This window comes from Telmatherina bonti (genome assembly GCF_933228915.1).
Source record: "Telmatherina bonti genome assembly, chromosome: 8".
Lineage (NCBI taxonomy): Eukaryota > Metazoa > Chordata > Actinopteri > Atheriniformes > Telmatherinidae > Telmatherina > Telmatherina bonti.
In genome coordinates, this window is record NC_136626.1 from 31,606,889 (window position 1) to 31,751,067 (window position 144,179).

Below are 144,179 nucleotides of genomic sequence, written 5' to 3' on the forward strand. Positions count from 1 at the left end.
GGCTCAAACAGAGACAGCCAACAGACAGACACACAGGGAAGGCTTTGAGTGAAAATCCTGCGGTAGAGAGAAGCAGGGACGGAGCTCAGCTAGAAGGCGGTTAAATCAAACCATTCACACTAACACTGGTGCCGTGTGGCAAAAATCTCCAATGTAAACAGTGTAAAATGGAATCGTGTGACTTGAAAACTTGCATATGTGCACGGACGAAGAGCCCTGCCTGGAAAGAAAAGGAGTATACCGAGATGAAAATGATTCCACTCAGCTGCTCGGGGGAGAGATCATTATTGAGGCTCAGGTCCAAACCAGCTCTATACAGCTCTGATTTACCAAAGAGCCATGCAAAAAAAAAAGAAAAAAGAAAAAGAGGCTTCCTTCCAAACCCATCCTGACCAAGATCCCATTCCCAGGAAGGGTGGAGAGGGACCAGCCGCCCTCGGGCATTGCTCGTCTCCGCCGATCTCCATTACGATAACTCAAGCAGTGAAAAAAACATTGTTTAGCTCCATAATGTATGTTCAATTCTAAGGCCACGTTCATGTCTTCATATTAGATTAAAACAACACGCGATGCACAGGAGAGAATGAAGAAATTGTCCTGATGCTGATATATCTGCAGCCTAACACATTCTGGTCTTGATGTCTTGTGCACATGCAGGGCCGTGTGTGTTTGTGTTTTTGTGTACACACTGCCATTGCTCCCAGCAGACTGAGCTGCCTAGGGGTGGTCCCCCTGCTCATGAAATCACATCTAAGTGCCCGTAATTTCTCACGCTTAATCAGTACTGTAATTTCAAAAGGCTGCCTCTGAAGCCCCTCCTTATAGTGGCGACCCAGGGTTGTCAAATGAAAACATCGTTTATCCAGTGGCCTCGGAGCTTCAGGAAATGGTTTGCTGGTTATTTCAGCGACAGCCTTGAAAAAAGGGAGTTGTGGTGAGGGACTGCGGGGGTTTGTGAAACATGAAACAAAAGGTGGTCTGGCCCTTCAATCTGCAGTATCAGGTTTGGGAGATTCCAGAAAAATGCACACGTCCATTTGGAAAATCTTGCATGGAACCATTTGTATGTTTGCCAAAGTGAGGTTTTCTCCCAGTGAAAATATTTACTTAGAAAAAAAACTCTGAATGTATTTATTTCAACGCAATCCTCTCCTCCGCCGTGTCCTAAATGTGGTTTCTGTAGTTTCTAGCCCTCAGAGACTCTGGCAGTACAGCCACTGAGTGGCTCAGTGCCAAGCATATGCTTAGATTCGAAGTCTGCATCCTGTGGGGCTGAACGTCCAAATGTCTTCGACCTTGTCCACACTCACAGTTTTTTTTTTCCTTTTTTGAGCCCGTTGGAACTTTTTTTTTTCATTCATCAAACTTTCATATTCCATCTTTCCTTTTGCAAACAGTCACTGAAGATGAGAACCGCCTTATCTCTGTCTTTACCACCTCCACCGTCTGATAGATTTACCTCTTCTCACACACTCATGACTCCTCAACTAGAATACAGTGGGTTAATCATGTGCTAATTATTTTAGGTAACTCTGTCATGAAATGCAACATATGTCTAACCGCACCACCCTCTCCACTTACTATGTTTCGCTTCAGAAAGGCCAACGAACGCTTAACATCACGTTAAAAGTGGCAGATGACAAACCTGTGTGTGATACCTCTGTGAGTTTGTCCATTTATCTATGTGTCTTTTGCAGATCAGGACGACTCACTCTCAGAGAAAGTACTATCATCTCCTTTGTACTTGAAATGAAACCTTTTGCACTGGACATCTGAAACAATAACGAGTTGATAATCATTGATCAGAGCAGTTAAAAACTGAGCTTTCACGTGTGTGTTTGCATATCATCCAGTGCTAACACACACACACACAAGGTCCGAAAATGGATCTTCTGAGTCGTGTGTGACAAACGAGGAGACAACACAAACCCAGTTGCACAAATACTGACTTTGAATTTGATGCAACTGAGTGAACTGGCAACAAGTCAATAACATAAAAGAGAAGCAGCACCTTAGTGAGGTAGTACGGCTGTGTAGGGGTTTAAAAAATAGCAATAAAAGGTTTAAAATTAATTTTCTTTGATATAAAATAGCAAAAAAAAAAAAACCCCACAGAATATCCTATCATGTACAGTACATCGCTACACCCCCACCTGGCTCTGCTACGGACACACCCCTACCCGGCTTCACCGCAGTCAGTCTCCAGATTACTGACTGTTCCCGCCTGCATCCAGTCCCCTACCTGGCTTCTGATACCCATACTCCTCTCCCACACCTCGTGTCAGCAGTCCAAAACCTTCCTCCCTTCCCCCGCCCGACTCCTTCATCATAGGCCGCCGGTGGTTATCCAAAGTTGTTATTAAAATCCTGATTGACTCTGAGAAGTCCATCATGACATACATAATATTACCAAAATATTCCTAAATATAAAAAGAGACTTTCAGAACTCTGTATTTACCTCCATGGCCTGGGGGACATGGACCAGGTTCAGGTCCATGTCCCCCAGGCAGGCCTGTTCTGTCATAGAAATCACTGGATGAGTTTAGGAACACTTCAGAAATAACCTGCTGTGAAAACATGTTCACTATGCAATCCACAAATGCAGTTTATGCAAAAAAGAAGACATGTGTGATCATGATCGATAAACTGTATCACCCTCTCTGGGCCAAAGTTAGTTCAACATGGACTAAAAAAAAAAAAAGGAAAGTATTGTGCGGTCTTTGGAAATTTACAATCCTCTCAGAAATGATGCAATGCCTTCTAGTGAGATTATCTGTTTTATCGTCAGCACTCAGTTTAAAAATTAGCATCTCTGATGTTGTAAGCATTGTCTTTTTCAGGGAAGACCTTGCATATTTCAGCAAGACGATGCTAAACTACATTCTGCATCCAACAGTATTGTTTCCTACTGAAAGAGTCCAGGTTCTGAGCTGAGCCACCTGCAGTCCAGAACTTTCACAAGATGAATGTGGAGCATCGTTAAATGGAAAATGTGACAGAGAAGGTCAGAGTTTTATTTTAAGCGATACTGGAAATCATTGCTCTTCCAAAGGTCCTGCAACTGGTCAGTTCCCCAAATGTTTACAAGCAGTTCTTGAACCAAGAGGGGATGTTGCATAATGGTAAACATGGACTTGTCCAAATTGTCTTTACACATTTCGCTGTCACTAAATTTCTGAAGTGCCTCACTTTCGGCACTTGCTATGTTTGCTACTCTGATTGCGAATGAAATATTGTTTGTATTTGCAGATTGTTGAACCCTGTTTATGTTTATATTAAAGCAGAGCTCCACCTTTTTTGGATGAGGGGCTGAAAGTTTTTAGTCTCTATGTTTCCTTCCTTGATTAATCAGGCCTCCATCACGTCTGGCCCACGCAAGCAGGAAGTAACCAGCGCCTTACTTTTTATTTGAACAGACCAGTTTGTGGTTCAGGTTGTACGACTTTAAGAAACTCAGAAAAACAATAAAGTATGTAGAGAGAAATTAGCAGAAAAAAAACAAAAAAAAAAATGTCAGAGTTAAATTCTGTTGTGCACAGATGTCTACTAGTCTTACTTTGTCTCCATGCGGGTTTAACAGCAGCTCAGACATCAGAAACTGTTGTCAAAAGCTAAACTTATGAGGGAGCGCGTGCAGAGCATCAACAAGTGTGCAGGAGGGGATAAAGAAATGTTTGTCACTGTCTTGTGCTCATATGACAGCATTTGTGCAGAGCATGATCTTCTTTTCAAACCCGTTCTGAGCTCTTGCAGAGAAGAAACAAGAAGAAAGAAGTTTTCCATTCACAGATATCTGCATGTTCATCCCTGTTCACATGAACGGCTTTTAGAAACTAATCGAGTGTATCAGCAGTAAACATAATGGGGAAAGTATGTTTCTGCATAAATATCTAACACTAAAGGATGATTTACAAGCCAAACGCTTTCTTAAACCTATAATTCCTCCAGGTACAGACAGATGCAAGTTGCTTTCTTTACTGATGAACATGAAAACTAAAAGACAACAAGACAATAATTACCTCAAAAGAAAAGCAAAAACAATTGACAGATAAAAGAATCCTATAAAATAAATGGGCAAATTACTAAACCAGTTACTAAACCTTTTCATGGTAACTGAGGCAAATTCTTTCTACCTAAATCCAAAAAATCGACTTTATTTCATACCATATGAAGACTGCAAGAAGAGAAGGTGCTGCAGATATTACACAGTGCTTGAACCAATCGCCATACACTTCCGCTGACGCTAAAAGACGTTTTGTGTATTATGATTGGCAGCAGAACCTGCAGCGCGGAGGAGAGAACGATGGAGTCTGAAAAGGTCCAGCATATTTCAGTTTATCTGAACACCAAAGTACATCCCAGTGACTCTCACTGGGAAGTTCCAGGTTGTCAGGACCCAGTTCAACTCTCAGTACAGACTGCCTAAATCTCACAAATGCCTCTGGATTAGTGTTTGGTTATGAATGCCGGACTTCAGAGAAGACTTTGCTTTGTATGTTTTAGTGACTTCTTGTGCAGGTGTTGGAGATCAGAGGTGGAGGGGGGTTCACTCAGGAATCTCAGTGAAAGCTGAGTGAAAGTTAAAGGGTTGGAGGGTCTTCAGAGGGCACAGAGGAAAAAAGAGGTCATGACATCTAATCGTCCTGCCCCGACAGGCTGAGTCACTGACAGAGTAGTCACAAGGGAGACAGAAATGGACCAAGGAGGACATGGGTGGGACAGAAGCACACAAAGACCTGCTTAAAGACCTTAAAGACCAAGCTTAACATCCAAGTGTTACCCTTTCATATGGCTTAACGTGAAATACACCAGGAATATGACCCAGGCGACTGATTATAGCATCTCAAACACAGTTTTGGTCTGAGAGGAAAATAATCCCTACCGAAAGACATGTTTACCACCATTTTATAACATAAACTCTTGTCAAACAGCACTAAGGACACTCAAGCACACCGGCCCATTGACTCTAATGTAAACATGTACATCGTGATCCAGCCTTTGCTGAAACTGCCGGCCAACGCTCGTCATTTTGGACCAATCACAGAGCAGTTAGGCATTGAGCCACAACACAACAGGAAGCCTTTGGTATAAACACAAGCTATAAACACTGTAAACAAAACCAATGCAACACGGACGCCCAGCTGATTAAAAGAGGGGAGACGTTTGTAGAAGAGGTGTCTGAAAACAGGATATACACAAACAGTCAGTGATTAGAGATGATGTTAATCTCTCTCTGTGAGGCGAAAGTCAACAAATCAAGGTGAGAGGAGAAAGAAAGAATGTAATGGAGATCATGTGAGGATTGTTTCTGGCCTCATGGCCTCTATTTTTAGAACAGCATTTTTTTGTAAACTGCATCACTGACGTGCTTGGATGCTTTATCTTCTAAGATTTTACTTTCCCTTCATTTATTTTATATGTCATGTTTTCCTTTACCAGTCAATCTGGTTTGTACCCCTTTAATTCTTCTTTTTAAATTGCAGACGTGCCCTGCGATGGACTGGCGAGCTGTCCAGGGTGTACCCTGCCTTTCGCCCAAAAAGACGGCTGGGATAGGCTCCAGCTTCCCCGCGACCCTTCGTTGGACTAAGCGGTTAGGATGATGGATGGGTGGAAATTGCAGACGTGCCAAAATGACACTGTTCACTTTCTTGTTAAAGTACAGATTTGACTCAAAATCCCGTTGAAGTGAACATTTCACATCCAATGTAGTTTAAGTAAGACTATACTGTTGGTCATATTCAATAAAAATACATGTTTCCATTTAAAATAAAATGAAATAAGTATATAATTCAAATGTCAAAGAACCTCATTTTCAACATTTTGTGCTTGCTGTTGTATGAGAAAATATTCCCCACACCACCAGCAGCTTTCATCATAGTTGTCATGATGTTTCCAGCAGATTCTGATCCTACCATGTGAATGTGGAGCTGAACTGGAGACTCATCAGACCAGCAACGTTTCTCCATCTTCTATTGTCTATTGAGGGAACCCGGTGTGGTCTTCTGCTGCTGGAGGCCATCTGCTTCCAGGCTGGACGTGTTGTGTGTTCAGACATGATGTTCTGTGTATCATGGTTGGAACCAGTGTTTACTGGACTTCCTGTTGTCTTTCCATCATCTCCAACCAGTCTGCCCATTCTTCACTGACCTCTGACACCAACCAGACATTCTGGTCCAGACAACTGCTGCTCGCTGGATATTTTCTCTTCTTCAGACCTTCTCTGGAAACATTAGAGATGGTTGTGTGTGAAAATCCCAGTAAAAACTCAGACCAACAACCATGCTGCGTTTAAAGTCACGTAAATCTCCCTTCTTCCTCGTTCTGATGCTCAGTTTGACCTTCAGCAAGTCGTCTTCATCATGTCCACATGCAGGTTATGTGATCAGCTGTTTTCACCAAACAATTAAACAGATATATCTAATGAAGTCATGAATTCATGTGACCATGAACTCTCTTTTGGGGAAGTTCTGATGCGCTTATTGTGCAAAGTGAAGAAAATGGTTGCACTGATTTAATTATCATTGCCTTCCATCCATACTTGCATGTTATTACACAGGAACTTTGCTGCTTTTCACATAGCTCAGCAAAAATAACCTCCATCAATTTTTCCACATCACGACTGACCTCAAAACCCTCAGAAGTGTCTTGGCTTGAATTCATCTCCACTTCAGAAACCACAATGTAGCAACAGAGAATGGTCAAATCTGAGGCAGAAAACTGACGGGTCATTTTCCTTCGTCTGCATCACACTGAGAGACGAAGCAGCGGGTCCTGAGTTTATTCATCTAAAGGGAGAAGTGAAAGTGAGCATGATAACTAATTATTTAGCCCTATAATCACACACAAATCTAGCAAATTCTTAACATTTAGACAAACGAACTTTGTCAAGAGAAAGTGTTGCACAGATATCTATTAGCTTAGCACCTCATATTACTCATACATGTTAGTTTTCATATTTAGTCATAAGACTTCTTATCTCTGTAAAATGATATAACGAATGTATTTTTATAAAACACGAAGTTTAGTGAAGTTTGTAGGGTGTTTAGGCCAAAACCTATTTTTAAACTATTGTTAAATAATTTATTCTACTCTGTTGAATTCATGGGAAAACGCTTGTCAGTGAACACATAAACAAAATAAATTCAAGCTGAAGCACAACGAACTTATCTGAAGTAGAGAACAGAGGGGGTTTGGGTTAACAGAGAATGGGGAAACCGATCATGAGGATTTTTTCTTCAACTATGTCAAATGTTTGCGTGCATTAAAGTGCAACAGTTTCCTGTGTAATAACCCAACATTAACGTGTCTGCATCTGCAATGACAATCAAACTGGGCCATTTGCTTCACTCTGCCGTGTCAACTCACAAACTGCACTTAAAAGATCACAAAAAGAGTTTTTCTGATGCTGAGAGGGGAAAGACCTTCCCTGACTGAGCTGCTGGTTGGACGTGACTGTGTGTAGCTTTATATTAGAGCGGGATGTTTTCAGCCACTCCCATCTTTCACCTTATATTTAACTTATGATAAAGTTGTAAACTGAAGAAAATGGATGATTTTAATGGATTTAATCTCTGCACCCACATCTAGGTCCGTTGGTGGTTGCAAACATTTCATGTTAATTGTCATTCATTCATTATGGGTCACAGGGAAGCCGGAGCCTATCCCAGCAGTCTTTGGCGAAAGGCGTACATGGACAGCTTGCCAGTCCATCGCAGGGCCACAACCATTCACACTCACTCCTATAGGCAATCAACTTAACACGCATGTCTTTGGAAAGTGAGAGGAAGCTGGAGTACTTGGAGAGAACCCACGCATACACAGGGAGAACATACAAACTCCACACAGAAAGGCCACCGTTCAAGCCCCGCCCCAGCCGAGGATCGAACCAGCAACCTTCTTACTGTGAGGCCACACTGCAGCCTTTGTCAACCGATTATTCTAAATCAGGCGTAGGCAACTTCGGTCCTCGAGCGCCACAGTCCGGCAAATGTTAAGAGTCTCCCTGCTGCAATACACCTAATCCAAATCAATGGCTAAGTCGCAGACTTGTGCAGTTTGATGTCCAGCTCTGCACAAGTCTGCTGATTAGGTCTGACGTGTGCCAGGTGCGTTGCAGCAGAGAAACTCCTAACATTTGCAGGACTGTGGCGCTCAAGGACCGGAGTTGCCTACCCCGTTTCTGGAACAGGTGTGCATGGTCGGGATAGTTCTTTGGTTCACTTGCAGGTCCTTTTATTAGGAACACAATTTCAACTAATTCTAATTACACAAATAGCCAATCAGCCAATCACAGTGCAGCAACTCAGTGAATTCAGTCGTGTTGACATGGTCGAGATGACTTGCTTAAGTCCAATCTAAGCATGAAAATGAAAAGATCTCACACAAATACATCTTGGGTTTATAGAGAATGGTCTTAAAAAGTAAAAATATCCTGCAAGTAACAGTTGTCTAGATTTCTAGAAGTAAAACATGTCTGTAGAAGTAAAACACTGAAAAAAAAAATCACATAAAATGTGCCACTTTGTCCTGTAGTAATACGCTGCTGTATTAGTCAGGTTACCTATCAATACATGCTTTAAAAGGGTGGTTTAAGTGAGCTGTTTTCTTGGTTTTGCCACCGCTGGACAAACAGCTGCTGCAGCTGCATTGACAGGGAGGCTGCATTGCTGAGCTGAACAGCGCGAGCCGCAGGCTGCAGCGCGTGGCTCCGCAGAAAGCTCGCTCTGCTTACAAACTTTGGACCAATCAGGACGCCGCTTTGCTTTCCAGCAGCAGGAGCAGCAGAAGTTCAACCTGGTTTTTTTTTTTTTTTTTCCCCCTGAAGAAACTATCCGCTCTAAACATTCAAACTAACCATGCTTTTCCTCTTCTGCTGACTTCTCTTGTTGTCAACTAAATGTCAATGACGGAAACGTTTCTGAGCGATGACAATGTTGGGTATGTACGTGCCAGACAGATTTTCCTTGAAATCGTCCAAGGTCCAGGATGGAATCGGTCTTTACACGGCGAGACGAGTGAAAAAGGTTTGTTGTTTCTGTCTGGGACAACTTTAACGCGACTTTACAAGCCGGAAACCTCCCGAGCTGCTTTTAAAGAAGCGTTTTGGCGGAGCAGAAACATTGTTTTCTCGCCTTTTCCCTCCCTTGCAGTCGCTGTCAGTGAGTCTCAACCCAAGGCTCCTGTGACGTTTGAGTGCCACGTAGCTACAGTAACTGCAGTGGTCCGTGTCCACTTCACGGACTCATGCCGGCAGAGACGTGTCGTTTCGGTGGTGTGGCCCAACATTAATGAGTTAGATTTATCTTCACAGTTTGAAACTTTTTAGGTCTGTTTTTTTTTTTTTTTTTTTTACTCAACTCTACACATTCATGTCGTAAAATACACAGAAAAGACTTACGGGAGCTGTGCTTAGTTCACTGTCATTCTGGATGTATTGGTATTTTGATTTTTGCAGCCACAGCCTCTGAAGTTGAATATGAATACAACATGAACTACCCATGTTTCTTTCTCTCCACGCCCCTTGTAAGGTCAGAGGGAGAAATGTGAAGAACAGAGAGATGCGTTCAGGTGTCACACTAAACAGTAGGCGTGTCTTCGCCTCATCCACTGCGGAAGTCATGCCTTTATATGCTTATTGTGTTGCAGTATGATTTATTTTGGATGCCATTATGTTTTTGTGAATGCATTTGACAAGTGACCCCTGTGTTTATTTTCAAGGGAGAGAAGTTTGGCCCATTTGCTGGTGAGAAAAAGCTTCCCAATGAGCTGGATGAAAGCTCCGACACCAGGCTGATGTGGGAGGTGAACACACATCCACCCTGCATCATGTGTACTAGGGATGTGACCATATGCTTTTGTCCCGATTCGATTCGATTCAGATTTTTTTGGGTGGCGATTCGATTTAAATTGCGATTCTCACAATTCTTCAATATGGCTGATTTTGTAGATTAAAAACAAAAAAAAGTCAAACTTTTTTTTTTTTTTTTTAGCTTATCATTTTTTTTTTATTTCAATGAGGAAAAAACAACACAGTAACCAGACCATCATTCTGCCGCTATAATACCCAAGAAGACAAGTAAAAAAAATCAAATAAAACAATAAAAATGACCACATTTTTTACGATGGATTATGCTTATTCATTTGGAAAAACAATAGATTTTTAACAAAAAAAAAAAATTGATTTTAAAATTGTGAAGCAAAAAATCCTGATTTTCAATTAGATTTTCCCGATTGATAAAATATCTAAAGTTGCCATTCAACAAGCAAAGAGCTTTCTTTTACACTTCATCATGACTTCTGTAATAAAACATTGACTAAACAGTAAAATGAATAAATAGATGAATAAAAATAAAAACAGCAGCTAAGGTGCCCAAAGTATACTGTAAAAACCAGGGAAGAAAGAATGAAATCATAACATTTCAGTAAGAGGAAGCGACGTTATGGCAGGAATCTGTCTGTGGGCCACTCTCCCGCTGTCCTGCAGGGTTTAGATGTTTCCCTGCTTCAACACGACTGACCTAAATTAATGGGTTATTACGTAGAACTTGACAACAAGCTGTTGCATAATTTAATTTGAGTCAGGCGTGTTGCAGCAGGGATGCAACTAAAACCTTCAGGACAGTGGAACCAAGGATGTGAGACTGAGATCTCTGACTTACAGGTTGCCATAGAGCAGGGATCTCCAAATCCGGTCCTGGAGGGGCCGGTGTCCTGCAGGTATTGAAGGTTTCCCGTTTGCAACACATGTGATTCAAATAAAATGGATGTCCAATATGGATGTCTGTTGATGAACCATTCATTTGAATCAGGTGTGTTGCTACACGTCTAATCCCTGCAGGACACTGGCCTTCCAGGACCGGATTTGGGGATTCCTGCAACAGAGTCCAGCTCCAATACATCTGTGGCAGTGTTTCTCAATCCTAGTCCTCAGGAGCGACTGCCCTGCATGTTTTAAGTTTTTCTAACTCCAGCACGCCTGATGCAGATTAATCAAACTGTTCATCCAGTTCTTTGCAAGCCAGTCAATGGGCTATTTGTTTGAGTCAGGTGCTGAATTATCAACACATCTACTGATAAACACTGATCTGTGGGTTTAATTCACTCCTGTTTCAAAATCAGTCAGGTTTTATGCATCTCACCCAAGATCTGCCCTACAGTGTCAAGGCTGGAAACGGGAAAATGCAGGTTTTTATTGAGAAAAGACTAATTTTGAGTTACAAAGATACATTTTCTTGCCAACACTAAACTTTATTTGGAAATTAAAACGATATTACATGAAGTAGAATAAATAATTGTCTTTTAGACAACACGTGATGCATTTTTCACTTGTTAACATCTATGCTAAAACAATTATCAGAACAATGGTTGACATGGTTGGAGTGGGTTGGAACACACTTAACTTTATGAAGACAAACGTGTCATTTATGACACACAGTTTTTAAGACATTTTGCATGACTTTGTGGTAGAAACTTTACTCAAAACTCTGTTGTTCATCGTATAATACTGTTCTCCTTTACCCTGGTGGACACCATAAACAAAAAATCAAAATAATTTAGATCTATGGCATGATAATAAGTGGTAATTATACAAAAATAAATGTATTCATTTATTTTTTTCAGATATTGTTTAAGGGTCAAATAAAGACTTTAGTTAAAAAAAATCAGACTTTTCTCCTCAGTTGTTCTTAGGTTGGTTTTAAAAGGTTGTAGGTGAAACAACTATCCTCCTACATAAAAGTAAGAATGATTTCTTGATTTTATTTGTTTTAAAACTTGCTGAGACAGTGGAAAAGAAGAACGAGGGAGAGATCTGATTGCTGATTGTCATGATGGTGTAGAGATGTGGACCCAAAAACAGGAGAAGGGAGCCAGAGATGCAGAACTAGGAGGGTTTAATCCAGAAAACAATGGAAGGCAGAACTAAAACGTGGAACAGAATAAACGCAGGGAATTAACACAGGGTTGTAACACATGGGAGATTAACACAATGATCCAGTCCCAGGGAACAGAAACCAAGGAGTAAATATACACACACATAACAAGACACAGGTGGAATGGTTCAACTAATGAGACCAGGTGAGCTAATAAACAGGAACGTAAAACAGGAAACTAGACATAAAGGCACTAGGAAAACTACAAACTAAAACAGGAAACTAGACATAAAGGAACTAGGAAAACTACAAACTAAAACAGGAAACTAGACATTAAGGAACTAGAAAAAAACTACACACTAAAACCGGAAACTAGACATAAAGGAACTAGGAAAACTACAAACTAAAACAGGAAACTAGACATAAAGGAACTAGGAAAACTACACACAAAAACAGGAAACTAGACATAAAGGAACTAGGAAAACTACACACTAAAACAGGAAACTAGACATAAAGGAACTAGGAAAACTACAAACTAAAACCGGAAACTAGACATAAAGGAACTAGGAAAACTACAAACTAAAACAGGAAACTAGACATAAAGGAACTAGGAAAACTACACACAAAAACAGGAAACTAGACATAAAGGAAGTAGGAAAACTACAAACTAAAACAGGAAACTAGACATAAAGGAACTGGAAAAACTACAAACTAAAACAGGAAACTAGACATAAAGGAACTAGGAAAACTACAAACTAAAACGGGAAACTAGACATAAAGGAACTAGGAAAACTACACACTAAAACGGGAAACTAGACATAAAGGAACTAGGGAAACTACACACTAAAACGGGAAACTAGACATAAAGGAACTAGGAAAACTACAAACTAAAACGGGAAACTAGACATAAAGGAATTAGGAAAACTACACACTAAAACGGGAAACTAGACATAAAGGAATTAGGAAAACTACACACTAAAACGGGAAACTAGACATAAAGGAACTAGGGAAACTACACACTAAAACGGGAAACTAGACATAAAGGAACTAGGAAAACTACACACTAAAACGGGAAACTAGACATAAAGGAACTAGGAAAACTACAAACTAAAACGGGAAACTAGACATAAAGGAACTAGGAAAACTACACACTAAAACGGGAAACTAGACATAAAGGAACTAGGAAAACTACACACTAAAACGGGAAACTAGACATAAAGGAACTAGGAAAACTACACACTAAAACGGGAAACTAGACATAAAGGAACTAGGAAAACTACACACTAAAACGGGAAACTAGACATAAAGGAATTAGGAAAACTACACACTAAAACGGGAAACTAGACATAAAGGAACTAGGAAAACTACACACTAAAACGGGAAACTAGACATAAAGGAAGTAGGAAAACTACACACTAAAACGGGAAACTAGACATAAAGGAATTAGGAAAACTACACACTAAAATGGGAAACTAGACATAAAGGAACTAGGAAAACTACACACTAAAACGGGAAACTAGACATAAAGGAACTAGGAAAACTACACACTAAAACGGGAAACTAGACATAAAGGAACGAGGAAAACTACACACTAAAACGGGAAACTAGACATAAAGGAACTAGGAAAACTACACACTAAAACGGGAAACTAGACATAAAGGAACTAGGAAAACTACACACTAAAACGGGAAACTAGACATAAAGGAACTAGGAAAACTACACACTAAAACGGGAAACTAGACATAAAGGAAGTAGGAAAACTACACACTAAAACGGGAAACTAGACATTAAGGAACTAGGAAAACTACACACTAAAACGGGAAACTAGACATAAAGGAACTAGGAAAACTACACACTAAAACGGGAAACTAGACTTAAAGGAACTAGGAAAACTACACACTAAAACAGGAAACTAGACATAAAGGAACTAGGAAAACTACAAACTAAAACGGGAAACTAGACATAAAGGAACTAGGAAAACTACACACTAAACAGGAAACTAGACATAAAGGAACTAGGAAAACTACACACTAAAACAGGAAACTAGACATAAAGGAAGTAGGAAAACTACACACTAAAACGGGAAACTAGACATAAAGGAAGTAGGAAAACTACACACTAAAACGGGAAACTAGACATAAAGGAAGTAGGAAAACTACAAACTAAAACAGGAAACTAGACATAAAGGAACTAGGAAAACTACAAACTAAAACAGGAAACTAGACATAAAGGAACTAGGAAAACTACACACTAAAACAGGAAACTAGACATAAAGGAACTAGGAAAACTACACACTAAAACAGGAAACTAGACATAAAGGAACTAGGAAAACTACACACTAAAACGGGAAACTAGACATAAAGGAACTAGGAAAACTACACACTAAAACAGGAAACTAGACATAAAGGAACTAGGAAAACTACACAATAAAACGGGAAACTAGACATAAAGGAACTAGGAAAACTACACACTAAAACGGGAAACTAGACATAAAGGAACTAGGAAAACTACACACTAAAACGGGAAACTAGACATAAAGGAAGTAGGAAAACTACAAACTAAAACAGGAAACTAGACATAAAGGAACTAGGAAAACTACAAACTAAAACAGGAAACTAGACATAAAGGAACTAGGAAAACTACACAGTAAAACCGGAAACTAGAACGAAGAAACAAAACAAGAAACCAAGACCAAAAACAAAGAACACAGAACATGGAACTGATGTTTTGATAAAAACCTCTTAGAAAGCCAGACAGTGCTGAAGATGCCAAGACTTCACATGATGAAAGCAGTTGTGCTGCTTGATGGAGTCGTTTGGCAAAAGAAGGCTCAAATATCTTCCATGCAGTTATTGGAACCACCAAACCTGCACGTCATGGCTACCAACTACAGGAGGGAGAAAAAAAATCGGGTTATTTTGTTTTGCGATTTTTAAATAGATTTTTTTTTTAGATTTTTTAAAAAAATTTTAAATTTTATTTTAAATGTTTATATGATTAGATCCCAGATGGAGAAGAAGTTACAACTTTTCTCCAGCAGAGGGCGAAATGTTTCTCGCCAACTCTAGTAACATAACGTTATATCCGTTTTGGAAAACACGTAAACAGGAGACGGGGAATGGCGGGAAACCTGTAAAAATGCGCAGAAATAAATCCTCCACCATCACCTTTTAAGTCAAAAGCGTGGACGTATATTTGACTTTTTGCGTTGAAAGGAAAAGCAGAGCCGCACATGTCGAAGCTTTTTGTAAACTCTGTAATACACATGTGGCGTACTGCGGTAACATGACTAACGCTACTGCCCACCTAGGATGCTATCCTGAGGTAAATGCAGAGCTAACAGCCAAAACGTAGCGCAGCAGCAAGACAACACAAACCAGCACTTTTATATACAGTTCAAGCTTCTGAAACAAGAGTTTTAGTTCAAACAGCTGGTTCAGATATGTTGCTGCTGATTAAGTCATAAAAACTGACACAGTTGAATTTTTTAATTGAGAAATCTGGCTTGTGATATAGTCTGTAAACTCGGTCATCAGGAAAGTTTTCACATGGTGTAATGTTTAAATAGCAAATTAAAAATAGGCATTACTGAGGAATCGCAATTTAAATCGAATCGGCACCCAAAAAATTGTGAAAAATCAAACTGTTACAAAAGTGTATCGTTCCTACCCTGCTACCAACACTCACTTTGTCTACACTGTGATTCAGTTTGAGGACACACAAACATAATGCAGTTTGGTTTTTACATGTTTTTGAAGCACATTTTGTGGTGTGACTTTGTTCTTGTTTGTTTTGTCTCTGTGTTACAACCCATCCTGGTCATGGGGAAGGTTGTAACTAAGGACCACTGTGTCCACACGATTACCACATGGTGTCTGTCATATTCTTGTATCGTTCTGAATGACTGCTATCTGTAAGGAATAAATGTGGGTTTTTATATGAAAGTTTAAAAACAGTATTTCTAAAATTCACTGAGCTACAGATGCAGAAGCAAAGAGCGTTACAACTATAGACTGGAAATAAAAACATGCTACCATACCGGATCTGGATTATTTTAAGTGTTTATTTGCAGATTACTTTAATGGATACATTGGAAGGTAACGTGGAGTTAGGTATCTTGCCCATGGACATTTGGTATGTAGTCAGCAATCCAGGAGTCAATCCACTGACCTTCCCATCGGTACCGTTGATCCATTACTTATTCTACAGTGATTTGGCAGACGCTTTTATCCATAGTGACTTACATGTGAGAACCATAGCTGTTAACCTAACTGTATGTCTAGAGACTGTATGTCTCTAGAGAACCTGGAGAGAACCCACACATACACGGGGAGAACACGCAAACTGCACACAGAAAGACCCGTGTTCACCCCTCCCCCCCAGCCGAGGCTCGAACCAGCGACCTTCTTGCTGTGAAGCCACAGCGTGCAACACGGTGGCGCAGCGGTTAGCAGCCAAATCTTGGAGCTGTAGTACCACTGTTCAGTATTTATGCCTTATTTATTACTTATGCCTTACTAATGTATGCCTTATTTGTCCAGTGATCTTTACGTTTTCCTAAAATCCCTGTTTTTCCCTACAAGTTTGAATCCATGTTGCTTCATAAACTACATGTTGTCGGACACCTTTCATTTATTTTTTACAACTCAAGCAACAGTTCTGCTTTAGCTAAATCATAATCAGCTTTATTTGCCAAATATGTGCAAACACAAAGACATTTTTGCAGACAGATGTCATCACTCTGGTAGAAAGAAGTATCGGAGTCGGATCGGCAGTGACCCAGATGAGGTGTTGTTTAAATGATGTGCTGACTTGGCAAATGTTGGTTTTTACTCTGATATTGAAGTCTTGCTTTGAGACTGTAGGAAACCTTATTCAGCTGGATATGAATGGCAGAATCAGGATAGATTATGACATTAGTTTCGTTCAGACATATTTATGTAATTACACCCAGTGTTAAAATCAGACTCCAGCTCGTACATGTTCACCTCTACACCCCTAAGAACGTGACAAGTTGTAACTATGTGCAACTGGATAAACTGTAAATGTTGCAGCTCGGCAAAGAAAAAAAAACCCTTTATGAAATGTCGCAGCTGCTTGGACAAAGAGCTTCACCAAAGATGTTCTGTTTTTCTGTGATAAGAGGACATTTCCTAATGTTGCACATCAGCGAGTCTTATTGATGTGCACTGACTCTCATCTCAGGTAGAGAAGAAGCTGCTGATGATAACTGCTGGACCAAACGCTGTAGTTATCTGGAACCGTCACATTATGAGCTACAAAACTCTGCTCATCAGTAGGCGCGCATGTTAGACCAGCAGCGCTTTGTTGTACAGAAGACAAACCTCCAAGGCACGAAGACCAAGAAGAAATATTTGACTTGTTTTTTTGTTTTTTTTTTCTAAGGTCCGTGGCAGCAAAGGAGACGTGCTGTATATTCTGGATGCAAGTAATCCTCGCCATGCCAACTGGCTGCGGTTTGTCCATCAGGCGCCTTCACAAGAGCAGAAGAACTTGGCAGCAATTCAGGTATATTTCCACTCAGTGGACAATGAATCCCTTAGACTTAGAAGAAAAGCATAAATAATCCAGGCTGTACATGTCTGTCAGAGCAGACAAATTAAGAAATCATTTTTTTTTTTTTTTTGCCTTTTTTAGTAGAAATCCAAGCAAGAAAGCAGAAGCTTGTTATTTTAGTTGTTTTTTAAAACATACAAAATGACTGTGTGAGTTAATGTCATTGTGAGCGAGTGAACAGAGCGGATGAAACACGGGAAAGAACGAGCCTGCAACCTCACGAACTGAAGTGAAACGTTATTAAGCCTGACAGTTCTGATTGTTTTCATAATGAAAGCAGGTTTTAGCCAAAACGGGGAAAATCCATTCAATGAAATAGCTGCGTAAAAGATTGGTACTGTTCAGAAAACATGTCACTTTGGCTCGGAGCCTCCTTGTAGCCAGATGTTGAAACACTTCGAATCTGCACAAATGGGTCTAAATTGGGTGTGAAATTGGATAAGGAGAGAAAATCTATTTCCAAAACACTCTTAAACCTTTTTTTTTTCTTTCGCTGTTATCACTTTGATAAATACAACGTCAACAAAGCAGCTGGATCAAAGTTTCAGAGTTTTATATAACTTCCTTGGCACTTCGGCAACCCGGATGAACACTAAACTCTGCGTCTGGGAAACTTCACCTCTTGCACTTTTAAGTAAAAGATAAAAAAAGAAATGTTGCTCTCCAACAGTGGAAGAAAAATGGTGGAAGGAACAGAAAGCGAACACTTCGGGTCTAAGGGGCCAAGTTCCTGCCATTAATACTGGAACGTATGAAGTGATTGGTTGTTTAAAGGTCACGCATGCCAGTTAAATCTCTGTGTTTCATCAACAATGACATTTATTGTTTAGCTTTCCTCTTCTTAATCATTATTTATGTACATTTAGAATCCCATAATTAAAACAAAATGACGGTTTGATTTCATTAACATGACCTTTAAAGACAGGGAAGTTAATGAACACATTTTTAAGGCTTTGTGCCTTTGACCTGTGCCCTCAATCAGGCCGTAACCGGCTGTTGTCTGGGTGTAATGAGTTCAGCCCACCAGAACGCCTTCTAACTGGTTTAGCGGTGGATCAGAGTGTTTTGTCTTTACATTATGTCACGTTCTGCCTGCGCGACCTTCAGCAGTAACCATGTTTGTTAGGACGGAGAAAACATCTTCTACCTGGCCGTGGATGACATAGAGACAGACACAGAGCTATTGATTGGCTACCTGGACAGCGATATGGAGGAGGAGGAAGAAGAAGAGGAAGAAGACGATACTGATGAAGACGAGAACAGTAAAGAGGCCCGGCATCTTGTCGAAATGGGTGCAGTCTTATGTCCGCATTTGCTTCCTTGAATATTCTGTGATACGATGAAAGAAAACATCAAGTTACTTGGATTTTTTTCTCTCTGCAGAACTTGTAATAAAGAAGGAGGACCACCCGTGCTTGCTGTGTGAAAGCAGTTTTCCCAGTGAGGAGATCCTGGCCGCCCACCTCCAGAGTCTGCACCAGAGGCCCAGCACAGAGGAAAAGGAGTTCAAATGCAGGAACTGTGGCAAGAAGTTCCCCGTCAAACAGGCTCTGCAGCGCCAGTGAGTTGACTGTTCCATCACTTGATCCATTTAATGGTCGACTCTCTTCTATAAACGTCAACATCAGGAGGTAAAGCGGGCATTAAATCAGTGCAGTGTAGGCTCCAGATTCAGAGGTAACTTAAAGATAATGTGTGAGTTTAAGCAGAAGTTACTGATGAGAAAGCCACTCGTTTCCGTCCTGTCTGAGAATTACATCACATCAATTTCCTGCCTGGTGACAGCAGGTAGTTAGCTGATGGGAGTTTTACATACAAGCCTCACTATAACTGGGCATTTTACCTGCAGCCCCCCTTGCTTGGTTTCCAGCTGTGAAAGCGCCGCTCCGGGATTGAAATGAATTGTTTTGCGAACTGCAGCTGCAGAAAAATGGAAGACCGAATTCTCCTAAATGCAAGTAGTTTTTTTTTTCTCATAAAAGAACACGATTAACCCAACTGATGCACCGTCGTCAGCCACAGTGGCGCTGAAATGTCCGTCACATCGCTGCGTTTATGTAAAACAACTCATCAAAATGAAAGATAAACAGTCCCGTAAGCCTTTGCAGCGTTGCCTCAAAAACGGTTTACATTTGAAATTCTTTGTAAGCTGAGGGTAAAAATTTAATTACTGCATTTTATTCTAACCGCAATGCAAATGTGGAAGAAGAAATCCCTCTGTGCTCTGTAAATCAGTGAGTTTAATTTCACTGGAGTGCTTCTGTCCAACAGCCTCTCATGCTAGCCAAGCTAAAGTCATTTCCAACACTGTTGGTCTATAAAACTCTTTAACTTCAAGCAAATTCAATCAAAGTTTTCTGGTTTTCTGATGGTGTTTCATACTGCAATCACCTCCCACCTACCCCACAGAAAGCAACCAACCCACTCGTCCTGGGGATCGTTCCAGACAAAAGGTTGAACAAATGCAGTGAGCTCATGGACGTCCTAACCTGCACTGTCAGTTCTGAAACCCCGCCTCTGAATTAGCTGTCGCATCCCCGTGCTGGTTAAAAAGCCAGTGTGCACACGCTCATGACAAACCTATAAAAAGCATCGTCGATAGAAAAGGAGGAGGAGATAAGTTTGTTGTTCTCTTGCTCCTATTTTATACACCTCTGTATCTGTTTTCTTCTGATGTCGTCTGCTCTTCCTATTAATGCAACACTGTTCACGTCTCCATACATTTTTTTGTTCCATGCACAACATTAAGGACATGATGGAGAATATCGTCCTTAATTATTCCTGTAGTTTTGTTGGCTTTGTGATATTCAATTTGGTTTTAATGAACCACAACACACACTGCATGTTCATGAGGAGAAGCTCTTTATTGAATATGGTCCCTAAAATACATCAATGAAATGTTAAAATGGTTGATTCGATTATTATACGTCAGTACTTGTCTTTGTTATACTTCTTTGAAATTGGAAAGATATATATGTGTATATGTATATGTATATACACACATATATATATATATATATATATATATATATATATATATATATATATATATATATATATATAATATGTATACATACATTTATATATATATATGTATACATACATTTATATATATATATGTATACATACATTTATATATATAAATGTATACATACATTTATATATATATATGTATACATACATTTATATATATAAATGTATACATACATTTATATATATAAATGTATACATACATGTATAAATGTATACACAATTGGTATGATTCATATGGCAGGGACAAAAAGGCGTGTAAAGAGGGGGTTAAAGCAAGCTCAGCGAGTAACAGTTGATCTTTGTGCAGCAGTAGTAATTAATTACAGAGTTATGCTGGTAGAATTTAATTTCTTTTACTGACTTGTGAAAATTAGGCAAATTAGTGATATTAAGGTGCCTTTAGAAGGGATTTTGTTTTCCTAAAACGTAATTATAATAATCCAGCATGACAGATTACTTTTTTTTACCTGCTGTAACTTGTACCTACATAAAAATGCACACATGATGGATTTAATTAGGAGAAACTGGGATGAGCTGATTCTTTACTTTCCTTTTACGTTTTATGTTGCACTGGTGTGACTTTCCAAAGGCCTAGTTGGCATCTTATTTGTTTTTATTTCAAATCTCTCTTTAGTGTTTTGCATTGTTCTGAGTCACAGGATCCATCCGGTGACTCCAAAGCTCACCAGTGCTCCTTCTGCCACAACACATTCAGCTCAGAATCCAGGTAAAGCACACTCTTTCCCAACACACACACACACACACACACACACACACACACACACACAAACATGCTGCATTTACCCCAAAAAGCACAAAGATGTACTTTTAAAGAAAAGAAGAAATTTTCTAACTCGCAAAGGTTTTTTTCTTCTTCTTCTTCTGCTGGATCTCGTGCAAAGTTTTGAACAACATAAAGAAGCGTGTAAAGGAGATGCCAGGTTCATATGTAAAGCAGAGAGCTGTGGGAAACGATTCAAAAGCAAGGACGCTCTGAAGAAGCACAAAGGCAACGTTCACACAGGTGGGAATCTCTGTATTTCTCTCTCATGACTCCTAAAACAGACTTTTTATTCCTGTTTTCACACACACAGCACTTTGCTTTTTCAAGACCTGATGTAATGAATATAATTGTCCATTAGCAGCCTTGGCGCTGAAAAGAACTGCTGCAACAGCGCATGACCTCCATCAGTTTAAACCTCTGCAATGTTAAGACACATCTCTAATTACTTGAGCTCCATAATTGCTGACCTGTGTGTTCTGGGGGCGGCTCAGTCTGTCAGATAATTGGACTTCCATAGCTATTTATGATGGGATGTAGGGCAGCGGGAATCTGCACAGCTTCACATGTGAATCAAGTATCAAACCCAGATTAAGACATTCATCTCTGAGGCTGATGGAGCTGAGATCTGGGCCTTTATGTTTTTCCCAAATGCGGTCAGGACAAAGGGTGTGTGAGTGTGTGTCTGTGTGTGGGCGAGGGGGGGGGAAGTAGATCAGACGCAACAGATGTTGATCATGTAATTTAGAGGGGGATAAAGGGAGGATGTTACTGGTCCCTAAATGGTGGGATCACAGGGCCTGTGATTATTACTGCTAGTTTTCCTTTAATTTGCAGTGATGTTTCGTGAAATTGTTGCTCGGCGTTGTTGGTCCTAAAGATAGATCGGGATTTGTTATTTGTCATCCTGGTTTTATTTTCTAGGGAGCACACGACGGAAACTCACATGCACCATATGCAACAGAAAATGCTCCTCCTCTCTGAATCTTCAGGAACACAGAAAGGTGAGGCTCCTGCAACATCTGCTGTGCAGCTCAATTGATCCCGGCCAGATACTTTGCATCGGATCTGGGAGGATTTGCACAGTTTTGTGCATGATCCGTTTTTACAGTGGTGTCTCTCCGGTGCTGTTTCCTGCTGCACGGTGGTATTCATACCCCTCCCCTCGCTCTGTAACCCAACCTAACCTCTCCATCTCACATGCTCCTTTTCTTCATATGCTTCTTTATTCCTCTTCTTTGTAATGAAGTTGTTGCAAATGCAATCTGGGTGACACAGCACAGAGACGGTTTCTTTTTCACGAGCTCATCCCACAGGTCTCGTGAAATTTAAGAGGCTCTATTGGCTGACCATAAGGCTTTAACCTTGGCGTCAGGATTCTCTCTGCTATTGATGGATTGCAGATTTGAACACGGCTATTTAAACTCTCATACCGATAAATGTTTGTTTTGTTACTGTGCATATCATCCCTTTTTTTGCACATACGTTTGCTGTTTCAGCCACTTGTGTTTGGGTTGTCCTTTCCAGCCTACATTCCTGTGTTCCACAGTCATCTAATTTCACCGTAATTACCTGCTATTAAATTAATGGCATTAGATAATTGCTATTAACATAGCTGACATTAATAAATGGTCGTCTAACTTTTGCTATGACGATCACGAGGTAAATAGCAGAAAAAAGAAGCACGGACATATTACATTTCGCAAGTGTTTGCTTCAGTTCCTGTTTTCTTTTGCTGAAGCTTCTGAATGCTAAAATGCTCCGCTGGCATCGGCAGATTCAGCCTCCTTTGGTCAATTTTGATATGAGATTTTTAATCGTTTTGTCTCAAACAGCCAGATAACTGAGAAACATCATACCTATACATAAATAAGTTATTAAACAGAATAACAGGTACACTGCAAAAACTCAGCCTTAAAAAACAAGAAAAAAATATTTATAAAAATTAGGTAAATGTTGCTTAAAATAAAATAAATTATCTGCCAACAGTACAAGAAAATTTGGCTTGTCAAGACTTCCCAAAACAAGTAAAAATACTCTTAAAACAAGAGGAATTCTCTGGCATAAAAACTAAGAATTATCTTATCTTTTAAAAAAAAAAAGCATATGTGTACTCAATTTAAGATTTTTAATTTTACTTAAATTTCAGTTTTTGCAGTGTAAACAACAGCGTGACAACATTTAGTTTTGTAGACATGGTCAAGATGTCTTGTTAAGGTCTGAACAGAATTAGATAGGAAAAAAAAACAAGAAAAAAAAACAGGAAAAAAGAAGCAAAAATCAGCGACAGTCTGTAAATGTTTCATGGCTGCCGATTCGAGTCCAGAGCATAAACACTGAGCCATGATTCAGTTCCTGTCTGCATTATCTTTATGTGATTCCTGTTGGACTAAAAAGGTTAAATGCATTCTTAAAGTGTGGTTCTGATCAGACGAACTTTGTTTCTTTCTTGCATGGTGTAAACACACTGAGCAAGAAGATCGAATGTTTACCTTTTTCCCAGTGATGAAGCTACTTTATCCTGCTACTCATATTCCTGGATAACAATGCCTCCATCTGCAAGGCATGACGTCTCACTGAAAAGCTAGATGGCTATGAAAAATAGGAATCAGATGCAACATCCGTCACAGTCTGAGAGAATGTGGAACAACTTGTCAGTCTGAAGTCTCCACTGCCAAATATGGGAATATCTTTAGGAAAAACAATGTTCCGTCCCACGAGTAGAGACTTATGGAATCAGTGCCAACATGTGTTGGTGGCACATGATGGCTGCAACACCTTCCTAAGACACATTATGTTGGCTTTTCCTTTAATTTGTCAGCTGTCTGGTGCGCTGTGTCAAATACGTAGGCAGTGCCTCTTTTCTCCTTATCCAATCAGGTTCAGTGGAAACATAAAGTGCTCAAAACCACTGGGAATTTGGAAATGACCACTGGAAACCACTGGAATCGGCATTGTTTTTCCACTCTCTACATTTGGACCATCACTGTTCTGGCTTCTCTTAAATGGATTAGAAGGCTGTCGTGTTTTTTTCTGGACCTCAGGCTTGAGGCCGAAAAGAATGTAAGACAGAAATGTTGTCTTTGCCGCTGCCAGCACAAAAAACTGCTTTTATACTTTCTAATAACCAACCTCAGTTTTGTCAGACTTAAAACATTGAGTGATTATGAGCTGCTTTAAAATCTTCTTCAGGAGTTCAACAAAAACTATCATCACTGAGGCTCACGATGGTCCTGTGACGTTTTGTGGAGGTTCTGATCTCTTTGAAACATGTTGGGCATTAGATGACTGCTCAGGTTGTCTCAGTTAATAAATTTAACTTCCTGCAATTCATCAGTATTTATACAAATGGATTTTTCATCCGGCATAATCTGTCATCCAGTTTCACCTACAGACATTACAGCATCTCTGTCAGCTTGTTCATCATCAGACCACAATCTGTGTAACGTCTAAAGTCACCTGGAAGCTTGACTCAGACGTGAATCATTTAACCTACTTTTAACGTCAGTGTTTTCCCATTTCAGATCTCCTGGGTGTTCGTTAATGAGAGTGTGATATTCTTATGTGGCCTACTAAAGTGTCTATGTGCCACTTTTACTATTATGCTGTAAACGGTTGTAGAGGTGATTTTTACACCTCAGTGTCAGTGACTCATGACTGGAGCCATGGAGTTCTTAGGTTGGACTTCTGTCAGTCCAACCCATTTATATAAACATGAACTTTTTTCAGGTTTGGCCCAATCTTCTACTTGGAATAAAAAACTAGAAATGCACACGGAGAGAGCAAACCTCTGCCAAGCGATTGTTAAAGAATCCTTTAAAGGCGGAGTATGTAAGATTTTCAATATTTTCAAAATAAATGAATGATCAAATAAACTGATAAATGATAAAATAACTACAATCATAATTAGAACGTCTTTTGAACATGTAGGTTCCAGTCTGTCCATATTTGATGCGTTATTAAATTACAAGTTTAATTAATGACAAATGACCAAAAACACTTTTTTTTACTGGTAGGCAAACATTTAAGAAGGGTCTTAGTCATTAATTAAACTTGTAATTTAATAACACATCAAATATGAACAGACTGGAACCTACATGTTTAATGAATCTATTTATGATTGTAGTTATTTTGTTAGTTCATTTTTTAAAAAAATATTGAAAATCTTACATACTCCACCTTTAACAGTGATCCAGATCACCATTAAATTAAATCAGTTCTTCCTTTTCACATTTCCAACAACTCCTGAAAATATCACGAAAATCCGTCCATAACTTTTTGAGTTATCTTGAACACAAACAAACAGACAAACAAACAAACATAGAGATAAGCGCCGGTAGAAACACAACCTACTTTGTGGAGGATTTAAATTATTTGATTATTTCACAAAACAGACACAAGCACCGGTCACTTCCTGTTCAAAACATTTTTTAACACAGATAAATAATCAGCCAGTCACATGACAGCACTCAAATGCATTACAGAGAAGGTCTGAAGAAGAGAAAATATCCAGCGAGCAGCAGTTGTCTGGACCAGAATGTCTGGTTGATGTCAGAGGATAATGGGCAGACTGGTTGGAGATGATGGAAAGACAACAGGAAGTCCAATAAGCACTGGTTCCAACCAGAACATCATCTCTGAACACACAACCCGTCCAGCCTGGAAGCAGATGGTCTCCAGCAGGGGTGACCACCTCCGGTCGTCGAGACCTGCAGTCCTGTACGTGTTGGGAGTTTCCCTGCTGCAACACACCTGAGTCAAATCAATGTGTAATTAGCAGACTTGTGCAGAGCTCAAACTCTGTACAAGTCGGCTAATTAAGTCTGATGTGTGTCAGGTGTGTTGCAGCAGGGAAACTCCCAACAGGTGCAGGACTGCAGGTCTCGACGACCGGAGTTGGCCACACGTTGGTCTCCAGCAGCAGAAGACCACACCGGGTTCCCTCCTGTCAGTAAGAACAGGAAACTGAGGCTACAATTCACACAGACTCACCAGAACTGGACAATAGAAGATGGAGAAACGTTGCTGGTCTGATGAGTCTCCAGTTCAGCTCCACATTCTGATGTTAGTCCATCCCTTTATGACCACAGTGTACCATCATCTGATGGCTTCTTCCTGTGGGTTCACTCTTTGTGACGTAGGAGTCCCATCATGGACTGTGTGATGCTTCATGTCAATATGCAGCACAACGTTTCTGTTTCTGAGCATCAGTATTTTGTACCCCAGAACGGTGTTGGTTAAATGAGAGTTTCCGCCCGGCCCTGATGGAGGGTGGCCTGCCTGTGTTTTAGCATGCGTCCAGTGCTGAAATAAATGGACAGCATTGTCCCAGTCTGGATCGCCGTGTTTGCGTCTGTTTTAATAATAAAAGACAGCGTAAAGAGTTTTCCCCAGCATATAACAGTTCCAGTTTCCAACACCTGGTTGAATCTATGACACGGAAATTTAAAGCGATTCTGAATGGTGTCATCACCTGGTCTTTTCATGTGTCCACGGCTGCCTCGAAGTGGTTTTAAATAATTGTTTGAAAACTTACTAAACAAAAAAAAAAAATCTACCATAAAGGTCGTTGTGACCCTTTGCTTATAACAACTTTTTCTCATGAGAGTTTATGCAAGATTTTGATCAGCATGGTTGTTAGTTTAAATAATGTTAATGAGGTGCGTGCTGATTGGCCGCAGGAATGGGGGCTGGCGAATGCATTCAACGCCAAAACAGCTAGTGATGGCGAGCCAACGTGACCAAGCAGCAGATTATGAAATTCAGCCATTTATGTTTGAACATCACTCTGAGCCTGAGAGTGATGACGCCGTCTTTGCCTGGTATTTTCCCAAATGTTTGCAAAATGTTTGGCACAAACATAGACACAGAGATGCAGGTGCATTATTAACAAATGTTAATTTAATTTATTTGTCCCTGGTAGTTTGGTTCGCTGATGCTGGGAGACTAAAAACATTTGGGTGCTGGTTTTGGCAACTGACATCGAGCATCGTCGTCACGGCGACTGCGGCAGGTTGAGCAGGTGACTTTAGGCGTAGAAGAGGGGCTACAAATAGACTCCAGGGTGACGAAATCTCAGGAGCAAATCTAAGTCACGCGTTTATGAGAGTTCAGCTCTGTGGGCAGTTCTGCTGTGAAGAAAGAACCCAAAACTCGACGGTGTTTAAAAGAAGGGCTTTCAAGGAAGTTATGACATCGTTCCAACACCAATAGACACGTTTCAACTGGAACAAGTGCACAGAGTGTTTTAGGTATTTATTAAAAAACTTATTAAAACCAAATTTCCAGACATTTTAAAAAGCATTTTTACTTTCATTTCCTGATTTTCTTTCTTCTTTGCAACACCTCCATGTGACCTGTTGCCTTCAGTCATGACAACTATTTATTTTCTACTTTCTTTTTCCAGCATGAATCCTCCTTATATCCTTCATTTCATTCCTTTCTGCTGCCATATTTTATATGAGTCTGGGAAGACATTAATGTTGACTTTTCTTTGGTTGTTCTGCAGGCCAATGCATGAACCAGTGAGGGAGTAATTCTGGTTTAATCACACACTATGTCTGAGTTTCATCTGGTTCTAAATATGTGCTTCTCTGATTTAGGTCACCATCACATCAAGATGACTTCTCCTCTGCAAAACATCAAGATGTTGCTTCTGAACATGTTGGAAATAAATAATATGTTTCTGACATGTTCTTATAGCTTCAGTCAAAGCTTCATTAAGTATTATTCATGCAGAGGAGCAATCAGACTTTTCATAATGACCGTTTAGCTTAAAAGCGGCTTAAAACTTCCATTATCATCATTTAGCTGAACAAGCTTTTTGTGGAAGCAGCCGTGACGAGAGGAGCTGTGTTACATTAGCATATGCTATTGTAGCTCTACACCGGGGAACTATTGGATGTGTAATTATTGCGAGTATGCACTGAAGCATAAAGGGTATGGAAACTTTCCATCACTTTAATTGCTTTTCAGTGTGGAGACATCAGTCTAATGAGGACAGACAAGGTTTAGCTTCAGCTGACCATCACAGACATTGCTACCCTCAAACATCTGCAAGCCCGGAGTTTTTTTTTTTCTTTTCTTCTTTTTAGAAAAGAGCAGCACGACCGAAGCACAAAAGCCGACTTCTGTCTGCTTTTCTGTTTGCAGATACACGAAATATTTGAGTGCCACGCGTGCGATAAAAAATTCATCTCCACCAATCAGCTGAAACGCCACATGATCACGCATTCTGGTAAGAGAACGCAGCGTCAGCGAAACGCCCTCCTCGTGTCAGGTGTGTGTTACCTGGAAAGAATCTGTGTCAATGTCTCGCTCCTCAGAGAAGCGGCCGTACACGTGTGAGATCTGCAGCCGGTCGTTCAAGCGCTTGGACCAGGTGACGGCTCATAAGATCATCCACAGCGAGGACAAACCGTACAAGTGTAAGCTGTGCGGGAAGGAGTTCGCCCACCGTAATGTTTACAAGAATCATAAGAAGGTGAGCGAATGTGATCTGTTTATCTGGTTATTATTATTTTCTTTATTACACCAACTTATTATTGCTTTCCTAGAAGAGATATTTGTCCACTTCAAAGCTTATCATTAGTTAGGATGTAATCAATCAGGGTCTCGTTGGTGGCCCTAACCCCCGCCGCCTGCTTCCACATGTTTACTTTAGGGATTGAGGTGTCATTCAGATAGATAGATAGGCAGGAAAGCAGGGAGGGGAGTTGGATTAGTTTCTTTGAGGTCATCTTCATCATGTCAACAAACCAACTGACTGTGGAGCCTTCTTCCTAATCTGCTTGTATTTATGAAGCTTCCTTAGCGGTGAAAATGTGTCGGCTCGCTGTAAACACGATGACCAAGCTGCTCTGCTCTCTCTCTTTCTGCAGACACACTCTGAAGAAAGGCCTTTTCAGTGTGAGGAGTGCAAAGCGCTGTTCCGCACCCCCTTCTCTCTGCAGCGCCACCTTCTCATCCACAACAGTGAGTATAAACTTCAGCGTTTGCTTATCAGCTTATTGGTTATAATCCCGTTATAATCTCTTGGAAATGCTGCACAAAAGTCTTGAGCTGAGTAGCTTTCCATTCAGTCTGACTTTTTGGTAACATTAAAGTGTTTTGGAGCAACATTTGTCCAGTCTACCTGAAGATCTCCCTCAGCTGAGCTCAAGGGATGAATCACAGTTGTGTCTATACATAACAGACAATTTGGCAACACTGAAAAATGAACCATCAGATGTGGATCTGCAATGCGATACCATCTGGAAAGCATCTGATTGGAAAAGGTTGCATTTTTCAGCATGGAAATGAGCCAGAACACACTGCCAATGCTGTAAAAGCACACCTGGGTATAAAAACACACAACTCTCTGTCATGACTGGCCGCCCCACAGGCCAGACCTTAACATTGTTGAAGCAGCGTGGGATCATCTTGTCAGAGAACAGAACAAAAGACAAACAACATCTAAAGAAGAGCTTAGAAAATCCTTCAGGAAGTCTTGCCAACTATTCCAGAAGCGTCCTGAAAGAAATGAAAAGAAAGCTTGTCCGGTTGAGGCTGTGCATAAGAGAACAGCGGATCGGACCAAACATTTAGCTTCATCATAACCGCACACAATCCTGTTTTCATGTTTTATTTCTGTTCATACTCTTCTATGTTTTAACAAATCACTGCAACTATTACCTGGTTTCCTGCAGGGATGTGAAAGAGTAGGGATGCTCAAAACCTTTCCAAAGTACTCTGTATGGATATAAGCAAGGCAAGAGTACTTGTATCGCACAATTCAACAATTTGGTGATTCAAAGTGGCTTTACAGACACAAAGCATGAAAATTTACAAGAAAGAAAGGAAAAGTAAAGAAAAGCAGATAATAAGGATTAAAAACATTTAGTTCCAGCCCACAGACAGATGTTTTCTCTTTGCTGCTTGACATATTACCTGTTTTATACACGTAGTAAAGAGGTGAGCGGTGAGGAAAACAAAGGAAGGATGTGATGTAGCCTAGAGACAGGTCAGAAGTCTGAACATGGGATTGACCAATCAGAACACACTGAGTCAATTAGCAGTTAGGACCTTAAAGAGGCAGGAAGTAAAGTTTGTTTCGTTGTTGCTTTTTTTTTTTTTTCACTATAAAACTATGCAAAGTTCAGCCTCAGAATAACAAAAATTAAAACAAGAAAAGCTAAAGCTTGAAACCATGTTCCCGTTTTAAGTTAGGTAGCGTTAGCGAACAGTAGCCACCACATGGCTGTGGTCATACCAGACCAGGAAGGGCTGCAGCTGCAAAAGTCTTGAGTGTATTTTCATGGAGTAATGATGCATGTAATTGCCTCTGAATTCGAGTGTTCTGTAAGAGGAAGAATGTGTTGCTTCTTCTTTCAAAAGTAACATAATCTCTCTGCAAGTCATTTTTTTAAAGCTGCTCCACGGTGGAAATATTTATATGTTGCAGGACTGCTTGTGTGTTTAAAAAAGGGCTGAAATGTCAAGATGGTTTGTTTGTTTTCTTTGTTTTTACACTTTTTAAAACTGAATTCAGACTTTCTGAAAATGCTAATTATTTGTGAAAATGATTAAAAAAAACTTATTTATTAATAGCATCTTAAGCATTTTTCGAGAACATATTCAAGTACTTCTGTTAATGTAATCTGTAATCATCTACAAAACCAGCCTAGAAAGTTTTACAGGGGATCCTTCTGTATTTTATTATGAGCTGTCATCTCATTCCTACCCCTGTGGGTGCCCATTTACAGCACACGTCTTCTCCTGAAAGACACCAGGCCGACACACTCTGTCAGAAACTTTCTCTGTGGACAGTGGAGCTGCGGTCGAGGCTTGGCAGGATGCAGCTCTTGTCTTCCAACTGAGCCAGATAACAAAAGAGATTGTAAAGCTCAAGGCATTTCCTGCTGCTGTCCCAGGCGGCAGGCAATATAATCCCAGGACTTGTATTATGTATCAAGTTCTAGACAGTATATCTGGGGCTCGGGCAACGAGTGTGAGATTTCACCCTCCTCTAGGTGAGAGAATTTGATGAATTGTTAATGTCTTATTATGCCATGAATGGAGTTTGTCTGCCTCTGAAGCTGCAGTGCAGCTGTTGTAGCTCATTCAAGGTGAAAGTGCACGCTTCATTTTTATAATCTGGGTCTCATTACACTTCAAAAACCCCTCAAGTCATGTTATTTATTTGATTTCCTTTCTGTGTGCAAGTTTGATTCACAAAAGGAGTTAGAAGTTCGCTGAAATGAGACAGATGCAAACACAAGAAGCCACATTAGGTGGTTGTGCTGACATGGTCGCCAGGTTATGTTTGTTTTGTTTCAAGTTTGAAGCTAATGTTTTTTCAGTCCCAGATAATTAATTTCTTTATACATAAGGAAATAAACAACTGTCTTTTAGTGGGGTTGTATGAAGTACTGAAACATTGCACCTATCCTACCAGCAGTAAACGGCAGTCAGACCTTTCTTAGTATGAAGAATAACAATCTTTCCTAATGAAGGAGCCGACTGTACAAACCATGCAGATCAGGGATATCAGAGTGTATTTAAAAGGAATTAAAAGTGGTTCAAGCCGGAGCTCCTTTACTTCTACATCCCAGGGTAGTTTTCACTTCCTCACCTGAAGAACATCTCAGTCCATGGTGCATTTAAAAACACAATGTCCTGTTTGCAACACAATGTGTGATATGATCCGTATCGTGCAGACCCAGTCCATGCAACCGATGTGTCACTGTCCACTAAATACAGTCAACACACACTTCATCAGGTCCTCCTGCTTAATCGCTTGTTAACACAAATATTTAATCAGCAAATCACATTTCAGTAACTCAGTAAATCTGGACCAGAATGTATTGTTGATGTCAGAGGTCAGAGGAGAATGGTCAGACTGGTTGGAGATGTTTGACTGGTTCCAGCCTGGAAGCAGATGGTCTCCAGCAGCAGAAGACCACACCGGGTTCCCTCCTGTCAGTAAGAACAGGAAACTGAGGCTACAATTCACACAGACTCACCAGAACTGGACAATAGAAGATGGAGAAACGTTGCTGGTCTGATGAGTCTCCAGTTCAGCTCCACATTCACATGGTAGGATCAGAATCTGCTGGAAACATCATGACAACATGGATCCATCCTGCCGTCAGGATCAAGGCTTCAGGCTGCTGCTGGTGGAATGGTGGGGGGAGGTTTTCTGGTCCCACTTTGGTCCCCTTAGTACCAACATGACATGGTTTAACCAGCACAGCCTACCTGAGTCCTGCTGCTGACCATGTCCATCCCTTTCTGAGCACAGTGTAGCATCTTCTGATGGAAACTTCCAGCAGGATGATGCACCATGTCACAAAGCTCACATCATCTCCACCATGACGATGAGTTCACTGTCCTCCAACGGCCTCCACAGTCACCAGATCTCAGTCCAGCAGAGCAGCTTTGGGATGTGGTGGAACGGGAGATTCTGATCATGATGAGGTGGAACTGTGTCATGCTTCATGTCAATATGAATCTCTGAGAAACATTTATGTCAAGAATTAAGGCAGTTCTGAAGGAAAGAGGGGGTAAACTTAGTACTAGAAAGGCTGACGTAATAAAGTAGTCAGCGAGTTTAACTCTCCCTTCTTTTTGTTTGTAAGTGTTTTGAGTTGTTCTCCCTCCTATGCTTTGCTTTCTACTCATAAGAGCAAACTTTTAAAGGTGGAGCATGTAAGATTTTCAATATTTTCAAAATAAATTAACTACAATCATAATTAGAAAGTTTTTTTTTTAAACATGTAGGTTCCAGTCTGTCCATATTTGATGCTATTAAATTACAAGTTTAATTAATGACAAATGACAAAAAACACATTGTTTTTTACTGGTAGGCAAACATTTAAGAAGGGTCTTTGTCATTAATTAAATTTGTAATTTAATAACACATCAACTATGGACAGACTGGAACCTACATGTTTAAAAAAAACTATCTAATTATGATTGTAGTTATTTTTTAGTTCTTTTTTTTTTTAAATATTGAAAATCTTACATACTCCACCTTTAATGATTTTTTCACACACTGTTTCACCTAAATCCATCCAGATTAAAGTATTATAACTCTTAAAAACGTTCCTTCTTTGTATTGACGAGATTATACGTTAAAAGATCAGGAAATTCCGAGGTTAGAAAATGAGTTCCAACATTTAATACCAAATCAGCACATGTTGTTCTCACATGTGATGCTGCACATTTATGTGCCAGCTGTTGTGTTTTAGCCCTATTTTAAGACCTTGAGAATAACCCAGTGTGTGTGTGTGTGTGTGTGTGTGTGTGTCCATGTTTGGACGACATGGCCTTAATATCACACTGAAGCCCTGCTCTGTGTATTAATGGGATGTGTCGGCGAGGGTGTCGTTGACATTAATTATCATCAAGCGAACTTTCCGGTCTGATTGAAAACACAGAGAGCCTCCTCTTCCACCGCCGTTCCGTCTTACTGAGCTGACCATCATCAGCCTCTGTAACCGGAGAACGAGCGCAAGCTTGTAACCACTCGCTGTCTCCAATCTAACCGACTGTGTGGAAATTGAATGATCTCCATATAATGGAAACATGGACTCTACAACAATAGAGTCTGTTGTGTGGAGGCGTGAAGGAAACATCAGGCCGGGAACAGCTGGGACTGTACCCTGATGAAACTGTCTGCGGACTGTCTGACTGCCGTTTCAGCACCGCTCAGCGGAATTGAGCATGTTTTTCTTTTTCTCTTTTTTTTTTCTTGAACCAGACCATTTTAAAAGAACATTGTTTGGGACTGACTGGTCCAATAAAACACCTTCTCTGTCCTTTTTTTCCCCAAACAATCACCTCGCTGAAATTGGGTCCTGTCTTGCTGTGTGTGATGGCTGTGTGTTTATAAGCAACAACAATGACTAACAGAAAGCTGCTGCCGCACAATGATGCTCTGTCCTCGCTGCAGGTGAGAGGACATTCAAGTGTGACCAGTGTGACGCCACCTTCAAGAGGAAGGACACCCTCAATGTCCACATCCAGGTGGTGCACGACGGCCACAAAAAGTACAAGTGTGACCTGTGCGAGAAGGCCTTTGTGACGCCGTCTGTCCTCAAGAGCCACAAGAAGGTGAATGAAAAGAGCTGGAGCCAGCTGGCCCCAATCACACGCAGCGATTACGCGCCCGTAGCCACTTTCACATCGACTTCAGGAAAAATTGCTGTTTTTGTTGCGTTAGAAAACAACTTATAAAACCCAACTTTCTAAGATTTAACTTTTCAGAGCAGAAGTTATGGATCCCTTTCCAAGCAGTAAAGCTTCACATCATGTCCCGCTCCTGTTCTCATCGACGTGATGCGGCTAACTGCGCTAATATGTGAGACTATCAAACCTGCCAGGATCGTCCGTTTTGACCATTGCTGCATATGAAACAAATCCCCGTATTGATTTGAAATGGCAGTTAGTCCATTAGCTCTGCAGGGTTTCAAAGCCCCAAACAGATCTCTCTGCAGATATTGAGTCCTAAATCTGACAATGTCCGGCGCGGTTTTAGATCAAGATTGAAACCAAGCAGCTTCTTGGCACGCAGCAAAAGGAAAAGTCTCCGAGCTGTAGGGCTGAAGACAGGCATCCCGAAGTGTCTCGCGCTCACGATGTCTGGAGGCTGCTGGGAGATCTGGCCTTGATCAAAGTCAGGTTGCCGAGGAGATGACAACTCGCTGGCTGTGTTTACACGCCAGAGTTACCCGCCTTTTGACCACAATATTGTTGAAATCGTATTTAAAGTTCACTTTAATGCTCTGAAACCGTTTGTCTGCTCCAGCTTGGCTCAGCATGTAGTCACTAATAATGATGGCAGACATGTGAAATCAGTAGAGCACACTGTAACTCATCTGATGAAAATGTTAAATATGAAAGGATTAGTTTACAAAGTACTTTCACTCATCAGGAATGCCTTTACACTTTTATTGTTAAATTATCTTTAGAGTATTCTACTTGCTTATGCTTTCATTATCAACATCATGGCAAAAAATGTACAAAAAAAAACCCCCATTATTCATATTTTTAAGCAGGTTTTTAATCTAAAATCCAGCAAATACTTGATTAACACTTAAGTTGTTGTTCATCCCAATTTATTAGAATGAATATAAATACGGCTGTGGGTGCAGCAGGGCTGACCCATTAGCTTTGGACCTCAGGGTTCTTTTGTACTCAACACACGCTCTTCGGAAAGCAAAAGTCCATAAACCAGTTCTTCTTTTTGTCGTTTTTTAATGATAAAAAACAAAACTAAAAATTACACAAAGAAACTTGAATCCAGACCTTTCTACAAACCAAATTAAAAGCAGTGTGGGTCAAAAGACTGTGTTGCTCCAAGATCCAGTGGCTTCTGATCTTCTTTTCTTCTTGTTTATTATATATTATTTTCTTGATTATAGAGTCTAACAGCCAATCAAAATTTAGCAACCTGCAGTCATTTTCCTGCAACACAGAACTTCAACATTTAAACATAAAATATCACAAAGCTATGATAACTGAAGATTAAATAACAATAAAGAAAAAAGGCTACAATAATGGCATTTAAGAAATAAATAAATAAACTTCCTGCTTGGAGATCAAAACGTCTAGAAACAAAAATATCAGTGGAGGTTTTATAAAATGTTATGAAATTAAGCGGGTCCGCTGTTTTAACAGGGTTTTTAAAAATAATTTTAGAACATCATATCGTCATATTTTAGAACGATTTCCTGGCCCCCCCCGTCGGGATAAGGTTGTGTGCCTGTCAGCGATGCTGCGCGGATCTGGAGGAGCAGGTCGGACTCATTGGAGAAGTGCTCTTGTATTACAGTAAATGCTTTCTCCTCTCTCTGGATTCATGTTATATGAGAGACTGTCTGAGTGCGTCGGCATGTATGTGCACGTATTTATGTGCACATATTTTTTATAGTGTAATAAAACAGAATGAATGTTGATGGATTGTTTTTTAGAGTGGACACGTGAGCAGATTAATTGATATTAGCAAGAAAAATGTACGATAATTCCAAATAAAGCTCGGCAAATTCAACACTTGTGATACTAGCCCCCCCCCATCACCACACACACACACACACACACACCCAGCTGCCTGCTTAGGAAGGCAGAATGCCAGCAATATTTCCTCCTTACAACAAACAACAGCCAGCAACCGCGCTCCATCTGGGACACATGTGTTCATATAAGTGGGTTTGTTTGTGCATTGTTGTGTGTGAGAGGTCGCAAGAGTGTGCAGGCATGTTTGTTCATGTGCTCGTGTCTGTTTCTGTGTGAATATGTGTGTGTGTGTGTGTGTGAGTGTGGACGGGGGGCTTTGTAACAAAACACCCGAGGTGTCAAAGGGACACAGTGGGGCGATGGAGGGAAGAGCGGGGGCCTGGAGAGGAGGTGTTCCTGGATTGTTGTTGTACTGCTGTTGAAACTGTCGCTCTGAGTTCTAACTTTTCATTCTTACGATTATTTTGGGGGAATTTACAGCAGGCTGGACGGTGTGTGTGTGTGTGTGTGTGTGGAGGGTTTAACAGGGTACTTTTCAACAATGTGAGAGGGAAAGTCGAAGGTGTGTGTGTGTGTGTGCAGCCCTGTGGGTCGATAGAGCTGAACACCAGGGACTGTTTGGAAGTGGAAGGAGAGGAAGACGAGGGGGGAAGCAGGATGAAGGGATGAATGCCTGTTTGCACCCTTGGTTTTTGGAGCTGACCTGCGTGTCTCCTCTCCACTACTACTACTAGTTAGAGATGCTTTATAATGTTACTTTCATCCTGCTGCAGGAGTTTGAAGAAAGAAGAATTTAGATTCTGGCATTAGTTGTGTGACACATCAACTCCAGGAACATCATCATGTTAAGATGCAGCATTAAAAAGAATTATTCCTCATCTAATCCGTACCTCTCTGTAGGCACACTTTGGAGTGTAGGGAAAGTAGATGATTGATAAACTTCATTACAAGTTTGTTTTATGATTTGCCTTGTAGACACACACAGGGGAGAAGGAGAAGATTTGCCCGTACTGTGGACAAAAGTTCGCCAGCAACGGCACGCTACGTGTTCACATCCGCAGCCATACAGGTTAGTGGTTCCCGGTTCCTGCAGCGCTTTGCTAAATCCACCTCATAGCTAGAATCTCTGATCACCACTAAAACCAACACTTATATGAGAGGGTGCTTCCTTAGTGTATTAGTGTGGGAGACACTGTATGTATTCATCGATTACAGTGTTTTTATAAATATTTATCTATATCAGGGGTCTCTGGCTCTGGTCCTTGAGAGCTACCATCCTGCAGGGTTTAGTGTTTCCCTGCTGCAACTCGCCTGACCCAAATCAACGGCTCATTAACAGGCAGGTGCAGAAGTTGTCGGAGAAGCTTTTCATTTGCTTCAGGTGTGTTGCAGCAGGGAAAATGAATGGGTGTATTGGATTGATGTATTAATGTGTCTGTTTATAGAACAATCTGGACAAAAAAACCAAAATATTTTTGGTTTTTATAGATAAGTAAAACCAAAATGGTTGACATTATTTTTGTGGTGTGGTGTGGAAACAGTGTAAAAAATGTGTAAAAAAATGAAATATTTGTCTAAAACCAGCTGCATGTTGTCTTGAAGCTGTTTCTTGTTACATTTTATTTATTTACTATGTTTTTTTATTATATGTTTGGTTATTTAACGATTTGTGTGAGAGGGGCTGATTATTTAAAAGTTTCCTTCTTTCTGCTCCTTTTTGTTCAAGTGTTGGAAATTTTGGTTTGTTCTGATTGTTTTGTTTGGTCAAACACCAAACAGGACAAATAACTGCTGATTTTCTGTTTATTTCTTACATACCAAAGTGAACAACAAGTTTTCATTTATACACACCAAAACGATTTTCAAGTGGAACTATTATGTGCATTTCAGGCTAATTTATTTTTATTTCTGAGACCAGAAGGGCTGGGATTGATCGAGTTATTGTCACAAATGGCTTTATTTACTTCAGACCGACCCTCTCCGTAGGCTGTCAGATCAGCCTGCGGGCAAAACGAGTGGATTGAGACTCTTCCGCATTAAGCCCCGCCTCCTGCCACTGCACTACATCGGGAGCGCGCACCACACCTGCTTTCACCATCATTGTAACATCTCATAAACAGAAGGATTAGGCTAATATGAACTCAATAAAAAAACAAAATACAATGTCAACACATAGCATACAGCGCTACATGTTGGAACCTGAATCAGACCCTGAAAACGAAGTGGAAAACAGCAACCCACAGCAACGAATGCAGCAGGATGTCTCTCTTTGGTAAACTCACCAGCCATCATTGGAAATAACTTTATCCCACGTTTTCCACCCGCCTGATGTATTTGTACATGCCCTTGTTAACCAGTAGAAGGTAACCAATCACCGAACCTTATCCCCCGGGACGTCACAAGGATTTCCAAGTAGAAAAAAACTCTCTAAAACGACGCGTTTTTTGTTGCCATGGAAACCGAACGGAGAGAGTGCTGGAACTCAAACTCAAACTCAAACATGCGTTTAGGTGATAAAAAACAGTGCCGTTCACATGTCTGATGAGGATTCAACACTGTAACACTGTAGAAAGCTCAAGATACCATAGTAGCACCCCTTTAGCCAACGTTCAACATGTTTGTGGGTGTTGAAATGGAGCCCTGACACTAATCCTTGAGTATAACAGAGGCAGGTGTGTAGGAAATCCCTGCTTCATTCAGCGTATGGTGTCTGAACAGGTGTAGACACCAAAATATCGATTTTTTAAAATTATTTTTTATAAAGTATGTCATTACGATGTCGCACCACCTGATCCTAATGTGAGGTAGGACGCAGCAATGCCAGCACCTGTCCATGTGTGTCTTCTGAAGCCTTACGCCACCGTTTTTCCACGCACACGTCCAGACTCCCGACAACCGGCGTGAAGAGAAAATGAAGCATCGTTTGCTGCAGCCGTTTGCCACAAAAATAAAACCCTGGATGTTCATTAAACTGCCCTAAACTGGAAAGCTTGGCATTCTTGTGCGTTTCCTTACCAACAGACTGGTGCAGAGACCTGGCACAGCCACACAGAGATCTCTTGGCTTCTCGCCCTCTTTCTTTTTTCTTCCTTCCCCCTGTCTCTCCCCCACTCCTGACTTTCCTCTCCTTATTTCTCCTTCCCTCTCTAACTTCATCTAACTGCGTTGTTGTCTTGTGTTTTCTGTGGAACATTTCCGAACAGACTCACCTGCCGTAAGCCTTTGGCTTCGTCATCGCCCGACCACGCTGCGTCAAATTAAAAACGATTTATGGAAGCCTATCAGACGCTCACTGCAGCTGCTTGTTAGGTTAGTGTGTCAAAATGTTTGTGCGCATTGAGTGGTGGTCTGTTAACAAGCCTACCACGCTTTGTCAACAAGGGCCTTTGTATCTGTGCAGCTCTGCATGTGTGTGTTTGCGTACATGTGTATGTGCGAAGGACAAACCAACAGAAAGAGAGAACGTATACCAGTGTGGTCCGCAGGCCAGTCTGATTGTATTTATATGGAATAAACAAAAGAGAGGAATGCTGGGGGAGGGGTGGGAGCCGAAGGAACACCTAAAAGAAAAGAAAGGAGCAAATAGAGAAAAGACCCCTCCAAGAAAGCATCCAGCCGGATGACCTGGGACCCTGACTGGCTGTAAATCTGTCCCCTTCTTCTATAGCTCCCATTTTACTTGTTTGTTTGTATGTTTTTGTAAAAAAAAAAAAAAAAAAAAAAAGACAAAAAACAAAACAAAAAAAAAGCTCGGATGAACATTGGAAGTCGTCGCCGGAGCCACAACCCACGACGTCTTGCTATCGCCTCAAGCCAATGCGTCCAAGTCCTCCACCGGCTTGCATGATACAATTTGACTCCATCAATGTAAACAAAATCTTCTTCTGAGGCCTTTAAACCTGCAGCTTCTCCCGACGGCAGACAGGAAAGCTTGATCTTGTTTGTCTTCCTGCTTCACAGGAAGAAGTCAGGATTGATTATTTACCTGCTAAACACCGAGGATTTTGTAAGGATTCCCCTGAGATGTCCTCCCCCCCCCCCTATCAGTTTACCTCGAACACTGCGGAGCTTCATGGGCGAAGCTGGCGAGTAAAGAGGCTGAGTGTGAAACAGATTAAAGAGAGGTTTGAGAGAAAATCAACGTGACGGTTTAAGCAGTAGGCGAGGCGTGTACTGTGTATTTGACTTGGATTTAGTTTCAGTTTCATTTGGTCAGAACATTGTGTCAAGCTCAAACAAATTAGCTGCAATGCCACAGAGGCTGGCGTCGCCTCGAAAACGCCGCCTTTATGAGATCACTGGCAGCCCATAAAATCTGCGCTGTCAAAAAGCTCAAACTCGGTGGTCGTGATGGATGTTTCTGTCATTTTCTAAACGGTTCTTGTTGGCTCTGCGATGCAGCAGATATCTTCATCTCCACATCACAGCGCAGTGAGAGCAGATTTTCCCACCATATGTGCCACAGTGTGGTGAATAACCATCGCGGTGTCATGAAGATGATTAGTGCCAAGGGAAATGTTGACAGAACCCAGGGACTCGCTGTCATGTTGACATCATAGGACATGTCATGTTGGCAGCAACCACTGGTGTTAGCCCAGGAGCTGCATTACAGTGAACTGCTTTGTGGATTTGTTGCCCCAGAAAAAAATTCAGCTTCATGTTTTTTCACAGACAGCGAGGCCGGCGGGTCTCCGTTGTGCCTAAACGTGTTCAATCACCCACAAAGGAACTTCCATTACTTATTTATCTGTTCATGATGGTCCTTAAAAACAACATAGAAGGTCTTTGTTTCCCTTCAAACTAAACAATAAGAAATATGAGACATAATATGAGACGTTAAAGTGGAGATTTTTGTACTAAAATTTATGATTCAACTATTATTTTGTAAGTGAAAGAGAAGAAATTCCATTAGACGAGAGTTGTTGTGAACGAGCCGGTGTGAGGAGGTTGCTATGGGGCTGTTTGCCGACCAGATCACCGCATAAAACTTTTCATCACAGTGTGATCAGGTTGAGAAAGGTGGAAATAAGAAAAAAGAAAAGCTGCAGTAATAGTGAGACCAGCTGTCTCCCTCCATATGGTTTCAGTGTTACTTACTGCCAGATGTATGGAGGAATAAATGAATACCCAGCAAAAAGAGGCTTGGTGTCGCCTGCAAAACCTTTAAATAAGAAGCACGTCTTTACTTTTACTTCCAAGGATTCAGATTTGTTGGTTTAAGCTTTAGTTAGTTTCCTGAAGGTCTTTCAGACTTTTTCTTTGAAAATTAACTTCTTTTTAACTTCTTTTTTACTCTATGGATTTCAGAAGAATATATTTTTATTTGTTAAACCACTTCGCTCTGAACGAGAAATCATTAAAAAATAATACAAACTCCTAACGCCAAGGAAGAACTAGTGTTGTGTCTACGCACGAGAAACTGCTGAGAAAATAACCAATTTGGAATGGTATTTACACACTTTGTTACTGGCAGCTTGTCACAAAGACGCATCGTTTCTTTAGTTGCATTCATGAAAAATGCCACAAATAACACAGTTAAAAAGACACAAAATAATATAATTGTTCCAAGAAGATAGTCTCTGAACAGCCATGAGCTGGAAACGTAGCGTATCTCAGCATGGTGTGCAGCATGTCCTTACAAAGAATTTGGACAAAGTTAGCTTTGTTGAACAATAAAAATAAATAAACGAATAAATAAATAAATAAATATCGACAAAGACCCGACACAGGACCTGAGAGATCCATCTGGACCTTCGGTTTAACCATCTATTATTCGCTGAAGTTGGTTAGAGATGCTGTAAGGAAGCCATTTAGAAGGAATGAAAACGGGGACAAGTTTTGCCACATGACACAAGAACTGGACTGAAAATAAGCGGTAATGACCCAACTGCCCCAAAGGCCCGGACCTCAACATTACTGAGAATAAATCAAAAGGTAGAAATGTATTCTGAAGAAGACTACATAAAGAAATGAGAGAAAACGTGTCTAACGGGGTTCAGGCTCTGAAATAAGCCTAAACTTAAACTGCTTTTACTAAATACTGACCTTTTAAACTCAGAATTGTACAAACTCTGGTTTTATCGTCTATATCAGTGGTATTCACCTTGGTCCTACGAGGACCACAATCCAGCAGACTCTCTATGTATCCCTGCTCCAACACAGTTGGCTCAAATTAAAGAGTCATAGTGCAGAACCTGATGGGCTGTTAGATCCATTTAACTTGATTTCAGGTGTATTGCAGCAGGAATACATGGAAAACCTGCTGTAATGTGGACCTTTAGGACCGAATTAAGTACTCCTGGTCTTTACTGTGTGTGTTTGCACATTTTCAGACATTAAAAAACAAGAAAAGAAAACCCCCAGCTCTGGAAAGCAGCAGAGTTGAGTAACTCTGTAAATTAACTTAAAAAGATTCACATAATTTGATGGAAAATAAAGCGAAATCCACTTTTCCTGCAGCGCCAATGCTCTCCCATGTTGCTCTTCCCATAAAGGTCCCATCATGTCTGAATAAAGCCATCTGTTTCTTCATGTAAACACTGCATTTATGCTGCATGTATAGTTTACAGCCACAGATAAAGTCAAAAGGGCAGAGTTCTCACTGGTCCAGACCACCAGGTAATAATTATTCCCACCACTATATTGTTATTAACAGGTTTTTTTTGCAGTAGATTATTTACATTTAGAGGTTTCTGGCTTTCTTCAGACGCTGAGCGAGGAGCAACTCGCTGACATTCGTTCTGATATCTGAACAGGCTTGTGTTGCAGTTCTGCGCTTCGCGTAGATGTTGAACATGAGTAAATCACTGCCATGTGAATTTTGAAATACTTGTATAATTAAGTCAGTGGAGCTTGCAGAAAACTAATATTCTACGTGGATTTGCTGTTGTTTGCTTTATGTTGGATGAATAAAGCAGATATTGTTCTGTTGTCTCTTCTGTTTAACCTGTCTCGATTACATTATCAATATGAATTGTGGTTATTATTTATTCCCAAAGTTTGAGGTTTTATGTAGCTACATTGCAACTTAACGTGAGCTTCAAGGCAGAGCAGCTGCCCCCAGACTGACATCTGGCAATCAAACTCTGGAATCACTGAACCTATTTACGTACAGATGACTTTGTTTGTCTTAACTGTGGTCATGGTTACAATCTTGTAAAGCAAAATCACCATGTACTGAATTATTGTCTGCTTCTTTGATGAATAGGGCCTGGCCGTTGCCGCTTTTAACTGCTTTTGGGTGCAGAGATGCTTGATTTATATTGAGGATTGGGTTTTGACATATGTCAGGTTCACATGTGCAGCATGTGTGGCATGTCCCGGTCGCAGACCCGTCTGATGGAAGGACCCTCACGGAAGAAACTTTTAAATGAATCGTTTGAGGAAATGGAGAAATCTTCTGAGAGATCCTGGCTCTAATGCAAAGGTCAAGTGTAGAAGATGTTGGGCATTCCTCTGCTTCATCAAAGGCAGTGTCTTATCATCTTTAGCACGCTGATATCATGTTGCCTCTGTGGCCCCTGTCGGCATGTGGCACAGGGCAGAGGGAAGGACAGTGGAGGGCCACTGTCTGCCTGAACTGGAGGAAGCCGGGAATTAATTTCTGACGGACAGCGCTAATGTCTTTCAGACCAGAACCCCGAAGCTACAAAGAACTCTCCGTAACACGAACGCAGCACGGCAGGCAAAACGACAAAGCCCGACCATCTGCTAACCAGACACACGCACACATATACGACACACAAGGGGTGCCAAACGGATCGATTAGCAAACTAGGGGTGTGAGGGCCACAGCAGGGGGTGGGGGAGACATCCAGGGTCAAAGAGATGGTGTACTGTTTCAGCACATGCTAAATCAGTTACCATCTCCACACACATAAAGCCCTGGCTCAGCGCTGCAGCCACCCCTCATAATCCCCAAACAATCTGGCTCAATCTGGAGAATAAGTGGGGGGTTTCTGGTTACAGTAACACTCAGCAGAACACACACTCGGCCTCTCGCACGTTTCATAGACCAGCAATGGAGGAATGTCACCGTTACGCTTTCCAAGCAGTGTTTGTTCATTTCACTTGCTCTTGTTTTATTCCAAGCATGCAGATACAGAAGAAGAAGCCATGACTATGAAACACAAGTAGTTTCAGTGGGTTATTTGAACTATAAGTGACCATATTTACGACTGACCTCCTCCGCAATATTCAATACTGTCCTTTTCCAGATGAGACACACATGTTCAGAACTGAGGAGTGTATAGGTTAAGTAGGTGAATTGGTGTGTAGTTATTGCGAGGCTCAGTGAGGTAGGGTGTGGTTGTCTGTGCTGGGTATTAGCTGACAATAGCTAGCTCCTGGAGGGGACGCGATCCAAGCCGCAGCTCACTGCGCCCCATTGCTATTAGCGCACTAATGCCTTCCCCAGGACTCCCCAAGGCTAGCACTGGGTCTTAACCCGATACCACACATGCTACACAAGACACTGGATTTGCTCTCGTCTTTCCCAAAACACATCTGGGATTCAGATTTTCCTGTTTGTCAACAAAAGGTCTCCTAGAGGCTGAAATTGTGGGGGGGGGGGGGGGGGGGGGGGTGCTGGACAGAGCAGCGAGTAACCCTCATGCACATGTATCACTGTGTATCACTGTGCGATCGGGCCACATATGTCACGTTAACCCTTTCCACAGTCAGCTCAGGTTGGACGCTTTATTATTCGGTGTCACTGCTCCTCCCTGCGCTCCTCTGAAGCCCTCTTGTGGGGGGGTTTATGGTGGGTTTAGATCCTGACTCGTACGGCTGCTACATGACAGCTGCTGCAGCTTTTCTGTTGACAGACACTGGCTTTGTGGGATGTAAATACAAAGTGTCATGATAAAGCCCTTGAACTTAAGTCTTTGCAAGTTAACCTTTTAAATAAAATTGTATAAAAGCTGACCATTAAATGTTTAATGTGCACTTTGAAGAAGCCTCCACAGCTTGGCTGCTTCAGCAGACTTGTGCTTGATGTGAGAAACAGAAGAGAAACCGTTCCTCCAACACATCAGTGTTTATAGCAGAGGGTAAGATTACTCTTCTCATGTGCTCCCAAGATGGATTTTCCTGTTTTAATAAGCGTCTTTGCGTTTCGAATCCCAAGGAAACACAGCTAATTAACCTTATTACTTAAAGGGGGCAACACATCTCCCCCATCAATAAAATTACTTGCTTGCCTGTTCAACATTCAGCCACTGCAGACGGCTCATGTTAGTGTGAAGAGGATCAGAGATTAGGTGGTCATACTGGAGGAATGAACAACTATTTGCAGCTGTTTGATTATGTTGTAGCAGCTTAGCTTACAAATGAATTCTGCAGAGCAACTCTCCCCCATGAGAGCAGAGGCTAAAGAAGATGAAGATTAATTTCAGTCCCTCGTGTATTTGCATGAAACGATCACTAAAACCCTGATTTTTGGGTCAGCTTGGGTCTGAATTTTCCAGTTGGAATGTATCTTTTTAGCAGGCTCTTACTTCACCTTCTTTCTATAGACCTGTAATCAACTGTGTGGCTTTTATCAGGCCAGTGGATCAGCACACGGTAAACAGATCCATGTGTCAGCGGTGCGTTTGATTGACAGCTTGTCACTTTCTCTTTGTCGTCAGCGGTGCACTCTCAGATAGGATCTGTAAGACTTTGGCCGGACTGTTTTTGATCTGACCAGGAGAAGCTTGGTTGGTTTTAATGTCCTACTAAACGGTTGGCCAGTTGAAGCTCGGATAGCGAGCGTAGCCAACACAAGCTTTGTCCCTGCAGTGGAAAGTCAGCGTTCAGACATCTCTTTGTGAATGATACGTGCTCCACCATCGGAAAGGTCAAATTTGTGGTAAAGCGCATCAGGAAAACCGATTACAGGAAGCTGGCCACGTACGATGCAACATTTCTGCTTGATTTAAATCCTTTTTGGTATTTCTGCGTATTAACTTCTGTATTAGATGATTCATGTTCAGTTTTTATTTATGTCATGCACATTTCTGATTTTTACTTCCCAGGTGAGCGTCCTTACCAGTGCCCTTACTGTGACAAAGCATTCAGCAAGAATGATGGGCTGAAGATGCACATCCGCACTCACACCCGGGTATGTTGCATCCCTTTGTTTCTCGTGTGTGTTTGTCTATGTATCACTCATTTTTATACCCTCTGTTAGCATTAACCACTGTTCTACTCTATATATACAGTCCAGTGTTCACAGCCTGGGGGGGGGGGGGGGGGGGGGAAATCCTGTTTTTAAAGGGGCCCTTCTGTTGATAGATAGATGGGCAGACTCCCTGACAGACATATAAATATGCAGCGCAATGTAAACTTAGGGTTCCAGTCTTACCGATCAAACCCTAAATGGTTGGACTTGACACACTGTAATCCATTTTAATTGTCTCTTCTGTAGTTGCAATAAGAGCAAAGCAGGGACAGCACCATGTTTATAAACATTGTGGATTTTTTGTTTAACACTACATGCCAAGAAGAAAGAACACAAACTGCTGGATATCAGCCGTCCTTGTCCTTTGTTTATATGTCACGTCCGAAGGACAAGGAAGGTGTTGCGGCACTATGAGGTCATGCAGTTTTGTAACATCTGTCGCTTTCCGGCTGATGTCCTGCCTACACAAACACCACAGAAATCATGATTTAACACACCAAACAGCACCAAACCGTCCCACCTGGAGCCAGACGCCTTGATAGAAATGGGGTTACACAGAGCTGGTTAGATTGATCTTACCTGAAGCATTTATCAAACTTCCATCAAAAATTTTATTGCATTTTAAATAAGATTTTTCCTTTGAAACATCAATGGAAAAATTTTGAAATGAGTGTCTTTTTTTACATAAGCTCTGATTTCTTCTTTCCACATTCACAGATCCACAATATGGAGTTGCAATAACCACAAAGGCTCATGGGAAATCCATATTCAGCAGGAATTTAACCTTTTATGATTGTCACTCTTTAAATTTGAGTCACGTGCTTTACTTCCTGTTTATTGTTCATATTTAGACAATGTTGTTGGGATGTTTTCTTCTGTTTGAATGTCAGGGAAGTGATGCCCACCGCTACATCTACCTCTTTTTTTTTTGTCTTGTCCAGCATTTAAGAAGGCAAAATGGATTTTCTGGATGCTGTGTTCTGCTGGGCAAATTTACTTTGCCACGGGAAGCATCATAGATATAATGCTCCCCTTGATATTCTGGGTTTTAATTTTATTTTTCTATTTTTTTTTGCATAGTTGTTTGTATTACAAAGTTTGTACTGCTGGACAGGACTGGAGAGGACAGAAGAGAGACAGAAAGAGAATTGAAAAAAAGAGAGAACAGAAAACACCTTGTAGAGAGAAAAAGAGACGCTACATCTACCTCTAATCTATTAATTCCACTGGTAATAGAAGAGATACTGGATAAAAACTTAAAATTCAGACATGTGTTACCATTTCAGAAACTATATTCATGTGATTAAACCATTCTCCAATGTGGTGTCATTCCATCATATTTGGATTAGCAGTAAAATGTCCTGGTGATTTGGTTTTTTTTACAGACATTTTCTTAGAGTGCAGGAAGGAAATCTCACACACCTCACAAGTGAGAAAAGTGTGACTAATCCATGATGAAATATGTAACACTCCCTACCCGTTTAATTCTGAGGTCATTCACGCACTTTCAAGTTCTTTTGTTAATGTTTACAGTTTTACATTTTCTACGCTGAGGAAGCAGAATTCTCCTGCTCAGTGAACATTTAAAGCACAAGAGAAGAGGTGGTGTTCAGGGTGGAGAAAAACACTGGACGTCTTGAGTTCATTTCCTCAGCAGGGATGCCCCTCATTTCCCTGCATCAACTCTCTATGAGCTCTTTGTGAGCTTTTCTACATTTGTCACGTTTGACGAATGCAACTTATTATGTGTTTTATCGCAGAGCTCCGTCATCAGTTTGTACAGCAATAGCCATGATTGTCACGGCCTGTCATCATGGTTCATTACAAGGATCTGTTCTGCTTTAACGCTGTCCAGAGTACAGCGCCCTGCTGCATGCGGTGTGTTGATAGTGGAGGTATGTCTCTCTGTAGAAACAGGCAGGTATAATTTTCTAGTGTGCTGCTGATTAAACTGACCAATGTCTTGTTCTGAATGTTCCCAGACCTGCCTTTGCTCACGGTGCGCTGAAATATGGACTGAACAGTTACAAACAGCAGAGCCTGATGAAGTCACTATTGAGTAGAAAACTAATGTCATTTGGCCGAAGTAGCTGCAGCTCACTGCTAATGAACAGATGATTTGAGGTGGATGCGATTGCAGTTGGTGTGTTTATACCAGAAATCACTGGCAAACTTAAAAGGCCCAGACGTGAACTGATGACATTATGGATGTTTAAGGTGTGATGTGAATGAACGTGCCTGTTCTGTATGAACGCAGAAATACTTCTCATAATCATTTCTTCTTGTGCAATAAGGTTGTTAATGTTCTTGGACCAGGTCTGAGCTAGTTTAAAATACAATTTATATGAATTAGTGCATAAATTATTTGGATTATTTCAAACAGCACATTTTCTTATAAACTGCCAAATGAACATGATGGTGAGTTTATTGCTGGATTTAGGTGATTAAAAGGAAATCTGATTATGTAATTGTGGTTAAGCTGTTGTAACATTTGCAAACAGAGGCTCTGGTAGTTTTACTCTCTCCTTTAGCTAAGAGGAATGTTAGCCATGGATCCTGAAGTCTGTCTCCATCTCAATCTCACATGCTAGTATCTACAAGTTAGCATGAAAATCTTGCACTGTTTCGCCCAAAGACTGCTGGGACCCTTAACTGGACTAAGCGGTTAGGATAATGAATGAATGAATGAATGAATGAATGAATGAATGACTCTTGCACTGTTTTACACAGATGTTTTGAATGAGTAACATCAGAGGATATAAAATGTCTCCAGGACTTGATGCTGAACTTTACAAGCCAGCTTCCTCATAAATATCCCACAACGTGTAGATGCAGTAACCAGGCTTTTGGCGCCAGTGTGTATTCAGCCCAGGGTATTGTATTAGAGATGCATTTTACCTTACAGCGCCACGTCACACACCTACACCTGATTATCAACAAACTGGCTGCTTCGGACTTGCATCATGCCTGATTCATGGGAGAAAGCCGACATGACGTCAGAGGAAGAAATGAAAGACAAATAGGAACAGAGCAAGAAATAACAAATGAGTCAACAGGGGTCTGACTTTTACCTGTTAGAGTGAGCTCAGAGAAGAGACAGGATGTAGATGGAGGCTGAATTAGCTGTTGTTAGTTGGTGTCAATCAAAATATGAATAGTTCAGTAGTGTTGCTTAAACATAGCAGTGATCCATTCAACATATTGTTCCTGTCATCTCCTGCTTCCTTGTATTTCCAGCTGTGGAAGCATCTCCAGTAGAGAATCTCCTGCTTTGAACTGACTTCAAATGTAACAAGTAGCTTTGGAGAAAGTCCAAGTTGATTTTCTTTTTTTACTCATTTTGCAGAAAGTCTCCAGTCGTTATGCTTGGAAACAGTCTTCAGGCTATTGGAAATGGATTTACATTGGTCAAAACCAATTTTATACACACACACACACATAGATGTCATTTTTCTCAAGAGATACTTTGCTGAAGAGCAAATTATTCAGAATAAGCGTGATAAAATTTTCACACTGTACTGTGAGAGAATGCCAACCGTGCGTTTGGACAAGTGATGCTGAATAGAGGATCCTACGAGTAAGACCGTGGTCCTCAAACTGCAGCTGCCTGTACTGCAGACACAGGTCATGGTCATTTCTCACTGCAAGTGTCGTTGGGCTGCAGTAAAAGGATAAAAAGTCGAGTGTGTTAAACATAAATCATCCTGTAGGACATTAAATATAAATATTTTGCCTTTTATTTTCTTCTTGCAGGTGAAAAAGTTGTAGCGTTTTCTCCTAAATTCTTTAATGTGCCTTCGTACTAAATAAATGAACAAACAAAAATACATTCATTTGATCATTAGTGCAGGCAAAGTTCTGAGAATCATCAGGAGAAGTTTCTTCCCTGATACTTTCTACCTCAAATAGTCCGATCTCAGGTCTATCAGGAAAACCGCAACTTTTTTCACAAGATAAAATAATTCAGTTTCTTCCAAAGTGGAGGATCAACCATCCTGACAGACTGACACTGCTCAGATTCATACTGCCAGCTTGTCTAGAGATCATTTGAACCTCCACGGGGCTGCTTATTGACTTCTAACTCCTTCCTAAAGGCTAATGGAGCGCAGTGACTTCCTGCTGGCATGCTGCTTTACAAATACCTGCATATTTAACATGTCATGTGAGAAGTTTGGCTTTGCCGCTGCGAGTAAACACGACGCCATCCTTGCATTTCTAGATGTGCTCTTTGTAGAGAGTGGTCAGGCTCCGAGGAAAGGTCAGGTCACAGGTCAGAGGGGAACAGCTGAAGGTCGCCAGGTACAGATGTTCGATGTTACCGGGGTCAGTGTGAGGCATTGTGGGTAGTCCCCATCACCTAAGTCTTCAGACCTTTCAACCTTAACCCCTCTCAGGTTTTTGTTTCTGTTTTTGATGGGTTGAGATGATCCCCATTAAAGCGTCGGGGTTTAAGTTTGAATTAGCATCACACTGATCAGGAAAGGGTCCGTTTCTGTAGGGTGGGTTTCTCTCTCACACACAGAGGGCTTTATTTCCATTGTCCCCCCCCCCCCCCCCCCCCCCCTCCCTTTTTATTCTGTCACATGCACACAAACAGTTGCATCCTTAAAGCTCCTCACAGGCTCACATGCAGTGAACCTGATCTTTACCTCCTTTTGTATCCTGAGTCACTGGGCACTCCTTGCCCAGCCCACACGATAGCGCCTTTCCCAGGACCCTTATTTCCTGCATTCACCCAGTTCCCATGACAACTAAGCCTAAAATGGGTAGAGTCTCTGCTATCAGCCAGACTTGTCAAAAACAGCTTCCCTAAAGAGCGCCACTGGGAACCAACTCCTCGCTATCTCCTTCTTATTTCTCCTCCAGTCTTTCAGGTGTCAGCACTGTTTCCCCTCAGACTGAGCAGCACACGCCTACCGTCCACCCTCTTTGTCACGCCTACTGTACAAACACACACTCACACACACATGCATACTTGGACATTTCTGTGAAAACACACACACGCGGTGAGATGGCTGCCTCTGAAACAGGCCTGCAACAGGCACAGAGGAAATGTTCTTTGGTAAACTGATGAGGTGTGGAGACAGAGGATTGATATTCTACAGCCCCACAGTGCCAGGGCTCTGATACACGTTCAAAGGGATTTTCTTACTCTTTTTAGGAATCCATGTGTTTTTGATGGCCTCTATGCTGGCCGTTTCCTCCCGACTGCAGGGGCTGTTCAGGCCCTCCTTCCATATCTTCATAAGCGCACAGGGTGTGAGGAGAGACGGCCAGAAAGAGAGAGCATCCATGTGTGAAAGTGAATGTGTGTGCGCTGCAGGGGTGCTTCCACATCTTGTGCATGCCTGTTTGTTTTTCTCTGCATGTGCGCACAAACACGTGTGTGTCATTACACTTTTTTTCCTCCAGGTTTTGCCCATATGTGATGAAAAAAGGGGGGGGGGTTTGTTTTTATGTAAGTTCTGCTGCTGTCAGATAAAACACCATTTTTAACGCCTGTGTGTGTGTGTGTGTGTGTGTGTGTGTGTGTGTGTGTGTGATTCTGCAGGAGAAGCCGTATAAATGCAGCGAATGCAACAAGGCCTTCAGCCAGAAAAGAGGACTGGACGAGCACATGAGGACTCACACGGGGGAGAAACCTTTCCAGTGTGACGTGAGTCTGTCGCTGCTCTATTTCGAAAACCCTCCTCAGCTCGGTTCTTACTTTCTTCTCTTCGCCTTTTGTCCGTGTGTAAATGTGACAGAGCTCTGGCACGAGGCCCGATGCAGAGCCGAGTTAGAGGCAGATACTGATCTGAGTGGGCCGATCTCACGTAAACACATTGAGGGGATCAGAGGGGATAAATCTCCTTCTGCTTATAATACTGCAGAAATAATAATTACTCTCAGACTGAGGAAGGAAGCCGCAACAGAATCTGCTGTCTGTGTTTGCAAGTCACTTTTCCAACGCTGAACTTCATCACCCTTTCTGGAAATTAGAAACATGTTGCAGCTTTTTTAATATTTGAAACCACAACTGTGTTTTGGAAAAATCTTTAATTGAAAAACAAATTAAATGAAAGTTTTTAATGTGGGGGGGGGGGGGGGGGGGGGGATAAAAATAAGGCAGAGAGCAGTCAACACAGAGGACGCAGAATGCTTTGTCAGGACATGTTTAGTGTTATGATGGAGATGGAGAGTGATGTGAAGTGATTAAAGGTCCTGAACAGGAAGTTAGTTATGATCGTTTCTGCTTCTGATTCAGCCTGATCACCACCAAAGCAACTTAGTCCTTTTTTCAGTCCTCACACCGTCGGATCTGAACACACAGATGTTTTTTATATTCAGTGTGACTAACAGTTTCCAAGGACATCATTATCTCTGATGTCCATCATGAATAAATTTAGGATTCGGCTTTGAAATCTGAAAAGTAAAGTTGTGTGAAAGTCCAGGATAAACTTCTCTTCGTAGTGTTTTATTCCCATCTATCAGCTGGAAGAGCAAACAGAAGCTGCTATCAGCCAAATGTGCTGATTTGTACAGGCTGTGGTTTAATGAAATATAAACAAGTATAGGCTAAAAAAAGTTAGGTCCAACTTTTTTACCAGCTGGATTCTTCTGAGGTAACCAGATCATGATTACCACAGATCTATCCTGTCATGATTCAAACTACAAGCTAAAGGAGTTCAGGAAAATGTGAATAAGAAATAAAAAAGATTCTACTAATCTGTAAAAAAAGTTTTCTTTTGGCTTTAGGTTTTTGCCTTCCATAGAAGACTTGATGCACATTAATTAGGACTAAAAACCACAATAAGAGTCATACCAGACTTGGAAAGACTGGATCTGAGAAACAATAAACTCTGTCAGATCCACGTCTTCCCAGATATAATGTACACAGATATTATCTGGTATTCCCAGATACTGAAGAAATTCCAAAAGAAATGCTCTTTCTGTTTTTCCTCTTGTGGATGTCCACTGCAGTTGTTTTATTTATTTACTTCTTATTCCTTTGCCAAGTTAAAACTCCAGGGTACATTTAAATAGTCCCATTAACAAACACTTAACTAGGTCCACCTTGCTGGTCCTGGGTTGTACACTATTTACCTTCAGATTTGTGTGTGAAAATCCCAGTAGATCAACAGTTTCTGAAATAATCAGACCAGCAACCATGCTGCATTCAGAGTCACCCTTTTTCCTCATTATGATGCTCAGTTTGCTGCTGCCTTGTGATTGGCTGATTAGGTACTGACAAAGTGGCCAGTAAGTGGATATTTTATCATCATTTCATCATGAAGAAAAAAATCTCAACACGAAAAAACCTTTCCAACTGTAGAAAATCATCTGCAGTTGCTGTTGGCCACAAGCATCAGCCTCCCCTTTTATTGTCAGTGAAGCGTTACCAAAAAGTGTCGCCCAACAATATCCAACATTCATCTGGATTCCTGTTTCTCAGCTTTAAAAAGACACATACATGTAAATCATTTTGACCCTGAACTTTCTAGAACTCACACGTGCATTCTGTTTGGGACTTTAGTTTGAGTAAGACGTAAAGGATCAAAATGTTGCTGAAGCATCCTGTAACATCTGGGTTTACAGCCAGACGCTGAGGCCCCATCTCTCATCAGCTTCCCGTCGCTGTTTCAGTCAGAAAAAAAAACCTGAAATATTTTCCCGACGCTGGTTATGAAATGTAGGTAGCTGAGCCATGTACAGCAACAACAGATCAAAGTAGATGTCTGCAGCAAGTTACCTAGAAAGCTCCTCTGTTTTATGCTGTACAGACACAGATGTATGCTGTCAGTGAGATTTTCTCAATGTAATTCACAGATGGAGGCAAAGAAGCCTCACGCTGTGTTTCTCCAAGCTTTATGTCAAAACTGAGCACCAGCCAATGGCGGATTATCCTGATTGATATGGGGCGAGGAGTCATTTGTACAGTATAAAATGGCTCATTTAGGATGAATGATAAAGTTGCACGCAATTCCTCCCACTTCAGGCTGGAAAAAAACCCAAAAAAAACAGCAAGGATTTCTGTCACTGAGTGTCTTACTCACCCATCAGTCTGCATCGGTGATAAGCTCCGAACCCCACCTCCAGCAGGGCGATGATGATGATGATGATGATGATGATGATGATGATGATGATGAACGCAGTTACATAATGCATGTTCATTTGCAGCAGTTATGACTGTAATGACCCGGTATTTGTTGTTTTGAAGGTGTGTGACCTGTCGTTCAGCTTGAAGAAGATGCTCAGCAGACATAAGCTGACACACAACCCCAACCGGCCCATGGCAGAGTGCCAGCTGTGCCATAAGAAGTTCACCAGGAACGACTACCTCAAAGTACATATGGAGAATGTCCACGGGGAGACGGAGAGCTAAAGCCAATTACAGCAGCACAAATGAGATCCCAAATGAGATAAATTTTAGTCTTGTGCTTTATGTATCAGTAAAGTACATACATACTGTATACACAGATGGCTTGATAGCAGAAATGTTGCTATTAACGATAGATGGTAGGGTATGGGAAACATTAGGGTTAATATTCTATAAATTGAAGCAGATTTTACATCAGCTTGTCTTTTCGTTTTTCTGTTTCCACATTGTTTTTGATATTAGAATAAAAAAGATTAGCAGATATGTTGGATCTGCCTCCGGAGCCGCTGTGTCTGCTCACACAGAAGTCTTAAGTTTCACCTGCAGTCGTCGCGGCCTCCTCAGCGTTTCTGCACATCACGCTGGCTTCCTTGATGAAAACCTTGCTGAACGTTTGTGGCGAAAGGCCAAACTTTTTTTTCCAAAGTGTTAGATTATGTTTTAGTAGCAAACTATACATGTAACAGTCTTGTATATCTGTAGACGGACAAGTGGAGCCTTGAAAGCTCTGTAATCTGAAACAGATCTCACATTTCGGGTTTTGTTTACATGATAACCAGAGAGTATAAACACACTGTCGTTAGTCTTTCATGCAAGCTTTTTATAAATCGACTTGAGGGAAAGGTAGTTTAATTAGACCCAAATTTGACATGTTTTCTCTCTTGTTTTTGTCTATGTTTGGGAAGAGTTGTTGATGTTGCTGTTGGAGTTCAGTCATTAGCTTAAGATGTATGGTTTTAGTTATTCAGTCCTTTCCCACTACTTACTGTATGGAAACCAGTTGGATGTGACTGTTTCTTTGTCACACATTTGTGGACAATTTCTGTCTCTGTTCATTTTCATGAGGGATTGTTGAATATGTTTTCATATCAGACGCCTGGGCTGTTCAGTCTGTGTTTACATTGTTTTATATAAATCAATTATCAATACAGAATTTCATTGATGTCATGAGAAATGTCACTTTTTCCAAACCAAACTGTCACTTCACACTTTTTTTTTTTTTTTTTTTTTTAGAGTTTAAACATTGTCCCTTTACCAAACATCCACTTCCTCCTGTTGCTCTAACGATGTGTATGTGAACTGTTGACATCAGGGGGTGCAGGGGAAAAATGGCTTTGAGAGTTGATTAAAAGCATTCGGTTGTCGTTGTTAATCTAACCTCTATTCTTAGGCTGGCAGTGTGATGGGAGCGAAGGCTAATTAAAGCTTTTTTTTCTCTCTCTGAGGCCACAGTCACCACTCGCCTGATCTGTAAAGCCGCACACTAAAGAGCGCCTCTGATGGTTTCTCTCTGTGGATGCAAGGACTTTTTCTCACGTCCATCCCCCCACAGAGGCTCTCCGGTATCTCCGGATTGAAATCTGTGAGAATCTCATGAGGCTGCAGTGGGAGGGCTGCGAGTTATTCTCATCACAAGGGCTGCTGTTCAGACTCACTAAATCTTGCCACGTGTGGTTTTGGCTTCCTTAAAACATAACTGTTACAGTATGTCTTTGTCCACATTTTTAAGTGTGCACTATTTGTTCAACAATTAACTCATTTTGTCTTTTGGCTGTTCAGCTCGTAGCTGGGAGATTAAAAACGGCAGGATGTCTCTGGGATTATGTCAAGCCTTCAGTGGAGCATGGCAAGCGACGGCTGGGTCAACCTGCCCTCCCTCTGGAGCTCGGTTCACCGCATTGGCAGCGCAGGGCGCGGCCTGAGCCACCCGGGCCTGCCGAGCCCCGCTCTGCCCACCGAGCTTGTGCTACCAGCCGCCTGCTCTTTAGTGGTGAGCCCTCCAGGCCATACTGACGCACTCTTAAACACAGTGGCATTTATGATGCATCTTGTAAACAGTAGTGGAAGTTGGGATTTGCAACAGTGGGGGATTATCGTCTGCTGCATATCAAACTAAAGTGACTGACAGGGCAGACTGGGTGCAGCGATGCCCCTATTAGTCTCTGCAGCTGTGCACTGCCTGCCACCATCCACTCCGCTTTTTTTTTTTTTTCATTTTAGTCTCGCAACATTGCATTTTATCATGGGACTTTCCCAGTGACCCATTGTTATTGCTCCTTTCATTCCAGTGCATCCCTGCATACATGTGTCTCTCCCTTCCTGATGGGTGTCTCATGCCAAAGCTCCCAGTCAATGTGTTTCTAATTACATGTTTTTACTGGAAGCCCCAGTTTCCTGTGTTGCCTCCCCATTTGTGAATGTGGGCCAGACTGGGCCCCGACCAGTGTCCACAGAGCCAAACGCCAGCCCTGCCCACTGCACAGGAGTATCATTACCACGCCGGGCCGGGTTTATGGCAAACCACTGTCACGTTAGGAATGACACAGACACGGGTGTCTGACCCCTGTGTTTTAGTCAATGTTGCGCAGCAACAGGTAGTGCGCCCCCCCCCCCCCCCCCTTTAAACAGGGAATGTGGAATTCACGTATCCTGCAAAGAGTGCCATGCAGAGGAATTTTAATACGTCTGGGCAGAGTGCATTTATTCTGGGTCTCCCTTTTAGTAGTGATGGACAGTTTCTCAAAAGCTGTGTTTCCATGGAAACAGACAGTGGTTGTTAGGTACCTAAAAAGCTTTGAGGCTGAAAACCAGCAGAAGGTCACACGTCAGACTTAAGGCTAAGGGACGGAGTCAAAAACTTTTCATATCTGCAGAAACGTTCTCACGGCGCTTCTGTCCATGTTTCACAACCATGCTTCCAGTCTGATCTGTAGGTCTGAAGCCATCGGGTCAGCCGAGCGGGGATTATTAATGCTGTGACCATTAGACACCATTAGACCTCCTGTCTACTTACAGCGTTTCACGGAGACAACACAAAACATTAATTTTTTAAAAAAATGTTAGGTTACACAAATACATTAATGTGGATATATAAATAAAAATAGTCCTTTCATTGTCACCTATTTAAATAATAGCCTAAGTAATTTTATCCTATCTTTTTTAATATAAAAAACTGAATCTTATATTTACAAGAAATCAGACTTTTGTGTTTTTAGAACACTTGGAATAAATGACTTTGGTCATGACTTTAAGAAGGTGACAGTATTTTAGCGTCTGAACTCCCACATAAGCCTGACATTTCCTTACATTTCCTACAGAGTCTCAACAACAATCACAGAAAAGTTCAAACTAACAAAAAGAAAATCAACAATTTCTCTCTTTTACCCAAAAGATAAATTTAACAGAATCAGTTTAATGCTTTTTTTTTTTTAAATACTCCTGGGTTCTAATAATCCCACCCAGAAAAAACCTCAATTATAGAACAGAAAATGATTAATTTTTTGTGGTTTTTGGTCGTTTTAAAATCCAATTTTAACCACAAATGCCGGCATTTAAAGAGTTGGTTAAAAAAATATTTGCTCTGCACAGTAAGACAGAAGCCAATAATAGTATCTATTTTAAAAGAAGGAAGTATATAATAATGTATAATATTTCCATGTCATTCATGTCATTCATTCTTAGTGAAAAGTGTGACTGAAGTTCTCGGCGTGTTGGTGGGTTAAAATAAGAAACATGAAATGAATATCAGTGGGAAGCAGCACGGCCTTGTTGTTTATGTTTAAACTACATGCAGGAAATGAAACTAAACCAGGGCACCATGATGTCTTACACAAACACACACACACACACACACACACACAGACAAAATGTTAGAAAGATGAAAACTTCATATATATAGATGGAAAAACCTGGACAGGAAACACTCCAGTGGATTGATTGAAAACTGCTTCTTTTCCACATTTGTCCTAAAGAAGCAGAAAGCTGTCTTTTATTCTGCCTGTGAAGAAATGCGGGAGATTTATGAAGCTGTGAGGCTCAATCTGAAAGGTTTGAGAGTTAAAGACATCAGTCAGCGCTCCAGTCGACCTCTTGAGTTTCACTGCCGGTCAGCACATTGTTTCACGGTGCCATCACTCCTCCAGCTCATAAGGAATTACACCGTTGTCCTCACCCAAGAATCACTGACGGCTTCGTGCTCCTCTCGCAGGGTTACGGATAGTTCTGTAGCAAAGGAACTGATGCACGAGCTCTGACAGTATTTGTGATCTGACATAAAGGACCGGCGCTGATGCTCTGCTGAAGCAGACGTTCAACTTGTCAGAAAACCTCCAACAAAACAGAAAAACCAAAAACATTCTGACTTTTTCCATCGCTCAACACAACCAACAAAAGGGAAGATCTATGATGAGCTGCCAGCATCCAAATTCACCCCATTTCGTTCATTAAGCTGTGTGAATGTGAAAATGCTGGCAGTAGGGGGAGCGGAAAGGTGAAAGGTGACTGTCCTGCAGACAGACCCGTCTTTCTTTTTCTTTCCCCCAAAGATCTGCTCAGGGGTTTATTGTAAGGTAATTAGCGATGACAGAGACGACTCAGCAGGTCTAGCCAAAACATTTGTGGGAATGTGTCGAGAGATGCGACATGATTCCTCTCTTTTCTCTCCGGTCAGACGGTGGCTCATCCCCCCCCCCCCCCCCCCCCCCCTCCCATGTGCTGTTATTGTCGCGGCCCCCATAATCTTCAGGAGACCCGAGTTTCACGCCACAACACAAATGACACCAAACCCCTGCTGTGCTGGATAATCAGGGGTAAAAGCGTGCAAGAACACACACAGAGAGCTTCAAGCAAAGATCTTAAACATTGGACGTAAATTTAAATGAAAAGATACTTTTTAGATCCTGCAACATTGATGTATGTGGGGCAGCAGTGGAAGTCAGTCTGACTGGTGACATTACATTGGCCCTATTGTCCCCCGCTCATGCCACATCTCTGCTTTGAGTTTTGCAGCATGTTTGAAATGGAGTCCTGTGTGAGTCTGGAGAAACCGTACACCGCAGCCAGGGTCTGTTTCCTGTCAGAGCCGCAGCAGAAGCAACACTGAGATACGCACCTTTCATGTGCTGATTTGGGTTTCGGTCCGGTGAACAAACTACACATGCAGAGACACACACACACACACACACACACACACACACACACACACACTGCCCCGACCTGCACAAGGACGCAAACTTCATGGAGAAAAGACCTCCAGTGTCTTGTGGGCCTTCTGAAAAGTGTGAGGTGGGACCGGGGGTTTCTGTCTGAGCCCTGTGAATTGGCTACCGAGACCACACACGCACACTCACACATATAAGCAGACATGCACTGAATGATAATTCCCGAACCATACAGGGACATCATGTGACTGTTGTCAGAGAGGGCAGCTGCTCGGGCCAAAACACATCTATCTTCTGCAGGAAGTTATTGGTCAAACAGATGTAATGGATCTATTGTTCCTGTCCTGTTGACTGTGACCGTATCTGTCTCCTTCTAACACACACAGCCCACTCAGCCCACACTATATACATACTCTAAACAACAAGCGTGCATGTTTGTGCACTCGCTCTCTCTTCCTCCCGCTTCTCTCTATTACAGAAAGCATAGTGTGGAAAGATCATCAAGGTCTCCTAAATGAAAGGGAGGCCAGTTTACTCCCACACCCGTTGGCTCCAGCTCTGGATCAACAGCAGTAGCTTGTATAAACAATATGTAGAAGCAAACATACATGCAGCGTTGTGTAGTTTTGTAGCAGCTTGCATGCTGGATTCATGCATGCAGATCTCGGATACGGGTTCCTCCACTCGGTTGTCTTCAGGGGAGAAAGCTGGAAACGCAGGCATGAGGTTTTCCGCTTCCTTTTCTGCCACAAAAATGTGAAAGCGCTATAAAAACTAGAACGACTGAAACACAAATCCTCGACACGTAACAAAGAGTTTAAGGCTTCAAGTTTGAAGTTATGTCTGTAATTAACGTTTCTATTTCAATATCAGTCATGGATACAAATAAGTGCTTTTCCAGATAAGAACGGGATCACATGACAGTTCAATTGAACTACTGCAAATTTACATGCAGAAGGAAATTGGGGTCAAAATGCAGAAATTTATATGAAAAACTTGAATTTTGGGGTTATGACCCTGGAAATCATTTTGTCATACTGGGATTCTTTTGTTGGGAATATGGGCATATGCATTCTAATGGGAGCTGAAGAAAAACTATAAACACTCACAACTATAACATACAGTACATAGGTCATCGATTTACTAATTTTCTATACAATAAAACACCTTGCTGATTTAACATACAGTTGAAGTTAAAGGTGTAAGATACCTTTAAATGTTAACTTCAAAGTAAGACAATAAAGATTGTTTAAAATGACTAATTATAATATCATTTATTGTATTACAATTATTGGCTCATAGTAATGGAACTTAAATTTTGTGTATTTCTTGCTAATTTGGCTGTAAATGCTGTGATGCTTCATGCTTTAAATAATTAAGCTAATTTGGTTTAAACTACATTATCATGAGAGACTGAATTAAATGATGAATAATTTCATTAGACTGTTGCTAAACTTGTTAATTCTCCATTAAAAGTCATGATATGGCATGTTTCATTGATATATATATGTATATATATATATATATATATATATATATATATATATATATATATATATATATATATATATATATATATATATATATATAAAATATAAGTATAAATATAAGTATATAAGTATTTGCCCCCTTCCTGATTTCTTACCGTTTTGCTAATTTGTCACACTTAAATCTATCAGATAATCACAGAAATTTTATTATTAGGTAAACATAAGTTGAATAAATACAAAATTTTAAATCTTGATTTTATTCATTAAGGAAAATAATACTCTTCATGACTTTATGTGAAAAAGTATTTGCCCCCTGAACTTAACTTGTGCCACCTGCAGCAGCAACAACTGCAACTGAGGGTGCATTCACATCAGTTTGGTCCGCTAGACTCGGTCCGGGGACTGGGGACTTTAGGGGGGTCGTAACCATGCAGATAGAGATCATGTTTACGCTGCACTTTGGTCAAATGAGCCAAACCATTAGAATGGGGATATAGTATTTAGCAAAACAGAAGACAAGACCCGCATGAAGGGGAAAACTGTTTCCTCCACTTGAGAGTTAAACATGGAGATGAAACTATCGCTGTTTTGGTTTTTTTTCTATTTTGTCTTATGCAAGTATCCTGCAGAAATACACTGCAACAATGGACACAGTATGAACAACAGTATGAACAAAAGACGAGAACAACGTGGACTTGCTGTTGTGTTTCAAGTCGTCCTGTTGCTGGACCCAAATGTGCCGAACATTGACCTTCAAGCTTTCCTGGTAAACAGCAGAATTCATGGTTCCATCAATCCCAGCAAGTCTCTGCAGGTTCTGAAGCAGCAAAGCATCCCAGACCATCACACTACCACCACCATGTTTGAGTGTTGGTATGATCTTTATATCAAATGTTTTATTTTTACGTCAGACGTAACGGGACACTTTGTCTCATCAGTCCAAAGAATATTTTTCCTGAAGTCTTGGGGATCATTCAGAAGTTTCTTGGTAAATGTTAGATGAGTCTTTATGTTCTTTTTGGGGGTTCTGGCCTTGAAACTCTCCCATGATGCATTTCTGCCTAGTCTCTTTCTGAGTGTTGCATCATGAACTCTGAGCTTAGCTGAGGGAGGTGAAGCCTGCAGGTCTTTACATGCTGTTCGGGGTTCTGTGTGACCTCCTGGATGAGTTGTTTTTCTGGTTAATGTTGGAAAGCCCACCACTCCTAGGAGGGTTTGCCACTGTTCCCAGTTTTCTCCATGTGTGGATAACAGCTCTGAATGTGGTTGGCTACAGTCCTAAAGCCTTAGAAAAGACATTTTAACCCTTTCCAGACTGATAGATTTCAATCTCTTTGTTCCTCACTTGTTCTTGGATTTCTTCGGATGGCATCATGGTGTGTTTCTTCTCTACATCTCACAGCCCGCTTCACTTCCTCACATGCTTTTCTTTAAGTCATTCTTTTACTGAACAGGTCTGGCAGTGATCTGGTCTGGGTGTGGTCAGTGAAACTGAACTTTTCTGTTTTACATCGAGTCATGTAGGTTTGGAAAGCTTCTTTCCTTAATGCATAATGTACCGCATTTTGTATTTACTCAGGTTATGTTTGATATTAAAATGTGTGTGATGATCTAAAACATTTAAATAGGGCAGGTTTGCAAAATAGTAAGCACTCAGGAAAGGGGCAAATACTTTTTCACAGCGCTATAATGATAATTGGGACAGATGGTAATGTCAAAATGGTAAATATTATGATAGAACAACTAAAACTGAGCTAATTAAGAAAGTCAGTTTGTGCCCAGGCTGCAGGTGCAACACATCTTTACAAAAACGTAGAGAAGCTCAGTCTGTCATGCAATATTTCATCAAGGGAAGAAAAAAAAACCTGATGGCACACATGTACTACATCAGTGTGTGCCCTGCCTTCCTGCTTCTCAGCTGTCATCAGAAGCCAGTGATTTATCGGTGCTTGTGTTCATGTTCACTTGTTGGAAAGCGGATAAAATAAGGAAGCGCAGATCCCTGTTTCCCCGAGTGGTGCTCTGTCAGACATCAGCCTTGATCCCATAACTCCAGGATCCCAGCCCTGTCACGCTGACGAATGAGTGATTCCGACCTGGGTTACGGTGCAGTGGGGGCCTTCGCGTTCTCATAAATTACGCCCTTGTTATAAATAAAATCCTGTCCGCAAAGCGAGACAGGGAGGAGTGGTGAAAACTGCCGTTCGCTGCAATGGAAATCAAGTCAGAACACAACACGGCGAGTGGTGCTTTTGTCTGTCATTAAAGTAATGTAGTATTGTCTTAAAGCAGAAAAGGGGGGGGGGTCACGCCGCCTTTCGGTCCTCACAATGAAAAGAAGCAGATAGCAAATCTGGAGAGACTTCATTTACATTCTCACGTTTCAGCTTGCGTTGGATCCGAGACAGTTTACCTCCATGTCCTTGAAGGAGTCTTTGATGCTGTAACCCCTCAGTCTTTGTGCGTCAGCAGCACACAATGATGTTTGTGGAGGACTTTCCGCTTGTTTCTCCTGGCAAATGTGGGCAACCCGTATATTTAACCTCTTCACCAAACCTTTACAGCTATTGCTCTCACATCTCCACCCCCCCCCCCCACCCCCCCACTACACAGTTTTAGCCGATACTATCACAAGGTTACTCATGCAAGCCCAAAGTGGGGGAGCTGTCACACTACGGAGCCCGATCTGGGAGCCATTGTGCTCCAAGTCATTTCAAACACTGTGGTAAATAAGCAAGGTCAGTCTTAAGCTCCATTAAGCAAGAGGGGGGAAGGGGGGGGCCAGTTATTTACTGTATTTGTTTTCTTTTCCACGAGTCAGGACACAACCAGGTGCAGGTGTAGGCTGAGCTCGGAAACCTCGAGGGGCAGCAGACCACCGAACACTAAAGTCCTGGAGGGGAAGAAATGAACCGGGGGGGGGGGGTTGTCCTAAACAAAGGAATTGGGGGACACTTTAATCCTAAAAATAACAAATCAAGACTGTTAAAAAATATAAATAAAAAAACCGTAACTAAACTCCAAAAAGTATAAAAGATAACGACCCAGTGTTCAATCCCATCAACTAATGGTCGCCCAGTTACCATCTGTGGAAAAGCAGGGCTTGTCATAGAGGTCTCATATCAAGGCCTTTTTACGTCATGTTCATAAGTCCAAGTTGTAAACCTGAATTGTACAAGTTGGTAAAAGCTGAGATGTTTTTTGCACGTTTGAGACCGAAACAGAAGAGTTTGGTTCAGACGAGAAGCCATATGTCTGGAGAAAGCAAAGCACTGCATTCTGCCGTGTGAACCCGATCCCATCTGTGAAATTTAAACTGTTTTCACACGTGCACTGCAGGTCTTCTATAGTGGAGCGGTGGTATATGATAATGTCTGAAGTATGATATTCACTCTGGACTAATAGCTGAGATTTTCTAGACTGCCTCCTAATTAAGTGTGTTTACGGTCTGCAGGTCAGAACAAAAATCCTCCACTGCAAGCGAACCACTGAGGGATCGTGCACATTTCTAAGACTTACTGCTTCATAAAAGAGTTTGCCTCCTTCCAGCCTCTGGTTCCTGGACTTGGCATGAAACCCCCCATGCATGGCGAGCAGCTCTCTTGTTTTAACATGTGCAGTCTGTACTTCCTGCTTTGGGCAGATTATTACCCCGGCAGGGTGTCTGATTGCTGGCATGGATTTTAATTGTCCAAATCTCATCTTTACCATTGAGCTGACTTCCCCAGATGAATGCAATACAGTCTGTACAGGTGTGAAACTCCAGTCCTGTCCAACTCCAGGCCGGTATCCGGTTTCTGTTGTTTCCTTCTACCAACACGGCTGATTTAAATCAGATGGATCATTTCAGTCTGGTGTGTTGGAGCATGGAGACAGCAAGAACCTGCAGGATACCGACCCTGGAGGACTGGAGTCCAACACCTGTGTGAGAGTCACTCCTAAGAATACTTAACATTAACACACACATACACACACACATAAATAAGCGTAATGTATGACTTAAATCAAATCAAGCTTTATTTCTTTTGCGTTTTTCATGCCAGAGGCAACACAAAGTGCTTTATATGATAAAAACAAGTCATACTAATTAAAAATAAAGCAAACCTTCACACACAAATATTGATAACACAGCATTTAAAAGCAATTTAAAAACAGTTGCATGTTCTCCTTCACACAGACACACACACACACACACACACACACACACACACACACACACACACACACACAAGGACACACTGCATCACCCTAGCTCCTGTCTCTTTAACTGAATGTACGTACAACAACTAAATAAACAAAGTCAATTATTAAACATTAGTCTAGAACTCTTATATTTAACTTTTTAGATTCATAGTTTAGTTACTATGATCTTAAGTATGTGTATGTATATGTGTTAATACTGGCGAGTGCGTATATGTTTGTACGTATGTATGTGTGTGTATGTGCATATATGTGTATATGTGTATATGTATGTCTATGTATACGTGTGTATGTGTGTGTATGTATGTGTGTGTATGTATACATCTGTAGGTTGTTTTTTTCTTTTTGTTTTTGGGTTATTTTTTATTTTTTTTCTCCCTTTCCTCTCCCTTTATCTCTTTCACTTTTCTTATGAGGTGTTTTTTCTCCTTTCTCTTTCTGTCGTTCGTCTGTCCTCTCCGGTCCAGCAGTACAAACTCTACAATTCAAACAATAATACAAAATAAATATGGAAATAAAATAAAAATTCAGAAAGTCAAGGGGATCATTATATCTATAAAGCTTCCCTTGGCAGAGAAAATTTGCTCACCAGAACACAGCATCCAGACCATCATTCTGCTGCCTAAATGCTGGACAAGACCAAAAAAAAAAAAATTAGTCTAGAACTCTTTTTTTCCAAAGGAAGATGAGAATAATGACAGCTATCTTGTTAGCCTATGAGAAGAAGAACGGCTGGTCAGTATCTCCAAATAAAAGAAACACCAAGTTGTCCCTCATGCTCCTGGCTTGCAGATCCAGCACCGCTTCCTTCATCTTCTTGTTTTCCTCGGAGACTCTGGTTAACCCCTCGGTGAGGGATTTAACCGACTCTCTGAGGACCGCGTTTTCTATGGCCAGTGTTTCCACTTGCTTCTGGCTGAATTCCAGCGATTCCTGCAAGGCCTGAAACTCTTTGTGGAGAATCTCCACCGGGCTCAGGCGCGCATCAAAACTACTGAGCTTTTTATCGATAGAAATAAGAACACCCCGGCGACAAAATGGCTTCGGATGAATCTTTTCTGTCTTTTAGCCTGAGATGATGCGCTGGGATCGATGTTTGCTTTGGCTTCCCCATGACAACTCTGTCGAAACCCTGATCTATGAAGTCTGTCAGGCTGGCCAAATCCTCCCCGTTGTGCTCCAGAATGCACCTTAAAAGACACTATTTACTTTTAATTTCAGATTAATTTGGCAAAATGCACACATAAATAAATGAATGAATGAATAGTTTAAATTTGCCTGGTGTTACGTCTTGACCTCACTACTAGCCTACTTACCTGCAATCTCAGCGCCCTCAAAAAAATCTGTTTAACGAAGAAAAAATCCTCCAGGTCCAGCAAAAGTGAATTATGATTCCCAGAATGAGTCAGTTTAAACTCATTTTTTATAAAACTTTTCTTAAATGTGCATATATCTGGTGAAGCCCTTTTATCCAACTGATATTTAAACGTTCCTAGTCTTCAAAGCTTTTCAAGGTTTCAGTAGTCTCCGATTTGGGTCTTTACATACCTGGAAGTCATAAGCAAACGGAATTGTAGTTTATCCATATGCCATAAACTTTTCAAAACAAATTGTAACTCTAGATACCAAAGGCATGAAGTCTGTCTACATCTGTCAGGCTGTTTTTGCAGGATTTCGGGAACAGGACGCTCAGATGGGGCCTTGTTTGGAGTCGGCCTTTTTGTGAAGAACTCATGTTTGGAGTTGCGAGCTCACTCCTGCCCAGGTTACCTCTGCAACAGATTCTCCGTCTTTGTTCTCCCAATCAGAAACGTGTTTCAGTTTTAGTTTCATTAAAAGCATGTCCCTGAAATTGGATCCACATCTTTGTTCAGCAGGCGAACAGGAACAGTGTGCAACCTAACTGGAAGCAGATCGTCCAAACCGTCTTCAGCAGATGTATGTTTGTGCAACATGAACCCCAGTGTGTAACGTATCTGTGCTTGTGAAACCCTATAGCCCAAAGTGTCTATCTCTTTTCAGAGCTCTTACACGGCTCTACATCAACACATATTCACTGCGTATGACATCATTCACCCTTCAGACATATTAACAATTATTTCATTCTCTTCTCCTGCCAGGGAAACACCCTGGTCTGTAACACAGCAGCACACTTAGCATACATTTTCCACAGGAAACTGGCTGGAAGTGGCGCTGTCACTGCCTACCGCGCCAACAAGTGTCGGACAGATCCCATGTTTTGCTTGTAGTAGATGCTAGCAGGCTATCGCCACAGAGCACCTCATCCTCACCAGCAGGTTTCTCTTTTCTGACCTTTCACAAAGAGTCATCCAGCCCAAACGAAGTGTTAAAGACCCTGCGACTCAAAGCTGTTTGCAACCATTTTCATCCTCCTTTATTCCACTCTTATTGAAGGAAACTGATCCTGTAACAGCAGGGGAAGGAATGTGTGCAGAACGTATTCATCAGCCCAGAGCTGTTATGTAGAAGTCTCTCGTCTCCTTTATTCACATCATTACAGGAGCTTCGCAGTCGGGCCTCCTGGGAAAGGGAAAGTGAGCGGAGAAATGTCCACGCAGCACATGTAGGGAAGAGCTTCCAGATGTGACATGTCAGCATCAACGACAATCAATGATGAGGTGGGGATGTTGAAGGGGGTGGTGGGGGTCGATGAACTGATGGGCTCGCGGAGTGAGTGGGAATAATCCCTCCAAGAGAGAAAAATAATCATCCCCTCGCTGGAAGCTGGTGTTTGTGTTTTCAGACATTTTTTAAGTTTCAGCAACAAAATGAGCTGACTGGAGCTTTGCAAACAAAAAGTGTATTCACTCTTATACGCCGTGTGTTTGCATCGTTTAATCACTGAAGAGCTGTGAATTTATGAGCTTGCTTTTATCTACAAGAAGCCAAACCCAATCACTAAGAAGCAGTGTTCAGTGCCAGGTATGCTGCGCAGCATGCATGCAAACGTAGCGAGGGCAGGAGAGCACGAAGCCTGGGTTTACTGGGCTTTTTCATAACATATTGTCCCTTTTATGATTGTTTTGTACCAAGCCGAAAAGCCAAGATTTCTATTTGATTCTTGGAAACTCCAAGTGCTGAAAGCAGGAATCCTTTTAGACATTTTTATTCACCAAATTGTTCATTAAAGTGGCCCTGCGATGGACTGGCGAGCTGTCCAGGGTGTACCCTGCCTTTTGCCCAGAGACTGCTGGGATAGGCTCCAGCTTTCCCGTGACCATACATTGGATTAAGCGGTTAGGAAAATGAATAAATGATTGTTCATCAAAGTTAGTTTTCAGTCAGACAACTTACAAAGCGGCGGATAAAAACTTAATTGAGCATTATAGTTTGGCGTTCAGATTCCATCACTACTTATGAATATAATCAGTTCAATTGATCAATAAATATTGGTGTGAATGCTGAACAATGGTTTCCCTTTTGACCAGAGCCTACAGGTGGATGCTGGGGGTTGCAAAGCAGACGATGTGCAGTGATCATGGCAGCAGTGCATTAAGCAGTGGCAGTGGAAGCAAGCGTGAAGCAAACAGAAAGGAAGGAAGTGTGAAGCTCTAACAGACCACCCAGACTGGATGGTATGTTTGATATAGTCACCCTCTTAAAATAATGGCCCAAGCAATTTTATCAGGTTTTTCTAAAAACACAAAAGACTAATTTTTTCTGGATAACTGAATCAGTTTTTTGTGTTTTTAGAAAACTTAAAACAAATGAGTTGGGTCATTGTTTAAAGAAGGGGACGATGTGCTGTCTGAGTAATGCGGCACAGCGGCTTGCGTTGTCTGGTTGAACAAGCTTGCAGGTTTTACATGAGAAATTCTGAAAGGCATTGCGACAGCCAAAGTTCAGGTTTGTTAGATCACCAGCATCTAATTAATAAACTTCTGGTTATTGTTTCTGCTGCTTTAAGTGGACAACTAAACTGTTCTTTGCAGCATCATGTTAGTGGATCAATCACTCTGCTGGCTTCACTTTCCAGTTCAAATTACCGGCTGGCTTTAAATGATGCAGAAAGTAATCGTAGCTTATTTAACTCAGAGTTCATTTTCACTGTCCGAACAACATGTATGAGGTTTATAATGTCTAAAACTCAATGTGGAGCTGATATTAACACCAGTATATGAAATAATAATGCCTGAAAGACATTACTGATTGTTTCTTGATTTTATTTTCTCTTTAATTCCAACAAAAATAATGTTTTTACAAAAATTAAATGAGAAATCCCTTCATCGTGCTGTATTGAACAAATTAACACTAAATAAAAAACTATTAATTTGTCAATTCATAATTTTTCATGTAAAGAAGTGCTTTGTGTTAAAAAATTATATTTCGTCTTGTCCGTCCAGTCCTAATAAAATGAGGTTTCAGTGTTTAAAATAAAATGAAAGATAAATCAAACACAACAAGGACACAGCAGGTAAGCATCCCTTACGGCCACACAGGTTATCCTATCTGCTAATTGCTGTTAACAGAGTGATTAACAAAAACATAATTTGTCATCTTTAAAGTGGAAATGAAACAGTCAAGCAAACTAACATTATTTACTCAGTCACTCAGTCATCCTCTCATCAATAATAATATTCCAAACGTGAAAAATATTAACATATACAAGAAAACTGTAGTTTAGTTTTATCTTTTGTAGCAAGAGCGCCACCATCTTGCAGTACCGTAAATGGTGATGTCACCGGGTTGGTTGGTTTCACGGTCCTGATGAGAGTCCCATTGTGCGCATCAAATTAAGAGAGACAACAGAGTGAACAATGGAGACACTACTGCATTGCTCCTGGGTGTAAAAATGAGTTTTACAGAGTTCGGGCTGAGGGCAAAACAGTTCATTTTCACAAACCTCCGCTAAAAAGAAGAACTTCCGCTAAAAAGAAGAACTTCTGCGCTGGTTGGCAGCACTGAAGAGGAAGAACCCTCTGATTGGCCCCGAGTCTTGTTTGTATTTCTTCAACAAGCTAACATAAATTTAACTCAAAGGGTTTTTTAATCTTTAAACTTTATTGTAATTACAAAAGTACAGTTTTTATACACTAAAAATGTTTTGACAGCAGGAAACAACTTCACACATAAGACGAGCTCCTAATGTTGTTGTTAGCTAAAGCTAATGTTTATCTAGTAATTAGCTAGCAGCGTTAGCCGGGAGCAAAATAAATCTAGACGTTTTATTAGCTAATTGCAAATGGAAATATTGTTTGTATCTTTTCCATCATATTACTGTTTCACTGCAGCGTTTATTTTATTTGAGATTAAACCACCAGTGATTACTAACATTAGCTAGCTTTTCTAACAGTTACCTGCCGGACGCTCCAGTGTCTGCGCTCGGACATACTTCAGGGACAGCATGGCCACCTCCATAACGTCCACCTCCCGGCACAGTAGATCAAATGTGCGGACTTCAGTTATGCACGATTTACCGTGCAAGACATGGTCTAAGTTAGCCTCTTGGCAGCAGATCGACTCCATTATTGTGGACATCACAGAAAAGCAGCCACACCTACACCAGGTAGTAGTGCCGACCTGCTCCGCCCCATAGAGAAGCACCGGCTCCTCATCTAACCCTCCTCCCTCCTCATCACTGCTCGACTCACCCGGCGTATCGGCTTGAAAGCGTAGAATATTATATTCACTCGGTCTTTCAGTTTCGTCCTCCATTGTACCACTCTTATTAATTGTGTTAATATTGAATGGTTTCATTCAGCTCGCAGCCAAAGAACCAACAAACCCCGTGATGTCACCGTTTATGGTACTGCAAGATGGTGGCACTCTTGCTACAAAAGACAAAACTAAACTACGGTTTTCTTGTATATGTTAATATTTGTCACATTTGAAATATTATTATTGATGAAATTATGACTGGGTCTCGTAAATAGTTTGCTTGACTTTTTCATTTCCACTTTAAAGCGTTAAACTATTAACAGAAAGTTAATTTTATTACATTGAAAATTAAATGCTTTTGTCTCTATGAGCAGCTTAAATTGCTGCAGTGTGGATTTTTGCATGCAGTGACAGAAAGCTGAGATACGTCATGCAGAGGAATAAAGTTTTTTCTCAAAATGAATGGTTTGGTTATTGTTGTCTTTATTAACTTACTGGTACAGATTCTGCCCAGTTGCGACAAGGACGAATCCAGTTAGATGCTGGCTATTTATTTTCCTGTGTTCTGGACAGAACCTAAAGCTTATCATCTTGGGATAACCACTTACTAAACGTGGTGAATTCATGAGGAGAAAAGGCTGAATTTTCAGGCGACTTAGGAAGATGTGTTGATGGGAAAATGGCTTTGTGAACCTGAGACAACAGAATTATGAACTAGTTGTCTCAAGATACTGTTGTCACTAATAAATAACTCCAGGGATGGTCTTTTGTACACACGTCCCATATGTCTGCAGTATGAGAAAGGCTTTTATGTGTTAAGGATAAAACTCCTGCAGAAAACTCCATGATCTCAGATAATTTGCAGGCTAGTCTTGTGCTAGCAGCTAGCACAAGACTAGCTAGCCGCTAACTAGCTAGCAGCTAGCTAGTTAGCATGCTAACCTCTGTTGCTATCTGTGCCACATAATGTATAATAAACAGTTTGGACTTTATATGAAAACGTCTGTTTCTTCACATTCTGCTCTAACGTTTGGTCGATATTTAAAGGTTTCTCGGAAAACAGTACCAAAGCATTGTCACCATCAGTCAATTCACAACATGCTGCATTGTTTGGTGGCAGTGGAAGCAAAATAGGTTGCAGAATTATTATATGATAATAATAATATAATGGGATTATGATATGTAAAGGAGATGTCTGTTTGATGCATGTATCCGTGAGTTAATTACAGCAAAAATACAGCAAAGTGCAATGTGTGCATTTGTCTAATAGGCCATGTACAATGTACTGTTTTATCTATTTATTTAAAAAATGTCTTTAATTCTTTATAAAACAAAACAATCAATACAAACATGAATTTATAAGAACTTGAGCAAAGGATAAGAAATAAGAAAAAACTTATATAACCTGCCACTTTCACACAAATAATGAAACTATATTATAAAATGGACCCAAAATAGCTGTGGGCCAGAATCCTTTAAAAACAACAACAACAGCTTAATTTATTTTAAAAACACAATATTTGATTTAATTTCTTTATTCAGATTGTTCAAGAAACAGAAACACAACACTCCATCACTTCTGTTTTGAGTACTGCTTCATAAGTATTTCACATCCATATAAACTATAACTACAGATGCACAATACTACGGGCAAATGTGGATATTGGACGATATTGGCTTCAAAATTAAATAAACGGCCATTTCACCAATATCATTTATCTGATAACAACAGGCAAAAGAAAAGCAAGTCTGTTTTAAGAAGGATAGGGTGCACATATTTTCAGATGCACATGACAATTGTGAATAATCTGAATAATTTCTGCATTTAGGTGTGTGTGTGTGTGTGTGTGTGTGTGTGTGTGTGTGTGTGCACATCAACGGGATATCAATAACAAATATTGGCATAATGAGTTGTAAAATATTGCCATACCAGATAACGCTCAAAAATCCAATATTGTGCGTCCCTAATTAGAAGCACTTTGTCTTTGTCACATATTTTTCCATATTAATAGTTAAATTATTTCATTTTAGTTTAATACATCAAGACTGTTATCAGCTTGATCATTAAATGTTAACAATTAGCAAATTATGGACTGGATGGATCTGCTTCTACTAATAAAATAATGGATGTTTTAGATGTAGTTCCACATATTCCAGTGTGATCAATCTGGTATGGAACAATGAAACTGGGACTTCAGTTTCCACAGAATCTTTGGCTTTCTATTGATAATAACACCACAAATATCATTTCTCCTACTCTGTCAGTACTAATAATGAAATTTCAAAGTTTGGACCTGTATTAGTAAATACCATGACATATGTTTGATCAACTTGTAGGGACAATATTTACATTAAATAAGCATTTCATTACTTTCAGTTCTTTCACAGGCTCTGTATGGTCACCTGTGGTACACCTGCACTGGGCTCTGCCACGGACACACCCACTCCCAGCTTCCCTCGCAGCCTTTCTCCAGAGTACAGATCATTCTCACCTGTCATCTATTCATCCTCCAGCTATATAAACAGCAGCTCTCCAGACATCCATTGTCGGACCTCATGACTGCTCGCAGCCATTTCCCTCTGTCCCTTCCCAGACCCCGACTCACTCACCAACCCCTCAGATCGTTCTTGGATTGGTTCTGTCTCTGGATTCTCTGTGGCTTGACTTCCTGGTTTTGAACCCTTGCCTGTCTCTTGGATCACCCCTTTGAGCTGCATCACCATCGGCTTGGAGAGGTCATCATATCTTATCCTGTTGGTGAATAAACTTGTTCAATATGTCATGCATTTAAAGAAGTGTCATCTGCAAATAAAATACATTTTACTAGTTAAGATACATTAGTAATATTTTCGTATTTAAAAAAAAGAAAGATTTTATCTTGAACTGACACCTGTTAGGGCAAGGATCCTGAATCCTGGTCCTCAAGGCCCAGTGCCCTGCAGGTTTTCCCATTGGCCCTGCTGGAACACACCAGACTTGGACTCGAACAAGCTCTGCATACGTCTGCTAAATACACACTGATTTGAATCAGGTGTGTTGCAGCTGTGACGCTTGGAAAACCTGCCAGACCCTGGTACTCGAGGACCTGGATCTAGGATCCATGCGTTAGGGTGTTTTTATGTCATTTATTTTAAAACAGTGTTTGTTCTTTATATACCTTCCAACTTAATCAAGTTCCACCCCTCTAATAGCGTGTTTACTACGCTTTTTAAGAAAAATGTTAAAGAAAAAAGAAGAATGTTTTGAACTATGGTTGTCAAATGCTGTACGACCAGAGTCGAGGAGTTCCCGCTAATGAAGGCGACGTCGCTGAACTCCTAATGGGAAGAACACAAATTCAGTTCCAAACACATGTGGAGAGATTTTGTCCAACTTGGCCGCCAGGCCGGCTTCATTACCTCACATGCGAAGCTTGGACCACAGCGTTCTGGCTAAATGGGAGATGGAGATCCGATCAGGGCCACGGTTTCCTGCTGGGCACAAAGTCACTCTCACAAGCATCAAGCCAGATGTCAGCCAGATGCTGTTGCTCTCACTCCTCTTCAAAGAAACAATTAGGAACAATTATCGCAACATATAAATGAATTTCATCCATGATTAAAATGTTTGGTAGGAGGGAAAGGCTGGAGGGGGGGGGGGTCGAGCAGGACGCCCAGCCAGGTGGTTGTAATCTCCATGGCAGTCGCAGTGGGGCTTCGCTCAAAGGGTGGAACGAAAGAAAAACCTGCACCACTGTTGCAGTGCTCCCAGTCCCCCCCCCCCCCCCCCCCCCCCCTTCTTGCTGCATGTTCACCCCACCAATGAAGGCATCTGTCCCTTAATACGGCTTTAATGAAGGTCATTCATTTTAATGGAGCCTCATTTCAAACTCCAACAATTAAAGCTTGCGGTACACTTGACTGGGAGGTTGTTGAGACATTGTGAGTACCAGTTCTTCAAATAAACAATCCCCCTTTGCAACCCAGTGGGCATCAGAGCACCGTAATCCAGCTCACGGTGGTGGAAAGAGGAGAAGGCAGCTCGGCTCAGAGCGAAGATCAAAACCACGTTTCAGAAATGAAAACCACATTTAGCTAAGTGGCGAGAGGGATGACAGGTGGCTCCGGTATGTTCCGAGGATAACAGAACAATCAGGAATAATCAAGTTTGAAGGGTTGAGAACACGAAGAGGAACTGTGGAGTGATACAATGAGATTCTGATGTCAAGTGTTTGTCAGACAGCAACTGGAAACCGCTCGACTCGGTGAAGGATCAAACTCGGCGAAAGCGTCCTGCGTGTTTATGGCGTCCTGTGAAGAGAAATTGATGTGCATGGAAAAGCTAAAATAACGGTGTGCACGCCGAGGTGGAAGATGAAGACCTTCAAAGTCATCTGTGTGTGTCTCGCCTGAACAGGACGCTCAAGGTCTCCTGAAAAATCGCCGTGCAGTCCGTCTTTGAAGAGACGTGTGAAAGACGTGACAGTGATGCATTTTGATTCCCAGATGAAAGGTGTGAAGAAGACGCCTCTGCATGTGTACTTGTCAGGCCAGCAGTACACTGAGGTGATGATAGAACACTCGCACACCCAAATTACAATCAATTTCACCTAAATGATTAAAAAATCTTACATGTAAGACTTGTGTTATCTATTAAATTAGATTATTTCCATGTAAAACTTCATAAAAGCTCAGATTCTACATCTCAGATGCAGAGGGAATCTTGTTACACATCCTGTAAAATTTATGTGTTCATGCCTTAGATTAGAGAGATCCATCTTTGCAGGTATGTCAGCTACCCAGCATGCTTTGCTGCTTTCTGGCGTCAGATGGTATAATGTTGATGTATGATCTGTGAAGAGGAGCCTTGTTTTATCTCCTGGCACAGAGGCAGGGGATGTTCGCCCACCTCCCTCTGACTGTCTGCCTGCCTGCTGAGGACCTGATGAAAGCACAGGGCCACCTTGTCCAGAAGGCAAACATCTATCAGCAGAGCAACATGTCAAAGCGATGAGGGCAGTGCAGAGTCATCGTCAGGGCAGAGGAAGGGTACTGGCTCGGTCAGATGAGGTTTAAACCTGACAAACATCCCTGCAGTACTGCTGTTTTTAAAGATGTTTAACCTTACTTACTAGCCGGCATTTGGTTTTTCTGAATAGAATAGAAACAATAAGGGTGCATCCTTTACAGTGCCATATATTAGCTGCAGTGAATTTATCACAACTCAGTAGATGTGTGGAGTTGTCATTCTGCAATTTTAGCGCTGGAGATGCACCAATAAGCAGAAGAACTGCTCTATCACACTTTGGGTTTCCCATTGGCTGATGTAGCTCTGTTTAAACGTTGGGTAGGTAATGTTGCTCAGAGACATTTTGTTTTTACTCTGGGTGAACTGGTTCCTCGTCCTGATAGTAGTCTGTACATTTTGTAATCATGAACAATAAAAAATATAGTTACACCCTCAGTTGACTGTAAATCTGTAAAAAGTCTGACCGATCCGAACAATCGGACCGAATTGAAGTTGTTCATTTCTTATATTTCATAAGCTTCTTCTCCCGGCTCCCCTCCTCCCCCTCCAGCACTGCATACCTGATAGCTACACCCTGCATATAAACAGCGTGTTAGGATGAAAATACAAAGTAATGAAGAAGAAACTCTGAAGGCAAACATGGCTGAGAAAATGCAGGAAGCATTTCTCCGAACCGGCTCGGTTTATTTGCCTCCTGCTAAACAGCCGAGAAAGAGAAAATCGTTGGTGGAAAAAGCTGCGAATAAGAAAGGCACTCGGCGAGTGCAGACCTCCGCCACATCCTTTAAATAGTTCCTGGATCCAAACGGTGATCCGTATCACCACTAAAGTTAAATCATTTCTTCCTTTTCCCATTTCTAACAAGTCCTGAAAATTAAATTAAAATCCATCCATAACTTTTTGAGTTATCTTGAACACAAACAGTCAAACAGATAAACACTGGTAAAAAAATAAAAAGCTTTAAGGAGCATAAAGTGATGCCAAATGTCTCAGAAACGGGATGTATCATATAAATCACACTGGGTTCTTATGACTTCATTTGGACCTTTCATTTTCATGCAGAATTAGGTGTTTATGTGGTCATTTTTCATCTTGATGCTGTTTGAACTGCAGCAAGTCGTCTTAACTAAATGTACTGAGATGCTGCCATGTGATTGGCTGATTAGATATTTGCATTAACAAGCAGGTGAATGAGTGTACTTGATGCAGTGCCTGCTGAGTGTGTGCTGTAAATCTGTTTGCATTAAATTGCTGTCATGTGATTGGCTGACTAGATTTTTTAATTAAAAACTAAACAGATCAAATCAAATCATATAAAGCTTTATTTATAAAGCACTTTTTCACAATGAAATGTAACACAAAGTGCTGTACACATATTCAAACCAGCCCCGCCGTTCCCACACACATTAACACACACACACACACACACACACACACACACACCCAACACTTGTCTTTATTATCATGTATACACTTATATGTTGCTGAGCAAAGAGAAGCCCAGTAAGGAAACACTAACACCAGGAATTGACCAGACCACAGCAGCAAGGCCACCAGCACAGGCGCTGGTTCCACAGCCATGGCCAACACGACCCCTGGTGCAGAGGGCTCCCTCTGAGGAACACTACAAAATACATGATCAAATACATAAAAATAATAAAACATTACATACTTTTAAAAAGTAATATCTCTTATAAAATCCAATCAAGCTAATCTTAAAGGAAAATAAAATGTCCTTAAAAAAAATTGGGTTAAAAGGAATGAAGGAAATCTACACACTAAGACAAAAAATAAAACGCCAAATTTGGACCTGCATGCAACTTTTATGTTCTATGTCAGGATTAGTATCCTGTAAAATAATTCTGCATAATGTACAATTCTGTTAATACGTACAATCTATTAAATTAGAGATGCACCGATCCACTTTTTGGGAGTTCTGATCCGATGCTGATATCTGAATCTCTGCAGATACCGATATTTACAGATACCAAATCTGTTTATGTGATCATTATTGTGACTATGGTTATTATTGCTGTTATAACTGTGTAAGATTTCATTAGGTTGTAATAAATGACCCATTCTTTCTGAAGTTACCTCACCAATACAAATATAATAACATTACAGACCTAACAATTTCAACAAGTTTTATTTTGATTTGGCACATTTTACCTAAATACAACTATAAATGTGTGGTTTTGAAACAAAGATCTGGCTTTTATATAGTGTAACAAAAAATGTCACATTTCAACATTCAACGCGTTTATTTCTTTTAAAACATGTCCGAAGCATGTCATCAAACACATCTGTGCTAGTTTGACTGGTGTGGTATCAGGTATCGGTTGTGGTATCGATACACTTTTATTAATGCCAAGTACGAGTACACAACGATACTGACACCAGTATCAGTATCGGTGCATCCCTAATTAAAATAATTCTTTAATTTGAGCAGTGTTGTGCTGCAAGTCTTGCATTGACTCATTACTTATTGAAGGAAAACGTTTACAAATTTGAACAGACTTAAAATTATAAACTGGCTCAAAATAATGATGATGGTGATTCTTACAGGGATTCTGCATTATTCAGTGGTTCTATTTGCACTTTTCCTGGAATAATAGGAAACAGCAGGTTTACAATAAACACACAATACCCTGCAAGATCTCTCATCCCCTCAAGTGGTACCCGGCGCAGCTGAAGACACAATACAGTGAAAACATCTTTGCATGAGCAACAACACCATTAAAATGCATAAATGCATACAGCACAGCCAGATAATTCCAGGCATATGGCCGTGAGACAACACTTTATAGGCCTGATAAATGAAAACAAACGCACACAAAGACATGAAAACAATCCAAGCTTTTTCCTGCATTTCTCCACTAAGCGATCAACACACCCGCACGCTTTGAAGTGGCTTTTGAGGGTTAATGATGGGCGCATTGCCTGCTCTCCCAAACCGAATGTTTCTATTTTTGTAAACCAACACCCTCCGTTTCCTTGTATTCTTCAGCAAATAAAGACAAAATGCTACGTGCATTTGGAGGCAATTGCTCCAGCAGGCCGATCCTTTCAGTTTGCTCTTTATAAATTTCTGCACTTCATCCTTGAAGCATAGCGACACTGAAATCTGTGAACACAATGACTCTCTCTCTCTCTCTCTCTCTTTCTCTCTGTGTTTCCTGATTGCTTCCACACACTCAAAGCAAGTCCAGCTGGAGACTGTAAAAATAAACTTCATGTTTAAAATGGGCAGATTAGCCCTTTTAAATTGGTTTCTTTTCATGTTCTTGCTTCCCTGTGTGTCCAGCCTGGCAGGAGTCGGCGGCTTGTGTGTGTGTGTGTGTGTGTGTGTGTGCTGTATGGGAATATATGTAGACGAGTGCAAGGAAGCACTAATTGGCAAGAGAGACCTGTCGCCTGCCAGATGTTTCTGTGAAAGCCGTCGGGTCCACAGTGAGGTGTCGGAGGCCTGCACATGCATCAGGAACCCGTCAGAACGCTGGACTGCGCTCTCCTGCGGGACACCTGACTTCCTGGCTGCATGTCTCGTCATGTTCAAGTTGGTCCAGATGGTCGAACTTCAGGAAAGTAAATGAAGAAATCATCTCATTCTGATATCTTTATTACGTAATATCTTTATCTTTGCAGGTCCAGAATGGGAATATTTCTGGTTTTGCCTTTCCATGCCTGAATCTTGTGCATTTTCACTTGCAAAACCTTAGAATACCTTTGAAGGTGTGAAGTCAGGACGGTGATCATTGCGTGTTTAGTTTACGTGAACGGTCTGCCTCCACGTCTCATGGCCGCCTCTCGCTTCTCAGCAGTCTGTCATTTTTCTATGGCACATTACAAAACCTATTACTCTTCACTCATCACTTCTAAGGAGACATACGGGGAGAGAGGCTTAAAGCCAACCTCAAGCAAAACCCATCTGGGAAGCTTAATTACAAGTAAGCTCTGTTTAATAAGCAGTGGATCATATATCCCGGTTCAGCTTGTAGAAGAGCAGAGAGGAACCTCCAGAGGCTCAGAACATTAGTGTTTGTGTGTGAATGTACACGATCGCATGCCAGCAGCGCTGCACCAAGGCGCTGTTTTGGCCTGGCACTGAGATCCACTCTGTCGGAGGAAATTTGGCGGCATAAAACTATGACAAACTCCCTCCCTTCGCCTGCTGATGAGGTGCTCTTGAGCAAGACGCTTTAAACAGTCCAACAAGGCAGGCAGGAATGTGATGAACTGAATGACTGAGACAAACAGTGTCGATTTTTTTTTCCTTTTTCTTCGTTTATGTGTTTGTTTTCAAGTGCTTTCATGAAAGCATTAAAAGTTTATGTGGAGACCAAATCAAAGTAAACCTCAAGAAATCTAAAATGTTTTCGTGTTTTTCGCTGAAGTGGAAGAGTGGATTTAAAGCAACAGACACATCAGTAACACCAGCATAAAGTCAAGACTTTATAAAACATTTACTGTGTAGCATCTATGACACATTTTCTCATGTCTTCTACTGGTGATGCTCTGATACCAGTATCAAAACATAACTAGGTTTCAGGGCTGTGAACATAATTCACTGAAAAACACTTTATTCTCTTATTTTGTGAAGAGTCTGACTGTTTTCAAGCCTTTTGTTTGGAGGACGGCTCCAGGATGACCCATACTCCTTACCGGGGAACTGCAATCGGATTTATTAGTACTCATACTAGTACTTCATATCAGAAAGTAACAAATCTAAGTACTTGTACTTGGTTTAAAAAAACATGTTAAAGCAACGTTTTTGCAGAAAAACCTCCAGTAATCCAGTAATCTCTAATTTACAAGCATTAATTTCCAAGATACTAGACACTTTCCAGATGTTAAACCACCCAGATTCTGATGCTTTCACTCAGTGAACTAAGTTGGTAAATGCAAGCTGTGTTTTTTTTGTATGAAAAATTACTTTCAGTTTCCCAGTAAACTCGTATCAACATGTAAAGTTATCTTGTTGCATCTACAAAATGGTTCATTACTCGAGGCTTCAAAGACTCAGCGCTCCCCCAGGCCATCTAGTGGTTAGTACGATGAAGTGCAATGGAAATATTATGAGGTATCTGCTATAATTTCTACCTTATAACATATTTCAACTGATACTATTGACCACTTTATTTGTTTTTTTGTTGTTTTTTTTGTCGCTCTTCTGTTAGTTTGTTTTTTGCTTGTGATATTCTTTCCACTGTTGTTGTCATTGAAAGACCTAGCGTTGCGGATGCTAGCTAGTACCAGAGAGCAGAGCTAATGGTTGTGTCTTCAGTCAGAGTTTCAGGAGCAAAGAAAAGAAAGGTGGGAATCAGGAAGTGTTGTATGGCATGTCAGCAGGAAAATTAAAGCTGCAGTAAAATGATTTGCTACTCAGTCGTGAATAATGATAATAATAGTCTCATCAAAATGTGCATAAATCAAAGTGTAGTTCTGCCGTGTCGTTCAGAGAGATGAGGCGAAGCTGAAGCGAATAAACGACTGCAGGTGAGCTTCACTACTCAGAGTTTTTCACTTGGTCTCCATTATTATTTCATATTTAACTGAGGTCATAATGTGACATACTAGCTGCGTTTCCATTACATTTTTGTTTTTGCTAAATAAAAGTGATGATTGTGAGTTTCTTCAAAGAACAATTGAGATTTGTGAGTGTTTCCATTGAACAGTGTTTAGCACATTAGCCATAAATCTCGTAAAAATCTCTCACAAGATTTTATAAAAATTGAGGCTTGTGCAAGCCATATAGCATTATTTTGGGGTTTTCTACATGCTGCTGAGACTTTGCTGTGACTATTCAAAGCTTTTCTCCCTAATTTTTTTCCCTAAAACTCTGAAATTCCCTGTTGTTTTTTCCACAACGCGCCATCTTTACTGGAAATGAACTGGTCATGAACATCATATCCGGGGGCACGTGAATGCGAAGTGTTTCCATTACACTTTTTATGATATATCTAAATATTGAAACGTCTGAAAAATGTTTCCCTGATCTTTACATCATATTGTACAGACTTAATAATATTTCTACTTGGTACAGATACTTTCCAAAATGTACCATACTAAATACAACATGTTCCTAAATTAAACAAAATAATAATGAGACTTGAGCCATCCCTCTGATATCACACATTCTAGCTATTTGCATTGAGTCAATATGTTTGCAAATAATTTTTTTTAATAATTATAAATATAGGGATGACAATGTAACAAACAAGATGTTTTTAAATGACCACAAAAACCGTTTATCAAGATAATTCTTTATTTAGTACAAAAGAAATCTTGATTCTGATCCATGATGGACCATAAAACAGTTCCTTGTTTGGATTTCAGTCTGTTGTAAATTCCTATTTCTGTCTTTCAAGTTCATTCAGATACATATTAACGCCCATCTCGCTTTAAAATTAATCAATTTTAAAGCAATTAATCCAAATCTGTTGGACTGTACATACCAAATATTTGGTCTCCACATATATAATAATATAAGACAACTCTAGTTCTGTTTCCAACTCAGGTTGCACAGTTCAGTCACCTTCACACTGTGTTAGTGTCTCAGTTGAAGCCATTAAGAGAGATCTCAAACCAGCATTGCATTCTCTGGCAAATCATCACATTACACAGTAAAAAGCTTCACACAGAGAGGTTGCATTTACTGGTGTCGCAGGAGAGTGACCTATAAATACATAAAATGGGTGATTTCACTTTCTGCAAAAATACACCCAAGGACCAGCTGTGGGTTCACTGGTGAAAACGGATCTGTAAAACTGAGCTCTTCTGCACAATAGAAATCACATGTGCACTTTTGGCCCTTATGCTGTACTGTGCTGTTTGTGAGAGTGTGCCTGTCCTGTTGAAGTGTATTTTACATTCATGTTGGTAGCTTATGTTCCCAGCTTATCTTTGTTGTTAAAGAAAACCGATACTCTACTGGTGGCTGAGGTTGCTGTGATGACATCATCCAAACACAAGCTTTCAGATGCACTCACACAAACAGGAATTCTTTGCTCCTGCTAACAAACATACCCCGAGGTTGTGCATGTGACATTACTCTGACAGCAACAAGAGGCAGCTTTTTCCACCACTGCCTGCATGAAGTTTTTAACGTAACATTCATTACATCTAATCTACGAGTCATTTCAAACTGCTGGAACAAAATAAGGGGTGTAATGCAGCGCAACGTGAAGTATGCAGGTTCTTTAAACTCTAGTGGATGTGATTTGTGACAAGATCAGATGATTACCTCCGCTGTCAGATGACATCACCTTCCTTCCACGTATACTTCCTCTCAAATGTCCCACTCCTCTACCATTTTTCATTGGGTTTCATTTCGGTTTTCCAGGGTTGCCAGGCACAAAAGCAAATTAATCATTTTCTTTTTAATGATTTTATTCATTATTATTTGTTATTCTTTAACACAATAACTTCAGACATTCACATTTCATTCTCAAAATGGAGATGTGTCATTGGCTCTGGAAAAACGACAGCTGTTATGACATAACAAGGTAAAACAAGATAACAAAGATTAAAATAAAGGACAGAGAATAACACTAATGAAGGACTGTGAGACAACACCACACTGAGTTAAGTAAAAGGACAGAAAACAACCCCAGGTGACACTGAATGGTGGGCCAGCTTCAGCAGGGATAACAAGGCTCTTTGCAAAGTCACCTTTTCACCAACAGGCACAGGTCAGCAAGGTACAGGTCTTCACACACTTTTTTTGCATTTTTACTGGCACAAACTGGGAAGGGTGCCAGAATATCTGATCTGAGCCATCCTGATTTTTGGAGACTCCTCTGTAAAGGCTGGGGTAGGTGATGTTGTGAAGCTAGCAAGATGGGAAAGTGGCACCCTGTCTTGGCTCCTCTCCCTCTGGTTTTGCTCCTTGTGTGATCCAAGGCTTTTTATTTACTTCTGCCAAAGAGGTTATGTTTTACCCAGTGTTATTCTGTTTGTGTTCAAGATAACTCAAAATTTTATTGATAGATTTTAATTACATTTTCTGGAGTTGTTGGAAATGTGAAAAGGAAGAACTGATTTAATTTTGGTGGTGATCCAGATCAAAAATCCAGGATTTTTTAAAAACCTTGGTGGAGGTTTGCGCTCTCCAGGTGCCTTTCTAGTTTGCAGCTTTTTCCACAAACGATTTTCTCTTTCTCGGCTGTTTAGCGGGAGAAAACATATAAATCAAGCCGGGTCGGGGAAATCCTTCCTGCATTTTCTCAGCAATGTCTGCCTCCTGAGTTTCTTCTTTACTACTTTGTATTTTCATCCTAACACGCTCCTTATGCAGGGTGTGGCTATCAGGTATGCGCTGTGGGAGGGGGAGGAGGGGAGCCGAGAGAAGAAGCTTACAAAATAGAAGAAATGAACAACTCCATTGACTGATCAGAGTTTTTACAGATTTACGGTAAACTGAGGGGTCTAACTATATTTCTTATTGTTCATAAATACAAAATGTATAGACTACTATCAGTACGAGGAACCACTTCACCCAGAGGAAAAAAAATGTCTTTGAGCAACATTAACTACTACAGCTTTAAGGTCCCAAACTTACCCATCTGACTCGAAAGGCAGGAGCCTGAGACACATTCTGTGTATGTCAGCAGTAAGGACGCGACGACAGCGCCATGGGGATTTTTTTTGTGTAACGACAGAATCGAATAAAGAACAGAACCTTCTGGATGTTCACCATTCTTCTCATTTGTCTGTGTAACGTTCTTTGGAAGGCAGCACATCGCTTTGACATAGCTGATGCATCTGGCACTATCATGCTGATTCACGTTTACCAGGTAAGACTATGGTTAGTGAAGGAAACGCAACAGAGATTAGGATTTACCAACCCAAACCACACTGTACAGATGTGAACCCGTTGGTGGAAATAGGGCTTCTGTAGCACTCACTTGGTCGTTGCCAGAGTTGAGTTCAGTGCGACAATCAGGAGGATATATGAAGGCAGTCAGTTATATGCATGCATCAAAAAGTTTTCATGAGGTCCTATAGAAGGTCTTTGACATGATTTTAATGTAAATGATAGAAACATAGGTTAAACAACAGGTAAACAGGTGCCAGTAAACCAGAAAACTGCTAGCTTGGAGATTTTCCTGATTCTGACGAAGAAGCTACTCACATTTAATGCAGGGGTCTCCATCTCGGGTCCTATGCGCAATGATGATACGACACTCTTGATTCTGATGAAAAGTATCTCCAACAACTTTTTTTCATCATCTGCACCTGGCTATTAATACGCCATTTATTTTGGTCAGGTGTGTTGCAGTGTGGAAACAGTAAAACCGGCAGGATGGTAGCTCACAAGGACTGGTGTTGGAGATCCCTGATTTAATGTTTGAAAAAAGCTGCTATGGTGAAGGGAGATGAAGCTCCCACTATTTCTGAATGGAAATCTCTTATCTTGGAAGCTTAAACAAAAAGAGCTTTACTTTTTCTTGCACATACTTAATGCAATGCCCGTGATTATTATTGTAAAAAATACCTGCAGTTTTGTCCACTCTCTTTATTCTGACCACACAGCAGTCAATAGAAAGAATGCTTTCACCATGCTAACCAGCTAGCATGCTAAACATGAACCAATGAATTCTGTAGTACAACTCAGCGAGGTAAACGCTAAATGAAGTGCAATAAAGCAACAACACAAAGACTTCGTTTGATGTTCACTGTTTTTACTAAAATTTAGATGTTTTTGCTGTAAACATGGCAATGTTTGATAGCCCTCCACCCAGTATTTATTCCACGTATCAAGTGTTTTACTATGAAAAATGCCCTGAAAAGTAGTCTAACTGGGCAGTTTTGTGGCAGTTCCCCTCAGATTGGTCCTCAGTTCCCAGCAGTGTAAAACTGTGTAATCCCATGTTGGCATGCTGCCGAAACTCTAACTGCAATTGACTGAGATCAGCCTTGCATTCTTTGTTGTTTATGTCAAACAAAACATATTTCTACAGGTATCAAAGTGTCAGCAGCACCTCAGAATAAATCATTGGAAATCACTGACATTTATACCTAAAATCAACACATTAGTAATCGTCACGTAATCAAACACTCGACAGTAAAAAAGAGAAAGCTACCATGGCTACGTTCCTTCAATGATGAATGAAGCTAGCCATCTTGAGTAAAATGAGGTTCATAAACATCTTGTCCATTCACATGTTTAAATTTCAAGTTGTGACTGAGTTGCAGACTTCTGGTTATATAGATGGAATAATGCAGTAATTATAAGTGAGCATTAATGCTCTGCAGTCTGAGGGTTGTTTCATGCCACCAGCTCTTCAATTAGTGCTCTGTCTTGCAGAAGTTGTGTTGAAGGAGAGTTGAAGGATTTCTGACTTGACTAATAGCCTGAGCTCTAATCTGGGGTGTTGATTGACACTGTCTTCAATATTCATGTTTACACAAGGTCCAGCCGTTAGCATCTGTCATCCAGTCACCTCTCATACATGTCATGAAGTGCCCTGCATCCATGCTGCCTGGCCCAGAGTAAGATATACAATCACAGCTTCTGTCATCACTGACTAAACTTCCACGTGTTCTTCAAGTCCAACGCAGCAACAGTGTGTTTTTAGCTTACATTCATGTTGTAGTTTGGGTCAGGTCACCTCAGGGACTGAAAAACATACTGTTTTAATGATCCTTGTGTTAACCAACTTGGTTCTCTCCCTTTATGAAGAAAATATAAACTGGAAACATTTATTTCCACTGGTGTGCCAATGATACCAGAATTCAGATTTGATTTTCCTTCAAACCTCAGAAGGATAAATTCTTCCTGCAGTTTCAAGCTTGTTTAATGATAAAACCCATCATTTTTATTTTTGAACCCAATCAAAACTGAGATGATTGTTTCAGGTTTAGAAGCCCATATTCAACTGCATTCAACACCAGAGATGGCAAAAGTATCCAGATTTCTTACTTGAGTCAAAGCAAAATTTCTGTAGAACAAAACAACTTGAGTAAAAGTAAAAAGTATTCATTCACATATCTACTGAAGTAAGTAGGGTGAGCCCACCTCCTGTTGGCTCGCTATCTGCAGGAAGGGCCGTAGGGGTCGGGTGCAGTGTGAGCTGAGGGGAAGCAAGAGACTGGGACCCTGGCAGGCCCATCCTCGGCTGCAGAAACTGGCTCTAGGGACATGGAATATCATCTCTCTGGCAGGGAAGGAGCCTGAGCTAGTGCATGAGTTTGAGCAGTTCCAGCTAGATATAGTTGGACTCACCTTGACGAATGGTGTGGGCTCTGGAACCAGTACTGTCAAGAATGGCTGGACCTTCTTCCACTCTGGAGTTGTTCCCGGTGAGAGGTGCGGAGCTGGTGTTGGCATTCCCATTGGCCTTTGGCTTGGTGCCTGCAGTGAAACCTGGACAGGAGTGATTGGGAGGCATGGTGTCTCTCACCCAAACCCAAGTGATGTTTTTGTTGGACTTCTGTGCTCGCCATGGATTGTCCATGACAGACACCATGTTTGAACACAGGGCCGGAGTGGGACTCATTTTCAGCCCTGGAGTTTTATTCCTCAGACCAGCCCACTTTAGATCATGACCTAGTATTTTCAAAATCAAGGAAGTATAACCTTAAGTCTATACTTGCTACACTACCCTGACTCCTTTTAATCCAGTCTATTTTTCTAAAATATCTCCAATTTAGTGCAAGTAAGGATTGTTTCATTATTCAGATTTATTTCAACTCAACATCTCCAACACATTTTCTTACAACAAAATCAGAATCTACATTTTTTGAGGATATGGAATATGTATGTAATATGGATATGAAAATAAATATTTATTAATGTCCAAACCTTAAAGATAAAGTAATACATAAAATAATAAACATTAAATAAAACATAATAAAAATAGTTGCACTTTCTAATAACACAAAGTATTTTTCACAATAAGTAAACAGTGTCATCATAACTTAAATTTCACAAAAATAAAAACATGAGTTAAAGGGGGAATTTCCAACTCTCCAACTTTACATCAGAATATCCTTTCTGCAATGTCAAATATCAAATGCCCAATTAGTGCCCATAGATAACTAATCATTATGAATAAAGAATAAAAAAATTGCTCTGCTCTCTGCATGTTTGTTATTAACAGTGTAACATAACTTTCTAATGATGCATCATCCCTTTTTCCTCTGTATGACAGTTGTTTCAGATAATGATGGCCAACCTAAAACATCAATAAACGCCTGAGAAGTGTGCTGGTCTCTGCGACTTTGTTTATTACAGTATCATTGTCCAAAAACATGAGAACTTCCTTCTCAGTGCTCATGAGCATGAATGCCTCGAGTTTCTTCTGGGTCAAAGTGCTTCTGAGTCTGTTTTTGATATATTTTACAGTTGAGAAACTTCTCTCACAGGCTACTTGTGTGATGGAAAGTGTTAATAACAACTTGTAGGCTAGTCCAATCCCATGGTAGGCATCAGTTAGCAGGTTGTACTGAGAGAGGATGACATGAACACAAATGACACAGTTTTTACAGGAGGAACAAATTTTGCTTTCTAGTTCAACATCCTGCTGTTCCATGGAAGGATCCTCCTCACCTCCATGTTGCATTTCGCTTGCTGTTCTAACAGTGTAACTATCCAGAGGGGACATCTTCAATCTGTCCCACTGACATGCAAGGCTGTAGAGTTCACTACATAATGTGCCAACTGTAGCTCTACTGTCAAACTTAAGCAGACATTTGCTTATTTCTTCCAGAGCTGAGCTGGAGAGTCTGTTTTCTCTCACACAAGCAAAGTTTCGGGGGTCTAGGCAGGCAAAATCAGAGCAAAGTTTTGCATTGGCAGAAAACCTCCTACGGATACTGTCTGTTACTCTGTCCACAATGACATTATAAACTTTCATCTTGAAACCAGTATCGGCTGATGCTAGCTGCTCATCTTCTGCAAGTTCTCCTGGCATTCTTTTCTTTTTTCTGAACCTTTTCTCAGGAAGAGCAGTCTGCACTACCAACTCACATTCTTCTTCCTCTTCCAACTTTACATTAGCCCACCTCACAAACTCGTCAGCTGCACTCTTAACTCCTTCAAAGTCCTCAGCACACTCCTTGAGACCCTTCTCTGTCCCCTCAACCAGACTTTGTGCTGCGATGATGTCCATTCCCTTTGTTTGCAGGTATTTTGATAGAGGGGATGTCTGCTCAAAAATGCGAAGGAAAGTTTGAGCAGTGAGGACCGTCTCATACCTCAAAAGCCCTTCTATGAATCCTTTTGCTTTGGCTCGCACAGTTGGCGGTTGTGTGTTGTCATGTACAATGCTCTGTAAAGTCATAAGCACTTCAAGAAACAAGGATCCCTGAGGTTTCCCAAAGCACCCAAACACTCTACTTAGAGCCTGATCCTTAGACCACCACCTTGTTGGCCCTATTGGGTGCAGTCGTCTGTGAGGCTTGTGGTGACTAATCCCCTCCCACCTCTGCATGCGCTTGTATGACTCTCTAAGAAAAACTGCTATATCATTAAGCAGCGAAAAAAGGGATGCACTTTCCACAACACTGCCTGTTGTGTCTGCCAGTACAAGATTCAAAAGATGTGCATAACACCAAACATGAATCTGATTGGGGGACTGCTCAGAGAGGAGTGCAGAAAAACCCCGATACTGTCCCTGCATATTGGCTGCACCATCTGTGGAGTTGCCAACACATGTGCCAATATCAATATTGAGCTCTAGTAGAACCTTTTTCAGAAGCTCTGCAAAATACTGGCCAGTAGATGACTCACAGTCCACTATAGCAATTAGTCTTTCATGAATGACATCAGTTACATATCTTAGGATGATGGAGCACTGCTCTTTGCTGCTGACATCTTGGGTGGTGTCAGTTTGGACTGAAAACATGCCAGCTTGTCTTACTTCTTCAGCTATAGTCGTCTTTATCAGTTGGCTGATGACATCCACAACTTTATTGAACATGTCTTTTGACAGCAGTGTGAGTAGAGAGCCTCTGCCTTTTGCACCAGTTTCATGCTGCTTCTTGCTGTTTTCTATGCAAGTTTTCACATGCTGTTGTAGGCAGATGTCATAACTACTCAAAAGTAGAATCAACTCTAAGACGTTGCCATGATTAGCAGCAATGTTTTCTGGGCTGTAACCTGCCTCTTCTTTATCGCCCCTGTAGCTAAGGCCACATTTGCCGATAACTTTAATTATATCCACTATGCTTTCCATCACCTGACGTTTCTTTTTCACTTGCTCAGCGTGCATCAACATTTGGTTGCAAGTCAACAGGCTTTTCACATCTGCTTTTTGTATATTCAGAAAGTAAGCATCTGCGCTCTCTTTGTGTGCTTTACTTTTTTCATGTTCCACTATTCTTTGGTGGATGTGTTTCCAGTCTTTCATGCCTCCTTTTATGAAAGGACCATCACTAAACACAGGTGAAAATGCCAGACAAACAGAACAGTACAGAGACTGATTTTTTTCACAGTATGTCAGCCACTTGCGGTTGGTTTTCATCTTTCCTGATAAAAACTTTTGGTATGGCAATATTAGAGGTTTGATGAGGATGATGAGAAAACAAAATGTGACAGAGGGCGAGCAAAGTAATCAAAACTAACAACAGACTCATCTTTATCTGTCTCATTCCTAACAGGTTCGGGGTTGTGCTGCTGAGATGCTGTCTCTGTAATCAGTCTCTGAGTAGACGCTTCTTTCCCTTTCACAATTCCTCCAGTTTCCCTAGCTTCACCTGCACCTGGATCACAATAAAAAAATAATCATTTGTAAAGCTTTAGCACTTTGATAAAGAAAAAACTCTTTTTTTTAAAAACTTATTGAGATATTTTTAATGTTAAAATATGCAGGCCTCATTTATATACATACATATATATATATCTATATATATATATATATATATCTATCTATATATATATATATAGATATATATATATATATATATATATATAACATATATATAACATTTCCTTTCAATTGTGGGCTTTGTATATTGACTATCTTACATTTAAAAATAAAAAAAATAATGAGTCACTACTATTGTTTGGGCAGAGTGACTCTGCTATATTGGAACTAATGCTTGCTTGTTCACACACTGTTCAAACAGCTCACCTGTTCCTTCTATACTGACAGGACCAATCTCCTCATCACTCCTGGCATCTGGCTCTGCTTCTGACACTAAAGCACATTTTAAAAAGGGTCATAATTCTCAGCAAAAAACTCTCCTGACTAACCCTCCTGATCAGTTTAGTTCAGTTTCATTAATATGCTGCCTAATCCTCTAGCATCTCAGGGCACTTCATATAGAGCAAGTCTACACCATAGACTGCTCTTCATTATATTCTAACAATAATCACACAAAGAGTGATCCTACCTGCCCTCTCTGGACTTTTGGGCTCATGGCTGCTATTTGGTGCTGCTTCTCGCTTCTCCCAATGAGCTGCTACATAGACAGTTTCACAGTTATATGACGTCGTATAGTATTATTTAAATTAGACTATAACTAATATATTGTAGCGTCCGACACGGCACTTAAAAGAATTGACGGCGGCTGTTTCTCCAACGGCTTTTTTTATTTTAACCTTTAATGGTTACTCTCCCGTAAGCTTAACAACCAAAACGACTCTTTCTGGAACTCTCCGCTGCTCGCGCATCTCACGCGTTCCAGCCGTTAACTTATAACATTTTTAACAGTCACTTGACAGGAAGGTTTATGCGGGATTGCTACATTATGTTACATCCCACAACGCCACATTGTTGTGTGTGTGTGTGTGTCAATGTCTTGATAATAAATTAGGTAAACGGTGGTTTGCGGACAAAGTTTAACATCTTGCCTTACCCGTTTGATCGTCTTCATTTGATATTGCAAACTGCAAACTTGTTTTGGTGAAAAAGTTGCCAATTTTGGCACATTTAGCAGCATCTGTTTCCAGAGCTTTCCTCTTTTTAATTCTGACCTTCTCCGCACCACCCTTGCTCTTTCTACTTTCCATCTTTCAAACCGGGCCCAAAATTTAAAATATAGAAAAAAAGAAAAAAAAAAAAAAAGGAAAATCACCGGCCCTTGCGGCCCAAACATAGGCCCGGCCCACCGGGAATTATCCCGGTCCTCCCGATTAGCCACTCCGGGCTCGTTTGAACATAACAGCGTCCATATGTACACCCAGCATCAGGACTCTCTGGGGCGCAGTTCGATGATCAAATTTGCACTCGTATTATCGACATTGTGGCTGCATGCCTTGGACACTCGGGTGAAGAGAAGGGCGGAACTGTCAACTGATCACCACCTGGTGGTGAGTTGGCTCAGATGGTGAGGGAGGAAGCTGGTCAGGTCTGGCAGGTCCAAATGTGTCATGGGGGTCTGCTGGGAATGTCTGGCAGAGTCTCCTGTCAGGGCGAGCTTCAACTCCCACCTCCAGCAGAGCTTCAGGTCAGGAGTGAGGTCCTCCCCCAAATGGAGAAGTTTGAATATTTTGGGATGTTGTTCACGTGTGAGGGAAGGATGGAACATGAGATAGACAGATGGATCGGTGCGGCGTCTGCGTTATGCAGACTCAGTGCCAGTCTATTGTGGTGAAGAAGAAGCTGAGCCAGAAGGCGAAGCTCTCGATTTACCAGTCGATCTACGTTCCTACCCTCACCTATGGTCATGAGCTGTGGGTCGTGACCGAAAGAACGAGATCTCGTATACAGGCGGCTGAAATGAGTTTCCTCTGCAGGGTGGCCGGGCTCTCCCTTAGAGATAGGGTGAGGAGCTTGGTCATCCAGGAGGGGCTCAGAGTAGAGCCGCTGCTCCTCCACGTTGAGTGGAGCCAGTTGAGATGGCTCAGGAATCTAGTCAGGATGTGTCCTGGATGTCTACCTGGTGAGGCGTTCCCGGCACGCCCCTGCGGGAGGAGACCCTGGGGAAGACCTAGGACATGCTCGAGACATGCTCGGGAACGCCAAAGCTGTTCACCCACATTGGCGTCACAGTACCATAAAAGAAAAAACCGTAAGTAGCCTTTTGGAGAACATGTAGGAGCAGTAAGTATTTATGTTGTAAATGTAACGGAGTAAAAAAAAGTAGTCAGTACTGATAAAAGTCCAGAGTACCTGCAAAAACTAGTCAAGTATAGTAACAAAGTATTTTTACTTTTTTACTTTCCATCTCTGATTCTGACTGAGTGTCATCATCTTCCAGTCCTTTTTTTTCTTTAATTCCATCATTAACATTAGTGATAATTAAACTTATAATGCTGAAAACGGTTAAATAAATCTCTAACGTCACAGGGATTTAAAAAAAGAAAAAAAAAGTTCTTTCACAACTAAGTAAAATAATGTTTTACCATCTAATACTGGTTCATATTATCTGCACGCACGGCTCTGCATTGCTCTGTAGTGACGAATACTCTGTGATCATGTTTCTTCAGAATGAAAGGTGGTTTTTTTCTTTTAATCCTTCCCTCATTTGTCATTCACACTAAATGTCTGATTTTCTCATCTCCGTGATGACATTGATGCAGTGTGTGGGGTCTGTGTGGAACACTGAACTATATATTCCAGCTCAGTAATTACACACTACAACATATTCCATGCAACCCTCAGGATATGCCGCCATGCCGCTCTGTCAAGACGGGAATTTCCCATTTCTATGAGCCTCCTGCTGTTTCAGGTGTTCAGAGAAGCTCTAATATGGAATATCTCCCCAAAGACTTTCCCTCAACTTAGCCTTTTTCTATTGTTCAAGCAAAGTTACAGTTCTGTTGGAGGTCCTAAAAGAACCTCAGAAGTCCCCTGACAGACAATTTCCAGTGCTCTTTAACTCAGTCATCACTGCTGTGGTGCTCCAGGAGCAAAACGTGTAACATTATAAGGATAAAAACTTTAGATTTAGGGTAGTTCGGAGGGAGAAAAGGCCACATTTCCTATAGAATAACTTTAATCTAAGGTGGCAGGATCAAATTAGACCTAACTGGAGTGATGATTGGGGGAACAGATAAAGTTTCATGGAGGAATGATTTAACACTTGTGGAACATTTCACGTCAAACACTCCAGGACTCATTCGGTGTGGAGTGATGGTGGTTTTATTACACTGCACGGTACCTTTGTTCAGAGCTCTGCCATCACAGTTTCCCAACTTCTACGCCTTCAGTTCGCCTTTGGGCACCACAAAATGCTAATGTGCACTGTGCGTCCTTTGTGAGTACTTTTGGACTGATGTGTTCCTTATTCGGGCCTGGCAGGACATTCAGCAGGTTCCAGGTTTTTTCCATGCTGGGTAGCACAGCCGTGTTGAGCCTCACAGACATGACATCATGCATCAGACAGGAGCATGCTAACAGCCAATCCTTCATGACATTTCATGTCAGCCATCATGTTAAGTGCCTTTTGTATTGCCCCAGCATTGGATTACCTCAGCATGGTGTCTTGGATCCGAGCTCTTGGGACGAGTAACTACACACAACGGTTCGGATTGAGGCATGTCCGACATATACTGTGAGAAGAAAAGAGTATCAGATGGATTTTTAACATTAATTTAAAGGGATGTTGACTGTTCAACAAGTAAAGTGTGGTTGTAGTTCTCAAAATACCAAATTCATTTGGATTTTTTCTTCAGTTATAGTTGACATATAGATGATACTGATCAATGTTGAACGTAGGTAAAATGAACTTAGCACATAGTTTTCATATGAAATATTAGCTTTATACATGTCCAGGACATTGTAATGGATGCAGCAGTACAGACTAATATAAAAGCTAAAAATAGCTCTTTCTGTTGTAAAGCTCATGCAAAAATTCTCTGGAGAACCAGAGGACGACCAAACCTGCTGCTAACAGCTACAACATATGTAGCTCAAACAGTAACATGGCTGTTATTGGATGTAGGGTCAATTTAAACTAGCAGTGTGTGTAACCCAAAGTAAGGCTTTATTGAAAACTTGCAGAGGGCTGACAGATGCTCTTGATTTGACTCATTCTATCAAATTTCTCTTGGAAAAGAAGGTGCAGAGATCCAGCTCATTACTGCTAATGTTCTGGATGTTGATACCTCTCTCTGCCAAAGCACAGCGGGTGTTAGATACGTGATAATGTGGGATGGCTGCACAACGGCACTATTACTTATTGCATGACCGGAGAGCCTCATGTGTTTGTTAGGTTCGAGGCATGTATTGCATGACAGCTAATGATTTAATAAAAATGCAGGTAATACAAATAAAATGTAGATGCCCATACACAAGACTGCAGGATAGACCACTGCTGGACACAAATACATTATTTTGCATTTTACAATTTGGGGCAATTTCACATCAGCCTTTTTGATTTGAATCCGAGTCCGTTTGCTCGGAAACTCCGCTTCGTTTGGGGAAAAATTTGCCAAAGCAGGTCTCAAAAAGCAGGTCTCGGTCCGTTTGGGCCAAATAAAGGAAACGGACTACAAAAAAGATCATTTCTTGCATTTGGTGTAGCATCACATTGTGGGTAAATACATAGCATCTTCTGCTGTTGTTCATACTGTGTCCATTGCTGCAGTGTATTTCTGCAGTATACGTGCATAAGACACAATTAAAACCCAAAACAACGACAGTTTCGTCTCCATATTTAACTTGCAACAGAGTTTTCTTCTTCACGCTGGTCTTGTCTTCTCATTTGCTAATTACTAGTGCAGCGCCACCCTTGGTGGGAATGGGGATATATTATTCTAATGGTTTGGCTCGTTTGACCAAAGTGCAACATGAATGCCATCTCGGTCCGCATGGATACACCCCCCTACAACTGAGCCAAGTTCCCAATTGGACCAAGTCTAGCGGATTATTCTGATGTGAATGCATCTTTAGTTTAAAAGTCTGGGAAGTGTAAGGACCATCACAAGTCTCAACATGAAGACATAAAAACAAAACAACAGGTTTGTGCTGTAAAGTATCTAAAAGTCAGTGTTTTGCATGTGTGACCCTTAAATTACAGGTTATGATCTTAGCTATTGGTGGACTAATCAACTATAATCTTAGTCATTTGGCAGATGCTTTTATCAAAAGAGACTTACATTTATTGAATTGATTTCTTATCACATGGAACATGTATGTCTTCTGTCAGGAAGCCAGAGTACTCAGAGAGAACCCACCCATACACATGGAAAACATGCAAACTTCACACAGAAAGGCCAAACCTTGTACATGTAGATCCCTGACAGTTCACATTCTGAGTGAACAATAAAAAATCATTTCTTGTGTGCATTTGTAACTAAAATTTATTATTTATTGATCATTTTTCCTGTCCTACATATTTATACAACAAATGGCTAAACACTCTTGTGTTTGTTTTTTTTTTGGTCTTAGGTGTTGCTCTCAGTTCTGCCTCCTTTGCAAAGAGCTGAAGCCAAAAACAGAACAGCTAAGTAATGAGTCAATTCATTCAGCACTCTGCAGGTCTGCCTTCCAGCACAGACGGCAGCTGTGCACAGTCCTCTTCAAATAACTTGTGAAGACAGCCAGGTTGCAAAGACAGATGGGCAGAAACTGCTCGCAGAGTGTAGAATATCTGTGTTGATGACGCTGTTGGAAAAACGTACAAACTTACAGACTGATGAATTATTAATAAAAAAAAAAAAAAAGCATTTGTAGTCCAGTTGTGTCGTGATAATGCATTCTTTCCAGGTTGCTTACAGATGCAGAATTCCTACTTCCTGTAACAACTCAGCTCTCTGGAGAATTTTGCACAAAGCAAATTCAGCAGAGATCCTCTCCATCCTCTGAAGCCTGCAGCCGACTGCATGCAGCCCTCATAGCTGCATCTGTTCAGATCATGTCTGTCCACACACGTGCCTAGATCAATCAACATTAGGACACGACATGGCTTAAGCAGTAAGAATGAGAAGGAATAGCTTTAATATATCACATTCCCATTGTGAGTTTCATAGGTAATATGTAAAGGTAAGCGTTCATGTCTGCAGAGCGTAGAGATAGAAACTGCGTTCCCAGTCTGGTTTCACACCCACATGTTTCATTGCAATAAATGTTTTGCCCTTAAAGATTTTGCTCTAAAAACCAAATATTTTATGTTAAAATTCCAGAAGAATCCTGAAATAAGTACTGTGTTTGCTTTTTCACATGGTAAATGTCTGATGTTGCAGAAATACTGTTTAATTCAGCTCTATTTTATTCCTGTTAATTTATAACAGTCATCATAAGACTTTTATAGATACAATCCAATTCAGTCCAATTAACTGTAGTCCAGTTATAATCCAATTTAAAGAAATCACATTAAATTAGTCCCTTCTGAAATAGATGTGTTAGAATAAACCAATAAAGATAATTGCCTAGTTATGTGTTTTAATGTTGTTGTTTTTTTTTATTTAATCCTCTATCATGAACTACGTCAGGCAAGAGGAGGGAAAACTTCCATCAGAAGTAGGAACGGAACGACGGCTTTCTGCTTCGACCGTTTGGGGTGGAAAAATAAAAATGAGGGGTTGGCAAACGTCATGACTCAGAACCAGAGAAACCTGCTGAGATAGAGAAGAGAGGCACAAGTTAATGATTTCTGTTTATACAGAAGAGAAATGGATGGAAGTGCTTAATGCACCATTGGGTGTCCTCCAGCAGTCTAAATCTAATCTTAAAGGAAAGGAAAGTGTCTGCTTTCCAAACCCAGACTGGGAGAGCTCCAACACAGAGTTAACATATTGTTAAGATGCTTAAAAATCTTGGTTCTTTTAACCGTAACCTGTTTTTAATTCACAACTTTACAGAGGAATGGAAACAAGGTTTTTGCTTCAAACTTGAACGTTTCAGCCTGATCACCCCGTGTCCTCTCTTTTCTTTCCTCAGAGTACAAACGCCATTCTTCCACCGCAAATGTACATCTCTAAAGTCCTCTTCTCAGCTGTAAAAATCATTCCTGTGTTTAGACACAGCCCTGTGACATGGGCTTTTAGCACTTTGAGCCCAACGAAGCGTTACCGGCTGTGCAAGTTGAGCTCAAAACCACTCAATGCACAGGCGCCAATCGCAAAGTCAAACCACGGCTTTCATTCGGATCAGCGCGGGTTTGTTCTGTGAGAGGTCATCGAAATAAAGGACTGATTAATCTCAAAGCTTTAATGGCAAAGTTCTGGAGAGCACATTAGGTCTCTATGAGTCCCTGGTGGACGGGGAATGAAGGACGTGGTACAGTGCAGAGGCCAATCCGTCAAGCAATGGGTCATGATCCAAAATTCCTCTTTTTGAACACTTACCTCCGGTACAAAAGCCTCCATACGAGACCTGAAAGCGACTGGTTCTATTTTAGTAGGTGAGAGTGAGCCTGTATCTTTCCGTCTGTGTGAATCAGAGTCTCCAGGATGTATAGTAGATAAGAAAGGGCAGCAAGAGGCACAGGGGTATCCATTACTCACCGGATGCCTATGGAGAGCAGAAGAAGCCGCACCTGAATCCAGTTTAATGGTGGAAATGGATGCACAGTCTCCCCGCGGAGTAATCCCTTTTATGGCCAGAGCTCACCTGTGATATATGGAAGGAGGACAGATGCCAGCGAGGGAGGCAGTGGGACACAGAGGTGATTGGACAGATTCTTCTGGGTGATGCAAAGGCCGTGAGTAGCTTTGAACTCGTGCCACAGTCCAGGGTCATGCTGAGGGTGATTAAGTGCTGCTGTGCTCCCAGAGGAGACGAGAAGAATAAGAACTTGTCCTCAGTGAGCCAACTGACAGAAAATGATCGTAATGGTCATTTCTCAATCCAGGGCTGCTCTCCCTTCTCAGCCGTGACTTAAAAACACCCAAAAAGCTGTGAAAACTCTCTACTTCTGTACTTTAATCAAGAAAGAATTTCTAGAAATGTCTAAAACTGAAGAGAGGAGCTGAAAACCGGGACAATCCAGCATCTGCAAACCTGGTTTTTGCATTTCAACACCCAAACAGCTTACTGCAGGCCTGCCAAACTGGTTGTAGACCAGTGGAAACTCCTTCCCAGTCTAATGCCAACTGGTGAGATTAACACAGAATTGCAGACAAAGAGGAAAGAAATGAGAGTAATGATGTGGTCGAGACAAACTGTCTCCTTTCACGCTGGCTCTTGACACAAGTTCTCAATCAGCTACAGGGAGCTTCAAATAACAAACATACACTGTGTGTGTGTGTGTGTGTGTGTGTGTGTGTGTCTGGAGGCGTTGGAAGTCATAGGAAAGCAGACTGGGTTATTCTAGCATCTTTAAAAGTGCGACTGGTACCAGGATCCAGTTCATGTTGGTAGACAATGTTGTGTGTCGGGTAGCCAAGTGACAGGACTGAAAGCAGATGCCTGACCTGCTGCACTCTGAGAAGCTGGGTTGTAGCTGATCTAAAGCCCCCTTTCTTTCTTTTAAATTCACTTAATTACATTGTAGGTGATTAAAATGAGCTTTAAATCTGACATTGATAGACCCAAGTTAATTCATCAAGTCTTCAACTCAACGGTCATTTGGTATCTTTCAAATAAATAATCGGAAACATTTTCACTCCGTTTAGCAGAAAATCACATTTCAACTTATGCAAAGCTCATGGGGCATCAGCAGTGTTTTAGCATTATGTGACTGTTAGCCTGTAAATGTGCCCTGCGATGGACTGGCGAGCCGTCCAGGGTGTACCCCGCCTTCGCCCAAAAGACTGCTGGGATAGGCTCCAGCTTCCCCGCGACCCTGAAATGGATTAAGCGGTTCAGAAAATGAATGAATGAATGAATGAATGAATGAATAGCCTGTAAATGTGAATAATATGCTGTGTTATGTTTCCATTCAGACAAAGCCGATGTTTACTTGTGGTTGAATGTTGAGTGTGAATTAGATAACAGGGAGAGACACACACCACCATTGGGTGAAGAAGTGGGTGAAATGAGATGCTCTTCGTCAAATTAATACATATATAGTATTATACTCCTCCTCTGCAAACAGAATAATATGCAGTAAACATTATTATCATTTAGTGATGTAAAACATAAATATGAAGTTACTTTGGGAAAAAATCTTATTTATAATTTGGAAGAACTCCAGTTTTTCTTAACTTGACTTTTTGTGAAAATGTGTCTGAATGATTCACAAAGTTTCATTTGGAAAAAAAAAATTGATGAGTTGAACTGTTAAACTGTGATCTCCACAAAGGTGGAGGGTTGTCTGTCTGTCTGTCTGCTAGCAGCTTAACTCAGGAGTTACAGACAGATTAAATGTTCAGGAAATCTTAGAAATGGAAGAAGGAACAAATGACGGGTCTGGGAATGATCCGGATCAGAGCCTGGATCCTTGAAATGTGTTAACTTTAGAGAGATAAGGAGAAGTCTGCCGTTAGAGTTTAGGCCCACATTGGCAAAAAAAAAACAAGAAAAAAACAAACAAAACAAAAACAAAAACAAAAAAACATCTCTGGATCTTTTGTGCCCGTATGCTGCAGGTTTGAGATGTTTCTACAAAACACCTGGCTCTTTAGCAGCTTGTCAGGTTCTGCTGCAGCGTTATTTCAGGTATGCTTCAGCGGGGAAACCTGCAGGATTGTGAACCAGGAGGTCCGAGCAGGCGATTGCTGTTCTGGATGAAGCCATGTGTTACTTTACTTTAGGAAAACAAAGAGATTTTTGTAATAAATGGAGAAATTAACGTCTTTCAAGTGAAAAAATAAATAAAAGATAGAAATGTACAGCACTGCACTTGGGGGGAAAAAAAAGCCTTTTTTATTCCAAGAAAATACTGTTCCTGTTGGCTTCATCTGGTCGTGATCTCCAGCTCTCGCTTGAGCGATTCGCGGCCGAGTGTGAAGCGGCTGGGATGAGAATCAGCACCTCCAAATCTGAGATCATGGTCCTCAGCCGGAATAGGGTGAATTGCCCTCTCCAGGTCGGGAGTCAGGTCCTGCCTCAAGTGGAGGAGTTTAAATATCTCGGGGTCTTGTTCACGAGTGAGGGAAGGATGGAGCGTGAGATCGACAGACGGATCAGTGCGGCGTCTGCAGTAATGCGGACTCTGCGCCGGTCTGTCGTGGTGCAGAAGGAGCTGAGCCAGAAGGCGAAGCTCTCGATTTACCAGTCGATCTACGTTCCTACCCTCACCTATGGTCATGAGCTGTGGGTCGTGACCGAAAGAACGAGATCTCGTATCCAGGCGGCTGAAATGAGTTTCCTCCGCCGGGCTCTCCCTTAGAGATAGGGTGAGGAGCTCGGTCATCCGGGAGGGGCTCAGAGTAGAGCCGCTGCTCCTTCGCATCGAGAGGAACCAGTTGAGGTGGCTCGGGCATCTGGTCAGGATGCCTCCTGGACGCCTCCCTGGTGAGGTGTTCCAGGCACGTCCCTCTGGGAGGAGACCCCGGGGAAGACCCAGGACACGCTGGAGGGATTATATCTCTCGGCTGGCCTGGGAACGCCTCGGGATCCCCCCCGCAGAGTTGGCAAATGTGGCTGGGGAGAGGGAAGTCTGGGCTTCCCTGCTTAGGCTGCTGCCCCCGCGACCCGACCCCGGATAAGCGGCAGAAGATGGATGGATGGATGGATGGATGGAAAAATTGATTACATTTTTGTCAACATTTGATGTGTCTGTATCTTAGTCTAGTACTCTGTTGTATAGCATCCTTCACCTTCACACACACACGCACACACACACACACACACACACACACACACACACACACACACACACACACACACACACACACATATATGTATATATATATATATATATATATATATATATATATATATAGACACACACGCACATATGTATCCACTTATTTTGCAGCTTATTTTTCAGCTGTATTTCTTATCATATTACCTCTTTAAGAATTTATGATGAAGCAATAGGAAATGTGCAAAGGCCAAGCTGCTGTGAAGACATTTGCCTTTATACATTTTAAATATTGACAGACTTCTGTTGGACTGTAATAAAAGAAATGAAGGTAATATCCTAAAAACCTGTCTGAGGTCCAGCAGGCCAATTCATAAACTTTCATTTATCTACAGGGGCTTTCATACACTCGATAAAATGAAAGCGGACATCCTTAGTCAGGCTTTCATCCCTGTGTTTGTCTGTGTGTGTGTGTGTGTGTTTCTGTGGTGATGATAGTCTGTTTAATAATGGATTTGTTTACACCAGAGTTGCTTTGCATTAATACCATGAAATAACTATTTCATGGTGTTGAAATATTGTGTGAACAGTTTCAGCACAACCTCAAACAGTCCTTCACTCACACACACACACACACACACACACACACACACACACACACACACACACACACACACACACACACTACTCATTGTTAGAAGTTATGATCAGTCACCAGACCCCCACCCCCCCTCCACCACCACACACACCACCACTTTACATTGGCGTGCAGGGGGAGTTGCAACACAGGGAACTGCAGCTTTTTATTGCTTTATTGCTTCCTCCCAAAGAAAAGGAGCACAAGAGACTGTGGAGCCCTCACCTCCCCAACCTCTGCTCAGCCCCCTCCCAAAAGAGGCCCCTCCTCTCCTGCTGGGAATAACAGGCCTGCGGTGGGTAAGGCCCCCCCCCCCCCCACCTCTCTGAAGGCCAGTTCTGTGAATAGCTGTCCACAACCATCGTTATCCTCCCAATTAACACTCGTTTGTCTTCAGTGAATTCAATTACAGCCACATTCATGAGTCACCAGCGGGGGAGACGTGCAAGTGGGAGGGTGGGTCACTTCCCTGCACCACATCGCTGCACCGCAGGGCAGCTCTTGTTCAGTCAAGACATATGTAAGGTACTCCTTTCTCCGTGTAAAAGAACAGAACAGCGAGGAGCAACAGAAAAACATGCTAACGATGAACACAGCAAAAAGGATTTTCACTGCCTCCAAACATGGTGGATGGTTTCATGCAACCTGTTTACATTTAAGTATGATGGAAATCAGTAGAATCTGTTTCTATGGCAACACATAAAGCACTTTGAACCCAGTGAGCTTCCATCAAAGACATAAAGGTCAAAAGTGGCTTCAATGGATTTCTCTATTTGATCATTTTCAGAGTTTAAATTCAGGAGTTGCATGAATATAAACAAAAAATCAAATACGACAGAGGCTACAATTACAACTAGTACTAAAATTATAATACTGAAAGGTTAAAAAAAAGTATTTATAAATAGAATTACAGTTTTTCTCTCATTTAACACAAACAGAAAAATGTGCTGAGGAGCACGTACAGACTGTGTAGTGGAATCGGAGCACGAGCCACCAGGCGCCCACCTCCACCCACCTCCACCTGCCTCAATGCAACCTGCTTTATTTATAAAGCATATTAAAATATAGAACATGTCTCCAAAGTACTGTTTACAAAAATCAGCAACATCAATAACAATAAGCACTAAAATCATAACAGGGACAAGCCTGAAAAGAGGCTTCGTGTAAATCAGGGATTCCAGGGAATCCATGTCCTCGGGGGCCTCGAGAGTCCTGCAGGTGTTCTTCCTGAGACACACCTGATTCAAATCTACTTTTGTTTTAGCAGACTTTGAGTCTGAGTCAGGTGTGATTCAGCAGAAACACTTTAAAAACCTGCAGGACAGCGGCCTTCGAGGACCAGGATTCACTGATCTAAATACTGGATTTTGGTTCTTAGACACACAACAGAACGTTTGCCATTTTCCCAACGGATAAGTCGGCATCCATCTTGCCTCCCACCTGATCTGTTAGCTCTCTCCAGCCAGCAGAAGATGATCTTACCATGACTCTTGTTTCGTCCATTTCTCTTTTAATCTTCTTCGTTTCTTTGCTGAATCAGTGACAGAGCATGTCCAAACAGCCATTGTGTTGGTATCCATTTCCCAGCATGTGAAGCAAAACTCTGCTGCAACGTCACGCAGCGTCCCATAGTGTCGGTTTCTCAGCCTCGGGACGCTGCTGGGTCGCAGCGGCTCTAAAAATGCACATGATAGATGTCACTGTGTCACCAAATAAGTCCAGAACGCAGAGTTTTAAGGTAAAAAAGTTACATAATGCATCTTTAAAGTAATAAGTAATAAGTTGCATCTTGCATCTTTATCCTTCCCCCTTCAGGTGAAGTGTAGAGATACTTCTTTTTTTTCAACACCCACCCATCCTTTCTAATGTCATCTTTTCTCATTTTTCAAGGCGGCGCCGGTAAAACTGGCTGCAGGGCCTGAGTTTCAGTTCGGTTCTGTAAACTTGTCAAATGGAAATGTTTGCATGCCTAACTTTGGACGAGCTGGCTTGAACCTTGAATTTCCCCTCGGGGATAAATTGATTTGATTTGATAAAAGATATAGATTTAACTTTAATGAGTGCATTTACCTCTGAAACTGCTTGTAGCTGTAAAACAGCACATGTTGTTGTAACTTGTTGTAAAACGGCACCAGGACACAACACCAGGCTGGAGCGATGACTGACGTGAGTGGACCTATTTATCAAGTGTACCTGATAGAGAAGACAAACTCCAGTTCAGCCCTTTATTATGTAGCCGACACTTAAAACTGGATCCAGCTTGTTTCAGAAGTCAGTCAACCAGAAATCACAACTAATAATCATCAGACAGACTGAGACTGGACTCAGTTAATCAGAGAACCTGAACAGGATATTATGAGATACATTTGGCGCTATCGATCATATTACACACAGATCAGCACACGTGCTTTCACTGAGCTCTTGTCACTGGACAAATGTCTACAACTCAAAGAGGAAATTATCTGTAACTAACCTGCACAAATTCATATAAGCTCATCTTTGACAGAAGCTACTAGACAGACTACTGGAGCTCGAAGTGATCCTGTTTATGTCCAACTTACATCACCTCTGTCAGGAAGCATCTGCAGATAACCTGAAACACTGTTGTACAGGTAAATGTCGCTCACTGTACTGTAAGGATGAGTTCAACTAACAGCTGCAGACAATGCCTCCAGATCCTCCGAACCAATGGGCAAAGGCTCCCTAACCCCTCCTCCAGACCTGACTCCAGAAGGGGGGGGCAGAACCAACGCTGTTCTGTATTATAGGGATCGCAGAGCAGCATTTTCTCTGGTCTTATTCAGTTATTCGGGTCATGCCCCCCCCCCCTAAATTTGTACCAAAATATGTGATCACCACTGGGTCAGGGATTTAATTGTCTGTCAGTTTGGTCAGGATCTAGTCCAGGGATCACCAGTCTTGGTCCTCGGGGGCCGGTGACCTGCACGTTTTCCAAGCATCCCTGCTGCAACACACCTGATTCAAATCAATGTGTTTTTAGCAGACATATGCAGAGCTTGTCTGAGACAGGAGTTTTCTGCAGGATACCGGCCCTCGAGGACCAGGACTGGTGATCCCTGATCTAGTCATTCGCCTGTGACTGATACACATCCCGCAGGCCTTAAATCTCAGAACAAGAATGAACACAAACGGGAGGATTTCGCACATACATCGCATTTATTAGAGGCACTCCTCAAACTTTTAGCTGTGTTGCTCATTTAACAAATTACAACTCTTACAAGTTATACCTCATTACACAGCTGACTAACCAGACTTCCCAGTGATGTATAATACGATAGCAACTGGTATTTTTTTATTAAAGAGGAGAAATAATAAACTACACACAAATATCCTGATTTTCTGGGCAAATTTAGCTTATTTATGTAAAAATCTAGTCTTTTTTCCAGGGTTGACCCTGTCACCTCCTCTTTAATGACGCAATGCAGGCTGCAGACAGTGACCTCTGAAAGGTAAAGACACAACATGGAGTCAGTCATGTGTCAGTCAGGACATAGCAAGGAATTCTGGCAGGCATAATCTAAACCAGAGATCCTATCTAACAAAAATATAACGCGGTTCCAGCCTCATTTGGCATGCTTGCTTTTTATAATTAGCACTTGACACAATGGAAAGTTGAGTCTAATGGGAATGTTTTGATTGTATTTGGTGCTGAAGACGTTGACCTAATAATCAAACAATTTGGTAGTTTATGATCAATTCAAGTTCATCCTAAAGGGGCCATAAAACTCTGTGCCAAGCTTTACGGCACTTTTGACAACTTTAGTATAGATGTCACTTTTAAATGTGATGCGAACCTCGTGGTGGTGAGATGAAAAGGAAGGAAGTCACTGAAAGCATCATGAATCTCATCCTCATCCACTAATTTGTTTATTGATTAAGTCACTGCCCTTACAGTCATGGTGGCTGTCTGGTTTAAAAAGTGGGTTTATTAGCTGGTGCTGTTAGCTGTAAGCCTAACAGTGTGAATGAAAATGATCCTATTTAAAGGACAAACCCAGCTGAAGAGTTAATTGTTATGCTGGTGGATTGGAGTGATCTTTAGCTAACAGTGGTGTGGGACGGCAGTGCTGAGCTCAGGTTCCAGTCTTGTGTCGCTGCCTCGGACTCTGTGCATGAGGCTTCCTGCACATGCAATGCAGACAGGATGTGTCAACAGATAAAGGCAAATGAAACACATCTGTCCAGTAGTCTGGACTGGGTTCTCTGCGGTCAGCACCATGTCAGCACCAGGACACACTGATTGCACTTGCAGCCCCTACTCCAGACCCCGCTATCCACAGGGAGATGAAAGGGACCTTTCGTAGTGGGGAAGCACAATGAGCTAAGTGCTTATTCCTCTGTGAGTCTGTCACAGGGGGGCGATGGGGAAACCAGATAAGATGCCACTGAGGTTGAGCAATACTGACATTTCAATTGAGAGGCCTGGGCTGCTGCAGCTCTTCATGAAGCATGAGATGGATCTGAGTTATGAGTTTTCACTTCCTGACTTGGCTTAAATCTGCACTTTTTATTAGAAACATGAATGAAAACATGCAGTCAGTCATCGCCATGTTTATGCAAGTTCCACCATTGTCTCTCTTTCTCCATTTTTGTTTTACTCTGACAAATAAAAGACAATGCCAACATTAAAAATGTATTCCTGTTACCAAGTTCAGCAGACTTTATTTAAAGTTTCTGGGTGCTTATTTTCTATTAAGCATAAACTAAATCTTTTGTAAACAGCTTAGAGACATAGCTCTCTCTTGTGAGGACAGGAACCTGCTTGTGAACTGCATTATTCTTAAACGTGTTTCCATGTTATAGCATGTTGCTACCAGTAGAGGTCAGTCATAGAAAAATAAGGATCCAACTGAGCATATCGAGGAGCTAACTCTTGGAGCCAAGACTGCTTATAAAAATCAACGCATCCTCCGTGACATCACCCGTAGGTTTCTAAAGAGCTGAATTGAAGCTCATTGGGCGGTTCCTACCATCGCCATCTTGGCAGCGTCACGCATGCCGTCTCTCCTGGATAATACAAACATGGACAAAGAGATTGAGCTGAGAGGAGGGCTGTGAGCATGGGGGGGTAGATGATTGACATCTTTCAAACTCTGGCCTGCCGTTAGCTAAGAGCTAACCAAGCTAATCTGGAGCTAATGGAAGCTAACCAGCTAATGGAGGTAAGCGGGCTAAAGCTAAATCCTACCGTCAGTCAACTAAAAAGCACGGTTGTGCTGCACTCTGCCTTCTTGCTATGAGATATCGGGTACCTGTCGATCAAAAGCACGTGCCCCTAATTATGCCAAATTTTGACATTAAATTACTTCCAAACGGAGGAGTTATAAAAAAGTTCACGCCCCCACAGTTGTCATTAAGGTAAACCTGACCATTTAAACCTAAAATGCTTTTTAGTATCAGGCTGTAAACGTGTTTATTTCTGTTGTGAAGTTTTTGTTGTTGTTTTTTTTTTTTTTTTTACATGTGAGTCTATGGGGATTTGCTCTGTTTTAAATCTGTGCCCCTAGTGGATGAAAGGGGAACTGCAATTTTCATCACTTCCACATAGGCTTCACTTCTAACCGCTGGAGGTGTCTGCTTGTCCTGGAGTCATCGTAGTGCCTTCCCCTCTTTCTGGTGAAATTGATCATCATCAGCCACTCCAGATACAAGCTAACTTTAAACCAAACTTTATTCAACTAATACAAGGCAGCAAACACTTCATTGCTCAAACCAGTTTTGTTATGTTACAAATTTGTTTTATACCACCAGGTTTTAACAGCCTAAGCAACTTTGGAAACATGGCAGGAAATTGTTTGAGGGGGACCTTTTTCATTGCTGCACCACTAAACTCACAGCCCAGCAGCTGTTTTACTGAGATGTTGACGTGAAAATGGAGAAAGTTCAGAAAGTAAAGCTGTAGCAGATGCTGAAGTTGAACATGGTGACAGAAAAACAGAGACAAATTTGTTCTACTTAATGATGTTTTTAAAGATCGGATGTGGAACAAACAAATAGTTACTTAAATAGTGTGAAAAATTTGTTTTAGAGCAGAAACTAAGATTCACCATGTCTTCCCGTAAAAATGAAAAACCTGCGGAGACTTGAGTCATACAAGAGGTGGATGAAGAAAAGCCAACATCAGCACAATCTATACACCGCAAGGCCTGGTTCTGATGAGTTCTGTGGGGACAGAATCAAGCCAATGTGGACATTAAAATAATTTAAAATAATTTTTTTTTTTTTTTTTGACAGTGTAGAACTCAATGGACAAAACTTTTCATAGCAGATCTACTGCAGTCATTTATCTCTCAGTTAGTGGAAAATCTAATCAACTCACAAATAAAAACAGAACAAAAAAAAAACAAAAAAAAACCGGTCAAATACCGTAAAACTGGTTCACACATTTTTTCATTTTCTTAACTACTTAGTCCAATTCAGGGCTAAGGGAAGCTGGATCTATCCCAGCCTTGATTGGGTGAGAGGCGGGGTATACCCAGAACAGGTCGCCAGTCCATCATTGGGCGAAACTGGTATAACTTTACAAAGTATTGTGACATTCGCTCGGTTGTACTGCCCACTACTTCAACATAATTATTGTCATAATTGGTTGAAATCCAAAGTCTCGTTCTGCTTTAAGTGAGACGCAAGACAAACTTCATATGTTGTCATAAATAACCCCATAGCTGTTTTTTTTTCACTATGTAAGAGTTTCCTGTGATGGACTGGCGACCTGTCCAGGGTGTCCACAGCTTCTTGTCCAATGGTTGCTGGGATAGTCTCCAGCTTCCCAAAAACCCTTAATTGGATTTAGCGGTTCGAGAAGTGGCTGACTATAAGAGTTCTGCAAATATTACAGTAAAGCCCTGAAAACTCAATATTTTACAGCTCTGCAGATCAGAATATAACACTCTCCTTTCCACTCGTCGGCTCTCCTCATGCACCTCACACACTAATGCACTGACAACGTGTGTGTAAGCTGTGCAGCAGGAAGATGGGAACGATGCGTTGCGGTGTGGTGAGCGGATTTGCCCTGGTGGCTTTCTCTTTTCAAATCTTCTCCATAGCTGTTCTTGTGATTATCATCATTTTTGCTCTGTATTTATAATTTTTGCTCTGTATTTTAACTTTGTGACTGATCCACTGCCAAGTCAGCCTTCCCAAGGAACATGAGAAAAAACTGCGTTTCTAACTTTTTCTACTCAAGAGATGATGATATTTGTGGGAAAGCAACATTTTCTCATCAGTGCTTTTCTTCTCTAAGCACTGTACAATATTATTATTTGATTTCTATGGTATTTAAAATGATAAATGGATGCATTTCGGCCTCTACCTAATGCCCTCATTCGGGCGGTTAAAGGATGAACGAGTTCCCTCAAAGTGTCAGTGAACCAAATCATCATGCTTCGCAAATTCCAAGATAACAAACTGGTCCTACTGGAGATGAGCGTGTGATCGCATCAGGGTGTATACTTACCCGCCCGTACATGTTAAGCAGCCTTGGTGAACATTTATGTCATTAGCCCTCAGAGTTCCAGCCTGTGTGTGAGTGTGTGAGGTCCGCCTGCTTGGAGACCCCGCCAGCCCGCAGCCCGGGCACTCGGGCCCTCACGTCGCCTGAAATCACCTTCATGTGGAGTGACTTTTTGCTCCACTGGCGACAGGACAATCCCACTCTTCATTTAATGGCTCGTAATTACTTCAGAACAGTTTAGGAATTGCACTAAATTCAAGCTGAAGTGTTTAGGCCTCTCGTCTCCAGGATACAGGACTGGCCTGGTGCTGAAGTGGAAGCGTTTCCCTACTGGACCCAGAGCATCGAGCCAGCAATCAGGCCGTGTCTTCGCTGTTGGAAAGAATTAGTAAAAACAGAGCAGAAAAGAGATGCGTTTCCTTTTTTTAGATAATTTTTTTTCTCCCAGTAAATGCCAAAACAGGGAAAAAAATGGGATCATTATGAAACCATTTCAGTCATGGCATAAAAACTGAAGAGCTGTATCCAAAAGAAATGAAATAATTTTGCCCGGTGGAATAAAACTGCCCACAGTCAAGCGAAGACGAGACAGTTTTAAGAGGGTGGAAAGTTTTATATGACTGAGTTCTTATGAAAACAAATGTATTTCATTGTGAGAGACAGGCCTCCTGCGATGAGCTTTTCTGTCCTGTAACCCCTGAATTGGAGGAATTATTAGATCTACCGTCAGGATACTTTCGAAGAAAAATGAAAAACTTTTATGTTTTTTCTAAACACTTGATGTACCGTTTCCACCAAGTGGACGTAAAAGCCTCAGCGAGACGATGGGACCAAACCGAAACCTTACTTTTCGCCTTTTAAAGCTTCACTGATGAATTCATTTATGTAAAAGCATGAGCTCACTCCCCAGTTGGCCCACTCTGCAAGCAGTCAAAACACCAGGAAGCAGGTCCAAATAACAAAAACAAGCTTGTGCTCTGACTTTTGAGGGTGTTCATAGGATCACACACCATCGCCGCCTTCTAAAGGTCACGAGGTTTTGGGGAAAAAAAAGTAGAAGAAGAAAAAAAAGCCCATCTGGAGGAACCTATGACACGGGGGTGCAGAATATCAGGTAACACTCAAGTTGTATTTTTTCCACAAGTGTCAACTTTGGAAATGTTAAACTCTTGTATGTGTGTATGTGTGTGACAGGGTTTCACTGCCGAAGTCTCCAACACAGTTCCACTTCTTTGTGTGGCGCTTGCCAGCATGGCTCGCTTCAGATTCATGCTAAATGTGTCTTCTGTGGGAATGACAGCAACATTGGCAGTTTTGGCAACAAAACACATGCAAAAACAACACAACAACATCTTTTAGTAGGATTCTTTAATCACTGCTGTGATAAATATCTGTGGTAGCTGTGACAGCGACCAGCTCAGCGGGACACAGTCGTTGTATAGAATTAAATGAATGCAGCTGCGACGCTAATCGGGGAATATGCCATTTGGCTTTAATTACTCAAATGTCACAAAATAACCACACCAGTTCAGCAGAGCTGAAAGAAAGGGAAAATAAAGGAGAAGATCACAGATGCTGTCTTGTAGAGACTCATGGAAAAGGAGGAAAAGACCCCCTAACTGATATTTTATCAAGTAAATATCTTCATTCTTTTCAGACATCATGCTGTGCTGCATGCCGACATGTGCTTGATGGTTTTAGAAATATCTTGAGGAAAAAGACGCCTCTGGCTTTACTAACATAGTGTTTTATGTCCATTAACCCTTCGAGCTGTTTGCCTGGTTTTTAGGGCTTTGCTTTTGCCTCTGGACTGCCTGTGGACTGGCAGACTGGGGTGGTTGCCCCCCTTTTTAAGAAGGGGGACCGGAGGGTGTGTTCCAATTACTGGGGAATCACACTCCTCAGCCTCCCTGGTAAGGTCTATTTAGGGGTCCTGGAGAGAAGGGTCCGCCGGATAGTCGAATCTCGGATTGAGAAGGAGCAGTATGGTTTTCATCCTGGTCGCGGAACAGTGGACCGGCTCTATACCCTCTTTGGTCGTCCTGGAGGGGGCATGGGAGTTCGACCAACCAGTCTACATGTGCTTTGTGGACCTGGAGAAGGCATTCGACCGTGTCCCCCGGGGGCTCCTGTGGGGGGTACTCCGGGAGTATGGGGTACTGGACCGCCTTGTACGAGCTGTCCGGTCCCTGTACGACAGGTGTCAGAGCTTGGCCCGCATTGCTGGTAGTAAGTCGGATTCGTTTCCGGTGAGGGTTGGACTCCGCCAAGCCTGCCCTTTATCACCGATTCTGTTCATAACTTATATAGACAGAATTTCTAGGCGCAACTGAGGTGTTGAGGGGATCCGGCTTGGTGGCCTCAGGATTGGTCCCTGCTTTTTGCAGATGACGTGTACCTGTTGGCTTCATCCGGTCGTGATCTCCATCTCTCACTTGAGCGATTCACTGCCGAGTGTGAAGCGGCTGGGATGAGAATCAGCACCTCCAAATCTGAGACCATTGTCCTCAGCCGGAATAGGGTGGATTGCCCTCTCTGGGTCGGGAGTGAGGTCCTGCCTCAAGTGGAGGAGTTTAAATATCTCCGGGTCTTGTTCTTGGTCTTGTTCGAGATCTCGTATTCAGGCGGCTGAAATGAGTTTCCTCCGCCGGGCTCTCCCTTAGAGATAGGGTGAGGAGCTCGGTCATCTGGGAGGGGCTCAGAGTAGAGCCGCTGCTCCTCCACATCAAGAGGAACCAGTTGAGGTGGCTCGGGCATCTGGTTAGGATGCCTCCTGGACCTCCCTGGTGAGGTATTCCAGGCATGTCCCTGCGGGAGGAGACCCCAGGGAGACCCAGGACACGCTGGAGGGATTATATCTCTCGGCTGGCCTGGAAACGTCTTGAGATCCCTCCCGCAAAGTTGGCAAATGTGGCTGGGGAGAGGGATGTCTGGGCTTCCCTGCTTTGGCTGCTGCACCCACAACCCGACCCCGGATAAGCGGTAGAAGATGGATGGATGGTATCTCCTTCAGCTATATGTGGGAATGGTAATTCCGAACTGAGGTTTCCATGGAAAATTGACTTAATTCTGCTTTAAAACCGGGGGTTGGAAAGGTTTCTGATTGGATGAGGACCACTTCCTGGTTCTTTTCTTTTCGGTTACACGATAAAAACCACATCGTAAATACAACTTTCACTTCGATTTTGATTTTTAAAGCACCAGCTCAACACGAGCCTACTTCACTTTTCCCAGCAGCTGAGAAGGAGAAAGACGATAAAATACCAGAGGCAGGAGGCTAAAGACTGCACAGAATATGTGTCATCAGGACAGGACGAGATAACAAGCATGCGCAAAATGACTGGAATTAACTTAGAGTGGAATAAACGTTTACAAGATAAGATAATCAGATTTAAACTGGGAATAAACCAGCCACTTTCTTTGAAGTGAAGTTTAATTCAGAACTGTCATTGTAGTTTGGAATTAGGTGTTTACACGGTCATTTTTCATTCAGCAGATTTAACTTTTATTATAAAGCAATTAAACCTCTATGTGTAAATGTGGACATGGTAAAGGCAAGAATTGAGAGATTTGTTGATATGTTGTGTTACTGGCTGGGACTTGGATGACGATAGCACATAAAGCAAATCTAAAAAACATTTGTGGCAGCTTTCAAAAGCTTAAAGGGCCTATTCACACCAGCCTTTTACATATAAATCCGAGTCCATTTGCTGGGCAAGTCTGCTTCGTTTGTGCAGACAAACTGTGATATGGATCGAAGAAGATCCGCTTCAAGTGGACTAACAACAGACTAACCAACAGATGGAGGAGTTTTTTTCTTTGTTTTATGTCTCTTCTGGGAGCGACACGTTAGAGGCACAACATTCGAGATACGAGTCCCATCTTAGTAGACGTCAAATTAGTTTGCTCATTTTTGGTGTTAATGATTCAGCACCAACAGTTTCCAAAATTTGGACACGTTTTTTTAAGGTCTGGTTAATCTGAGTTAATCTAAACCCAGTCCTAAAGACTTAACCCCTACAACTGAACAAATTCTCCAATCTAACCAAGTCTAGAGGACTATCCTGGTGTGGATTCACCTTGAATCTTTATAAAATCTTGGTAAAACATGTGAACATTGTCAGTGAGATGTTTTAGTACAATCAGTTTGATGGAGGTCTCCAAAAAGGCCGTTTAGACAGTTTAGCCATCTGTTCTTAATGTTCCCTCTGGAAAACCTCAGGTTTTAACTGGTTAATCATAAAATCTGTCTGATGGATCATTTGTATGAGAAAGAAACAAACAACAGCAAAGACAAACACAAACACAGGTTTTATTATGTGACGTTGACAGTGCGGTCGTGGAATGACTCCTAAACAGATGCAGCGGATTAGGGGTGGAGCCCGCCACACCCGGCCATGGTTTACACTCATTATATTAAGATTGATTAGTGTGTAATTAGGTTGGTTGCTGATCACTGGTTGACAAAAATACAAATCACATCCTGTGCACTTGTGGACCAACGAGCCACAAACTATAACGACACAACAACTCGTCCACACAGTAGCCTGCAGAGGAGGAAAGAGTCATGCCTCTTCGGTTTTCTTTTTCAGATGTGACATTTCCCAAAGCACGGGGGAATTCCATGTGGTTTTCGGTTGACAGCTGCAAGTGGGTATGGATCACGTAATGCTAAACAAAGCAGCTCACTGTTTCAGGGCGATGATGCAGCGCCAAGGTAAATGGGTGTCAGATAGTAGATAAGGACTCTGACTGAGCTGAGAACATGTAAACCACATAGGTTTACATGTGGTTGGCTGCGTCACAGCTGGTCACGGTTTCCTCTGTAGGAGCTGCGGCTTTGGCAGACACTTCTCTGAGATGGTTATTGTGAAGGGAAGCAGGAGAAAAGAATTACCACTCATCCCTCGATGAAGCAGCGTGTTACTTTTACAGACTGATTCACTGGGGTAGTTTCGTCTTTTTTTGTTGTTTAGTTTACTGTCATGTAAACTCACTTCCGTTCAGTGCATTTAGTAATGATGAAGACGACTTACTGAAGTTGAAACTGAGCATCAGAATGAGGAGGAAAGGAGATTTAATTAACTTTGAACGCAGCATGGTTGCTGGTCTGAGTATTTTCACACACAACCATCTGTAGTGTTTCCAGAGAAGGTCTGAAGAAGAGAAAATATCCAGCAAACAGCAGTTGTCTGGACCAGAATGTCTGGTTGATGCCAGAGGTCAGAGGAGAATGGACAGACTGGTTGGAGAAGATGGAAGACAACAGGAAGTCCAGTAAGCACTGGTTCCAACCAAGATATGTAGAGCATCATCTCTGAACACACAACACTACCAACCTGGAAGCAGATGGTCTCCAGCAGCAGAAGACCACAGCGGGTTCCCTCCTGTCAGTAAGAACAGGAAACTGAGGCTACAATTCACACAGACTCACCAGAACTGGACAATAGAAGATGGAGAAACGTTGCTGGTCTGATGAGTCTCCAGTTCAGCTCCACATTCACATGGTAGGATCAGAATCTGCTGGAAACATCATGACAACATGGATCCATCCTGCCGTCAGGATCAAGGCTTCAGGCTGCTGCTGGTGGAATGGTGGGGGGAGGTTTTCTGGTCCCACTTTGGTCCCCTTAGTACCAACATGACATGGTTTAACCAGCACAGCCTACCTGAGTCCTGCTGCTGACCATGTCCATCCCTTTCTGAGCAAAGTGTAGCATCTTCTGATGGAAACTTCCAGCAGGATGATGCACCATGTCACAAAGCTCACATCATCTCCACCATGACGATGAGTTCACTGTCCTCCAACGGCTCCACAGTCACCAGATCTACATCCAGCAGAGCAGCTTTGGGATGAGGTGGAACGGGAGATTCTCATGATGATGAGGTGGAACGGGAGATTCTCATGATGATGTTCAGCAACTGTGTGATGCTTCATGTCAATGTGGATTAAAATCTCTGAGGAACGTTTCCAACACCTTGTTGAATCTAAGACTTCAAGCAGTTCTGAAGAAAAACGGGGTCTGACCCAGGACTAGCATGGTGGACATTGTAACGTAGCCGTTGGGTCTACATGAAAACAAGCTGTCGCCACCAGTGGCCGTTCTCTCCTTCCTCTCCGTCACACATGGCCAGAGGTTGTCCTGTGTGCCATACAGCTTCCTGCTGAACCCTGAACGCAGCCGAGATCCTGGTGAGTGCTGAAACACTGGAATCCAACATCATAAATAACAAACTGCTTAAATGTTGTGGACTAACAAGACCATGTGACCAACTGGAGCTTTCCACATTCCCCTGCACAAACCCGGTCCATGTTCTCTCCAAACTGGCCTGGTTTTTATTGTAAAGCATAAACCACTGTAATGGCACACCGTCTTACCGTATAGCTGTATATCACTCACATAAACATCTTCAAAATAAGCCCAAGTATATGTTTTTCATTGGATTCATTGGGTTAAAGTTACAAAAATGTTTCCATAAGAAGATTAAACTGTCAGCATCCACTCTGAGAGTCTGCAGTGTGCTGAGTAATGTCGCCTCATGCTGAAACTAAGACTTCCCTCTTTTACTTTTGGAGCAAAAAACTGAAAATATTGACCTAAAACATTTCTTTTCCCTATTAGAAATATTAAATCACTTACTGTGGATTTCATAAATGTAAAAAAATATAGATTCCGGGACTTCCAAGATATACAAGCTGCTTCATACTGAAGGTCTTCAGCAGTAAATCTGGAAGCTTTTATGCGTCACTGTTACTAAGGATCTAACAGGAAGAGATGCAGATTTCTGCTTCGATAGGAGTCATACATGCAATCAGAATGATGTGGATTTTCGTTCAGTGCTCGAGCTGGTGGACGGGGGCTTTGTGGCTCATGTGCAGGATGATAAAAGAAAAGAGGGTTCACAAACTAAGCTCAGAATTCATCACATGATCCTAACTGAATAGTTCCCTGTTAATCTCTCGCTCACTCTTTGTCACGCATCCTGTTAGCATGCATTTCCTTTTCTATGCTTTCACCCCCACCTGAGAAAAAAATAAACCCACACAACTACACTATTTTCCAGCGGCTGAAGTTTATAAATCTGTCAGAGAAATATGTCAAGAGGTTGCAGTTTTATGGCTGCTACTTTTTTTTTCTTCTTGAAGCTAACCTCGTCCTCGCTTCCTGTCAGCTTCCATAAGAGCGATTGTAGGTTAGCAGACATTCCACGCAAACCCAAGGGGGTCCGGCTGAAAGTAGCGGCCCTCAATCTGATCATATTACAAGAAAAATACAAGCAAATGTGCATCACTTATTACTTACTAAAAGCTAATAACACTTTGTTACTTAGTCACAAAGCAGAATTTATGTTTATTGATTGAGCCACTGTAGAGTTCTTAGCTGTGCTAAAACGCTGCCTTGTTCATTAATGTTAGCACATGTTAAAAGAATAAAGATGAAATCTGGTGTTCCCAGGTTTATTTATCCCACAGTTTCATGTTTATCAAACCAATCTCACACCACATGAAAAGAAATTTAAGTTTTGCCTTCAGTCATGTCTGTAATTATTGACTTTTGATGCGGTAATCTAGATAACACAAAGATTGTTTGCATGTGATCAAGGTAAGCTCAACAATGAGAGATTGGCAGTCCTGAAGCAAGACAGAATGAATCCAGCTCTATCAGAAGTTTGCATTAAATACCCTCATGTTATAAATCTGCAGCAGTTTAATGCTGTTTTAAGGCACTACTTAAATCTGGGCGTGAGGATTTAAACCTAGAACATTAAGGTTGGGTGGTTTTCATCCATGCGACATTGATTTAACTAGCAGCCCATGATATGTTTGTTTTCTCAGGTTAATGTTGAGTTACATGCTGATTTTTGCAACATAGCTCTCTTGCATATCCTGCTGCAATGTATGCTCACCAAGCCCCGCTCCCATTCGGTGGCAACAAACGGTCACAAGCATTATTCCACCTGAAGCTTTCTCTAGAGCACTGAAAGATCAACCTTTTCTGTGCTGCAAGACCTGGGATCCATTCCTTGCCTCTATGAGGGCCACTGCATCTGGCGGGATTAGATCAAGACTTATTCTTTATTTGTATAGCGCCATTTCCCTACAATGTCATCTCATTACACTTTACAGACACATCAATACGAAAAAATTAATAATAAATAATCTGGAGAAGGAAAACCAACAGACTGCATCAAATCTGGATTTGGATTCCAGCCTGAGCCAAATGAGGTGATGGTGGAAGCAGGACGATAAAACAGGAAATATTAGGAAGCATGAGAAACTGGAGATGTACCAAGTCCTCAAGGAAGAACTGGAGAAGGCCTGGAGGGTGAAGGCAATAATAGTACCCATAGTGGTCGGATCATTGGGGGCCGTGTCCCGCACACTGGAGAAGTGGCTCCAACAGATACCTGGTGATACATTATCAGAACATCTTTGTCCAGAAAAGCGCAGTCCTAGGAACAGCTAAGATACTGCATAGGACCCTCAAGCTCCCAGGACTCTGGTAGAGAACCTGAGCTTGAGAGGTGAACAGCCACCCGCCCTACCCTGGGCAAATGGGAGGGGTGGGTGAGTTTTTGAGGAGTTTATATATATATATATATATATGCATATATATATATATATATATATATATATATATATATATATATATATATATATATATATATATATATATATATATATATATATATGTATATGTATATATATATATATATATATATATATATATATATATATATATATATATATATATATATATATGTATATTTATAAACTCCTGACTGTGGCTCCCGCAGTGGTTCAGGAGCTAAAGCAGATCATTGTCATGGTTTTCGACTGGATATTTTTTCCCAGCAGTCTCTGAAGGCATCCTCCTGATTATTGCTTCCTTCCACCTGTGCCCCTCTATATTTATGCAACAAGCCCGGGACTGCTGATTGACAGATCGTCAGAATTCTCTACTTGTCTCCAGCCTAGTTAAATCAAAAGCCTGTTCCCTGCTGCATCCTTTCCCCTCTTTCCTGAGCTTCAAGTTCCCGCCTACCCCAGCTCTTCCCAGTTAACTGTTCCTTGTGGCTTCCCTTGGTGTTTAGATGTTGGACCATTTTTGGATTTGGATTTTGCATACTGGACCAACCCTGACTCATCTCTGGTGAGAAGTCTGTTATATCCCTCCTGGAATCTGTTTGCCACCTAGATAAGTCTCTTATCCCCTTCAGCTGCATCCACTGTGGGTATTCGCTTGGAGGACTCTCTCACATTCACAGTAGAACCTGCTTCCTGCCACCCAGTCTCCAGTCAGACTTAAATTCTTTCCCTGTTCCTGAGGTATTCCGATTATTTTTAGTGCTATCCTCAAAGTCGTTTCAATTATACTGTAACTGAAGGGTTGAGGGGTTGAGTCCCATTTCATCCTAGTCATTCTACCATTACATCCATTAGTAGTGCATGAACAATTCTGGGCAGTATTATTCCTATAACAAAGAATGATTTGTTATTGTTTTTTGAAAATTAAGTCCTCTTTAATTACTATGAGAAACCAAGGGTAAAAACTGTTCAAGCATGACCGCTTTAGGCTTCTGTACTTCCTCTATGGGAAAGTGTGTGTGTCCTACATGTGAAAACAAATGAATATACTTTTATATTTTAGCACCAGCTAGTATAAAAATATCAGTTACTACAAAAGTTGAGTGAACTTCCTTTTCTGGCCAAAAAAAGAAACTTAAACATTGCAATGTCCATTTTTATGAAGACAGCGAGGTCTCATGTTAAGCTGCTGAGATGTTGGTTCCAGTTGTGTCCTATCCTTTGCCATGACTGTTGGGCTTTCTTAGTGCCTGCAAACAGACTGATCTGAAAACAATCCCCACTTTTAAAACATGATCTGTGAAAAACCACTGAAATCCTACAAACACATTTCCCCGTTCTCTCTAAGATCTAGCATGGATATCCATGAACAAAGATTAGAAATCTGTTGGCATAAACTGCAAACAACTTTAATTCATAAACCCAGAGTACGAATGTCTCCTTGGTTCTGTTCCTCCCTGCTAACTGGCACTGGGACTCGTCTTGCACAGTTATCATTGTAAGAATACATGAAACACTTGAAGCAACGCTGACAACTCACTCTAAGATCATTTATCTTTAAGTTCTTCAACTACAGTGATCATACCACATATAGTTGTTTCCATAGTTCTTATGCCTTAAGTTCTAATAACACTGCTCTGCTATTAAAAATATTCTAGTTTGTACATGGCTTCAACAGTGACAACAGCATTTTTCAAACATACTTGTAGTTCATCACCAGATAATTTGCTTCCCCATATTGTCTCTAAAACTACTGACTACCCGGTCATGTGTTTTTTAAGTGCGGTGGAATGAAAGAAGTTTCTTCCAGCAAGATCTTCCTCTTTTAGAGTCAGCAGACGTGTAAATCTCCCTCTGACTACGACAGATTCATCTGTTTCTGACTGCAGTTTAACATGCAGTGTGTGTGTAGTGGTAGTTTACGTTGAAAGCTCAAACACAATCTAGGAACAAGTGTCATCCATCCATCCGTCATCCATCCATCCATCCATCATCCATCCATCCATCCATCCATCCATCTATCCATCAACCCATCATCCATCCATCCATCTATCTTCTACCCATCCATCATCCATCCATCCATCCATCCATCTATCCATCAACCCATCATCCATCCATCCATCTATCTTCTACCCATCCATCATCCATCCATCCATCCATTCATCATCCACCCATCCATCCACCCACCCATCTATCATCCATCCATCCATCCATCCATCCATCTATCATCTATCCATCCATCCACCCACCCATCTATCCATCCATCCATCCATCCATCTATCATCTATCCATCCATCCATCATCCCTCACCTATCCATCCATCTATCCATCCATCCATCCATCTATCCATCCATCACCCATCCATCCATCTGACTTCTACCCATCTATCCATCCATCCATCCATACATACATACATACATACATCATCCATCCAGCTGTCATCTATCCATCCATCCATTCATCCATTCATCCATCATCCATCTATCTATCCATCCATCCATCCCTCATCTATCCATCCATCTGTCATCCATCCATCCACCCATCCATGCATCCATCTGTCTATCCATCATCCATCTATCCATCAACCATCATTCATCCATCCATCTATCTTCTACCCATCAATCATCCATCCATCCATCCATCCATCATCTATCCATTCATATATCTGTCATCCATCCATCCATCTATCATCTATCCATCCATCCATCCATCTATCATCAATCCATTCATCCATCTGTTCTCCATCCATCCATCCATCTGTCATCCATCCATCTGTCATCTATCCATCCATCCATCCATCCATCATCTATTTATCCACGCATCCATCCATCCATCCATCCCTCATCTATCCATCCATCTGTCATCCATCCATCCACCCATCCATCCATCCATCTGTCTATCCATCATCCATCTAGCCATCAACCATCATTCATCCATTCATCTATCTTCTACCCATCCATCATCCATCCATCCATCCATTCATCTGCCCATCCATCCATCCATCCATCAGTCCATCCCTCATCTATCCATCCATCCATCCATCCTTCCATCCATCCATCCATCCATCCATCCATCCCTCATCTATCCATCCATCCATCCACTCACCCATCTATCCATCCATCCGTCATTCACCCATCCATCTATCCATCCATCCATCCATCTGTCATCTGCCCATCCATCTGCCATCCATCCATTCATCATCCACCAATCCATCCACCCACCCATCTATCCATCCATCCGTCATTCACCCATCCATCTATCCATCCATCCATCCATCCATCCATCTGTCATCTGCCCATCCATCTGCCATCCATCCATCCATCAGTCATCCGCCCATCCATCCACCCACCCATCTATCCATCCATCCGTCATTCACCCATCCATCCATCCATCCATCCATCCATCCATCTGTCATCTGCCCATCCATCTGCCATCCATCCATCCATCAGTCATCCGCCCATCCATCCACCCACCCATCTATCCATCCATCCATCCATCCATCCAGCTTCGCCTTGAAAGCAGAACACATCAACCTCATGCACCATTTTCCACAGTCCCGCTGTGGAAAATGTTCGACCAGCAATGAATCCAAATTTTGGACACCGTTGGAGTTGAACCATTGAACCATTGACACCAAAAATGAGCAAAGTAATTTGATGTCCACTAAGGTAGGACTCGTGTCTCAAATGTTGTGCCTCTAATTGCAGACATGTGTTAGTCACCGAGTCTTAAATGGTTCCTAAGCCAAGAGTCGACAGGCCTGTGGGTGAGCCTCTGTTCCTGCAGCCCAGATGAAAAAGGGGGATGAATAAATCTACTGTATGTACCTAATCCTGCACACGTCCTGCTAGAAATACGATTCTCGCAAATCTTTGAAAGAAACAATGTGACACAACTTTAATACCCGTACAGTGACAGAGCAGTCGAGCAGGAGCTATAAGCTCCAGAAACTCTGCACTCGTTTGCCACTGAAACCTGCAGTGGTTATTCTTGTCCCCGGAACTATGTAATTAAGTTCCTGTCTTTTCCTGCTCTCAAACGCTGCTTAACATAAACTGAGGCTTGGCTCGTTAATTAGTTCCAGAGCGTGATCACGAGTCGCTGCTCTCAGATGCTGAAACAAAACCCATTCCCTCCCTCTGTATGTGAAGCACTGCGGTGGAGAAGGGAGGGCCATAAATTAAAGTGGAACATCAATCCTGAGGACGCGTTGGAAGGGAGTCCATGTCACGTTAATGAAGAGAGCCAAAGAAGCCGGTTGTAACCGTAGACCTGACCGCGGGAGCACAGACTTGCTCCATTTATTATTGTTTTCTATGTTGCTTTAAACTTTTTTTTAACTTCATGGATGAATTTTGGTTGTTTTGCAAACATCTCTATCTTATCTCCTTCGAATTTTAAGCTTTTTAAGTTATATTATTTCCATATGTGACATGAGCCGTATGTGACAAATCTGCAAGGCTGTGTATGATGGTGCAGGTGGAGAGATGAAGTTCCACAGCTTTCATCTTCGGATGCAATTACTATGCTATGGATGGATAGTGATGATTAATGCAGCCCGGTGATATACGGCACAGCAAAATGGAAAGGCATATTTATGAAGTCCTTTAATCTCCCCTGACAACAGCCTTGTATGAGCCAACAGGCTCATCTCCCATGGCCACATTAGACCAACTGCTCTCCCCTCCGCCATGAATTACTGCTGTCACCTGTCGGAGATTTCACAGGACAGCGTCTCATTTGAGGTCAATTTCTGTCTTTCCCAGCAGATCAGTGGGTCCAGCAGAGAGGCAAGCCGATAAAGTTTAGGATTTTGAGGAGTGCGGATTATAGGATCAAAAGGCAATGGCGCTAATCCCTCCCCGTTATTAAAGATGATAGCGCTATAAATGACAACACATGCAAAACTTCTCCCAACTCCAAACTCTTGGTATGTAAGTACTTAACGGAACCCAGCTCAAGGGACGGGGCTGCCTCCGAGCTGGATTAAGCAGGAGAGATGGGATGTTGATCCTATAGTTACTCTCTCAGTTCCTTAAGTTTCTTACTCTCATTCATTCCCTGTGAGGAAGTTGCAAGTGAAATGGAAGGAGGACTGCAGAAGCATCGGCAGCAGGGAGCTTGTGAGAGCTACTGTCTCTCCACTATACACTGCAATTATCTCAAGAAGCTCAGGAAGCTAATTGGAAGAGATGTGGGATAAATCCCAGCCTGGGGGAATTACGCTAATTTTCCACTTTCACCTGACCTAATAAGAGGGCCATCCACTGCCCCTGGAACGATGGTGAAGTGGAAGAGAGAGCGAAAACACAGGCGTCCTCATTCTGTGTTAACATGTATACCTAATGAGTGTAACTGCACAACACCGTTTGGTGCCTTCATTCATTTATACAAGGATTTTTGGCCAAATCCTTGTTCAGTAGGGTGTTATTTCTGGGAACGGAGCCCAGTACCTCCCCAGCTGACACTGCCCTCATATTACTTTGTCCAGTGAACATCCCAAACAGCACAGACACTCGCTTCACGGATTCCTCTTGAGCAGTGGAGTGTGCACAACCACAGCGAGGGCTCATCTGCACATATGACAAATCTAATCCTCCTCCTTCGGACTTCTAACAGGGAAGTCTCCATTCAGACACAACTTTAATCACATTAACCCCCTTTTTTCCTCTCCTTGCCAGACATGCAGCTCGAATTTGGTTCCAGGGTTGTGTTGAGTTTGAGGTGTTGAGGTTGTTCAGGAATAATAAGTCCTGCTCCTCTGCCAAGTAAATAGATCACAATGTGTCACAGAAGACTGAAGATAATTAATGATATTCATTTAAACAACTAGAAAAACCTTTTTTTTAAAATAATATACAGTTTGTATGTTGTAATAATTTACTAATAGCTCCTGTTTTTAGCCGTTTTGTTGTTTTCTATTTTACCTTTATTTGCATTTCCATCCTTGTTCTGCTTTTGTGCTGTTTTCTCTTTTTTTTTATCTTTATTGTAAAGAACTTTTTTCAGCTCTTATTTTGTTTTAAAAGAGCTTTGAAAAAAAAAAATGGTATGATACCAATCATATTAACCCACCAGTCACCTGGAAATAAATATCTAATCAGTCAATCACAGCATAGACATGGTGAAGACCACTTGCTGAAGTTCAAACTGAGCATCAGAATGAGGAAGAAAAGAGATTTAACTGGTTGGAGATGATAGAAAGACAAAGGGAAGTCAGACAAGCACTGGATCCAATCAAGATATGCAGAACATCATCTCTGAACAAACAACACGTCCAGCCTGGAAGCAGATGGTCTCCAGCAGCAGAAGACCACACCGGGTTCCCTCCTGTCAGTAAGAACAGGAAACTGAGGCTACAATTCACACAGACTCACCAGAACTGGACAATAGAAGATGGAGAAACGTTGCTGGTCTGATGAGTCTCCAGTTCAGCTCCACATTCACATGGTAGGATCAGAATCTGCTGGAAACATCATGACAACATGGATCCATCCTGCCGTCAGGATCAAGGCTTCAGGCTGCTGCTGGTGGAATGGTGGGGGGAGGATTTCCTTGTCCCACTTTGGACCCCTTAGTACCAACATGACATGGTTTAACCAGCACAGCCTACCTGAGTCCTGCTGCTGACCATGTCCATCCCTTTATGAGCACAGTGTAGCATCTTCTGATGGAAACTTCCAGCAGGATGATGCACCATGTCACAAAGCTCACATCATCTCCACCATGACGATGAGTTCACTGTCCTCCAACGGCCTCCACAGTCACCAGATCTACATCCAACAGAGCAGCTTTGGGATGTGGTGGAACGGGAGATTCTCATCATGATGTGCAGCAACTGTGTGATGCTTCATGTCAATATAGAGCAGTGGTTCCCAAACTGGGGGGCGCAGCAAGGCTAAATAAAACTTGGGAGTTTTGGCACTGAACAAATTTGTAAAAGTACCAATGATGAATGATGATTAAGCAACAAGAGAGACTTCAAGTAATAAAAAAGAGAAGAAAATATGATGCGGCATTTCTGCTCCTGCTTGAACAGCTAAAAGTCAGGTAATAGTAATAATCAATGACGGGAAATGAAGAGACCACAGTCTTCAGCATGTATCAAAATATTATATTCTAATATTATGAAGTATGAAACCAAACAACTTACAACACCACTTGGGGACCTTTTATCCTGAATACAAAGAAAATCCTGTTGGTTACTTTGGAAATAAACCATAAAATAAACTATCATATGTAACAGAGTCGTATTACTAAAGCAGCATCCGTCTCATTGAAAACTCAGCTCATCTGAAGATGTTTGAAGAGATTCTTAGTTTAAAACGTTTCACTCTAAAGCAGAAGAGTGGACCATAAAGGTTTTAACTACAATACAGCCACTAAACAAATGATACTTTTCTCAGTATGTTTCTTTGGTTCATGTGACAGGATGGGGGGGCTTGACATTGTTGTTGTTGATGAAAGGGGGAAACCACAGATATAGAGCAACATCACCATGTCACAAAGCTCACATCATCTCTGACTGCTTTCTGCAACATGACAATGAGTTTCCTACATTGTTTAATTCTGTGACACCAAGAATTTGGGTAATTCTGAATGGAAAAGGGGTCAAACTGTCATGGTTGTGTAAAAAACTGGTGTAATCATTATATTATGAGAGGAATGTTGTTTTGACACCAGGAAGAATAGCTGTATTGCAACAGCTAATGGAGATCAAAATAAATACAAATACAAATACAAATACAAACTGGTGCTAGAGACCTGCAAGTGTTTGTTTTATGCAACATATTACAGTCTAAAAAAAATCCTTACTTTAAAGTTAAACTAACATTTTTTCTTACATAAAATGATGCATTCTGTAAAAGTCTGAACTAGTAAAACACAAATCTGAGCTAATTATTTTAAACGTGGATGAAGCTGTAAACATTAAAATACTGACTTACCGTCATCTGTAAAACTCTTGACCCATACCAGAACAATTTAGTCAGACCACCAAACCTCACCACTTAATCCCAACCAGTGAAACCTGGAAAGCATGTGATTTTTATCCGGGTTTGAGTGTATGACATGACTCTGGAAGGCTCAGATCATGGGATGTGCAGCATGTTGGGAGAGGGAAGCTTTGAAGTCACTCTGAGAAATGTCACGTTTGATCAGTACTTCCCAGCCGTTGCTGAGTTCATGCAGAATATTTTCAATGAAAACAAGAAGAAAAATAAATTTTTTTAAACCATTGCTGAAACTTAGTAGGTAAAAAATTTCGTCCTAAAAGAGTCACTAAGTGGGTTTTCCACTCTTCTCCACTGGGTCTTTATTTTAGTGTTTTCACTAACCTCTATAACACTTGGGAGCAGAATTACTGTATTTTAGCATAATCAAAAGAAACTAAAAACCAAGAAACGCCCTCCAACAGATGCAAGCAATGACATGCAAAAGCCTTTCCAGATTCCAGCACATAATGCTTTTTAATGGTCTTGTTTAACAAGCAAGGGAAGTGGTTTCCCCCCATTACCCACAAACCCCCAAATGTTGCCCAGCTAAGGACAGGGATATCCTAAAGTTCAATGGGAGCAGCATCAATCTTCTTGTCCCCAAAGACATGTGCTTTTTCAGTGGGGATGGATCAACTGAGATCTGGACCGTGTCAAAGCTCTCTAAACACGCATCACACAACCTTTGCTTTGCCGGTTCAGCCAAACCACTCGCACTAAACTCCAAAGCCACCAGAACAATCCTGCTGTAATTGATGTTTTCTCGAGTGCAGTCTCAACAGCGCTGGATAAGTACAGTGAATCATCTGCGCTGTCTGGATTCCCACAGTCAGACTTCAAACGCTTGGATGGATTTATTCCCAAAAATGTCATCTATACTTTGCTCATCCGTGTGACAGCAGCATTGCACACATACATGAAGACCTCACGCCAAAGGAAGTTTCATTTGTTTACATTTTAGATGCTGAGTTGAACCTTTCCTTTAAACAATGAGTTTTTCTATCATCCTTTTTTATTTAAGTTTGCACTTTAAAAGAAGCAGTAAGTTAATGAATTTTACAAAAAATACAAAATAATTTTTTTTTAAAAATAGGAAAAAAAAGGTTTAAATGATGTAAAATTTGTAAAAATAAGATTTATAAAAATAAATAAATAAATAATAATAATTATTATTATTGATAATATTAATAATATTATAAACAATAATAATCATAATAATCAAAATAATAATTACAGTGCTGGGGAGGTTGGAAACCCTATAAAGGTTGATTGATAACCTCACAGCTTTTATGTAAAAAAAGTCTGAATATAACAGCTTCTGAAAAACTTGTTCAGCAAAAATTCCAACTCCAATCAGGAAATGACTTTCATGCACAATGGTGCGTCATAAAGCTGCCAAAACTGCATGAAATATAAGAGCTCCTGAGGTATGTCTTCTCACCGTCAGACTCCATCATGTTAATACTGTGTGACAAGGCTGAAAGGCTTTGAAGACGTAAGTACGCAACTACTGAGCAGGACGCTGTGTGAAAGTGTTGTGTCTGCATTTATTCCTCACTTCTACATGATGTAACTTTATCTGCTGTTTGACTGGAATCCTTATTAATGTTCCAGTTTTTTTTTTGTTTTTTCTTTCTCCCTCTATGAGCTTCATGAAAAGATTCGCAGGCAGGTGGGGCTGGCACTTCACTGGAGCAACGCCTGGACTCTGACTGGCATTTACGAGCAGAGTTCATCCATTAAGCGCCTGTCAGTTCACATCCTCTTGTTTGTGTCCTGCCTGCTAGGTGAGATCAGCATTCATCCACACACCAGGAGGACACTAAATGTCTCAGAAAATAGACACAGAGGGGTGGGATCCTGACCTGGGTTATCCTAATAAACGTATTCACAGTTCTGTTCTCCTCATGGCAGGAAAATGTCTCTAAAAGTTGGGAGAGGTCCATGTTTACCGTATCGGGGCATCAGCCTCTGTTTGGTTAACAGCTGGGAAGTGAGGAGACCAGTTGCTGGAGCTGTAGGTGAGGAACGTCGTCCCGTTCTGGTCTGATGCAGGATTCTAGCAGCTCGACAGCTTTATTTACCATTTCATGATGTGACAAATGTTTTCATTAAATGAAACGTTTGTCTCTGTGATGGACTGGCGACCTGTCCGCGGTGCACCCTAATGATCGCTGGGACAGGCTCCAGCTTCACCATGATGCTGAGCTGGGCGAAGCGGTTAAGAAAATGAATGAATGAAAGGTCTGTACACCGCAGGCAAGTGATTCTTCTGCTGCAAAGCTGAAACACATGCAGTTGATCTGAAACTGTAGAAACATTTAAGCATCGACGGCACCTTTCCAGGTGTGTGAGTTGTCTCTGGTTATAGGCGCTAAATCAACAACATACCATCAGAGATGGGTTTTTAACAGCTGATTCTTCACCTCTTTAGTCCAGAGGGTCCAGCATCCATCCCAGAGAAGTCGGCAACCTGTCCAGGGTGTACACAGCCTCTCGCCCACAGACTGCTGGGATAGGCTCCAGCTCCCCAGCGACCCTCGATCCGATGAAGCCGTTCAGATAATGACTGACTGAATGAATGAATTTCACATTTCAGTGGCTGCATAACATTTTTCATTTAGCCTCAGCTGATTTTAAATGAGGTTTTTGTAAGAGAGACTTTCTGCTGGAGAGCCTGAAGATCACACAGAGCCACAAGCATTTTCCAGCATGTCCTCGCATGCAGAGATGCCTCTCATGATGAGGCTACGTGCTGAACATGGTGGGAAACTCCAAACATGAAGGAGCATTATTCTAAAACTACTTCACAGGTCGTGGATGCTGTTTTTGCAGCTTGCTGAGCTTCTGTACATCTTTTCCTCTGAGAGACTCTGCTCCTCTGAGGTGCTCTTTTTATTCCCAATCATGCCACTTTTCTGTTTCTATTGAACCTAGTTAATCGTGTTTCTCCAGCTGCTGGGAGGAGAATTTGCTTTTCCAGCTGTTTGTTGTCCCTCTTCCAACTCAGATGTGCTTCTGCCATTCAATTCACATTAAACTCTTCACTTTAATGAAATAAATTGTCTTCATTTGATATTTTTTTATTGTTTTATCATGATCAAACTTTTGGTTTATGAGATTTAGCTAAACTTTAAACTTCTTGGACTTTTTTTAAAAGCAGACTAAAGATAATCCAGAGAATAATGTTGAAGGATTCTGCACAAGAAGGAGCAGAGTATGTTCAGCCAGAGGTTTCTTCAGCCGTGCTCTGCTAGACTGAAAGCTATAGGAGACCGATGCTCTGGTCATCCTCCAGAACCAGCAAGAACTGTAAAGAATTTAGTATTTTATATTTAAACAGAAAAACAAACTAATCAAATCACTCCAACATTATGATTCCCCTGCAGAGATTATTGATGCTTTTTTTTTCTTTTCATTTCATCTCATATAAATCCACTATGGGTGGGGTGATGCGTGGAAACAGCCCCCTGAGGCGAGCCTGCTGGTTTGCCATCAGTGGAACCAAACCCAGAGTTCGGCACCTTCTAAAGACTAAAAGCATTTTTGGTTCAGAGCTTCTGAGTAAAACACCATGAAAGTCACACTGCTCCTAATCAGTGTGAGATTTTATAAACTGACTGTATGCTTCCAATCTGCAATATCCGCTCTGCTCCAGGAAGCAGGGAGGAAAAAAGAGAAGGGAAAACATTAAAGCAACCCCCTGAGGTTTCCTATATGGCTCAGAGACACTGTGAACATTATTGCCTTGTGTAACATTTTATGAAGAAGATTTTTTTTTAAAACATATTTTCTAATAGAAACTGCAGTCGCGCTTTTTTAATCTTCCCTTTGGAATTAGATTAAAAAAGTGTGGATGTATTTTTTTAATATTCCTTTAACTCATGCTATTTCTCCCTGGATATGGACGACAGCTGCAACGGTGCGTGGTTAAACCCGCAGTGGTGCATGTGCAGGATGAAACTCTGTGCAGCAACATTTAAAATTCATCAAGAGGCTAAAATTCTGCTTAGCTTCCAGAAAGTCTTCAGGAAACCTTTCTTCCTCCGTTACAGAAGCCCGTTTCACATTTCGCACCAGTAAGAGCTCTCTTTTCTCTTGTTTAGTTCATTTCCCCTCTCCTCTTCCTCTCATTCCTCCTTTTCCTTCTATCCGTCATGTTAACGATCCTCCCATTCGAGGCTTCTGAAATCCCAGCTCCTCTCTGAGGAGCCTGCTTGGCAGAAATAGAGTTTAGAGCAGCAGAATTGTTTCCTCATTGATTTTAGATCTGACCTTCCTGTAACCTCACGTAAAACAATCGCCTCTGCGCCCAAAGTCCCCCCCAGCAGGAGGAGCCCAACTGCAAAGACAGTCAAACACAGACGGGCAAAGAGAAGGGAACTTTATCACACTTCCCTCCTGATGGCAGGGAAAACACAAGACACACAATAGGGTCACACAACATGAGAATACAAGCAGCCTCTCCATCCCAGAGCTTTGTGACGTATCAAAAAGTCATCACATGTTGAAACAGAGGTTTCATTCGCTACGTGGAGGAAAAGATGTCCTGGATTCTCAAAGGAAACTGATGAATTGAGCAAAGGTTGAAGAGGTGAGCCAGAAGTACCCCGCTGTGCCTTAAAGGCCTGACCGTGCCCAGCTGAAGATGATGGACAAGTCCAGGGTCATCGCTGTGTGATTAAACACTGTATGCGCTCCAGTCTAATGTGGATGGGAGGAGAAGGAAAGCTGGGAATAATAAGTTCAGTGTAGGTCAGCTGGTGCTCAGCGTGACCGGCGACTGGCCTTCTTCTCCTTTAACCCCAAGCTTCACAAGTCGTTTTCTTCATGAAAACCTCAATAATTAATAAAGGTGTTTTCTGGCCTTTCTCCATTTTCAACGCACACGCCGGTCACCTTCAAACACATCTGTCTCCATGCTGCCTCGTTATCGCGGCCCGTGACCGCGGCAGGGAGCTTCTCGCTAATAGAGTTTGCAGTGATGGATGAGCGCGAGTTTGGAGAGACCTCTGGAAATAACTTTGTATGCTGCTTATGGAGTTTGACAGGAGTCCAGAAGGGTTGATGGGAGAGAGGCAGGAAAGGTGAAAACATCCGACCGGGATGTTGGATCACAAGGTCCGTTTTTAGGAATTAAATGCTGTTTTTCTGCTGTCATGCAGTGATTTGTAATGAGTCGACAACAAACTGCACCACAGAGTTACGTGTCACTCAAATACCCCATTTAGCTAAAACACACACATGGGTGTGTCTCAGTAGGAAGTATTTAAATGCTATGTAATGCTAAAAGGTTGTTTTGGGGATAAAAACTCCATTTTAAAGCGCTCCTCAACTTTCCCTTTACTATCCTGTCACTGAGGTGACACATTTTTTCTCCTGGGACTTCTTTATGTCGTCTGGACTTGACATTGTCCGTGTGTTTGTGCGTGAAAAAGAGACATTCCTCGTAGTTTCTGGTTGTGTGGCCGACAGCAGGACGAAGCTGTTAAAGCAGCACGACTGAACTTTAGCAGATTTTTGCACTACAGAGTGCTCTGGCCTCTTACCCTGGTCGTCAAGGCAACATATCCTGCAGGTAATAGATGTTTCCCTGATTCAACACACCTGATTCACAATAAATGGATCTCTGCAACTGTGTGTTGTAGCAGGGAAACATCTGAAGTCTGCAGGACAGTGGGCTTTGAGGACCATAACTGGGGATCCCTGCCTAGGCTGTGACTTCACACACAGAGTTGTTTGTCCATTCAGAGACACCATAGTAAAAGTGGCGTTTATAGTAAAGCAATTAGATTCCAATAAAAAGACCATTTTTAATGATATGTTGCACTGACCTTTGATTTTAAGACACACTCAGGGCTAAAATTACACTGGGGCTTTCCAGGAGCTTTATTTTCAGTCACACACCATGACGTGCACACTCACACATATTAGTGCATGTAGTGGAGTCGGAAATATGCTGACAGCCAAACAACATTCTGCTACGACTGTATGCTGCTTGTTTAATCACAAATGGGACAGAAAGTTGTTTTCTTTTAACAAGCACTGAAAGAAACATGTGAAGTTGTCGTGTGGACGCTCGCAGTGATTCTGCTGAGCATGCTGCTGGGAGAAACATGTCGTCTGAAGGATTTCACTGATTAGATTAAATGAGTGACTGAACAAACAATGATGACAAATAAAATAATTTAATATTACCTGAAAGTGAACTATTTTTAGGGCTCCCACTTGTTGTGTCAACTTTTTAGGGGCTTTTCCTTTAGCTTCCCTGTTATACGAACCATGTATAGACCGGTGCTGTGCAGACAGTGCAGACGCAAAGCAGAATGAAATAAATGTAATCGTTCCATTTTAATAATTAGTTTATATATATATATATATATATTCACTGTCTTTTACCATTATTATCTTTACTGCATTATTTCAGGTGATTATTTGCCATAGCGTGTAGCATCTGTAACTTTGAATGAACTTTGGAATTTAGTGCTTTTTATATACAAATTACTCAACAGCACCTCCTTCTGGCCAGGCAGAGAAGCTGCACAACTCACCTGAACGGTCCAGGCCGTAGGCACAGTCCTGCACGACAACAAAGCGTGTTTGTGCATGCGCAGTCCGTTATCCCATCTAAAAGCATAAAACGGCAGATCACTACGCTGCCTTTTTACGTTACCGCGCTATGCTAACCATTTACATACTTTCACAATAAATGAGTGAATTGATGCTGAGAGGCCTGAATGATGTCAACGTCTTTCTTTTGAGGAATGACGTCAACATACACTACTGGTTGTAATGGCATACAAAGTTAAATAGTCTGGGGGACTGCTATTGAATAATTTAGCTAGCTTTGCAAGTTTATCTTACGATTTTGATTTAGTCAGTTTTAGCAATTTGTGACTGCCTGCCTACCTAATGGGGATAAATCTATCCACTTTTTGGGACTTCTGATCCGAGACCAATAGCTTAAATTTGAATATCTGCCAATACCAATATTTTCCGATACTAAATCTGTTTATGTGAACATTATTGTGACTATGGTTATTATTGCTGTTATAACTGTGTAAGATTTCATCAGGTTGTAATAAATGACCCATCCTTTCTGAAGTTACCTCACCAATACAACTATAATAACATTACAGATCTAACCATTTCAACAAGTTTTATTTTGATTTGGCACATTTTACCTAAATACAACTATAAATGTGGGGTTTGGAAACCAAGATCTTGCTTTTAGTGCCGTGTTCCTCATTGCGCAGTTCGCGGTTCGCGAGCCGCATGCAGCTCACCGACTCTTGACTTATGGCTCGTGAAGCAGCCGCTGGTTTTCTGAAAATGCGATCTAAACAAGTCATAATGATCCTCAACGGTGCAGTTCTCTCCACAAACAAGAGCTGCAGGCTGCTTGCAGAAACTTTGCTGTCCTAACGGCCCTAACTGACCCCGTCAGAGTTGCCAGTTTTGGCTGGTTTCAGCTGCACCGAACTCCACCAAAGAGCTGCTCCGTCGGTAGCTCCGTATATATAATGAAAAAGAAACGCCCACATTCTGGAGGCATTGTTGTATTTTCACCATATACTGTTGCATAAGAATGCCGTTACTCCGTGTAATATTTAGGATAAACATTCCTTGTTAAAAAGCTGAATGTTACTGAATTGGCAACATAGCAGGATACGTAGCGTGGGAACATTTTTTGGGAGAGTGGGGGCTGTCCTCTTGTCTTAGTATATTGAGTGTGGCTCTTGTTGAATTGACAGCGAGGATCACTGATCTAGTGTAACAAAAAATGTCACATTTTAACATTTGATGCATTTATTTCTTTTAAAACATGTCCGAAGCATGTCATCAAACACATCCGCGCTAGTTCAACTAGTGTGGTAACGGGTATCGGTTGTGGTATCGGTGCACTTTTATCATTACCAAGCAGGAGTACACAAGCATGGAATTGAGCCGATACCAATACTGGTATCAGTATGGGTGTATCCCTACTACCTAACCCTAGAGCTCATGGCATGTGCCTGGTACACGCTGCACCCTTAGGACAGAACAAAGTTTGTTTTCTGGACATAGCTAATTATTTAAATGCAGGGCCGTGAGGGGGTTGGAGCGGTGCACCACAGAAGCAGCACAGAGAGACAAACATTCAATCAGACTCAGTCCGAGTGAGAACTCAGACCAGCCAAACATGCATGTGAAGAGAACTCAAGCATACGACATAAAACATGTGTGTCGGTTCTCTCCAATCGATAATAAACATCTAAGAATTATAGATAAAGAAAAGTTAAAATGTGCATTGATAAATTATATTGTCGTTTACTGAGTGTGTTAGTGGTCTACTGGGAGAAGTGCTGGTTTCCAGTCTAACTGCTGGAAGAATCAAAGAGCTGCAACAGCTTCTTAGTGCTTTGGATGCAGCAGTCTGTCTCTGAAGGAGCCTAGGAGGGCTAAACTGGTGGGTCTAAGGGGCATCCCAGTGCAGAACTGCTCTGTTCTGGGATGCTTAAGCACAGTCAACCAGCAAGGAAAGAAAGCTGACGTCAGATCACTGATCAATACATCCGATTTTACCTCTATTACGTCTGACAAAGGCTGAAATTGTGATGCGTCTCAGTATAAACTTTTAACATCTCAAACATTGTGACCACCTGCTTTTGACCCCCCCCCACACACACACACACATAGACCTGAATATTCATGTTCTTTTGAGAAAACAAACTATTTTCTCATGAAAACAAGATCAAATATTCCATTTTCACAAGAAGATGGCCGTTAAGATAGCGACGATAAAGGATAAAAGTCAAGTGGTTTAACATTTCTGATACTTGGAAGTTTATTTTTAAAAATATTAAATGGCCGTATTAATGTAATCGCCATTCTTCCATGTGACCAAACAAATGTTGCAGATGATGCCAGTCTGCAACACTGGATGAAAATATAAATGTATGTATAGGTTTATAAAAAATTTTTCTTTGTTTTGTTGTTTCTAAAGCAGCGTATTTGATATAAAACATTTCCATATATTCCAATGTCACATTTTTTTTAACTGGACTGCATTAATGCAGTGATTTTAAAACCCTAATAGTCACAAGTGTTTTTACATATCCATGTTCACCCAAGTTAAAGGCTTAGAGTGTGTCTTATAAAAAAAAAAAAAAATCAGTAGCAGGGAATTAAACGATATGTTTCCATAACCTGGCTAATATGTTGACATATTGATGAATTAACAGTGAATTAAAGTTCATCAATTGGTGATCAATTAGAGGTCAAGCAATCACATGAATCAACAATGAGATCATCATGATGAGCAACAGGAATTCATGATAAAGTCTTCATTAATAACGCATTAGTTCATCATGAGTTACACATTACTTAAGTGTATGATTTGTTCCATTACTGTACCAAAAACCTGCAGGGGTTTCAAGTTTGATGACAAACTTGTTTTGTGTGTAAAAATAATAATCATTGAGGGCTGCATGGTGATGTTATGGGTATGAAAGTGTCCTCACAGCAAGAAGGTCACTGGTTCAAGTCTCAGCTGGAGAGGGGTTTGAACCTAACCTTTCTGTGTGGAGTTTGCATATGTGCATCTTTCCAGGTACTCCAGCTTCCTCCCATTATCCAGATACATGTGTGTGAGGTTAATAGGTTTCTCCAAATGCTCCCCAGGAGTGAGTGAGAGTGTGAGTGGTTGTTTGTTTCTGCGGCTGGTTGTGTTGACGTGGTCGACCTCTCCAGGGTGTACCCCGCCTCCCTCGCCTGCTAATTGCTGGGACAGTCTTCAGCTTTCCTGCAACCCTAAACTGGCCTAAGCAATAAAAAAAAAAAAAAAAAAAATGAACGAACGAATTTGAATTATTCAAAACATGAATAAATAAAATGAGGTAGAAATTAAAGCAGGAGGCAGGTTGCTGAGTGGAGCGTCCGCACTTTCGGCTGATTCAGCATCACATCTGTCAAGGGTATGAGAACAAAAGGCAGCAGTGATGACAGAAAACAAACGGCTAACTTAACATGTCACACGCAATTTCCCCTCATTTGTCACCCAAAACAAGCAACACTTTCACAACAATATGGCCATGTAGAGAAACTAAAAACTAACAATCCTGACAAGGCAGACCGGCTCTGCGCAGGCTGTTTACCTTTTCCCCTTTTTAATCTGGGCACTTCCCCTTATTTATTATGTCTTCTAGCCTTGGTGGGTTGTGTCTGTTTGGGCGGACAGACGTTATATATTCGTGGATGGAAGCTGAAAGTCTTTTGCAGGGTGTTTGTGTTACTTTTGTTGCCCAGATGCCGACCACGTGACGTCTGTTGTCACCTCCCAGAATGTCCTCACCTGTACTGAGAAAGCGACCTTGAAATAATAACTTTATGTGTTTATGACTGCTTACAGGCCTAATATCTGATTGGTTCTTTTGAACTGGAAGGTAGATCTGAAAACCACTGCGTGTTTACTTTTTATTAATAAAAGTAGAAATAAAGACCACTGTGGTAAATAATTTATTTGTGTCTAAATGGGACCGTGATTTAAAAACAGAACAGTATGATATATTACATGAGACTTAAAAGTTTGCATTGAGGCCATAAGATAGCAGAGAAAATATTGGCTGTAGTAATAAATCAAGTGAAAACTGTGTCCGTGCTCTTTTGTATGTGATGTTTTTGCAGAAAGAAAGGAAAGCAGGTTCGAGGCACTTTCCCATTAGCTTCACTTTTCAGACCTGCAGACTACACCCATCTTTATTATCCAGTCTATGGTTTCGTCCTGCCCGTCGTATCACCAACTACTTGTGCAGGTGCAAACTAGTTTGGAGCCTCAGTTTATCCTCACGACTGGATAAAGTTACCAAAATTCAAAAGCCGTGTGTAGCGCTGAGCAGTTCGCAGCAGATTCAGCTGTTATTAGATAACCACTCAGGGTTTGCCAAGTGTCATAAATTGTTAAAAAGTACAACAACAAGTGCTGCCTTCCAGATATTTGGTTCATTGTAGCTGTAGATTCACTTGTTATTGTTTCTAAATGAAAAATCTGCAACTTAATGTATTCAAACTGCACAAGAGCTTCATAAATGTATACCTAAACTGGAACAATCCCCCCCCCCCCCCCCCCCCCGTTCCTTCCCAATTATTGGTTAAAATCCACACAGAAGTTAATTTAAATGATAGCACAACTATAGACAATTAAAAAATAGCTGCATTCTGTTGCTATGATTGAAATTTATTGCTTTTCTTCATCCGTCCCAGTGTAATTTCTCCTTTTGTGTGGTGCTTCACTGACGCTCTGAAAGCTCTGTAATGAGAAGTGTTAGCGGCCTCGCTACTCGTTAATTGCTTTTCTTTGTCAAAAATAAAGAAATGTGAAATTGCCTATTCTGCACATTTATATAGCATCGCCTACATTTGCCTCCTTTTGCCTCCTTTTGCCTCATATTCTCTGATCTTATTTGCTGCCATACATTGTCACTGCTTCCCTGGAATCATTTATAAGTGAGACACCCACATCTGCACCAGTGGCCATTAAACTGAGCAACCAAAAAAAAGGTAGAAAAATGGATCAAAATTACAAATAAGAGGACTTATGATGTCTCGGGGTTAGCCGTGAATATAAACAAAGCATTCCAGGCATTTCCTTTATCAAGACTGATGGCTTGCTGCAACAAGAACGGAGGGTTAGGAGGACTTTTACAACATATCTTTAGTCTGTAGCACACTGAAAGTGAACTTGTGTTTTCAGCCTTATATAACGACGGCTCTCGAGTTCATTGTGTCACGGCTTTTCTTCTCTGTCATAACTGAGTCTAATCTCAGAGAGGAAGCTGAAAGTCGTTACTGAGAGCAAAGTATTAAAACAGGATGGTATGTGGGTCAACAAATGCCTTTATGTAAGAAAAAAATCCAGCTTTCTCTTTGTTTTTTGACCTTTGCTAACGGTTCCAGTTGATGTTATGACATGACATCATATTATGAGTATGGAACAACTTTGAACAGTGTTCCCCTGATGGAGTGCATGATGTTAGCATGCCTAGCACAAAATGTGAAACTTTCCACTTTATATATATCCATGCTTATTTACAATAGTATTTTCTTATTTGCTTTGAGTCCCTTTTAACTATTTGCTACATTATTACCAAAACAAATTGACATCAGTGGTTAGCAGTATTAACAGGAGAGGGATCGCAACATTCCTGAAATTGAAGTAGAGAGGCAGATTGCTAATGTTTGCTAGCTAGTTTTACTGGCATCACATACATTCAGCTAACTTCTTTTTTGTTTGTTTGCAAGTTTTGATTTAAAAAAAAATCTAGGTATTAGTTTGTGTTGTGCTGCAGTATTTGAGTCAGGTGTGTTGAAGCAAGGGTACATTGCAGGACGGCAGCCCTTGTGGGACCAAGATGAATAGCCTTGAATTGCAGTAACCCAAAAAAGAGTGGTGAACATTAGACGTCCTTTCAGTGTAGTGAACAATCCAATCTTTCCTCCATTTTATGATTGAAAATGTTGTCTTCTTCTCGTATTGTCAGTAACTGAGACCTCGGTATGTGCCCGTCTCCAGGCAGACATTATCAGTGTCGACGTAGACATGGGTCAAAGGCTTTTCTAACCATGTAAGAGGTAAGCTATAGATCAGATTTACTCATTCCAGCAGTTTTACCTTGTTTCCCAATTGAACACGCCTGACTCAAATGAATGAGTCATTCTGCAGAGTTTGATAGGCTGTTGGATCCATTTAACTTGAGTCAGGAGTGTTGAAGCAGGAATACATAGAATACAATAAAATACAATACAATACAATACAATACAATACAATACAATACAATACAATACAACTTTATTTATAAGGCACTTTAAAAACAACAATGTTGACCAAAGTGCCACATTGTGGGGGGTTAAAAAGAAACAGAATAAATAACATACATTAGGACAACTTAAAAAAAATTTCAGACATCTAAAATAATAATACATAAAAAAAAAAAACTGCTGGATTGCAGCTCCTGTAGGACTGGAATGAGTAACCCTGCTATACATTAATATGTAAAGATGTGTGACAGTAATATTTACTATGATCCATTCAGCGTGTGTTCTACTAAGACCTACCTCAAGGCAAATATTTAGTTAATGTACTTGTTGCCCCCAGACACTGGGTTGGGTGATGCACATCGATCTCACACCAAGGGCAAGTATCACCGATACCAATATGATACCAATGAAAGATAGAAGTCTCAACAGGACTTCCCTGGAAAAATAAAAGTTAAATGAAATATATTAAAAATACTTTTTGCTTAAAAAAAAAAGTCATAGTCATTTAATGCTTTTGACTGTAATTATTGATAACGATTATGATCTTGATAAAACACGGTATAAAGTTTAATGTCAAAACATGTTTATTAAGCTGAAAAATGTTTAAATCAATTTAAGTTCTTTTTTTTTGTACACAATGTAAAAAGCATCAACAGCGTAACAAATCAGACACAGCGGTTTGAGAAAAATCAAGTCAACAATGCAATTTAGATGAAAGCAAAACTTGCAAATGGCTCATTCACATTTTTCAGCTTTTTTTTCTCCTTCAAAAGTCCTCTGCAAGTAAAAAAATATAGAAAATGAATATAGAAATAAAATAAAAATTCAGAAAGTCCAGGGGATCATTTTATTTATAAAGCTTCCCTTGGCAAAGTAAATCTGCTCAGCAGAACACCGCATCCAGATGATCATTCTGCTTGCCTAAATGCTGAACAAAAAAAATATAAAATAAAAAAGAATATTGATCTCATCACACTGGTATCAGACGATACTGATACCAGCCTTGGTATAGAGGCCAAAGATGTTTGGTCAATCATCCTAGTCCTTCTATTTGGCCATAAACAAACCTGATCAATTAAAGCTTTGTCCTGGTAACTGTGCTAAAAGTAGGCACTGATTTAACAGACAACTTAACATAATACCCCTTAAAAGAACAAAAAAAAGAGAAAAGTTTGCTTTGAGATTGGTAAAATCAGATTACTTATTTATGGTAGAATTTTATTAAGTCCTAATTTACTTTGTTATCTATTAGTTGGAACTGTGTTCAGCACTCCAGTGTTATTGGCCAGATGGAGATAAATACTGTTCGCTATCAGAGCTAAAAGATAACAGGAGCTGGCTCCTGGATGCCATTCGGCCGTGTCATGGTCCGAAAGTAGGCTGCTGTAAATCATTGATTAAAGGAATAAACTGTATTGGTTGCATTTATTGCTGCTCTGAGCTGTTACATCTGCTTTTACGAGAGGCAGGGCCAGCACTTACACACAAGAGTTACAACCCCAGAGGACAAAGTTTACTAGGTTTGCATAATTCTTTAGTATGTCTTGTTGCTATTCTAGCTTCCTGTCTGATAAATGAACTTGTTCTGAGTGTCATCTTTAGGGAACAACGTTTACATGAAGAGTTACTGGAAGAAGGTTCCACATTACAAGAGCTACCTTTTCGCCTCTTGATTCACAAATATGGACTGGAAACATCGGGTGGTAAATGTTTTATTTCTGACTTGTTGGAACATCCACATCGGTTCAATCAATCCATCTTCCCCGTTTCAGTCCCCTCATCGACCCACCCTTTTGCTTCCTGCCGTCTAGTCTGATTTTTTCCCAGCCCTCCCATATCCCCCTCCTCAATCTGTTTTCCCTACTCTCTGGCTTGTCATTGCCCCTCTCTTTGCCCAATCTGCTCCCTGCCTCATCTGTCTCTCTGTTTTTTTCCACTGCAGCCGTATCACCTAACCCTGATTAAGGTTTTAATCATTTATAGACCCACTGGCATGAAATACTGTGTCTGCAGAAAGAAGACAAAGAGGCAGGGAGGCAGAAATCATCTCACCACACCCTGTTTATGACAGAATAGCCTTCCAATCATCTAAACTGGGAGTCAAAGCTGTTTATCTTTAAACCAATCTGAACCAAACGCAACCCTTTACTAACTTCCAAACCGGATCATGACATCTAATTCCAGCCGCTTTAACAAACTGGCCGAACCAGACGACCTTGTGATGGTGGAGAACAGTTAAGTGAACAGATGCTCATGTAGACGCATTCCAGCATGCTGCCACCCGATTTCGGCCCACTCTTGGCTCAGGCTACAGTATTTACACTTGATTAAATGTGTGTAAGGCTGAGGTCCAAGGAGCAAATCAGGCCTAGACCCCATAGATCCAGAACCAGAGTGGGTCCAGTGGCCCCGGGGCTCTAGTGAAATTAAAAGCAGTTGGAATGTGGATGCTTTTAAGAGAGAAAATGTTGCATCCACGCAGCAGCTCAGCTGGGACCGAGCTGGCTGGAAACACCTGTCTTCACACCGGAGGGGTCCACAGTCTGTGGGCCCATGTCGTAAAACAACATTTTCAGTGTGTAGCTGTGAGTGTGTGTGTGTGTGGATGTGCTCATTTAAACAGACTTAGGTGATAAGCAGGAGAAGTAACATCTGCTCTGAGTCATAAAATCTTCGGCTGTGCTTGCTTTTTGGCTTATTTAGGAGTGGAGGATTTAGTTTGTCAAATGTGTTTCAGGGAGGACAGAGCGCTGATCTTCCAGCAGCTGAACTTCATTTCATTTGTGGACAAAGAATTTGTACATTATGTTACTAGAAGTTACAGATTAAACTGTGTATTAAAAATATGAACATCTTGATCAACTACATTGTTAAAACAGTACAACAACATTTGTGTGTTTCTGACTCAGGCTGATGGCACACTGACAGTATTTACCCACATTCCTCAGGCTGAGGTTATATTGCAGCGTTCTGAGGCTGGGAAACCAAACTTCATATCTGTTTTTCTTTTATTCCTGAGCATCACATGACAGCTGCATTTGCCTTCTCAGCACCACATCACATGCTGACAACTGGATCGGATAGCAACACACTGGCCATTTTGGACACGCACACTGGCTGACTCAGCAAGGAAACCCAAGAGGACTGAGAGTGAAGAGAAATGAAAGAGAAAAAGTGTCACATCAAGGTATCAGACAAAAGTCAACAACAGACAGACTTTTACTGGATGGAGAGAGCTCAGAAAAGAGACAGGATGCAAGATGGATGCTGGAATATTCATCATTAGGGGGCGTCAAAATCTCACCAATGGCGTTGACTAAGATGCAAAAGCCACTGTTTGACAAATGGTGTGATGAAATATAAACCTGTGTGTGAGTTGTTTCCTCATAGAATCTGGGTATAGAATCAATAGCTAATCAATAATGAACTGGACTGATTAGCATAATTCATATTGGCAGTTATATCAATAAGATTTCTACTTTTTCATCCCTACTATACATCATATATCATATATACATGTATGTATATATATATATATATATATATATATATATATATATATATATATATATATATATATATATATATATATATATATATATATATATATATACATATATGTGTATGTATATATATATATATATGTATGTATGTATGTATGTATATAGACATATGTATATATATATATATATATACATATATGTGTATGTATATATATATATATGTATGTATGTATGTATGTATGTATATAGACATATGTATATATATATATATATATATATATATATATATATATATATATATATATATATATATATATATGTATATATATGTATATATATATATATATATGTATATATATATATTTATATATATAAATATATAAATATATATATATTTATATAATTATATATATATATATATGTATATATATAAATAAATACATATGTCTATATACATACATACATACATGTATATATGATATATGATGTATAGTAGGGGTGAAAAAGTAGAAATCTTATTGATGCATGTATGTATGTATGTATAAACATATAGAGGTTTTCATTCTTGTCTCACTAATCCTGTAACAAAGCTGACATATTTTCCACAGTTTTTGGGGCTGCCTCTGCCCCACAGCTGTTATTATTGATCATTCTGTTATTATTGTTACCACTTGAGGGCATCACAGTACTTATTCACGTGCAACAAATGATGACATCCGCACAGGCCAGAAAAGCCAACATGGCAACCCCAATAATGATTTAAAGCTGTAACCAGGACAGAAAATATTTAAAGCTCAGTTTATGTCTGTTTTTCAAGGAGGAGGTGTGTGTGTGTGTGTGTGTGTTGGGGGGAGTTGTTGTGTTTATTATGTCACATTCTTTCACACGAAGTGAAAAGGCAGGAGTTTGGGAGACCTTGTGTCCATTCAGTGGAGCATTACCATGGTCTTTGATGGACTTCATTGGGCCCAAAGGGGAACGACGTAACCCTGTTTATTTAAATGCACAGCTTTGTGGGTCCTTAAATGCTGCTCTGTCTTCATTCCACAGCCACTGTGCCTCCATTCACAGCAAAAAACAAAAACCTTTGACCTCATTTGTCTGCTTCTTTCGTCGCCCAACTCGACTGGAATCTTCCTCTCTTTCACAGTCGAAATTACGAAGAAGAATTTTCCTGTAAAATGAGGCGTTTTTTCTTTAGACCTGCCTTTGGCTTACTCGGCTAGGTCTGTGGGCCGTTCTGGTGGGAATCTGCACCTAAAGACCCCTTTTTTTGCTCCGATGCTCTAATGGGAATGCTCACCCGACTGACACCGGCATAAAAGATTTCAGTCTTACTGCTTTCTCTCCTCGGCTTGCTACAATTAAAACCAAAAGCAAAGACACAAAACAGACTCCCAGCCTGGTAGACCCTGGGTCTGGCCAGTTGTTCTAATTTCAGATAATAGCAGGATTAGCTAATCCATTATTTGAGTTCATATTTTAGACTTTCTCAGTCCAGGGCAGGTTTGATGGATCTATCTATCTATGCTCTGTGAGATTATAAATGTTTCATCTCACACGAGGTTTTTATATTTCACATTTGACTTCAGCTCTACTTAATCTTTTTGTTTTTTCAAACTCT

The 144,179-nt window shown here is 41.2% G+C and overlaps 1 protein-coding gene across 1 annotated transcript; it reads left to right on the top strand.

The window, feature by feature from the left end:
* Positions 1 to 8,933: 8,933 nt before the first annotated feature.
* prdm5 (PR domain containing 5) lies at positions 8,934 to 54,787 on the top strand (the record flags this gene model as incomplete). Its single annotated transcript, XM_079245568.1, has 14 exons — positions 8,934 to 9,026; positions 9,721 to 9,804; positions 17,280 to 17,402; positions 18,577 to 18,742; positions 18,834 to 19,011; positions 21,386 to 21,507; positions 22,189 to 22,268; positions 28,417 to 28,501; positions 28,590 to 28,747; positions 29,145 to 29,238; positions 34,199 to 34,359; positions 37,237 to 37,330; positions 46,277 to 46,362; positions 54,623 to 54,787. 14 exons carry the CDS (start codon positions 8,934 to 8,936, stop codon positions 54,785 to 54,787), a joined length of 1,689 nt encoding a protein of 562 aa, XP_079101694.1.
* Positions 54,788 to 144,179: the final 89,392 nt, after the last annotated feature.